General features: G+C 36.6%; 1 protein-coding gene across 3 annotated transcripts; it reads left to right on the forward strand.

Annotated features, from left to right (window-relative positions):
* The first annotated feature begins 15652 nt into the window (after window positions 1-15652).
* CDC42BPB (CDC42 binding protein kinase beta) lies at window positions 15653-111628 on the forward strand. Of its 3 annotated transcripts, XM_087872100.1 has the most exons (38): window positions 15653-16781; window positions 39248-39339; window positions 42919-43002; window positions 48147-48242; window positions 52239-52387; window positions 57698-57791; window positions 58208-58408; window positions 58935-59183; window positions 61554-61633; window positions 62000-62166; window positions 62258-62377; window positions 65392-65525; window positions 67284-67526; window positions 68258-68368; window positions 70936-71183; window positions 71321-71426; window positions 71896-72020; window positions 74458-74563; window positions 76649-76797; window positions 77132-77226; window positions 77314-77393; window positions 84313-84402; window positions 84837-84911; window positions 86443-86548; window positions 88395-88531; window positions 90401-90540; window positions 90898-90979; window positions 94805-95021; window positions 96504-96566; window positions 100713-101309; window positions 102706-102803; window positions 102909-102993; window positions 103680-103800; window positions 103892-104009; window positions 105611-105784; window positions 106655-106760; window positions 106846-106916; window positions 109808-111623. In XM_087872100.1, the coding sequence occupies exons 1-38, from the start codon at window positions 16604-16606 to the stop codon at window positions 109937-109939; spliced, it is 5319 nt and encodes a 1772-aa protein (XP_087728226.1). In that variant the 5' UTR covers window positions 15653-16603; the 3' UTR covers window positions 109940-111623. The 3 variants fall into 3 exon arrangements, with proteins under 3 accessions (XP_087728226.1, XP_034274416.2, XP_034274417.2); XM_034418525.3 differs by lacking the exon at window positions 105611-105784 and having other exon boundaries at window positions 109808-111628; XM_034418526.3 differs by lacking the exons at window positions 84837-84911; window positions 105611-105784 and having other exon boundaries at window positions 109808-111628.
* The last annotated feature ends 21973 nt before the right edge of the window (window positions 111629-133601 follow it).

The following is a 133601-nucleotide window of genomic DNA, read 5'->3' on the forward strand; positions in this document are numbered from 1 at the left end:
CTTTTTCAGTGCTGTTGTAACTTTGCACAGTCACTTATTTATTTATTTTATTTTATTTGTTTCCATTTCTATACCGCCCTTCTCCAAATAGGACTCAGGGCGGTGAACAGCCAAAGTAAAAAACAGAACATACAAAATTTAAAAACAGTTTAAAATAATTAAATATTTCGGCCGTAAATTAAAACAACCCAATTTAAAATCAATTTAAAATTTAAAATTTAACTCAAGCCACTAAATGAACTGTTGTAAGTCGAGGAGTACCTTATCTTTTGTCAAGGATGACTCACAGCCATATTATTCTGCTTCTATTTTCTTCCTTCCTCCACAGTTATGTTCCTAGGACTATCAACTAGAAAGGTCTGCATTTGGATGTGTTTTATACAACTCTGTAAAATAGTATGTACATTGATGGCAGACAGATTTTCAAGGCAAGAAAAATAATTCTGAATTATTTCTTTTAAAAGAACCTAACATCAAGTAAAAATTATATACAAACCAGTGATGGGTTTCAAATTTTTTTACTACTGATTCTGTGGCGTGGCATGACTTGGTGGGCATAGCAGGGGAAGGATACTGTAAAATCTCCATTCCCACCCCACTCCAGGGGAAGGTTACTGCAAAATCCCCATTTCCTCCTGATCAGCTGGGACTTGGGAGGCAGAGAATAGATGGGGCTGGGTCCAGTCAGAATTTCTGCTACCGGTTCTCCAGAACTGGTCAGAACCTGCTGAAACCCACCTCTGATAGAAACTAAAAACAACAACAATAACAAAGAAAAACAATCCATGCTTGTAGAATTTAGATTAAAAAAAATATGGTACTTTAAAGAAATGTGGAAGAAGGAGCAAGAAAAAAGAAGCAAAGGTCTGTAGAGTGGTTGAAAATCCCCCAAAATTGAGAAACAGAATGATAATGAAATGATAGCTGGGTTTTTGTTGTGACTATACAGTAGTTAGGATTTTTCTTTTACAATATTTTTTCAACATTTTAATGTCTTTCATAGTTTCTGATAAGCCATAATATGGTTAATATGGTTTTGATTTCATGACCCTAGTCATTTTAGTTGGAAAACTATGTTTTATAGCTTAGCTGTGCAAACTTGGATAAAATAAGCCATAATTTAATACAGTTTCACAGAATATTGCAGGACTGGGAAAATAAAAGGAAATTTTCCAAAGAAATTATACATGTTGAGATAAACTGAACTGAAATTGTTTGTAAATGTAAATGCTAAAATACTAAAAAAAAAATACTAAAAAAAAAAAAACCTAAAATACTTGAAAGCATGTTATGATTACCACTAAATTATTGGGTAGATATAAAAAATAAAACTCTAAATTATTGACTAAGAAGCTAAAAAGCTGAAAAAATAATCTACTAATATATTATATTATTAGAATATTTAAAATGCAGCTAATATATTTAATACATTAGAATGTATTAAAATATTATTGAGCTGTCAATGATTGTTTATGATCATAAGCCAATGTCACATATTTAATTTTCACTCAGCATAAAATCCAGGATATATTTTTTTTAATATATTGTATTAGATACTATGCTATCCCTGTAATACTTTATTCCACAGGCAAAATCTCAGTTCTTGCCATACATTTTTGGATCTTTTTCTGCAAATAACTTATATTAAATTCATACAGAACATAATATATTTTTAGTCCTAGGACAGTTATTAAGATTCTGCATCTTAATAACTGTCCTACCCCTTAGGTACCACATCTACCCCATATACCCCTTAGAGGAGTCATGGAAACATATCATCCCCTCATGGATGTACTTTACATGTCATTGTTAATCATTGACGAGTCATTTTTAATAGAAAAGCAGGGTATAAATGTCATCTTCTTATTTGTTTTCACATTTATGCTTTTCTGTTCAGGGATTGTAACCTACCTTGCGAACTTTGAGACCCAGAGGAAATATAATACAGGAATCTAATGGGATCGTGTTGGCACCTGAAAGCCCCATTGTGCTGGACAAGCCATGTGAATAGGCCCAATGTCCCTTCCCCAAAAGCTTGCAGATGTTGATGAGGGACAGCAGATGGAAGGAACAAAGGGATGGAGGGATTGTGAGGTAACAGCAAGGCAATGCTTATTAGTCTGAGTAAGCTGCTTTCCTACATACCAGCTGTCCAACTACAATCACTAATTGATCTTGATGTTTAGTGCATTGGTTCTTCAATGTCATTAAGAAATCTGTTTAACTTCGCAGGAGATTTAAAAAAAAAAAAGAATTTTTGGATTTCGTTCTGGTAGAAGACATCCCAATATATTTTATGGAATGTTGCTTGATAGTGAAATAGGCGGCATATAAATTGAATAAATTAAAACGTTTTAAAAAATTAAAGCTGTTATGTATTGCATAATAGTGTGAATCTTCTTTTTTCACCTCATATCCTATCATTTCTGTTCTATGAATGAGCTTTGTCAGAGACACATCTAAAAACACTTCTAATAATTGGCTAATCAACTTCTTCTTGAACAACATTATAAATATCCATCCCCACCATGCCAGAAGGTACGGTAGTTTTTTTTTTTAATTTCATTGAAGTCTAAGTGAAATTACAGCCAAAGAAATCATGTTGGAAATCACCTTTTCTTTCTTGAAATTTTATTTGCTCCATGTCAGAATTCATATCCTTCATCAATTGGTGCTGAGATCTATGCCATTCCTCTTCCTTTGTTATCAGCTCCACTAGTGATGGGGAAATTGGGCATACAAACTATACTAGTGGTTCTTCCGTTCCTAAAACTACTACCAATAATGAAACATTGGTTATCTGATTTATTAAAATATAACCACAATATCATATTATAATCCTTTAATTGTAAATGAATAAGAATCTGATCAATTTCCCAAGCAGCCTGTCTCTACCAGGAGATTCCCCCACCCCCAGGGAAACCCAAAAATTCTCTGATAATCTCAAAACTTCTAGAGTATACTATACTAGGAGAAGCCTCTTTTCTAAACCTTTTTAAAAATATTTTTTTCTTGTTGCTAGTCTGGTGTCAGTAGGAAAAAGTTGCTGCTTTACACACACAGATGGTGGCTGGAAGAGAGGCCTTTGTTGCTGTCTTCCCTCTTTTCTTCTAGAGATTTATGGTAATTCTTTCTTTGGGTTTTTAGTTCTTCTTAACCTCAAATAAAAATCATGGAGCCAGAAAATATTAATCTACCAGAAAGCTTACAGGAGTTTTATATTGGGACAAACAACATTGCAGTTATTCAGGTATTTTGGTCAATTCATAATACGGGTATTGGAGGAATCCTGTAGGTTACTATATTGTTTTACATTCCATGTTTTTCTGAATGTTCAGAATAGGTTGCAGCAGAACAAAATAAACCAATGAACAGTTAGCGCATTTAAAACTGTTATAGTAATAATATACAAGAGAAGTCAAGATCAATACCTGTATACTCAAAATACAGCTCAACTTTTGGGATCCTGGTAAGGAAAATTATAATATGATCTGGAAATCAGGGGTGGAATGAAATGAAAAGGTAACCACCCAAAAGCTGAAGTTGCATGCTAGCTGAGGAATTCTGGGAGTTGAAGTCCACACACCTTAAAGTTCCCAAGTTTGCAAAACACTGTTTTAGGGTATGATGAACTGAGAAAATTTATTCCATCAGAGTAAATGTTCTGAATAGACAAGAGTCTTTCATAAACGTAATAGGATGCTATAATCTTTCAGAGGCAAAGATTGGGGAATACTAATTTGAATGGGACAATAGATAATACAGTACAGTATTAGAATAGAATAGAATAGAATAGAATAGAATAGAATAGAATAGAATAGAATAGAATAGAATAGAATAGAATAGAATAGAATAGAATAGAATAACAGAGTTGGAAGGGACCTTGGAGGTCTTGTAGTCCAATCCCCTGCTTAGGCAGGAAACCTTACACCACTTCAGACAAATGGTTTTCCAACATCTTCTTTAAAACTTCCAGTGTTGGAGCATTCACAACTTCTGGAGGCAAGTTGTTCCACTGATTAATTGTTCTAACTGTCAGGAAATTTCTCCTTAGTTCTAAGTTGCTTTTCTCTTTGATTAGTTTCCACACGTTGCTTCTTGTCCTACCCGCAGGTGCTTTGGAGAATAGCTTGTCCCCTTCTTCTTTATGGCAGCCCCTGAGATATTAGAATACTGCTATCATGTCTCCCCTAGACCTTCTTTTCATTAAACTAGACATACCCAGGTCCTGCAACTGTTCTTCATATGTTTTAGCCCCCAGTCCCCTAATCATCTTTATTTCTCTTCTCTGTGCTCTTTCTAGAGTCTCAAAATCTTTTTTACATTTTGGCAACCAAAACCGAATGCAGTATTCCAAGTGTGGCTTTACCAAGGCATTATAAAGTGGTATTAACACTTCACGTGATCTTGATTCTATCCTTCTGTTAATGCAGCCTAGAACTGTGTGGCTTTTTTGGAAGCTGCTACACACTGCTGGCTCATATTTAAATGGTTGTCCACTAGGATTCCAAGATCCCTCTCATAGTTATTACTATTGAGCAAGGTACCACATATACTGTACCTGTGCATTTTGTTTTTCTTGCCTAAATGTAGAACCTTACTTTTTTCACCATTGAATTTCATTTTGTTAGATAGCGCCCAATGTTCAAGTCTATCAAGATCCTTCTGTATCTTGAACCTATCTTCTGGAGTGTTGGCTATTGCTGCCAGCTTGGTGTCATCTGCAAATTTGATGAGTTCCCCATCTATCCCCTTGTCCAAGTCATTGATGAAGATGTTGAAGAGTACTGGGCCTAAAACAGAGCCTTGGGGGGACTCCACTGCATATGTCCCTCCATGTAGATGCAGTTCCATTGAGGACTACATGTTGAGTGCGGTTGGTAGCCAATTATGATCCATCTGGTGGTGATGCTGTCTAACCCACATTTTTCTATCTTATCTAGTAGTAGGTTATGGTTGTGTATTGATAGTTCCCCATTTACTTACTTTAACTCTAAATGAAGGGCATGCTCAAAATATACCTAACTCCACATCCCAGATTGATTTTCCTATAATTCAGCCTTATCCTATACGAATACTGTAGTACTCACACATAGTTATTTTCTTTTAAACAGGTTCTCCTAGGAATCACTTGGCAGGCATTTGATCAGACCATTTAAAGACTTGAATCTCCCTTTTTAGAAGAGATTCTCACAACCGAAAGAAACTCTCTTAAACAGTAATATTCCACTGTGTTCAAGACATTGACAGAAAGGCAGAGGTGGGTTTCAGCAGGTTCTGACAAGTTCTGGAGAACTGGTAGTGGAAATTTTGAGTAGTTCGTAGAACCAGTAGTAAAAATTCTGATTGGCTCTGCCCCCAAGTCCCAGCTGATTGGGAGGAAATGAGGATTTTGCCGTAATCTTCCCCTGGATTGGGAATGGAATGGAGATTTTCCAGTATCCTTCCCCTGGAGTGGGGTGGAAATGGAGATTTTTCCAGTATCCTTCCCCTGCCATGTCCACCAAGCCATGTCACGCCCACAGAACCGATAGTAAAAAAATTTGAAACCCACCACTGCAGAAAGGCCAGGACCTACTGTGGAATTCTAGGAAATAACTGAAATATAATAAAAGATAAGCTCCTAAAACAGTTAGGTGGCTAATGTGGGTTTTGTAAAATACTAAACACTTAAAATACTGATTGCAACACTCATACTCTTGGGCCTGTCAGGAATCAATAGCACTTAGATACCACTCCACAGCACTTTCTGAACAGTTTACAAACGTCAGCATTTTTCTCCCAACAATCTGGGTTCTCATTTTACTGACCCTGGAAGGCTGAAAGGCAGAGTCAACTTTGAGCTAGTCAGGATCAAACTCCTGACTGAGGGCAGAATTAACCCGCAATTCTGCAATCTAACCACTGCACCACCCTTGCTCCTTGGTAGGCCCTTTCTATCAAGTAGATAGTAAAATGCATAGAAAATCATGAAAGGTAGGATAGGTAGGAAGGAAATTACAGCTTTAATTGTGATTACTGTAATATGAAATCGTTTCTTCATAAAATCTGTTCCTTTTCTTAATTTAATCTTTATTATAATAAGGCTTTATTCTCCTACAGTTCTGTATGAATGATTGGGTTCACACAGCATAGTTAGCTGTGATGTGATTTGGTTTTTGTTTAATGGGCTGTGGGAAAGAAGTCAAGTTTATTCAGTATGGTTAAACAAATCTTGTTTTAGGATGACATAATAAAAAGGAAACAGAATTGTCTGGGTCTATTTCAGTTAGGATTTAGGCCTGGTCATGGAATAGAAATGGCATTGGAGGAGCCCTGGTGGCACAGTGGTTAGAATAGAGTATTGCAGACTAACTCTGTTCATAGTCTGGAGTTCGATCTTGACAGGATTCAAGATTGTCTTGGCTTTCCATCTTTCTGAGTTTGGTAAAATGAGGACCCAGATTGTTGGGGGCAATATGCTGACTTTGTAAACCACTCAGAAAGTGATGTAAAGCACTATTGAGCGATATATAAGTCTAATTATAATTAAATAATTTCATTGAAAGCATATGTGCATAGCAAAGGACACTAAAGGTGAATGCATAGTTGGCTTAGATTGCAATGTTAAAGAGAAGAGACTTAGATTTCCTATGGCTAAATCTTGGCTGTGATATGAATTCTAGACTATATTGACTGTTGAAGGATTGCTGGTTCCCAGAGACCCTGAGACAAAACCATTGAAGTGGAGGTGAGCAGGGGTTCCAGAGAAGACCTACTGAAAGTAGAACAGGGGCTAAAGAGACAATTCTATTGATCACAGGTGGCTTTCATGAAAATTTGGAGAAGGAAGAATTCACATACAAAGGGAATATTAACTCTTTTTAAAAAGAAATTCTAAGTAGGAATCTAGTAATACAATACACACTACACACATACCCATAAGAACATTAGTTACTTTAAAAATGCTGGACCAAATGCTAATCAAATCAACAAATTGATCAAATAAATTAATTTTATATGGTTTTATATTGTTTGATTAGTTGTAAGATGCCCAGAGTTGTTTTAAGATGGATGGCTATACAAATATTTTAAATAAATAAAATAAGTTCTCCTACTCATCAGAAGGAATGTGTGGGAGTGAGGGTTGCTAAAGATCTAATTAGTTCCTCTTTAGCTGTTTTAATTAAATGATGCTTCAATTACTTTATATACCTGCAAATAAAACTAGTTACTACTAAAAAAAGAAAAAAAAATCACAAGCTGTAAGTGGGCATTTCAACACCTCCTATTATCCCACAAAAACTTGGTGACACTGGCTTTATAGAATGTCATTACACAGGTCAATGTAAATTAACAGTTCAATATTTGTTTACATATGCCTAAATCAAAGGTGGGTTTCAGCAGGTTCTGACCAGTTCTGGAGAACCCGTAACGGAAAGTTTGAGTACTTCGGAGAACCGGTACTCTGACTGGCCCTGCCCCCATCTATTCTCTGTCTCCCAAGTCCAAGCTGATCAGGAGGAAATGGGGATTTTGCAGTAACCTTCCCCTGGATTGGGGAGGGAATGGAGATTTTACAGTATCCTTCCCCTGAAGTGGGGTAGGAATGGAGATTTTACAGTATCCTTCCCCTGCCATGCCCACCAAGCCACGCCCACCAAGCCACATCACACCCACCAAGCCACACCCACAGAACCAGTAGTAAAAAATTTTGAAACCCACCACTGGCCTAAATGTATACTTGATTATAAGGTTTATCAATGTATTTATCTTAGGTGTTTCCTCTCAGAAGACTTTTTTACAGATGTGTTAAACCATGGTTTATTTAATCATAAGTTATTCACTAACCAATAATAGGTTTGATAAGCACAACTTGTTAAGTTGTCAGGTAGGATGGATAGCTTCTCCCCTTTGTATTTAACTATAAATTCCAATGGAAACAGAACCATAGTCAAGAAATATGAGTTCTCCTTAAGACATAAATGTTCAGGTTTCAATTAACATATTTTGAACATATTATGTAAAGATTTAGCTCCCTCAAGAAGTCAGTATGGTAATGTTGGGGAAGATGGAAGGAAAAAGAAGAAGGGAACGGCTTCAGCAAGGTGGACAGACTCAATTACAGTGGTGATGGATGAATTCTTGGAAGACGTCAAGGGCCAATCTGGGAGTAGATTATCCTAGAAAAGGTCTATATCAGGGGTGGGTTCTACTTACTTTTACTACTGGTTCGCAACAGGGCCGTGCACGCTCGCGCACTCTTCTGCACATGTGCAGAAGCATTCTGATGATGTCGGGGTCGGTGGGCACAGCCTTCCGCCGGTTTTACTACTGGTTCTATAGAACTGGTGCGAACCGGGAGCAACCCACCACTGGTCTGTATATATGTGGTCAACACTGACTTGATGGCACATACGGTAATAAATAATTCACAATAGTTGGTACATACAATACTTTAAGCAAAAACTAAACAAACCACATCATGTCTTTTTACTTTGTATGAACACAGCCACTGACAATTTAGCAGCCTCCTGTTAGCTTTCAATAAAATTTTCTTAAGAATAACAATATTTACTCTGAGGACAGATGATGGATCGTTGAGGTTTCATTAGGCAAAGGGGAATTTTGCTCCGGGGCTGGAACAGCTGGCAAAGTTTAATTATTCAATTGTACATTTGTCGAGGAAAACAACACCTTAATGCAAATAACTTATTACCTTGTCTAGCAGAAAAAAAATCTGAGGGGAAAAAAATCCGATTTGAGCAAGGCAATAAACTATAGCAGATGATCCTTTTCAAGAAATGGAAATCTCTCAGTTCAAGAATCTAATGGGATGCTAATGGGAAGATGGAGCAGCAAGAGTTTATAAAGGACTGGAAAGGTTAATTATGGAAGCTAGTTCCTGTCTCATTATGACTCTGCTAGTCACACATCAGTGACTCCAAAGCAGTTACTTGCTTTAAAAAGAAAGGTATGGATTCTCCTAATCTGAGGGAAGCTCTGTCTTAAAAAGTATGATTAGGGCTGCCAAGAGATATAGAAAGATTTAACAAAACAGGTAAACAAAAACCTGAATAAGAAATAATTAGAGCTGTTAACTAGAAGCCTAGATGGAAGAAATAGCAGATTAAAAAGATTTTTAAAAATGGTGAAACTGAGCATTACAGTTCATCATTCTCTGACTTTCAGAAATGAGACACACATAAAGACAGGTCATCAGTTACTGGTATCTCTTTATTTGTAACAGGAAAACCCAGTAAAATACCACCATAGGTGTGTTTTTAATCCATAAACGGAATAATAAGATCACCACTAAACATAATAGAATCCATTTCTGGCCATCAATTTATATCTGTGCAGAACAGAAGGAAAATATTTGTTACCGGTAAATCATTTTTAGTAGAGGGAGCAGTCAGAAATGGAATTTTTATTTTTTTAAATGGACCATTTAAATATAATTTATATTGTGTTTCATTGTAAATAAAATCTACAAAACGAAATTTAGAAATATAGAAAAAAAGGGAAAAGTGCAATGAGAAGAAAAAAGATAATGGCTTCCAATTTTCTTCAGTGTATCAAAAAAATACACCACCAACCCTTTGGTTTAAATTTCAAAAGATTTCAAGCTATTTCTATAATTACAAGATCATTCTAATCATTATAACCTAAAATTTTAAATATCATTTTTTTCCAGTTTTGGGCAATAACTTCAGAAGTGGATTCTAAATAGAAACAAAGCTGGTTAAGTTCTTTTCTTTAGCCAAAGCTGAATTTCACTACTAGCACATGATTAGGTTGCACATGTGAAACCATTTCAACCATAGGTGGGTTTCAGCAGGTTCTGACCAGTTCTGGAGAACCGGTAGTAGAAATTTTGAGTAGTTTGGAGAACCGGTAAATACCACCTCTGACTGGCCCTGCCCCCATCTATTCTCTGCCTCCCAAATCCAAGCTGATCGGGAGGAAATTGAGATTTTGAAGTAACCTTCCCCTGGATTGGGGAGGGAATGGAGATTTTACAGTATTCTTCCCCTGGAGTGGGGGTGGGAATGCAGATTTTACAGTATCATTCCCCTGCCATGCTCCCCAAAGCTACGCCCACCAAGCCATGCCACACCCACCAAGCCACACCCACAGAACCGGTAGTAAAAATTTTTGAAACCCACCACTGATTTCAACTCTGCCAGTTGGCAGAACTGGAAAGGTTGGGGACCAGTGTTAAAAAATATTTGGAAATATCTTTTTTAATTCCCCAATTCAGAGAGTTTCTTTTTTATCACATTTTCAGTGTAAATAATATTGGTACAAATTAAAGCTTAATTTCTTAGAGGGGGAAATATATATATTTGTAATTCATAGCCCATTTTGATTCCATTGTTTTTTAAGGAAAATAAAATAAAAACAAATGATAAGTAGGTGATTGATTCCCACATTGTGCTGTGCCATCATGCAGCTTGTTTGATTGTTAGCTTGGTGTATAACTTATAAACCATGGTTTATGTTTGTATGTTGTGTTATCAAGAGGTGTACCGTAACTTTCAAATTCACAATATTTCAAATACGAAATACCCCACTTACCTCGTTTCATCTTACCAGGGGTGGTCCAATGCTGTTGTGAAACACAATCTAGTTAGTAGGTACATGAAAAAGTGCTATACTGTATCTGTTGGATACAGAGTGGGAGTGCAAAACTCATCTCATAATTGCAGCAATAGGCGTAATTTTTCACAGTCAAATTCATGATTCAGTTGCAGGCTCTAGCTGTTATCATTTGCATATACTATTTGTACATGTCTCTCTAGAAATTTCAATAGGTTTGAACTGTTTCCCTTTCTGTATCATACATTTCATACATTTAGGGGTTTCTTTTAAAAAAATCAATATCATGTAATCCCCTGGTGCAAGTACAGGTCTTTCCATCATTTTTTGACTACCTTCCATTCTCTAGTAAAGTTCAGTACTTAAAATCTTAGTAAGAATGCAATCTTGTCAATTTCATTTTTTGTTCTTGTTTTGCTTTAGGTCAGTTTCAAAATTCTGTTAATAGTCCTTTCTCATATATACAAAACAGTCACCTTCCTTCTAGATGTATCCCAAAGTAGTACAAAAATTCTTCAGAAAAGCAACAGAAAAGCAGGAGGGGAAAAGTCTCTGAGAGAATATCAATAGCAGAAAATTTTGGAGCATGTTTCAATTCTGTTAGGGTTATAGCAGGGGTGAAATGCTCCTGGTTGGACCGGATTGCCCGATCTGGTAGTGATGGCGGCGGATGGTTCGGAGAACCGGTAGCAAAAATCCCTGCGCCCCTCCCCTCCATGCCCAGCTGAGCCGCACGATCATCAGAGGCTGTTTTTTTACTTTGAAAAGCATTTTTTCTACAATCTCTTCAGCCGAAAAAATGCTTTTAAAAGTAAAAAAAAAGCCACTGATGATCGCACGGCTCAGCTGGGATCATCAGAGACTTTTAAAAGTATTTTTTCTACAACCTCTTCGGCCGAAGAGGTTGTAGAAAAAAAAATGCCTTTAAAAGCCTCTGGCGATCCCAGCTGAGTTGCCTGATCGTCAGAGGCTTCTAAAAGCAATTTTGTTCTGCAACCTCTTTGGCCGAAGAGGTTGTAGAAAAAATGCTTTTAAAAGTAAAAAAAAAAAAGTTGGCCATGCCCACATTACCCCCCCCAAGCCACGCCCACAGAACTGGTAGTAACAAATTTTAGATTTCACCCCTGGTGAATCTCTGTAGATACTGCTTCAGAATTATGAAGACCAAAACTGAAAGGACCAATTTGCTTATATATTTATTGGGTGACTAGTAGTCACCATTAGTTAATCTAATCTACCTCTCAAGGTTATTGTGAGGATCAAAAGGCTGGGAAGACAACCACATAGGCTGCTTTGAATACCTGGATGAAAAGCAGAACATAAAAGCAATTAAATAGAGAAGCTCAGCAGGCTTGGATGAATGGAAATGTTCAAATTGTACTCAATCTTTTCTGATGTGAGGAAGAAAGCCAATATTATCCATTTACTATTACATAACTGTGAATAAACACATAAAAAACAGACATATCTTGCTGCTACATTTCTGAGTATTTCCTTTAAATCCATAATGTGTTTTAAGTGGCCTTCATAACAATGGATGGTCCTATGCCAGTTCTCAATAGGCAGCCAATTGAACAAGCAATACTGGTTTTCACACAGTGTCCCCTGCTGTTTTGTTGTTTTTGTCTTTGGCCAAAGTACAATATCCACCCCCCTCTTCACCACTTAGAAGGGGAAAAAAAAGACATTTTTTTTTCAATATGGTACAACCTTTCCTGATTCAAGCTTATCACTGACATTAAAAGCCCATCTAAGCTTGCTCTGTTGCAATAAAAATTGGAGAATGGAACAAAGGATTATACAGTGTGCCTTAATTTAATCAGGTACCTCACAGGTAATTGGAATACTTTGGCTGAGGGCTACTGAATGGGCACATTATGTATCTTGAGGTGAGTATTTTCAAGAACACGATCAAACATTCAAGGTGCACACTTCTTTCCGAGATATCTGCACTATAACATCTTACATTCATGCATGTTGGATTGTTGTTGATGGATGGGTAGGGTGTGTGTGAGAAGAGTGCTACTTAAATTTCTAAGAATTCCATTACATTAGTTTCACCTTTAAAGAAAACCAGAGGAAGGAAAAGGCTTATATGTCAGCTTATGGGAGCATATATAATGCATGGTGCAAAAGTGTTGCTTTTAGAATAGTCTAACATATTTTTGCAGTTTGTTTAACTACTTGGTTCTTTTCCCCAAGACTGTAGTGCCAAATTTATGAAAAAGAACAGAGGACCCAAGGGAGGTGGGAAAGACAATACCTATAAAATTCAACTTTATCTTCAATGAAGCTGAACAGGAGAAGCCAGGGTGCCGGCAGGAGTGGAGGGACTGAGTAAGAGAAATTTCCTTTGCCGGAGATATTTTCTTGCCTATTGGGATACAACAAAGGGAAAAGGAGAGAGAGAAAAACACGACTACTACATTATCTTTCCTGAATAGCTATTCCAATCAGATGCCTCCCTTTTATCAATTATCACAGGCAACAGTCACGCTGCCTGAAAATTTGTGATTGTATTCCCAAAATATCTCAAGGGCACCAAGTTGGAGAAAGCTGGTGTATAGCCCAAGTTGTTTCTACAATATAAGGACCGGTGTTTCTCAGTTTTCCCATTGGTTTCTTTAACTGATTAGTCTAAAACCCATGATCTTTGTGGGTGGACTTTCCTGAAACAGTTTCCTGTTGCCATCTAACACAGGATATCAGTCTTCTATTATCTACCAAATTTCTTGGAGATCAGCCAAGAAAAAAAAAGACTCAGACTATACCTTAGTTTAGAAATCCTTTTCGAAAAAGTTACTTTTAAACATGTGCACTTTGAGGAATATTTCAGGAAGGTGCCGGTGGACACAGCAGAAATTACTTTGTTTACATAAGGTTTAGCAAAAGCAGTTTTAGAACAATTTCACAAGACAGATAAGGAAATGATGTTTGTATTTTTCCACAGAAAAATCAGGCAGGAAAAAGGAACTGTTAGGACATATTTTTCCTTTCATAGCCAAGTCATTTTTATTTTTAGCATTCACCTCAGTTATCAGCACCACCCCAATCCAAGCTTGCATAGTCTAAGATTCACAAGGCTGAATGCAGGCAGCCATTGTGTGTGTGACGATCTCCAATTTCTTCATTCCCAGACAAGCAGCTGAAGCAAAATAGTCATGGAGATTTCCATGAGCTGACTAGCAATTGAAACATTGCATCAGAAATTATGTATGCATGGTCTTAGAAAGCTATCTGAAAATGTGACACTATTTTGAATTATGCAAACACCTTGTTCTTGAAGCCAGATGGTCTGCACATTGTTCTAGTCATAGCTGTACTATCTGTAATTTGTTGACTAAAGCACAAGTGGTTATATAATCCCAACTGAAATAACTGGCATCTAACATCAGAAGTATACTATTTGGGACTGATTATGAGTTTGCTTGAGTTTGTTTTGAATCCAGTTATTGTCATAGGTGAACATATGTGAATATTGCTTAATATGTGAAACATCCAATTAAAGCTTAATTCAACAGACCACGATAACCTTAATACATATAAAGTGTAGTGTAGCATCCTTTTACAACCTGTGGACAACCTGTAGACTTCAACTCCCAGAATTCCTGAGACAGCCAAGCTTGTTTGTCTCAGGAATTCTGGGAGTTGAAGTCCACAGGTTGTAAAAGGGCCACAGTTGCCCACCCCTGATCTAGAACAAAGAGATTGAAGGTAGTAAGTGTATCTATCTCAGTAACAGAAATTCAGAAGTTTGAAACTTCATTTTAAAAAGCTACAAGAACAGTTAAAATGATACCAAACTACAGTGGTACATCAGTAACTCATCTTTAACTGGTTTTGGGAGGCATAATGAGTACCAAATAATTTTTTACTATAAGAAATAATGTTGTGAGTCACAAGACAACAAGTTCCCGCTTATGCATTGAGTACCAAACAACAATTTTTTTGTGTCAAAATGTGTTGAGTACCGAATTGGATGAGTTTCAAAGCAGTTGAGTACCAAAGTACCACTGTAATGCCATTGCATGCAATTGTTAGCTTCACTTTCTTGCTAGACATGTTTTATGAACACAATCTAGCAACTAAATCCACTTCACATGGCATGGCTTAGTGAGCATGGCTTGGTGGGCGTGGTAGGGGAAGGTTACTGCAAAATCCCCATTTCCTCCCGATCAGCTGGGACTTGGGAGGCAGAGAATAGATGGAGGCTGGGCCAGTCAGAATTTTTACTACCGGTTCTCCGAACTATTCAAAATTTCTGCTACCGGTTCTCCAGAACTGGTCAGAACCTGTTGAAACCCACCTCTGATGTCTAGTCTAGTGAAAAAAAAGGACTAGGGGCAACATGAGAGAAGTGTTCCAGTTATGTGAGGGGCTGCCACAAAGAAGGGGGGCCGGTTTCAACCTATTTTCCAAAGCACCAGAAGGCAGGACAAGAAACAGTGGATGGAAACTAATCAAGGAGAGAAACAACCTGGAAGTAAGGAAAGAATTCTTGACAGTGAGAACTATCAACTGGTGGAATGGCTTGCCTTTTTTAAAAGAGATTGGACAGCCATTTGTCTTTACTGGTCTAGGACCTCCTGCTTGAGCAGGGGGTTGGACTATAAGACCTCCAAGGTCCCTTCTAACTCTGTTATTCTGTTTCCCAAAATGTATCTTGAAAATCTTTCCCAGCTTAATCAGAGCTATGTGATCCCTGCTGCAAAAATCAGAATTAGACAACAACAAAAATCAGAAACCGAACACTTTGATGCCGTTTTAATCGTATTTATTCGGATTTGATAAGTTTGTAAACTCTCAGCCACTCATTCAGCTGCTGAATCACAGAAAGCTACGGGAGGAGGAGGAGGGGTATGGAAATAGATAAACTCAGTGTTATTATTTTCTCTATAAAAGATCAGGTCTAAGTTCGCGCAACGCACCGACCCTCGAATATCTAAACGAATATTGGCTAAATTTACCCAATCGGCTTGGATGTAAAACCCCGTCCTTATAAACGGGATGCCCTTATCGGGAACGAGTAGGAAGTTCTAAGAAAATCTAAAGCATTTGGGGCGTGGGAGCCAGGAATATGCTGACGGGAATTCCGGTGCCTTGCTTGTTTCAATCCACTTGGCAAAGGGAAGGGTTTGGATACGTGACGAGAAAGCGGCCGGTTTGTTTTGCTCCCGAGGGCTTCCAGGTTGCGCAACTCGCGAATCTGCCGAAAAGGTTTTCTTCCCTGCCTTCCCAATCGCGGCTCTCATCCCTCCTCCTCCTCCTCCCCCCTCCTCCTCCCCGAGCTTCCTGTTGCCCGGATGCTCACGGCCAGCGGGAGCGTTTCCTTAGGAACTACGGCAAGAGGCGAGGACCAAGTCCTTCCGGCTTCTTCTCGGGCCACTTTTCCAGGGCCCTCGCCCAGTGCCTTCCATCCTGCTCCCAAGCGCCGGAGGGGGAAGGGAGGGAGGGGAGGGGAGGGGGGGCGGAGACGGACGAGAAGCGGGGCTGAGTTGAGAAGAGGCGGCCTGCTTTTTTGGGGGGGGGGAGGGGGCGGGGCGGTTGCTTTGACCACCGGCATGACTTTGCCGCACCGCCTTCTCAGCGGCGACCGTCGCAACTGAAAACCGGGGCTTCCTCCTCCTCCTCCTCCTCAGCCGTTGCCAGGCGAAGCGAGAGGGCGGGTCCGAAAGGGGAGGGACCCAACCGATGGACCAGCCGGGCCTGGAGCGGAGCCTGCAAGAGCTGCTCTTCGGAAAGGCCTCGCAAAATGTGGGCGTAGCGTGGAGGCGAAGCAGCCCCTAGTCTTGCCGGGCCCAGGGCCCGTCGGAAGGCGTTGAGAAGGGAGCGCCAGGATAGGCGGATGCCTTGGCCGCCGCCGCCGCTGCCCGGAGCCTGAGGCGGCGGCTCTTTCCTCCTCCTCCTCCTCCTCCTCGCCTTCCCTCTCCGCCTCGCTCGGCCTCTCCCTCCTGCCTTGACCGACCAGTCGCTCAGCTCGCTCTCTTCCTCCTGCTCTTCACCCGCCGCCGCCGCCGCCACCATGTCGGCCAAGGTGCGGCTGAAGAAGCTGGAGCAGCTGCTCTTGGATGGGCCCCGGCGCAACGAAAACGTCCTGAGCGTCGAGGGGCTGCTGGATCTCCTGGTCGGGCTTTATACCGAGTGCAGCCGCGACTCGCCGCTTCGCAGGGACAGGCTCGTCTCCGACTTCCTCGAGTGGGGTGAGGAAGAGGAGGCGTGGGGGAGGGTAAGGGAACCGGGTTGGGAATCTCGCTGGATCGGTTTGGTTTAGGGGTGGGTGGGGGCTTCCTCTCCGATCGCACCCGGCTGAACTCCAGGCGATTTGCTTCCGAGTAGGCAATGGATACGATTAAAAGCCTGTTTTTGTAGTGCGAGAGAAAGCGGGGGCGCCCACTCGGTTAAAACAGGAGTTTTGAGATGATGGGGTTGGGGGAGTTCGTGGAAACCCGAGACGGAAATGTATTATAAGGATGGATCTGGCTGATAAGTGCTTGGGGGAGGTGAGGAGGAAGAATTGCTGGGTTAATTAACAGGAGGATGGGAAAAAGAGTTGCATCCCCTGTCAAATTGGCCCAAGTAGCAGGAGAAGTGAGGATTATTATCTGAATCATCTGGGATAGGTTCATTTTTAGGAGAACTGGGATGGTAAGACTTTGGAACGGAAACTTAAGCAATAAAGTGGCAGTGGTGAACAAAGAGAGCACAATTTCTGCCCTAAAAGCTTTTACAGAGCTAAACATGGACATTTCTGGTGAGAAATGTCTGTTATGAGACTTTGGGAGTGGCAACAGTGAAGATGAAGGAAAATGTCTTCACTCAATAATATGACTGATATACATTGAGTGCATTTGAATTACAAAGAAGGCAGAAGAGCCAAAGTATTATCCAAGCTAGGAGAGCATCCCCCCCATAATCATTCATAATGATCTACAGTTGCAGAAATAGGAATTGCATGAATTCAATGGTAGCTGGATGAATAGGAAGATGGTAAGGCCAAAGGATATGGTATCAATTCACTTTGAATTATGGATTTTGCTAGTCTAACTTATAAGAAAAGGGGAAAGTTAAAATAGAATTGTATTGGTTACAGGTGAATTAAGGAGAACAGGATGTGAATGAAAGATATGCTGTTTCTGCAAAATCAGACCAGACACTATTTTAGGGCAGGAATTGTCAACACATGGAATAGCTCCAGACACTACTGATCACAAAAGAGAATAGAGAACTCAGTCTACAAGTACTATACATTAGAAAAGAAATTGCAGACTTTGTGAAAGAAATTGCACATTGTTGTCAATTTAAGAAAATGGGACTAATCAATACATCCCAGGCAGCTCTTACAGAAATACTGTATTTATCTGAAATGAGAAGTGAAGAAAAGTCATAAGACAATTTTATATTTAAGGCTGTAAGGAAGGAAGTGTTCATATCCTGAAGGTGACAGTTCGGACTGTCATCCTGACTAATATGGGGGGAGGGGGATGGATTAGATTCCATTAATAGCACAGCCAGATGGACTATTAGGAGAGATGTGGGATGAATTCAAAGCTAGAATTAGTTTAAATGAAGAATTTGGAGTCAGTGTTACTTTTAGTAACTGAGGAATACAATGTACCTTCTTGGTGTGCTGTAATATTGGAGGTTCCAAGAAATCCAGTACAACAGGGTAATGAGGTGGAAGGGAAGGAAGACAAATGTTGTACCCCTCCATTCCTTTCTGAATTTTGTTTTTAAAAATCCTTCCATTACAAGCATATAAATCAAGAAAGGAAAAGAAAGGTCTGAATCCCCAGTGTAACTCCTGGAATTGAGAGAGATTCCACCAATCCAGTTTTAGTGTTCAGTAATCTTCCTGTCGAATTTTATTTTCTAGATTATTTTGATTTAAAAAATAGATGGGAAGTTAATACGCTGCAAAACAAAGCACCAGGCTCAACCAGAACTTGATTTTCAAAGGTTCTTAGTGCTCCCTCAGCTTGGTTGTTTTCTTGTAGACATTTCATTACCCAAACTAGGTAACATCAGTGCTAATAAGGAGTGGAGCTTGCTCTCAATTTATATTTTAGTGTCCTGTCAGTGTTGGTGGGAGTGGTCTTGATGATTTTTTGGTTGGGCTGTTTACTGTTAGCTTGTTTGGCAGTTCCTAGATTGTTTACTTCTTGATTGTTGCTCTGATGTTAATCTTGGTGTTAATCTGTGCTCATATGGGTATTGATTGCTGTTGGGGAGATGTTTTTGTTTCCCTTTTGGTTTGTTGATTGTTTCTTTTGCACAGTATATAGATGTTGTTTATGTCTGGGTGACTGTAGATGGCCAATTTGTCAAAGTGCCAGGCTTCCAGGAATTTTCTAGTGTTTTTGAACCTAGCATGGTCTAGGATGGTCACCATTTCCCAGTTGAAACTATGGCCAACTCTGTCCATATGTTGTCAAATTAAGGAGTTTTCATCATGTCTTTTGACTGCTAATTGGTGTTTGTGCTCTGCTGCTCTTCTGTCTGTCTGTCCTACATAGTGGCTGTTGCAGTCTTTACACTGTAATGTCGTAGATGACTCCTGTTTTTTCTTCTGGGTCTGCTGGGTCTTGGTTTACTCATGTTTTGGAGGGCTTTAGTTGGTTTGAATGCTGCACTGATTCTTTGTGGTTATAATGGTCTGTTGATGATTTCTCAGATGTTTTTGATGTATGACAGTGTTAGCCTTTTTATGCCGTGTGATTGCACTATATTGGGTGGAGTGGTCAAGCAGTTTTTGATGAAATTACGTGGATATCCATTTTGTTGAAAGATGTTGTATGGATTTTCTGTTTTCTTTTTCCGCTGTTCAGGGTTGTGGCAGTCTAAATAGAATTCTTACACAGCTTCTCTTATAAGAAGTTAGGTTACTCCTAACCTCAAAGGTTAGGTAAAAGCTTTGAGTTCCACATAAACTTCCAAGGTATTCTTAGAAGGGGAGGAGAAGAGGAGAAGAGAGAGGTTAAATTAAAGTGTACCTGGAAAGAGGCATGATTTTGGAATATATCAGCTTAGCATTCAGTTCCCAAATGCTTTTTTAATTGGTGGATTACTGATTAATGGAGTACTTCTGACTTTACCTTTGTTTTGTAAATTCAATCCACATATTTTTCATCACTGACCAGCATAAGATATAACGCATGGGTTTACAAAACGTAGCTGCAGATTAACAGCTATAATTTAAGAATAGGCTATGCTTATTAAGATGTAGAGAAAGTAAAATAATGTTCATGGACTGTGAAACTCTGTATTTTGGAACTCAAAACTACAAGACATTTACTGTATTACAGTATGTAAGGTTAATTATTAATTTAACTCTAATTAAACTTGCTATATAAATCCACTTCCCTTTCAGTTAGGCGTGATTAGGGCTTACCCATTTTATTACAAGAGTTGTTTGTTTTTTTAATTTCTCCAGGAAGTGATACATGTGAATATAAGTGATGAAGAATCTTTTACTTGCTCTTAATGATACTTAGTACAACACAAAATGTGAGAACATCTGGTTCTCAATTTCTGAATGGACCAGTGCTTTTTGTTTTACATTAACCCATTAAGAGGATTCACTTCCTGCAGTCATCTATTGACATCAATAAGCCCTTTAACTGAATAATTGAACACTACCTGTCATCTACTTTGAAAGCTCATGGAATTGATTAGTTTTGTGGTAGATATAAAGTAATACATAATCATGGTGGGTTTTTAAAAAAAAAATATTTACAGTATATTAGCAGTTGATGTATATAAATTGCTGTGTTCCATTTTGGAGACTTAGTTTGTACGGGATGACAAAAACATTTCTAGTAACAAATACTAGAATTTGTTTTAAAGGTGGCCCAGCTATTGTACAACTCTCTATTATATTACTAGTATTTATGAGACAACAAGTAAATGCTAAATAGTTCAGAATCCTGAACTTTTTTGATATATTGCTTTGTTACTATAATGGCTATTTAGCCACTGCCACGACCGCCATTATTTTTTCCTTTAAAAAATATTCCTACTATTTAATTTGAGTTGTATTATAGAAGAATTAGGAAATAGTTGAACATTAATTCGTATGGTGATGCCAATATTTGTTGCAAGAACTTTTGCCAAGGTACATGTAGTGGGAAAGTATGATTGCTCAGTAAAGAGTACATGCTTTGGATTTAGAAGATTCCAAACATTCTAAGCAAAGTGACTTAAAATAGTCACTCAAAAGTGACTAATTCAGTACAAATAAGTTTTATATACTATGGGATGACTGAACTATAAACTAAATAATAGCCGATTTTAAGCAGAATTCGAAATAAAAGCACTTTTGTAGTGAATAGTGGGTAACTGGGTATAGGTATCACATTTGAAAGGAAAAATGAAAATATTAGTACGCTCAAGTTTAGAAAACTATTCACATGACTAATGACCTAATCATTAGTGTGAATTCCTTTGCTAAGAATTAAGACATTAAAACACACAATTGTACAGAAGTACAATATTTAGTATCTGAAGTCGACAAGGGTGCTTTGGATACAAATACATGCGTGTTGGAAACACCAAATTGTTTCTGTGGTGAAAAGAATTGCCGGTGATATCACTGTTGGCCCGAGGGCACCCAGGGGTTCCTTTTGTGAAGTTGCCCACGAAAGTGGTACCCATTTATTTACTTGCAGTCACCTGCCTGCTTTGTGATGGGAGCTCACCCCACTCTGCATTGGCAACTGGTCTCAAGCGCAAGGCTGCCAATCGTCACCCAGCATTGTAATCTCATGAGCCACTGCATTCCTTGACGCTTTAGATGCAATATAGATACTGTTCCTGTACTTATTAGCTGCTCCTTAGAAGAACTGTATCTTTTCCTATGCACGCTCCAGAACATACACATTTAATTAAGGAGTCTCAAGTCAGCAGTCAGAGATATTCTCAACAACTCCAGATATGTAGTGATGAGGATGAGCCTGGCCAGGAGGAAGGAGTAACATAGATGAGAGCAGAAACAGTATAGATAAGTATACCCTGTTTCCCCCAAAATAAGACATCCCCTGTCTAATAGGCCCAAATCGGGCTTTTGAGCACATGGCAATAAGGCCAAGCGCTTATTTCAGGGTTCAAAAAAATATAAAACAGGGTCTTATTTTCGGGGAAACATGGTAGATAAAAAGCTTGATCAAAGCAAGGGCATTATTTTTTGGAAGCATATTAACAATTAGGATTATAGGAAAAGACACAGATCCAGAGTCCTGCACAGAAACTTGCAAAGAAAGTGTCTCAGAATAGCACAATAATCAAAATCTCTAGCCAATGTTTCTTTAATGTAGTGCTATAAGCTTTGGAAAGAGGGCTATTAATTTATCCTCACACTTAAACTGCATCCTTTCATAACTATGGCGGAAATCATAGGAATTTTGTAAGATTCATTTAGCAGATCTCTCTGTTTTAAAGTTGATCATTCCCTCCACATCTACTAAGACAAAGTTGAGAGGATTTAATCCATTTTCTATTAACCTTTTGAATTTCCAGAACTAGTTTTAAAAATACTGACTGATTATGCAGCAACAAGTTGACATTGACTCTTCTTATATCTTAATTATTTGGGAAAGGAATACTGTAAGTCTTGACTTATGTAGCTTGAACAATTTGTTAATATTCCACAGAGACTATTTTATTATAGTAAAAATAATAGTAATAAGTATTTTATATATATTTAAGTGAACATAATATGACAGACACATATAGGAGAAATTATGTAGATGTTAACACCTTGATATTTGAAAGCTACCATTTAACACAGGAAAGCCTTAGTTATTGAGATAAAACAGAAATGTTTTAGGGCCTTTTCTAGACAAGCACAAATCTTGGAACATCCATTGAATGAAGGAAGTATTTTAGGAAGGTCTCACAGAGTTAAGAGTATAAAAAAGGGATTTACAAAATTAATTATATCTTTACTTTTGCAAGTAAAATATATTATTATTGGTTTAGTTTTAAATATAAGTGATTGTGTAGATGATTAAATTCAACAATATATTGATTAAATTTTGTTAATATTTGGCCTTATTAGTATTCCTAGACATTTGGGATATTGAAATTATGATGGAATAATGAGTAATTTTCAAAATAGTAAATATTAGTAACTTAGGGGATAACAAATACATGGCACAAAGAAATGTTAGTTATGTTTAAATGAATTAATGGAAAAAATGATAAAGAATTATAAAGAAAGAATGGTACTGTTGAAGTTGGAAGATCAGGATTATGCATACTTATTTGTATTATTACTGTTAGCATTGTTTAAAAAAGATTTGACCTGGTCAAGACACTGTCCACAAAATATGTATGGTGTGTATTATATTAAAAAATAAAAAATATATAAAAAATATTAAAGTCTGCTAATGTATGCAAACTAACATGATACCAGAATAGAAATTATGTAAAAGCATTGGTAGGCTTCTATGTCATAATTTCCCATGTGGTAAAGCATGATATTCAGCGCTGTTAAACATATTTTCAACAATGCATTTAAACTGGAGTAAACCTCAAACTCCATTAGTAAAGCATTATGTAGCAAAGAGCCATTCAATACCCTGTTTCCCCCAAAATAAGACATCCCCTGATAATAAGCCCAATCAGGCTTTTGAGCGCATGTCAATAAGGCTAAGTACTTATTTCAGGGTTCATAAAAATATAAGACAGGGTCTTATTTTCAGGGAAACACTGTACAAGCTATTAAATTCTAGAACCCTAAGAAGGTTAAACATGAAAGTGGCAAGTTAACAAAAAAGCTCTTAAGAGGGAATTGTATTAGATACACATTTTAAGAACATGCTCTCCCTTTCAGTTTAGTGGGGAATTTGAATGTTAAATATGCTATGGCATGTTGTCTATTTCATCTTTATCTTTTTTCTGTCTTGGGATGCAGTTGATATAATTAGTTTTAGTACTGCATTTTTAAATGTGATGGTGGTAATGTATACATCTATAACAATAATGGTATGACTAACTAGTATTCCTTAATCCAAGAATGGTGCTTTGAACATAGAAGTTGGTTTTGCCTGAAGATTATGTAAATGCAGGATGCTTGTTTTCTAATTGCAGTTTTCAGTGTGCAAATAAGTTTTCATGTTTGACTGAATTAAATTTACCTTAATAAACTACTGAATAAGTAATTGCATCTGGTTTGGTTGAAATATTTTAATGATTTATACTTCACTTCAATCTTTTCTTCAAATCTGTTTACATTGGATCATATTTCTGTCCATATAAATGGATTTAAAGGGCTACTTTTGAGAAGAGCATGAAAGTCATATCAGCAAGCCCTAACAGAATTATTATTACATTTGTACAATGTATTCCTTCAGGTCTTAATAGGGGTTTTAAGTTTCCCTCCTTTAGACAACTGGATAAAGTTGCATAAAGATACATTGCATTTTGATCTGAATTGGAGAAGGATGCCTTGGAGGTAACATTGATACCCTCGCTAGGCCTGTTTTAAGATGTTATCTGATCTTATAGTAAGGGTGTTCACATGGCTCTGAAGCATTCTTGCTTGCTTTTGATCAAAGTGATGCACACTTCTACAATTGTGTATTGCAACAAATTAATCTTTAGTCATCACTGAAGCAGTAGGCGTGAGCTTAAATGGACTCCAGAGGATGGTAGAGGACAGGAAGGCCTGGAGGAGCGTTGTCCATGGGGTCGCGATGGGTCGGACACGACTTTGCAACTAACAAGAACAAAATTCTTTAGTCATGCTAATAAGACTTTTATAAATGAATGTATTGTATGATACTTTACTTTCATTTGATACTGTTTAATAGATCAGATCTATTATCACAGGTAAACTAAATAGCAGGAAGAAATAGACAACATAACGAATCTATTTAAGTCCTTAATAATAGCCATGGATTTCACATCAACTGTTTGTCTCAATAAAGATTTTCTAATAACCACTATGAAATCAAAACAAGTGGGACCCTGCCAAATCGCTTAGAAAAGATATTCCAATGTTCTGTTACTATCCGGTCTTCTGTGTATATCCCTTTCAGTTCTAATCTTAAAGCTTGGGCATGTTCATACAGATGAATGGAGTGTATAAAGGGACATTGGTCTTGGCCCACTTCCATCTTTAAAATGAATAAATGAGTTTTGTAATGGATAAATAACTGATTCAGCTGAAACACAATGTGCTCTGATTATTGAAAGCACTGTCAAGGTTTCTGATGGTTGCATTTTGTTCATTTGTTCCAGAACTATCTTTAAAAGCAATCCCAAGTAAAGAACTTTACAGTAGCCTATTCTGTACATGAATAGAACAGGAATAATAGAGACTAGGTCTGATTTTGTAGTAAGGCTGCAATGCATAGAGTGATAAAGCTGCTGTTAGCAGCTATGACTGCTTGCATATCAAGTATGGTGTTAGATCTAGGGGGTTCTTACACTATTAATTTGATTACTGAAATAAGTGAAATCCCTTTCAAAACAAACTGCAGTCAAATTGACAAACAGAATTTTGTCTGAAGGAAAGGGGGTTTGAGAGACAAATGCTTTAGGATGCTATTTTCCAAGGATGTACATAGTAGCATTGGGCTGTCCAAAACTGTTTCATTTCTCAAGGGCCATTATAAAATGAAAATTAACACATGAACTCATATATTACAATATTTCACAAAGTAAATCTGTGTATTTATTTTCACCAAGCTATTGAAGCTTCTCCAAAATATTATCTTTGTCTTTTCAGAAATATCATAGATTATGTTTAAATCTCCCAATATAAATGAATATAGAGATGTTTTATTGTGTAACTGAACCTTTTAAAAATTAATTCCTTGGAAGAAACTGATATTCAAGGTTGTTAAAATTTTATTTATTATGTCATACAGTGATCAAAATTCACAGTATGGGTACCTGTTTGAATTTTTATTTCAAATGGTTTCATATCTGCCTGAAACATCAGTACTTTTGCCAAGTCTGAAAGAGAAAATCTATTTACAGTTGATGCATAAATCTGTATTAACTTTCCCTGCTAGGAATATTCTTAAATGCTTACACATGTATAATTAAACAGTGATACAATTGTCAGTGATAGTTTAGTTGTTCCTAGGTAAACCTTGATAGTAGCCAACTGTATAGCAAAATAGTTGTGACAGATAGTTGGAATTAGTTTTAAGATAGTTTTGTAGATTATATGTGGTTATGCCTTGTATAACATAGTCAAGAATATTTATTTGCTTTGAATAATACTAAGATGAATTTCATCCAAGGAATAGGATTAGGATATTTAAAGATATGCGAGGAATTTACTTATAGTGTTTTTTGATTATGTGTCATTAACTTGTCACCACTTAACAGAAATCTAATTTGTTGGACTTTATAGCATTGTCAGCAAATACGAAAAAAATGATACAGCCTGAATATTGCATTCCAACAGTTTTTAGAATATGAGTTACAGGTAGGTAGTCTTTGATTTATGATCCAAACTGGAACTGGATTTTTTTGTTGCTAGGCAAAGCAATGAATTTAAGTGCATGGTACCTGATTTTACAATCTTTCTTTTTAAGTGAATAATGTGGTTCTTAAATGAGTCCAACTTCCCCTATTGACTTTACTTGTTGGGAACTGACTGAGAAGATTGCAAATGAAACATTTCAACCATTGTAAATTCATGCTGATTGCCAAGGGCTTGAATTTTGATCACATGACCGTGGGGGTCCTGTAATGTGAAGTGTGAGGATTGATCATACATCACATTTTTTGCAATGATGTTATCATTTTGGTCATTGAATGAATGGTTGTATGTCAAGGACTACTTATAGCTATCTTAATAGCAGCGGGGTAATATACCAATGGTAAAACTTTTTATACTGGCTTTCTCTTAGTGTAATATTCATAGTAGATTTAATATTTATCTTCTGTTGATATTTCCATTATTGTAACATTTAATTTCTGCATCCATTTAATCATAAAAGTCTATAACTTGCTTGGTTTCTAAATCTATTTCAATAACTTATAAATAAGCGCAACAAATGTTGAGTTTTGTACAAGTTTCTCAGTTTCAGTTAAGACTTTTAAATATTCAAGCCTGTTTTTGTAATTCCTTTTGAACTCTACTGTTTAAAGGTCATGCCAACCATTCTAAAGAAAGAATCTTGAAAGCAGGCCTTTCATTTTCCTGGTTTCCCACTGCTTTGGTTTTCTTCTTATTATGCACTTCCTTTAATATCTATCAAATCTGCATCCTTTTTGCTATTTCCCCTAATTGTCTTTTATATCTTTTTACCTTTGTATTTTCCAGTGTCTCCTCAAAGACCTTATCCCTCAAATGCTAAATGCTAAGAAGGAAACAGAAAGACCAGAACACAGTTTTTCCAGCAACAAACTTCAGATGCAAAAAAACTTATTCCTAGTATAAAATATAGACAAATAATTAAGCAGAAAACAATACTCTAAACAAGGACCTGTTGAGGAAAAAAAATCAACTTCCATCAATAGTAGTAGGACCAAGCTATAGTGTATAAACAGGGAGCAAACCTCACTTTCATTAGTACTGATGATGTTGCCTAATTGAGTAATGAAACATCTGCAAGCAAACAATCAAGTTCAGAGAGTACCAAGGACTCCAATGTACAGTCAATGTCTTGCAGCGTAGCAAATTAATATTTGTTTGTTAGATTTATATCCTATCTTTTCTTTAGGCACTCAGGACATACATAATGCTGCCTCCTTTAATTTTTTCCCATACCCTACGAGGTAGATGGGACTGAGAGTAATTTACTAGTCCAAATTAACCCAGTAAGCTTCCATGGCAGCAGTGCACTTTAATCTGGGTCTCCCTAGTTTTACCTCAACACCTTAGTCACTATATTTGTCTAGTCTGTTGATCCCTATATGCCTCAAAATGTATTCTAGAACATAACAGATTTTGGCAGAGCTGTATGGGGGGAGTCCATTCTACTGAGGGATGCTATAATTTTTACATCTGTACTCCTGTACTTGGATGTAGCTTCCATGTTCTTGATCACAAGGGTACAAAACACATAGTGAAAGCAATGCTTCATTTTCATTATTACCTATAGAAAATCAACGACTGTTTTCACTTCCACAGATTTTTGAATCTGAAGCTTTTGAAATCAATTCCATACAGTATCAAAGTTTGAAAAATAAAAAAGAAACACTACTTATAGAGGAGTAGCATGTCTGGCTGCTCAGCTGATGACGGTGTTTTAGTTTCATATTAACCTAATGTTATGTCAGTTTGAGAACAATGAATATAATTTCTTTGTATCTTATTGTGTATAAACTGGTAAATCAGTTCCATTTTCCATTTTGCACGTTTGCTTTACAAAAAAACAGTATTCTAGAAATAAATTTTAATAACTGTCAAGTATATATTAAAATAAAGACACTGAACAAAAATTAACTACAATGTTATGCTCAACCTATGAAGTCTAAACTGAGTGGGAGCTGGTTGAAGTTAATTGTTTAGAAACATGGAAATAAATAAAATAAATAATTTCTTGGGGGAAGAGGTGATAAAGAGATGGATATGCACTGATTTTTAACACTTGTGGTTTTATATATCATTCACTCTGATTTTGCTCTTGATATTGGAGGGAAAATATATAAAACTTATCCTGTTTTCAGTTAAAAGTTTCATTAGAGCAAAAATGATACTGGACACAATAATTGTAGAAAGGGAAATCTTTGTTGGGTACATTCCTATTAAAACATGTGCTGCCCGGAAATAATTTCCTTTGAACAAATATGAGTCTCCCATTGCTTATAAAGATGAAGACAGCATTAATGAAACATACTTGGAAATATAAAACTGTTTCACGTCCTATTTGTTACCAAGAAGTTTACACAATGTACTCATGAAGTTAGTACTTTGACTTGAAAGTATTTTATACTAGGAGTTAGACTTTCTGCATATGAACTTTGTGTTTTATCACTAAGCTACGTCCAAAGACCAATACTACTGGTAAAATAAAGTGGTTTTTTTTTTCCTAGTCAGATAACTCTCATCTCTAGGAATATAAACAGTCTATGCAACAGTTTCATTTTTGCTGTATTTTTTAAAATATCTGTAACAGTCACTTCAGCAACAAATCTCAGAAGGTATACATTGTATTACAAATGGTTAATCAGTAATTCCAATAAAATATTAAGTTTATTCAATTGGAATGCATTATTTGCTGCTGAATCTGTAAAATGCATTTGTCATGAGCTAAAAGAGATAACTTGAAACGTCTATAAACCAACATTTTAAAAAATGAATTCATCAATATTCTACCAGGGCTTCTAAAAATTTGGTGCTCCTTGAAACAATAAATGAATGTTGTATATAACCCCCCCCCAAATGAAACCATTGGACTTCCCCTTGGTACTAGCCATTGTGTCAGGTATCAGATTAACATGAAATTGATTCCTTAACCATTCCATGTCTGTTTTAATACATAAAGCTAGAATCTTGTCAGGATCAGCCCATTGCCAGCTTGTCTGATCCTGTTGCCACAGTCCAATTAAATGTTGGTAGTGACTCAACTCCTCATGGGCAAGCCTTATAACTCTCCTCATAACTCACTGCTCTTGCGACATTCATCATGGAAAGGCAATAGTGACAGCACTTAGACTTATACACTGTCCCATTATGCTTTACAACACTCTCTGGGCGTTTTACAGTGTAAGCATTATTTGCATATTGTTCCCAACAATCTGGATTCTCATTTTGCCAACTTTGGAAGGATTGAAAGTTGAGTCAACCTTGAGTCCCATCAGGATCAAACTTCAGGCTGTAGGTAGAGTTTGCCTGCAATATTGCATTCTAACCACCGGGGCTCTTATTGAGTTGAGGAAAAAGTGGAAGCTTCAGGAATTCTCTGAAAATTAACGCACCCTACCACTCTTTGCATTTCCAGAATGCACTGCATCTTTTACACCCTTTATTCCCATTATATACTATGTACTGTATATCTTCTTTCCCACTGCATATGTGTTCCAAAAACGGGGGGAAACCCTCTGCACAAAGCCATGATTTTAGTGAATCCCAGTGTGTTCTGTTTTATGCTGTTAAATATGTTAGGAGCCTCAATTTTTAATGTGATGTTATAAAGCTTTGATGTGTTCTTATTATATATTTCATAAGAGTTATTTTATATTTTATCAGAGTTATCTGGTTAACATGGGTAGCCATAGAAATATGTTAGTTAAATAAGCAAATGATATTTGGGGAGGGGGGCTTAATCATTCCCTAAAAGACATATTATAGAATCCTATAGATTTTTTTTGACATATGTAGTGGAGAATTAGGTGGTATCTACTCTAAGTTCCAACTATTTAACTGTGCTAAAAATTACTGTAATGCTTGAGAAAAAACGTAGGATGTTTTTTAAAAAATGCTTCCTACTACATCAGGTTGCATATTGCCTTTCCTTTTGCTACATGATGCTGAAATAAAACTTGCAATTCTATTGCTGCGGCTTTTTCCTCTTTTTACTGGATGGGTTTTAGGTTTTCATTAGATGGATTTTCACTAGATGTCCCATATTTATCTGTAGGTCTTTTTATGTAACAATTGATGAGATGTTAAAATAGGTTTTGTTTTGTTATATACATAGGTATAGATAGATAGAATGATTTTAAGCAGTAAACTGTACCATCAAGACATATAATCCAGAATAGGTACAGTTATTATAATTAAATGTAGAATGCTATTGAAGTTTTATCTGATTCCATTTTTCTATGAAAAATGTTGTCTGATTAGCTTTTCTAGATTCAAAAGGGGACTCAAGATCTGTTTTAGTTTATCAAAGAATTTGGACATTGGTTTAAAAACACTGATTTTTAAACTCTAGAGTGATGAAGGAAGGGAACAAGACAAAGAATACAGCTCTTTAAAAATCTAAACTAAAACTTTTCACATTATAAATGAAAGATTGTCAGGGAGTAAAGCTTACTTCTATGACTCAAGAATGTCATATTCCAAAATTGACTCTTGTTCAATAGAATTTTTCCCCCAAAATTTGGGGTGGGACATACTGGAGGTTCATTCTTTCTTATTATGATAGATGGGTGGATCCCAAAGGAGTGAGCAGATTTTTGTTTGTTTAGGTATTCTAGTCCCAAACATTTTGTAGATTTGTTTTCAGTAGAGTAGCTTGTATCATTGTATTCACTTGTATGGGACTTGAAAAATATCTTTCTAAATATTAATCCAGAGTGCAGATTTAATTAAGGGATTAGTATACAAAAATACATTCTAAAGAATGGCTACTTCTCAAACAAAAGTTGGAGCCTGTGAAACATACCATCTGGGAAACCTTTTTTCTAGCATTCCTTACAAATTTAAAGTTTCACTATTGAAAATTTGTTTCATTACTGTAATTATAACAACACTGAGTGTGATTCATGCATTTTCGTGGATTTTTGCCCAAGGCAAAGGTTTGACTCTCATTGGCCTTTCAATCAAAACTAGATCACTAAGGAAGTAAGATAGGGTGAGGACAAAACTGAGTATGACTGGTTATGTATTGTAATTCATTACAAGGAAGTGGAAAAAACAGAATGGTATACCACACCTTTGTGTTCAGTAATTGCTACCCTTTGCTCTCTATCTTTAGGTGGCAATATGTTCTGTACACATATTTACATTATATCCAGCAACAATAATAACTTCATAATGTATCCATTTTGAAGAAAAAGGAAGGTTCTTTTCTTAAAGCATTTTGTGTTTTGCTTTCATTTTGAAAGCACTGGATTTTAAAATTGAACTATCTGCTTATAAAATGTACTTATTCCTGCTCCCCTCCTCACTCTCCCGAATTCTGTTAGTTAAATATGATACAAACATGAATAGGCATGTCATTCTGTTTTATCAGTTACATATGAAAGGAATGACAGATTCCTTCACACTTCAAAATATATATTTTTTAAAAAAAGTAGTGCAATGAGAAAAATGTCAGAAAAGCACTTGCTCTTCTACAGTCATTATATTGTATAATGATTCTAATTGGGACTGGGAATTTCTGTTGCAAAGCAAAGTGGTCATTGGGCAAAATACCACGTGACCATATGGCCTATGAGGATACTTCTGGTAGTCTTGGTTGTGGTAGTTAGGTGAGGACCTCATGCTTCCTGCCTGGACCCATTGAGCTCTCTTCAGCAGCTGAAGAGAGCTGCCCTGCTGAGCCTTCTTGTCCAGCTCTCCCTTTTTGCCTATCTCCCCTGCCCACTTCTCTGTCTATTTGGCTGCCCTGCACTGCACTGCCATTGTTCAGTCCTGCTTCCCTATTCCCCCCCCACCAGCTCACTTTTGATGTCGTCTTCTTCCTGCTGCTGACAAGGTGTGCTCGGCCATTGCAACTGTTAGCCCTTTGGGATGCCTCCATGAGGGATAGGCAGCGGCAGCAGAGCACAGGACAGCCAAAGGGGTGAATATATTGTGAGGGGATATGCAGGTAGGAGGAGTTGAAGCACATCATGCAGTAAATATATGGATAGGCTGCCCATTTTGATCACGAAAACTACCATTTCTATCTAACATTTATTTGGTATTGTAACTTTGAAAAGTAATTGAATGAATGATTGATAAACGAGGATCACCTGTGGTAGATTTTATATGCCATAAAAGCTGTTCACAAGTGGCTAAGACTCATTTGCATTCCACCCAGTCTGTTTTCTAGGTTTGCTTTTGAGAGGATAAAATTGGACGAGACTTACCATAGAAGACAAAATTTTATATATTTTTAGGGTTATTATGTAATGCATACATGAATGAATGTTTGTGTCTGATAACATTCAAAGGTCCTTCAGGAATATTTATAAAACATCAAGGTTATTTCCTTTGTGTACTTATCTTTCGTTTTCAAGCATTGTGGTTGACAGAAGATAGGCATTCTGGTTGCTTGAATGTAATTATAACGTACATTATTCAGGCAGTACTTTTTTCCCCTGTAAAAGAGAACTCGGATGAAAAATAAGAATCTTTTTGTTCCTATTTGATTCCTAAACACTTCCTCATAGTATACATTACCTTGCCCTCATTTCACCCTCTCTAATGGGCAGTAACATTGAAATAATCATGTATGATGTAGATCAAAGAGAATTTGGACTGTATACAGTCCTATTCAGGCTATTTACAGTACTTATTTGAGATACTAATGTTTCTATGTGTGTATAATGTGCTTTTGAATGTGTTCAGATGCATTATCTTTCTCTCTTTTCTCCCTTCTCATTCTCAGTCCTGTTCATGAGTCTGAGATGTGTTCATGTTTGTACACTACTTCAAGGACATTTAAAAGTGGATGGCATAAAAATAATTACATAAATACATTCATGTGTAGACTGTTTAGTTTAAGACTGTCACTCTAGAAACACTATGGCAGAATTGGTATTAGATGGAGAAATGAATAGAATAGATCAGGGGTGCCCAGTCCATTGCATGCCAGTAACTGGTCTGTCCGTGTAAACAAGCAAAGCCCATCTATGGGGTGCAGGCAGCATGTGAAACCATGCCTTCTCCAGTCCACGGAAAAACCACTCTCCACGGAACTGGTCCTTGTTGCCGAAACGGTTGAGAGCCTCTGGAATAGATTTGTCCTCTTTATAAAGAAAGGACATTTAACCCTTCAAAGAACTGAGGGAGGACAATGGGTAATAAACTTAAGATAGAGATTTTAAAATGTAGGTTATTTGAGGTTCAGTTCTTTTTCAAAGTGAACCTGGAATTAGTTCTCCTCGTTTTAATTTTAATTTAAATTAGTTATGATTATTGAATGACAACACTGAGAAGTAGAGAAAAGTATACATGATCCTTTGTTCGTTTGTTTTGCCATTGAAATCATTGCCTAGCTAAATGATAGCACCTGGCTATCTGCAGACAAGGTACTGTAATTTAACACCAGCTGTCTGCAATTAAAGTAAGTTCAAATCTTGCCAGGCTCAAGGTTGACTCAGCCTTCCATCCTTTCTAAGGTAGGTAAATTGAGGACCCAGTTTGTGGGGGCAATAAGCTGACTTTGTATAAAATATACAAAAGTATGAAGACTATTGCTTAATGCACTGTAAGCCGCCCTGAGTCTCCAGAGAAGGGCGGCATATAAATCAAATTTTATCTGATTTAGATAGACTCTGGGCAGCTTACAACAGAGAATAAAACAATGCAAACAATATCCCATACAAAAGTTTAAAAGAAAACATTAAAACCCATACACTCCAATTCGTGGCCAGATCTCGCAAGATCACCGTAGTGAGATCAACGGCCCCAGGCCTGCCGGAAGAGCCAGGTCTTTACCGCTTTCCGGAAGACCAGTAGGGTGGGGGCAGTCCGGACTTCAGGGGATAATTGGTTCCAGAGAGCCGGGGCAGCCACAGAGAAGGCCCTCCCCCGCGGACCTGCCAGCAGACATTGTTTAGCTGACGGGACCCGGAGGAGACCGACTCTGTGGGATCTTACCGGTCGCTGGGAGCTATGCGGTAGAAAGCAATCTCGAAGATAGCCTGGCCCTGAGCCATGTAGGGCTTTAAAGGTAATAACCGACACCTTGAATTGCGCCTGGAGACCAATAGGGAGCCAGTGCAGCTTGCGGAGAATTGGTGTAATGTGGGTGTATCTAGGTGCACCCACAATAGCTCGCGCGGCTGCATTCTGGACCAACTGTAGTCTCCGAACACTTTTCAAGGGTAGCCCCATGTAGAGCGTGTTGCAATAATCCAACCGTGAAGTGACAAGGGCATGAGTGACTATGAGGAGAGCCTCCTGATCCAAGTAGGGTCGCAATTGGTGCACCAGACGAACCTGTGCAAAGGTCCCCCTAGCTACAGCCATCAGATCTTGTTCCAATCTCAGCTGTGAGTCTAGGAGGACACCCAAATTGCGAGCCAGTTCTGAGGGGGGCACTTTCTCCCCCCCCTAGAACCCAGGATGGACAATCGACATAGTCTTTAGGGGACAATACCCAGAGCCATTCGGTCTTGTCTGGGTTAAGTCTGAGCCTGTTGACTCCCATCCAGATCCTCACAGCCTCCAGGCACCGGCACATCACATCACATCTTGGCTATTGTCAAAAAGCTAAGCAGGATTGGACTAGGATAATTCGAGGATGGGAAATCACCAAGAAATACCAAAGCTATAGGCTAATCTCTGGTCACCTTAGAATTAAAAGTAAACTAGTTCCATATGGTTGCCAGGAAAACTACATAGAAGTGTTAGGAGACCTTATCTTTGCCTTTAATGAAACTGATAGGCAGTATACTCTCATTTATTAAATAAACAGTGGTGTAATTAGCAACTGGAATTAGTTATCACTGGTGTGTTTGATAAAAATGCTTTTAAAATAGTATACTCCTTTAACATTTAATTTTGGGACAATATTCATAGGATTTTTTTCATAGTTTCCTGGATAACTTAAAGTGTTTCTCCATAAGAGTGGGATTTACAGAAGTAGGAAAAATGCCTTATTATGTGATGTTAAGTGCTCAGGAGAGATCTAGGCATAGTCTATCAACAGCAGGTACCAGTTTTCCATTGCAGGTATACTTGATTCTGTTTGTAAGTCTTCCATTCTGATATTTTCAGTATGCTGACCAATTTGGAAGGAAACTAATATTCCCTTAATTAGGAAGAACTGGATATGGGCAGAAAATTTTGAATACAAAATGCTCCTTTTTGTGATCAAGATGTCACTATTTTGAGAGCATGAAATGAACTGTGTTTATAACTTTGGACTTCTCAAACAAATATGGAATTTTTTAAAGTCAAAACAGAGCTGTTTCAAACTCAGTACAACCTGTTTTTCACTCAGAACAGTATATAAAATGGACACAAAATAGGAGTTTCAAATTTGAAATAGCTTGAATTTCAAAAATTTTTTTTAAATTAAAGTTCAAATTTAAAGTATTTTATACACCTTGCTAATAATAGTACAGTAATCTAAAGCTTTCCCCACATTTTCTGGTATTTTCAATTCATGTGTAATAAAGATTTAAATAGAAAGAATTGCTATTATTATTATTATTATTATTATTATTATTATTATTATTATTATTATTAGATTAGCATAGATCAGAACTGTACAACATATGGCCTTCAGGCTGCATGTAGCCTATGAGTGGCCTTGTGCAACCCCATGGTGTTTTACTTTTAAAGTAATTAATTCACTTCCTTTACCATCCCAAGCTCTGCTAGGCACCTCCAATACTCAGGTTTTCAGTGCCTTTTGCAGCATCAGGATGGGAGCCACATGGCAATCTCTTGGAGAATACTAATGCAGAGGAGAGTTGAAGAAACCATGCCTCTGACACTGTGAGACAGAGACACTGTGAGGCGTTGTTTAATTGACTGACACTTTGTGCTACAAATTGTTAATTTGTTGTTTTATTTTTAAAAGTTGTAAAATATTTTAAATCTTAAAAATGAAATTATTATTTTATCTTTTCCCTACAACCTTATGAGGTAATTTACTAAACTTGTGTGAATCATCACTGACAGAGTTCAAACCTTGTATTAAGCTATCTTATATCACTTAGTAGGTTTTGGCTAAATTTGAGCCACTAACTCTTGGAAAGCATGGCTTTGTGTTGTGGGTGAACTATTAGTACCTACTGTAATACCTCAGGTGATTAGGTAAATCATGACTTTCATACTCCTCCCCCCCACATTATGTGTCTGCTTTTTACTCCTTTTTCCTTTCTGCTATTTCTGCTTCAAATGACAATCTTTATGTTTAGCCAAGTCAGCTCTTCTCTTAACAACCATATGTGCTCTCCTTCACCGCTCAATGTCTTGTATGTACCTAAGAAATGCAGGTGAGACTGCTGCCACAGAATCTGTTCTTGGTGGACTAGAATAAATAGAACTATTGTGCGAGTTATTGATTACTTGCTACACTTAATGTCATGGCCAGCTCAGACTCTGAAGATGAAGAGGAGTTACAGGAGGGTCAGCAACCTGAGCAGCCTGAGGGGATTCAGCTGGAAGAGTCAGGCAGGAAAAGCAAGCGTTGCTTAGAAACCAGGAGAGGCAGCTATCCCTGGCCTCAGAAGATGAGGAGGTAGAACTAGTATCTTCTCCCAATTTGAAAAGTGGTGGGCTGATCAAAGGCACTCAGGAAAACTGTTGGCCAGAAAGAACCTCAACCCCCTCAATGGAACAAATCTAGATCATGCTACTTCTATATAAGAGGAGCTGTGTACCTGACAGATCCATTGGCAACAATTCTCCATTTACCTCACCACTGTATTCCTGAACCTCCTTAAGAGCCTACCCTCACAAGTAGTAACCCTGGACCCTCATACTATATTTATTTGACCTTCTAGTACCTTGTTTACAATTTGAATTCTTTCTTACTTCTAATTTAAGCTGATTGAATTTTTGTGGGCTGGGTATTTTGGGTATCAGGGATTATGATTGCTTGTCCAATCCTTTTTTGCCATTTAAGTTCTGTTTGAAGACCTTTTTAGTAAAAATATAAAACTTACCTGCGTGTCCCAATTTCCATGGCTGGGACAGGATATTTAGGAATTGTTCTTGTCTTATTTGGAAACTTCTTATAGTTGTTTGTGGGTGCATGTATTTCTGTAGAATATGATTATTAAAAGTGTGGCAAATTTGGAATAAGAATAAGTTCGCCTTTGGACTTGTTGCCTATTGTGGTATAATGTGTTTCCTTTATATAAATATATATTAAAATGTTCTAAACATGCCTTCAACTTTAATTTTTTGTGATTATTCATGTATTGTGCTAAACTCTAATGTGTTTTTGGATTAGTATATTGTGTGAATCAAACCATTGTCATTTATAAACCATGTTTATTGCTTAATTAGTAGTTTAATAGCACTTGTAAGTTGTAGAAATGATATCAAAGAGGGAGTTAGCTTCTCCCTTTTATGATCAACATCAACAGTAAAGGAACAAGTTGTTAAGAAATACACTGTAGCTCAGGGGTGTCAAACTGGTGGCCCGTGGACTGGATGCGTCACACGCAGACTACACCCATCCCAGCTCCATGAATGGGAAAAATGTTGTGAAATGTCATGTGCCGGTAACCTGTGCTGAGTTTTGACACCCTTGCTGTAGACTGGTATTCATGAAGGCCTTGAAAAAGACATTCAGATGTTGTGATGTGTTTATATCAAAATAGTATAAACAATGGTATTCTCTGAAATATAAAAAGATAAGTTGAATTTTAGAAACTGAAAGACTATTGGTGCTTTTGAAGTTTTGTGTTATGGAAGACTTCTGAAATATACTATGGACATCCAAGGGTGGGAAAAAACCCCAAATGGATTATTGAACAAATGAACTCAAGAGTTCTCATCAAATCACAAATGACCACACTCAAATTTTCCTACTCCAGACTCATGATGTAAAGATCTAACTCTCTAGAGAAGATTATAATGCTTGAGAAAGATGGAAGCAAAGGGAAGAATGGCAGTAAAGTGGTTAGACTCAATTACAGTAGTGTTGCATGTTCCACTGGAAGACCTGAAAGTCCATGCTAGGGACAGATTGTTGTGGAGAAAAATGATGTATGTGGTCATTCAGAGTCAATACTAAGTTGATGGCATATAATGAAATCTCTAGGACCTGGCTTGATAAGCAGTTAATTTTATTTGAGGTGATTGAAGATAGTGCATAAGAATTATATCTCCATTCACCCAGTAAACTACCAGTAAATTGTATTTCTAGATCTACTACCGGTATGGGTGTTACTTCTAGATTACATAAGGTTAGTAACTGAACATGGGATCAGTTGGTGTCCTTCAGAAAACCAGATTTGTTCCTAATTCTTCCATTTGAAGATCTTGTGAAGATATCTGGGAAAGGAAACTTACAGACGAAGTTATTTACTGAATGTGGTATTGCAAACATTGTGTTGACTGCTTTAGGAGAATTCTCCCAGGAATATATTTAAAGGTCCAATTACATTAAAGCAAAAGTTAATTGATGGATTTTGGTATGGAGAGAATAGAAAAGTCTGAGAGGTATGGTGCACAAATCTTCTTTATTGATATATGCAAATCATCTTTTGATTTGATTGCAGTAATAAACATTTGATTAGATATAAACAACATCAAACTAGTTAATTACAAATAACTTTTTTCTGATTGATACGATTAGGACTTTTCATTGCATTAAAATATTTAATAGGGTACACGAAGTATGAGATAATAGTGGTAATATAGAACATTATACAATGGTTCTTTTAGATTCAAAGGCCAAATAATTATTGACCTGAAGTAGTACTTTTACCTTAGGAGCTTTCTGAAAGCCTTATCTTCCCAAGGCTAATTGTTAATTTCTTGCAGCTAGGCTTGAGGTTCTTCTTTAAGGTTAGCACTTTTGCTTATTTTATTAATAAGAGATACATTCTGTATCTCTGAGAATTTTCATTGCCTACTTGCTTCCTAGCTTAGCTAGCGTTTTTATTTGGACTGAAAAATGTAAGTGGGTTGGGAGCTTTTTTTGGGGCCACCTATTTTTTTTAATTCATTGGTTAGTTGTTCTAGGAAGCTAGATAGGGTTCTTTATATTAGACGATGTAGTCTGTGATAGAGGTAGTAATTTTTGATGTCTTATTATCAATTCTAAACTAATATACAGATTGATACCAATCCAAAAGTTTACATCATATGCAATATACAAACTTTAACTTGAGATTTCCTCTTATTTTCAAACAGCCAAACCATTTACCCAGTTGGTGAAGGAAATGCAACTTCATCGAGATGACTTTGAAATCATAAAAGTCATTGGCAGAGGTGCATTTGGTGAGGTAAGATACCTTTAAAGCTCCCAGATGACTAAGGAAACATACTGTTGAGTGATTTTTCCAATGGAGGAATTCTTTGTTTTGAACCCACCTTCCTTTTACAATAGAAGCTAGATAATTGAAAATGATCTGTTCGTAGCTATGTGTTACATCTCACAATATTATATATAAATCAAATGTATAGGTTGCTGAATACATAACAACCATGTACAGCATATAAATTAAAAACAAATACTATAAATAAAAACAAAAAGAAAGCAGGGAATTAATAGAGCACATTAACAACATTCTCACTTTTTTTTGTCATTTTAACAATCAATATTTCATATATATTCCTCATTTCTAAGACCCATTAATGACAAAGATTTGGAATGATGTCTATTTGGAAATAATTGTTTAGAATTTAGGGTGACATAGTAGAATGTTTAAAATCTAAATGTTTAGAATAAGATTTCTTTTTCTTTCTTTTTTTCTTTTTTTAAAGAGGTAAATGGATAAAATTTGGAACAAAATTGGTTGAGGGAATGTGAGTAATTGTATTTACTTTATACCGGATCAAATCCTTGCTCTAAAAAGATGTATTTTATGTTTCATGTTTTTTTTTTTTTAAAAAACTTTTCAAAAAAACCAACAACATTCTCACAAAAGCACATACTTCCTAACAAAGAGCTTAGGAAAACAATCAAGTCTTCCAAGACCTATTTAAAGAATGGCAAGATCAAGATAATGCAGACCTCTGGAGATTACTATTGCACAGTGCAGACCCTGTGACAGAAAAAGCATTCCACTGAGATCCCATCAGATGATACTCTTTTAAAGACAGAATCTGGAACATGCCCACCGCTCTGTTAGACCTTATTGGAATGGGCAGAAAAAGTAGGAAAAAGATGGTCGGTCAGGTAGCCAGGTCCTATGTCATGAAGGACTTTAGAAGTCTTAAATAGCACTCCGAATTGCAACCAGAGGCTAACTGTAAACCAGTGCATGCAAAAGTGTTACACAAACATTTCAAGGTGTGCCCATAACTTTATGCATTGATGCACTCTAGGCCAACTGTAGTTTTGGGGTGGTTTTCAAGGTTGTTTTCACTGTTGCATGTTGCAATAGTCCACACACAAATATAATAAGGTATGAATGACTGTGAGAAGGGGTTCCTGATCCAGAAAAGGGCAAAGGCCGCCTGGCTATAGCTGGGATCTACTCTTCAAGCAGGAGTTATGAGTCCACACTAGTTTTCTCCAGGGAAGTTCTATGCCATTTTAGAATTAAATACAAAGAATTCATTCAGACAAAAATACCCAGCCACTCAGCCGTATCAGGATTGAGTTTAAGTTTCTTTCTTTCCATCTAGACCCCAGCAGCCTTCAGACATTGGGATAAAATAGAATCATTTGATCAGGTTGGGCTGGAGATTTTGTTCAATTTATCACCAGCATATTGATGATACATGAGCCTGTGTTAATGAATGACATCACCCATCAGCTTCCTGTAGATATAAGCAGGCTGATGAAAACATCCAATCTTGTGCCATTCTGTTCCCACTTCTCAATATCCTCAATACCAGTAGAATTGACTGCACAGTGAGAACCACTGTAATACTGCGCCTCCACTCCTATTCCTACAGTCCATCCAGAAGGCTACCATGATCAATGGTATCAAAAGCCACTGAGAGATCTAAAAAATTGCACCATTGCTGTCCTGACTGAGGAAGAGGTTACTGACAAGTGTGTTCAATGCCATCTCTATACTATGCCCCAGGGCAAAGCTAAAATTATTGAGCTGTCATCTGCATCTCTATAACTCTGGTTTGGTTCTGCAACCCAACAAGACAGACACAGACTTCAGAGGATTATTAGAACTGCAGAAAAAACAATTACTACCAACCTGCCTTCCATTGAGGACCTGTATACTACATGAGTCAAAAAGAGGGCTGTGAAAATATTTACAGACCTTTCACATCCTGGACATAAACTGTTTCAACTCCTACCCTCAAAACGACGCTATAGAGCACTGCACACCAGAACAACTAGACACAAGAACAGTTTTTTCCCAAACACCATTACTTTGCTAAACAAATAATCCCTCAACACTTTCAAACTAGTTACTAAGTCTGCACTACTATTAATCTTCTCATCGTTCCTATCACCCACCTCCTCCGACTTATGACAGTATGACTGTAACCTTGTTGCTGGTATCCTTAAGATTTATATTGACTGTTTCCCTGTGACTATCATTAAGTGTTGTACCTTATGATTCCTGACGAATGTATCTTTTCTTTTATGTACACCAAGCGTATGCACCAAGACAAATTCCTTGGGTGTCCAATCACACTTGGCCAATAAAGAATTCTATTCTATTCTATTCTATTCTATTCTATTCTATTCTATTCTATTCTATTCTATTCTATTCTATTCTATTCTATTCTATTCTATTCTATTCTATTCCATTCCATTCCATTCCATTCCATTCCATTCCATTCCATTCCATTCTAAAAGTCCAGGACAAAGTTCCCTAAAGTCCAATGAAAGTATAAATAGTTGTGCTTAAAAGATATTCTAGTCTGAGGACAAAGCTAACCTAATTATTTTCTCTGCTATTATTAGGACCAGTCACTATTATTAAATCCTCTATCAAGATGCACTGTTCTTACTAAAGATATCAGTATGTTATTGAGTTGATTTTGTCCCCGAAATACATTTGCATAATAGAAACTATATGCAATGACTTTCATTAGGATATTTTTTCTGCAGTTGAAATAGTCATAGCTATTTTTCTATGGCTCTTCCTTATAACTGATTTGATTTCTTTGTGTGGCCTAGTATCACTTGCATGATTCTCCAAAACATTTAGGCAGCAAGGATTTTTTTCTCATTACTTGCTATCTGTTGCTCTTAATTGGAGAGCTGTGAGTAGATCCCCCCCCCCCATCAATAAAAACTGGAACAAAGAACAACACTTCAGCTAGTCCTCAACTTATAACCATTCGTTTAGTGACTATTCAAAGTTACAATGGCACTGACAAAAGTCATAAAATGAGACAAAACTCCCTTAACAACTGTCTTGCTTAGCAATGAAAATGTTGGTCGCAATTGTGATCAGAAGTCAACAACTACCTGTAGTAAAATTAACTTTGCTATTCAAATCAAAACTTAAGGGGTTCATGAAAACATTCTCCTATGTCAACTGTAATAAAAATGAGGGAACCCAATTCTGATGTGAGCCACTCCCTCTAGGAAACAAATTATGTCATTTTGAAAGCAGCCAAGATTCTTAATGGTAGATACAAGTAGTGTTCACTTACAACCCCAATTTGGCACAGAATCTGGATTGTTAAGTGAAGGGTCATTAAGCGAGATATCATACCACTGCTTCATTCCCTCCCAGTTTTACAGCAGCTGTTGTAAATTTTGCTGTTTGTTTCTTTGGGTGTTGTCTCTGGTTGATGTCTTTGTTTCCCCTTTAAATACCTTGTTTTCTTTTAATTTTTTATCTGTAACATGCCAAAAGTCAGGTGGCTTCAAAACTGAAATGAATAAATAATACTAGAACATCATGGAGTTATTTTTACTTTTTAAATTGTAGGTTGCAGTTGTAAAATTGAAGTGCACAGAACGCATTTATGCAATGAAAATCCTAAATAAATGGGAAATGCTTAAAAGGGCAGAGGTAAGTATGATATTTTCAATTCAGATTTCTTTATAAATGATACTAAAAATCACATTAAACAGTTACTACTTAAGCATATAGGAAAATTACGTTTTCCTGGAGGTTTTTCATATTAAATATCATATTTATCACTTTCTGTATAACTATATTTAGTGGTCTGTCTGGCCCAATTTTTTTTTCACATAGCATGATTTTTATTTACTATGAAAACCATGTTAATTACTAGATGGAAGCTTGGACTTTTGTTACATTGAAAGTCAGGATTTCAAGGAAGATGCATACTTGGTTCCATTTTTATAAAGAAGTAGATTTTGCAGAAATAGATCATTGTTGATTATTAAATAAATAAATAAATTTTACATATTTTATTTGTTATAATAAAGATATTTAATATAATATGCATTATATCATACGTAAAGCAAGAATTAATTAGCCAATATTTATAAGTATGTAGATTTATACAATCTTATTTTTTTTGTTCAATCGTGCTTGATTCTCAGATTCTAGTCTGCCTTGACTAGTCCCTGAAGTTTTCTTTGTATGTTTTTTCAGAAGTTGTTTGCTATTGCGTCCCAGTGCTAGGGCTGAGAGAAGTTGAGTAACCCAAAGCCACCCAGCTGGTTTTGTCCCTAAGGCAGGTCTAGAACTCATAGTCACCGGATTTCTAGTCTGATACTTTAACAAGTTCACTCGATTTATGTATGAAAATATAGCCAAATTCAATAAGAATACTCAAATTTTAAAGGTTTTTTTGGTAAAGATATACAAAATATTTCAAATCCAATTGATTCAAATTCGAAATACACTCATTTGAATTCAAAACATCCCATTCAAATGGGAAACAGCCATTAGAAACTCAAAATGGGCAATTTCAACCACTTTGGCAAAAGGTCTCAAAAGGCATGAAACAGCCCCTTTCATATTCATAACAGCAGTTTCTCTAGTAGGATATTTTCAGTTCAGTATTCAGTTTCTATAGCTTCAGATATTTTTTGTATAGTGTTAGGTTTTGAACAGGAAGTTGCATTTATAGTTGAATGTATACTTTACACTCTAATAGGAATGTTTTATTCCTGGATCTTGCAATCTGTCAACACAATCTATTATCCTCCCATTACAGTGTCCTCTATCAATTCCAAAATTTTACAATATTTCAGTTTTTTAAAAATACCTAAATGCTAACAGAAATCTCTCTCTCTCTCTATTCCATATATAGGAAAAGAAAACTCTTGACTTGCTTCTTCCCTACCACATTTGTATAGATACAGGCTTATATACATTAGGGATCATAAATCTCTTAAAATATTTTGAAGAGGATACTGAATCATGCAGATTAGTTCCCAGTATGTTTATGTTGAATGCTGTTCAGCATTCTATATTATGAAAAGCTTTTTAAATATTTTAAGGAAAGGTCCACTTACGGTAAATTGCTGGGTATATTCCCAAAATTATAAAATATAGGTAAATGCTTCTGAGCCAGATTTTTTAAAAAAATTATAATCTTTTCCACCAAAATAATATTTGCTGAAAAACTACCTTGTACATTATGTCATAAGGAGATTGATTTTTGTAGCCCTAATTCATAGCAGATTTAGAAATTTCCATCTTGCTACCTAGGATAGTTCAAATTATTAACTACAATTAGTAGTTCATAATTATGTAATTATACTTATTCTGGGATATAATGTCACAATGGAAGAAGAACTAGTGGATAATAAAACTATTAGGCAAACATAAGAAATTGGGTAGTTCATGCATAAAAGTAAGGGAAAAAGTAAATTGACCATGTGTTTCTGCACTAATTGAACTTAGTGAAGCATATTTTTGAGTGATGCATAGAAATGTTCTGTGTTATGACCCTGAAATAATTATAACAGGAGGCAAGTGATGGATTGTCCACGTTTACGTTGTTATAGCTTCTATTAAAATGGTTGCAACAATTTATAAATTATTCTAATTCAGCTTAACATATTCATAATGTTATTCATATATTTTGCAATACTTTTCTAATTGAAATAATATCTGGTCACAATATTATAGAACAAAAACAGATTATTATTCTCCAGGCCCTTAACAAACTTTATGAATTTATTCCCTGAATAGTATAAAGGTGAGGTATTATTTTATATCAAAATAAACAGTGTTAAATAAAGAAATCCTGCTACAGTAAATAGTAGATAACGGCAGTGGTGGGATTCAATTTTTTAAACAACCGGTTCTGTGGGCGTGGCTTAGTTGGGGGGTGTGTGGCTTGGTCATGTGACCGAGTGGGCGTGGCTAGCTGGTCATGTGACCGAGTGGGCGTGGCTAGCTGGTCATGCGACCGAGTGGGCGTGGCTATCTGCATAGGGACTACAGAGGGCTGAAAAAAGCCATTTCTGACTGGTCCTCGCACTTTTGACCAGTCTTTGCACTTATGACCATCCTCACATTTATGCCCGTTGCGGCATTCTTAACAACCGTGTCACTCATTTCACAACTGCTTCTCTTCATCATGGTGACAAGATAGGGCAAAAACGTAAAATGTGAGGACAGTCTTAAGTTTGAGGACTGGTCAAAAGTGCAAGGACCAGTCAGAAATAACTTTTTCAGCCCTCTGAGTAGTCCATATGCATAAAAGGATACAGCAATAGAGAGGGATGAAGGAAGGGAAGGGAAATTAGAGTAGGAGTGAGAGTAAGAGAGGGAGGAAGAGAGGAGGAGAAGGAGAAAGGAAGAGGAAGTAGGGAGGAGAAGAAGAAGGGGAGGAAGAGAAAGTAAGAAGGAAAGAAAAGAGAGAGGTGGTAGGTTTGAGGAGAAAGATTGCTGTACAATAAAAAAGATGAAAGGGAAGAAAGCCAACCCCAAACAAATATAAAGATATTAAGATAAAGAATGAATTGTTAAACTTTAAAGAATAAAAGAGAACAAATATGAATAAATAACAATAATTAGAAACACACATACAAACATACAATGTATTTTCTTTGAACAGAGTATTTGGCTGGTTCACAAATTTAAACAGTGTTTAGTCATTTCAATTAAATTTACAATTTCTATATTTCCTTTTTGCCATATTTATTCCTCATCTATTTTTGTAAAAAACCAATATTACCCTTCATCTTCATCTCTAATCAATCAAATTCAATTTTTCCCTTCTATTCTATATTATACCCCTTCCCATTGTCATCTGTTTTTATAACCATCCTCACGTTGGTTAATTATGTAATATTATAGTTGTTTAATATAAATTCAACATTTTAATATAAATCAATTAGTTATATAACTACCTTTTTTGTATATTAATCAATATGAACATGAATATTCCAATTATTTCCATGCAATCCAATTTCTTACAAATCAATTATATTTACCAATAATAATAAACCAAATAATTTCCCCCATATATTCCTCCAAACCACAACTTAACCATTTCTGCTTTCAACAGAATATACAATTAATAGTATCTCAATTATTACAATTCCGTAGTTAAATAGAGCTTTTTTTTCTTTTGTGTTTTAAAATCTTGAACTCTCCTCTTTTCCCCTAAATTTCCCATTGTTTGCACCTACCTTTTTTGGTGAGGAAAAAAAAAAGAAAAAGAAATCTCTCTCTGCCTCATTTTGCCACGTTGCAACAACAGCAAAGCCAACAGCTTACTTTACTTTCTGTTTCGTTTTTCAGCATAGCTAGGGGGAAAAAAATCAGCACTCTTTGCAAGTAAGCAGCAGAGCCGTGAGCAAATCAGCTGAGAGTCGGGAGCCAATCTAAGCAAGGGCTAATTAGCCTATGCTGAAGCTCCGCGGGCCAATAAAATTTAAAAAAAAACACAGAACCCTTTGTTAAATTGCTGGCTCGCCCGCCCCTCGCCCACCACTATTTATTGGCAACAAATAGTGGTGCGGAGGGGCGGGGCAAGGGGCGGGGCGAGCCAGCGATTTAACAAAGGGTTCGGCCGAACCCCCTAGAACCGGCAGAATCCCACCACTGGATAACGGATAACTACCAATGAACCTCCAAAGAGAGGCAATTTAAAAGTTTAATATAAAATAGATGAATTATCTTTGCCTATCTGATACTATCAGATGCTATCTTTAGTATTAGTATCTAATTCTGAAATTTAGCTTTCTAATGTTTAAATGAAATTTATGATAATGGCTGGAGTTTGGAAGTAGGGTTAATAGATGTTTGAATAAACTTGTAATTTTGTGGTTCAGACTAAGTAGGAGATAGAAGTAAGAGACCCATGCTCCGGATCAAAGAATTCAGATAGAAAATTAGATGGAAATATGTTCCATGATCTATGTTTAAAAATCCTAACTTTACTCTTTGTTCGTAGATACTAGACACCAATATGGATTTCACATCCTTTGTAACATAAAACCTTCAGCTAGGACATTCATTAAAACAGAAGGAAGTACCTTTTCTGAAGTCATAATGATCTTCCCCCTTCTGTTTTCCTTGGAAGTAGTCATGGTCCTCAAATACATATACGATTAGTGGGGGTGGGTAGAGGGAGAAATAGGCTCAGAGATATGTGACTTCTATGATGCATGCAAGGAATTCAGCTCCCATTTCCAGGAAACATTGAATAAATTGGGCAGGTTTATATTGTCCATTCTCTAGACTTATTTTTGTTTTCTTTCAAGCAAACATTTTAAAAGTTTCTTGTTTTCTTGAAGGCTGTCAGTATAGCAATAGCACTAGCAATAGCAATAGCACTTAGACTTATATACCACTTCATAGTGTTTTTACTCTCTAAGCGATTTACAGAATCAGCATATTGCCCCCAACAATCTGGGTCCTCATTTTACCCACCTTGGAAGGATGGAAGGCTGAGTCAACCTTGAGCCTGATGAGATTTGAACTGCTGAACTGCAGCTAGCAGTCAGCTGAAGTAGCCTGCAGTACTGCATAAAACAAAAATGTTATCTCAAGAATCAAATGCTATCATGCTTTTTAAATTTGATTTTTAAATTATTTTTGGTTAGCTATGAAAAGTTTTATTCCTGGTTTAGATACTGAATTATTGTAGAGGTGGTATATTTATGAATGTTATAATCTTATATTAGATAAACATTAATACAATATTTGCATCCTTGTTTATTAAAGTCAAGAGATTAGTTAAACAACTTTTTCTCCCCCTTTTACTCTCTTATTTTTAGACTGCTTGTTTCCGAGAAGAGAGAGATGTTTTGGTGAATGGAGACTGTCAGTGGATTACAACGTTGCACTACGCTTTTCAGGATGAAAACTATTTGGTATGTGTGTACAACAAGCCTATAAGAAGTAGTTCGTAATCTGGTTTCTCAGTTCAACATATTTTGAATTCAGAGCATTATCAACTGTATTTATCTGAAAGGAAGATTTCTCCTCTTCCTCCCCTCCAGTGAAGGGAAAGGGATTTTCATAGAATCATAGAGCTGGAAGGGACCATAGAGGTCTTCTAATTCAACTTCCTGCCCAAGTCAGGAGTCCTTATACCTTTTGGTCAAATGGTTGTCCAGTCTTTTCTTGAAAACCTCAGTCATAGAGCAACCACAATTCTGGGAAGCAAGCTGTTCTATTGATAATAATTCTCACTGTCAGGAAATTCCTCCTTATTTCCAGATTGGATCTCTCTCTGATGTGCTTCCACTCATTGCTTCTTATCCTAGAATAAATCAATATTCTCTCCCCTGTGACAGCCCTTCAGTTATTGGAAGATTGCTATCATGTCTTCCCTGAGCCATCTCTTTGTTAGGCTAAACATATCCATTCCCTTAGCTGTTCATTATACGATTTAGCCTCCAGCCCCTTACCATCTTTTTTGCTGTTCTCTGCACTCTTCCGAGGGCCTCAGCATCTTTTTTGTATTGTGACCAGAACTGGGTGCAATATTCCAAATGTAGCCTCACTAGTGCAGTGAGGAATGGCTTTATCACTTCTTGTAATCTTGATGCTATCCCTCTGTTGACAGCAGCCTAGGATTGTGTTGGATTTTTGGGAGCTGCAGCACCCTGCTGAAGCAGTGATTCACCAGGACACCTAGATCCCTCTCACAGGAATACTGTTGAGCCATGCATATCCTGTAACTGTGCCTTGGTTTTCACTGCCTAAGTGCAGCGCCTTATTTTTCTCATTACTGAATTGCATCTTGTTGGATATGGGCTAATGCTCAAGTCTGTCAAGATCATTCTGAATCTTGAGCCTATCTTCCAAAGTATTAGCAATTGTCCTCAGCTTGATGTGATCTAGATTGGTGCCATTTTTATTTGCGTTTGTTAAAAATACTGGAACCGAAGAAATAAGAGTTAGCAAGTATTTAAACAAAGAGCTGAAAAGGAATCATTTCAGTGGAAGTAGAAGAAATCACTGTTATAGCTCACCTTCATCTTCTAATGAAGAAAAGACACAAATATTTATTACCACTCTCTGTATGTAATTGGTAATTGATTGCAGTGGAGAGACCCTGAAAGTTCAACAAAACCATCACTGGATAGAGAGGCTCTTCATTGCAGTTCCTTAGCCTTTATGCATGAAGGATGCTGAGAGAAGCATGGGGCTACCAAATTGAATGAACAGAACTAAAATTCCTAAGCATTATTTCTTGGAAATAAGGGACACAGAGTTTAATGAGATTTAGTAGTATGCAGTTGTGATTATGATTGCAGCCCAGTATGGAGACCTCCAGTTTTCTTCTTGCAACTCAGAACCCAAGAATTTCTTCCTCACTTTACATTCCGCTTATATGGAGTAAGCTAGGCTACACAGAACTTCCACAGCATAGCAGACTTCCTGCAAATAAACATGCAGAAATTTACGGTAGCTGAGCCCACATTTCTGCAATCTCTCACTGCAGTGAGTGTATACATATCTGTGTGTAATATGACTAGTTTGTGTGTCTCTATTTGTATATGCAAATAGGTGCTTAATTAAATTTACAGATGGGATACCTTATTTTACAGGCAATTTTTATTTGCAGTCATTAATTTATTGAACATTTAATATTTGTCCTGGCTGTATTCTTTCTTGGAATGGGCCTCTGATTTTGTTCTTTTTTGAAGTATAGTAAGGAGTAAGCATTTTTATGAATAATTTGAAATAGAAATTGGCAATCACAGCTGAAAAATATATAAAATTTGGGTGTTTAGTCTAAAATCTAGAATCATCTTCCTTTTGGGTCACTATGTTACTTTGTATAAAAAAGAACACCGCTTAGGGGCCCCCCGAAAGCCCTACTAAGCAGGTATATACAAAAGTATGAAGGCTATTGCTTAACGCATTGTAAGCCGCCCTGAGTCTCCGGAGAAGGGCGGCATATAAATCGAACCAATAAATAAATAAATATGTAACTGTTTATATTCTTATTTTAAAAGAGAAAAATATTCCAAAACAAATTATTTACAAGTTACTCTATTTTCTCTAGGTTGCTAGTAAGTATAATGAGCTAGAGTTAACTTAATTAGATAAATAAATTGTTCAGTTGAACACTTATCATCTAGTTACTTACCTTGGCACAGTACTGTTAATGTGTCATTTTATACACAAAATCTCAAGACTGCTGTTAAAATCCAGAAGTGGCCAAACCGGTTTGTGGGCCAACTGTGGCTTCTGTAATGTTCATTTTCAGCTCTGAAGCACTTGCGGACAATAAAAACCGGAATAGTATTGAAAAGAAACCGCCTTTACAGTACAATCCTATGCATGTTTACTCAGAAATAAATCTTGCTGATTTCAATGAGTTACTACCAGGTAAGTGTGCATAGGATTACATCCCTGGTATAAATGTTTGGAGGCTCCTAAAAGGTTTGCGTCCGATAAGAAGTAAATAGTTATCTTCTCAAAAAAATAAAAAAAAAAGGAGGATGGGAAAAATGCAAATGGTTACTTGGGATATTCTGATTGCTTTGAGTCTTTGAGAAGGGTTGTTAAGGAAAGGAGTGCCAAAGGAAGAATTTCAAGTGTATGAAATAGAGGCAGTTATTAAGAACCTTGACAAAAGAACAAATGACTGAGAGCTAGCTCCCTTCTTTGTTCAATGTATTTTTCATATATTAATTCACCCATTTATTATCACAGGGCTACTTTGCAGTCTGGTTAGGTAGAAGCCTTAACAATTTATAATTTGTCAAAATTACACATTATAATATTGTTTAATAGTCTTTAAAAAGTTCAGTAGAGCACATTTAGGTTATAAAATATACTTCACCCATGGTTTCCCTGCTGATGTATGAAGACATTTTTGATAACCTTTTCCTTTTTATATTTATTTAAGATGTGGACAGGAATTAAGATGTTCCTGAAATATTTTACTCTGATCTTACTCTTATGGTAAGAAGTTAGAAAAAAAATAGGAAAACTAGTATATTTAAATGAAAAATACTAATTAACAAGCAATTAGTATGTGTAGCTTTGGCTAATCTATATTTTCCACATTTGTTGACATTTACTCTTGTGATTTCATTTCTCCAGGAAACTACTAAATTGCTGTTGTTATTTAGATTTAGTATAGCTGCCCATTCCTATGGAGTTTGGTAGCATATCTGGGAATCTTTTATCATATTTTTTTGACTATAACTGATCATTGCAGTGAACCCAATTAACTGAAAGGAATTTACGTACATGAACATTTATTTACAACAATTGAGGCAGTGCATTTTGGTTTTGCAAGCAATCTTTTGCCCAGATAATGACAAGCCTCATCATAGTTCTTAACCTCAGCATAGCTATTGCATCATGTACCCACTGGGACCATATTTTAGCATACTAAATCATACATTTCATTGGTTTTTACCAATGATATTTGAATTATTTTTCCCCCAGCAAAGGAAAAAGGAAGAACATTATGAGCATTATGATCATTTTTTTCATTCCCATTTTTTGTTTTAAATTATTCCTATGAGAATGACTAAGTTTGAAGTTATATTTCTTTAATTATATTGTATATATTAATGCTTCTCTTTTGTAAACTAGTATATGTATATGAAATAACCAGGATGGGGTGGGGGAGAATATGTCTAGCATAATGATTATCTGGGAAATAGTTTAAGTTAGTTTAAATTCCCATCTTTACTTTAATTGGATAATTTAATCATTAGTTAAGAGGGAGCAGTTAAAGTCAGTGTGTCCAGTTAAACCACTCACTTTGACTCCAGTTTCCACAAGCATATATTAAAGTTGTATTCCAGTGAACATTTCATTTAATCCATTTCATTTAAACAGTTATGATATAATTCTGCAGTGATTCTTACCAGTAAGTGTTCTTGTTTTTTTAGTATTTAGTAATGGACTACTATGTGGGTGGTGATTTGTTGACATTACTTAGCAAGTTTGAAGACAAGCTTCCAGAAGATATGGCCAGGTTCTACATTGGTGAAATGGTTCTTGCTATTCATTCCATTCATCAGCTGCATTATGTGCACAGGTAAGGATTCTTATTGCGGCATATAAATACAGGTGGTCCTCGACTTACGACCACAATTGAGCCCAACATTTCCGTTGCTAGATGAGACAGTTGTTAAAAGAGTTTTGCCCAATTTTATGATCTTTCTTTCTACAATTGTGAAGTGAACCATTTCAGTTGTTAAGTTAGTAACGTGGTTGTTAAGTGTGTCTGGCTTTCCCATTGACTTTAGTTGTTAGAAGGTCACAAAAGGTGATCACATGACTTCAGGGTACTGCAATTATCATAAATATGAATCAATTGCCAAGCATCCAAATTTTGATCAGGTGACTATGGGGCTGCTGCAATAGTCATAAGTGTGAAAAACAGGCATACATCACTTTGTACGCCATTGTAACTTTCAATGGTCACTAAATGAATGGTTTTAAGTCATGGATTGTCTGTATTAAGCTAATTAAATATAAAATAAAGCTATTTATGAAAACAAATGTTATGTAAACAGTAAGATGTTGTTATGAAGCCTATTTATAATTCCAGATTGTGGCCATGCCCATCTTCAAATATTGTAAGCTATTAGGGGGCTCAGCAGACCAATTTGCCCTTCCCTTCCCTTCCCTTCCCTTCCCTTCCCTTCCCTTCCCTTCCCTTCCCTTCCCTTCCCTTCCCTTCCCTTCCCTTCCCTAGAGCATACAGTACTGTTTGCTCATTTCTTCCATCTGTAATCAAATAGTCTTCTGAATTTATAGTACGTATATTTTCACCCCTTCAGTTTTTGATTGGTTCAATTTAAATTTCAGATTGAAGGGTATTATATATAAATGGGGTTTAAGGCAAAACGTTGCAGGAAATTTCTAGACTCTGGCAGAAAAGTAGTAACAAAAGTTAAAGAGAAGAGATGAGAAAAAAACAATGTAATATATACCAATGCCATTTACAGTATCTCTCTACCTTTTTATACTTGTACTGTAAACTGTCATTTCTTACATTGTAGGGAGATATCATTCAGTGCATGAAAAACTGATTTCAGGTTTTTCTTCTTATACCAATTCAAAATCAAGATTACTAGAACTTGTCCAATCAGAAGGAAAAAACTGAATGGAAAAAATAATGGGAACACAAAAGTGTTGAGAACACAGAAGTACAGCAGAAAGACTCTTATGGACACTCTGGCACCTCTGTTTAGATAATAGGTTGCCCATGCACGGAACATTGGATTATAGTTTTGGGTCTTTATTGCCATGTTTAGCATTACTGCAAAATGATTACTTTCACTTTCAAAATATTTAGCTTGGTGAGACACCTTCTTTGCTATTTAAAGGAATGTATTATTTTATATCTTCGGCCTCAGACTCCTAAAAGCTGATAAATCCCCAATTTCTAGTTTATTTGCTTGTTATGTTATTTCTGCTCTTAACTAACTATAGAAAATAGTGGTGGAATGTTTATGGCTATCCTTTCCGGTTAATTTTGGCTAGAAGTATCCAGTGTACAGTGTTTAATTGTATACAGGCCATGGGTTTCGTGTGCATTTAGAGGTAGAGAGGAACAGCAATGTATTTAATCAATGTATGAGCTGAGGTGGCACAGTGGTTAGGGTGCAGCACTGCAGGCTACTTCAGCTGAGTGCTAGCTGCAGTTCGGCAGTTTAAATCTCACCAGGCTCAAGGCTGAGTCACCCTTCCATCCTTCCGAGGTCAGTAAAATGAGGACCCAGATTGTTGGAGGCAATATGTTAACTCTGTAAACTGCTTAGAGAGGGCTGTAAAGCACTGTAAAGCGGTATATGAGTCTAAGTGCTGTTGCTATTGCTAATCAAGCCCAAAAAAAAGTTTCATTCAGTTGTATTCAAATTGTAACTTTTAAAACAATTGTAATACGACTTCTCTTTTAAAATATTTTTAAACGCAATACTTATAACTATAAAAAAGCTTTTTCAATCTCATTTTTAAAAATTCCACAAATCCATTTAAATATTGAAAACCTATGCCATTGAAAGAAAACTTTTAATATCCTAATTGTCGGGCAATAAGTTGCTGTACAAATCCTATTACAGTTCTTCAAACTACTGTTTTGAGCTTTAACCAAGGAAAGTTGGATACATCGTATAAGAATAAATCAATAAAATATTGATTTATTCAATATATATATATAATAAATAAGAATTTTGTCCATGTCTTTCATGCAACAGTTTTATAGGTGTGCTTTTGAGCACTCTAAATAAATAGGTGCATTTCTGATTCATAAGTACCAGCATGGCCAGTTTTCATGCTGAAGTAACATAAGGTTGGAACAAATATATTATGTAAGTGTAAAATCTACATGAAGGAAACTTCCTCATTTGCTTATGAGATTACATCTAGAATGTGATGCTGTATTTATGAGGAATAAAGAAAACAATATGTTCTTGAATTTAAGAGTACTCCTTCATTTTGACCTTTTTACTGTTGTAATCTTGAACAAAGTCTGTACATATTTATAAACATTAAGACAGCACCCAAAATAAACTTGTCTCACATTGAAATTTTCTTAATGTAAGGTGACATTAATTACAGGATTAGGAAGCTCAATCACTCTACATGTTCCTTTCTTTTAGGTATTGTCAAATATGTAGCCCAGGGTATTGAGCTTTCTGTGAAGTAGCCCCACTTGTTTGGAGCAGTTTGCTAACTCCATCCTATTGTATTTTAGGAGAGCTGTTAAAACTTGTTTTTTAAAGAAGCACTGGTGGGGATCTTGTATAAGTTCTACTTGGTTGTTTCTTGTTTGCAGTGACATTAATTTCTTCTTAATAACGTATTATTTTGTACTGTAATTTATTAATTTAGTATGCAGTTTAGGACAGTATGTGTTGGTGGTTAAAGCACTGAATTAGAAACCTGGAGCCCTGGGACTTAGGCCTCTCTTAGGTATGAAAGTGGGATGGGTGACTTTGGACCAGTTATTCTCTTTCAGCTCAGCTCAGCTCAGCTCACAGGGTGTTGTTATGGGGGAAAATAGGAGGCAAGTTTGAATTGATCAAACTATATATTTTTTAAAAGGTGGGAGCATCGTTGTTGTTATTAAATTCTGTTCATATAAGAAGAGAATGTAAGCCACTCATCCCATAGCATCCCATAGCATGTGAGTTCTACAAAATAAAGCAATATATCTGCAGTATTTTATATAATAGACATTGCTACAAATCCTGAGATAACCTTTTTGTAGGCAAATCAGTTCCAGATTTGGCAAAGGAATTAAACAATAATAATATTGAGTTGTTGTGGGAACTTCTCAAGCCAATTAATCTATGCTGGCATATATTAAGTATGCAGTCCTCTTCATCATGGCATTAAAGATAAACCTAAGGAATAATTAAGTCAGAAGCAAGCTGAATTGATTGCAAAAGGTTTGCTTTAATGTACATAATGTTATAAGTTCAGAATATCAAAAAGGGAATATTCATTTCTGAGATAGTTGAAACATATGGGCGGTTGGAGGGGTTGAGTCACTAGTTAGTGGATTATATATAAAATATATCTTGGGAGAATTGGACTTGTGGATTATAGTACAAAACAGCATTCCTCACAAATGAAATTCAGTATTATGTTGTTACTCCTATTTTGTGTCCTTCATAGAGCACAATTTAATGCTACAATATATATAAAACCATCACAAAAATGTACAATATTGAGAGCTATGTGATTAAAAAGATTTTAATGTGTGGTCATTTCAGCAGGCCAATAATTTCCCCATTAAAGTAATTTTTTATATTGCTAAATACAAAATGGCTTTTAATAACCTTCAGAAATTACTATATTGCTTCAGGAAATCGTTTGAATACTTATTGCTTTGATCAGAGCTAGCCAGAAAAATGGTATTAGCCTTTTAGAATAAGTATGTATGAGAAAATTGGAGAAAAAAAAATCAGTGAAGTGAATTAATATAGCTGTCCATTAATGCTATTACTTGCTAATGCTGCAATGTTATGCATGTTTACCTCAGAGTAAGCCCCTCTGAGGTAAGTGAGGTTTACCTTTGAGTACACATGTGCTGCATTACTGTGTTTTGATTACATTGTACAGCAAAGAAACCTCTATTAGCTCTTAGTGTTTCTTTTTGCAGATTGTTTTGCTGGCAGAAAAAGTCCCTGTGTTAGTGAAGCTTTGAAAGAAATACCACAGTTTTAAAGCTCTTCAGTAGTTAATCACCTTCCTTCCTCTTATACTGTGAGAGGAAATGGGAGACAAAGTACGTGTTGTGCATTTTTATTGTTGAGTTCTTAGGAATACGTGTTCCAAAAGAATCTTCGGTAAACAGATGAGAAACATGTGATAAAACCTGCAGTATATGTGGATATTGATCTATGATCTACTTCTTAGCCATAGTTTTTCTTCACACATTCATTCTGCTATTTTTTCAGTGTAGAAGATGAGTTTTCTTTAATTTATGCTTGGAACCTTTCCTTTAAAATAATTTCATAAATACACTATCATGAAGTATGGCAGATATATACTGGCTTTTAATGACCTTTTTTTTTTGTCTAAACATGATGTCTAAACATCCAGAATGTTTATTAGACATTATTTCTTGAAAAGTTAACAATTTTTCAAGAAATTTGGAGGCACATTATATTGCCAACAAAGTCAGAAACAAGCTTAGCAAATTCACACATTATTACGATTCAAGTTAAATGGGAAATAGAATAGATATGTTCAATTTAGCAACAAAACCAAGGCAATTGTGAATGTTTGCATGTATAAAGATATCTTTCATTGTTGTTTGTGGAGTTATTTTTTGTGAAAACTATATAAATCGTATTAAAATATGCACTTTGAAAGAAACAGGAAACCAGGAAATTCTTTGTTAAAGCAGCACAGTTAAAATGATTTGGAATAAATTATTCAGAACTTATTTAAATGCAGTGCATCCCGGCTAATGTTTGAAGACCCATGTTTCGTTTTAGATTTCTGTACAAACCTGAAAAAATAATGTATAATAGCTACATAAATGAACCAAGTTAGATGCTCCGAATTATTATTTCAAATTATTTTCAAAGTGTGCACATCCTATTCAGGGTGGGAATTTAATTGGATAGGTTTATATAATCATAGTGATACTTTACAGTATTCTTTATAGTGATATTTGGGATTATTTTTCTGGCACAGACAATTTGATCTTTTGCTGTTATAAAACGACACCAGCTTTTAAATATAAATGATATAAAATTGTCAGTATCCTATTTTTATAACAACTAACTTCATTTTAATGTACGTTTAGAACACCTGGTTGAAGGTAATCTTCCAACCATGTGCCTGATTTAAAATAATACTTTTTTCTTTTTTGAAAAATCAGAGATATAAAACCTGACAATGTTTTATTGGATGCGAACGGCCACATACGCCTGGCAGATTTTGGTTCCTGCTTAAAGATGAGCGAGGATGGCACTGTATGTATCAAAAAAGTATAGTGTTTTTTTAAATAGAATACTTAAACAACAGTGTGTTTGAGTTTGTTTGTTATTTGGAAGATAAGCTGCAAAAGTACTACATAAAGATATAAAGTATATAGATATAGCAACATTTTATATTGTATCATTCTTCTGCAATATGTTTAATCAGAACTGCTATGTATACTTTATGAATTGTGTATCCTGTAATATTCCCATGTATTTCCTCTCCTTATGATGTTTCATGGCCAATTTAACTTTTTATTTGTACATAAGAAAGTGGTGTTATGATTCTTTTCATTTATACTTAAAAGTGCAATTGTATCTCAGTAATGCTCATTGATCTATAGATTTATACATGCATACAATTACATTAATTTCTCCTTATATACTATTTTATATTGGTTCTCTTCAAGGTACAATCTTCAGTTGCAGTGGGCACCCCTGATTATATTTCCCCTGAAATACTGCAAGCCATGGAGGATGGCATGGGAAAATATGGACCTGAATGTGATTGGTGGTCCCTAGGTGTCTGCATGTATGAAATGTTATATGGAGAAACACCTTTTTATGCAGAGTCACTGGTGGAAACCTATGGGAAGATTATGAATCATGAAGTAAGTGCTATGAAATGTTTGTTCCTCTTAGCTGTAATTTTTGCAGAAATATGTCACAAAAATAAAAAATCTTTGTGTTTGTGTGCATGAATAACTGCATTGCTCAATGTATCTTCTAAGAAAAATCTTCTGTGACTAATGTTCAGAACAGGTATTTCTCAGCTCTGTTGTATACTTGGAATATATCGATTCAATTATTTCTAAAAACCTTTTCACTGTATATTTTGCGGCAAAGCAGACTTAAAATGAGCACATTCAGCAAAAAATATAAGTACAACATATTGAAATTAGTCTAGACTAATAAAATATATTTAAGGGTGTTTCTTCAGACAAGCAATGCCAAAGATACATGACTTAACATTAAAAAGTAGAAAGTCTAAAAACAAGAACACTTAACAAATTTTGAAGCTCAGGAAGCCTTCTATAGTTTGTTTATTTTAAAAGAAGTGGTCTAAATGTACACATTAAAAATATTTTGTCATAGAAAAGAATATCTTCAGTTCAGATTTCCCTTCCTGTTCTTCAGGAGAGGTTCCAGTTTCCATCTCATGTTGCTGACGTATCTGAAGAAGCAAAAGACTTAATCCAACGACTTATCTGCAGCAGGGAACGTCGTCTGGGGCAGAATGGAATAGAAGATTTCAAATCACATGCATTTTTTGAAGGACTCAATTGGGACAATATCCGAAATTTAGAAGCACCTTACATTCCAGAAGTTAGCAGTCCTTCAGATACATCAAATTTTGATGTAGACGATGATATATTGAGAAACCCTGTGAGTAATTGCTGCATTTTCTTTTTGTTGTTTGTTTTCTACATCACTGATTTTCTAGCTTCTGAGGTGAATCATGACATTTTTGTATGCTGCAGGGGCATGCTGGAAGGAGTTTTAGAGTTTAAAATCTCTGTTCCTAGCTGTTTTGATACGAACTGAACAGACCTGAAAATATGTTTAATGTTTTTACTTCTATTCTGCTTTGCATATGTAGACAGTGTGAAAAAAATGGCTTGTTTGATTAAATTTATTAGAGTAAACTTGATTTACCAGACTTCAGCTATGATGGAGAACTTGTTCTTTTGGACATCCCCCAAAACAATAAAATCTGATGATTTGTGTAAATTATATAATTTATGACCTGACATCATGACACAAATAATGTTAATTATCTTTTACCCTGAATAGTATATTAAAACAAGAGGGTTCCCCAATAACAATTTGGAAAAAGAGTTCAAATTTTCCTTGACTTACTATAGTAAATTAGTCTTAAATCTTTCTTAGGTCATCCGCTTTGTAGAATGCCAATGCTTCTAAAAACGGCATGTATGAAATTCCTAAAATTAAAATATTTTTCATTTGCTATATTAATAACCAGACCTCAGAGTCCAAACAGTACCAATTCATAAATTTACCATTTAATATAACCAGTGATATTTAAAACATTTATGTCCTGGACAGGGAATGTTCTATTTTTTTCCCCTGAGAGCCCTAGTCATTATTTTCCAGAAATATACTTTCTGAAGTAGGAATTAGTTCAATAAGAATGGGCCACAAGACCCTCTGCAGATGATCTCCCAGGCTCTGGGCTAGAATGGATGGAGCCCCTTGTGATGTGTTTTCTGTGTCTTTGGTTGGTTTCATCATCCTGTTTTTATTTGTTCTTTATCTTGTTTCTCTCTTTTGATTGAATCTTGAAAGATTCAGTGAATTCCCCGAGGCTCTGGATTGGAACCTAGTGCATTGCCAAAACCCAATATAGAACATTTCAGCAAACCATTGAATTCATTCAAAATAATCAGTTAAACCTGAGCCTTTAGGTCATTCTAAGATTCTACTTTTTGTCTTTTACTTAAAAGATCAGAAATGGAAAAGATCTTGGATGGCTTTTCCAAGTAGTATAAACAGACATCAATTATTTTTATGCAATTCTCTATAGCTATTTATTTCCTCCAGTAAACTAATAGAGATATCCACACTAAAATATAAATCTGTACTAAATATGATACAGATTTCTAGTGCTTTTTTCTGTTTGACATTCTGATCAACTTTCAATTTAACTTGTTTCACATTTAAATACATTATCTGAATGTGTAAAGCCAAATTACTTTCTTAATTGTATCGGGTTTAATAAAGAAGATTGTCAGATTAAATGATTTTTTAAAATAAAAAAAGCTAAAAGCCTAGGGTGAGAAGGGATATATGTATTATATAATACTTGAGTTCATACGATTCTTAAAATTAATGTTCAGATTGAATCATGTTTAGGAAAAATATTGATGTAAAGGAATTTCTTTCTAAATGAAATTCCAATATCTTAATTTCTCAGATACATTCATGGTTAAACTACATTTCATGTTCTTGTCACATTTTATTCATTTACTTCACATCTAGCGTGGACAATTTCATTTTTTGCTTCATAGTGGGATTGGGTTAAATCAGAGTAAATTTAAAAAAAAAATCAAGGGAGAAAATAAAAATAAAATAACTTGGTATGTAGAAAGACCCTTTACAGGGATGTTGAAAAATATTTTTTTTCCCTATAAATAAAGAGAACCAGCATGGTGTAATGGCTCAAATGCTGGACTCCTTAATCAAGCAAGAGTTCTGGATGACTTTGGGCCAATCATTTTCTCTGAGCTCACATCAGCATCAGGACTTGTGACAAGCCAGCTAATAAACAAAAAACAAAAGCCCTAGTTGCCATCATGCACTGATAGCTTTACCATAAGAAGCAGGTATGCACAGTGCAAAAAGAAGTGGACTTCACAAGCACGTGGACAAATGCTAAGAACACCCACCACAATGGTCTTTCTATAATTTGAAAAATCTATGCAAATACATACTATGCAATAAAGAGATACCAGATCTCGTTATAAGGATAATTTAAATATTGCTCTATTAATAAACTAAGATGTTGTACAGATTAGATTTGCAAATAAATGAAGTATTTGTTGGAAGCATGATTTAAGTTTAGGATCCCCTAAGCTACTTTTGTGAGGTACTTTTGTAAGCTATTTTTTGAATAGTGCACTTTAAAAGGCAGGGTGAAAGGCTTTTTAAAATTCTTTTAAATCCATGCCTTTTCTGTTTATATTGTGTTATACTCTCAGTTTTGAATTAACTCACCATGTTTTTGTTTTTGTGCAGGAGATGATACCACCTGGTTCTCATACTGGCTTTTCTGGGTTGCATTTACCTTTTGTTGGCTTTACCTACACAACAGAAAGGTAGGTTGAAAAAAAAGAATTGCAGTTTAGAAAGCTTACATGGAGGGCCTCCAGCTCTAGGGGTAGTCTTTGCTTCTTTTTTATGCTTAATTTATATAACACTGCCAGGTACGGGAAAGAAAAAGAGATATTTTTCTATAATGGCAGTGTTGCAGAGTAAACGTGAGGTAGTATATTTATATATGTATTTATATACGTATGTATTATTTAAGCTTGGAATTCATACGATCCAAACCCATATAGTTCTTATATAGCTTAAGATTGTATTAACTTTTCTGATTCTGTTGAATTTTCAACAGGAAGGTTACTGTTTATGGTTGATTAAATATGCTAATTAATGTGTGCATTGATTATTTTGGGTCTCAGCTGTTTTTCTGATCGAGGTTCACTTAGAAGTGTAATGCAGTCCAGTAGCATAACCAAAGATGAGGATGTTCAACGTGACCTGGAGAATAGCTTGCAAATAGAAGCATATGAGAGGAGAATACGAAGACTGGAACAGGAGAAGCTGGAACTGAGTAGGAAGTTGCAAGGTATACCTTTTCATTGGCTTTCTTGTAGTCCATCTGGTGGAATAATATAATGTTATCATTTCTAACCATTATGTTTTTCATTCAATTTAAGAGTCTACCCAGGCTCTTCAGTCTCTTCATGGTTCTACTCGCTTAACAATGAACACAAATAGGGATAAAGAAATAAAAAAGCTAAATGAAGAAGTTGAACGCTTGAAAAATAAAATAGCAGGTAAGTTTTGGAATACATACTAAATCCAGTAATAAAGCCTTAATTTGTGCTATGCACTTTAAAAAAGCTGTGCCTCAGTCATTTTTCGGGGGGCTCTTTCGTATGGCTATCCAGTTGGTTCATATTGTGAATTTGTAAAAACTTTCATTAAAACTTGGCTTGCTTACATTAATGGTGCTGAGAACTGTCAATCTTAGCTCAGATTATTTAAATAAACTCCACCTTCACATTTATTACTGCTTGTCAATTACGTATCTGCATTGTTTGTCTAAACTTCCTTATGTGAGCTACATAGAAGGAGGAGAGTTTATGGCTTTTAAAACAATGTGTTAATGAGTCTACTATTAGACATCTCCTAGTTATTTGTTTGTGAATTTTTATTATATGTAAAAATAAAGCTTGTCTCATGCATCTCGGCTGAGGGGGAAAATGAACAAGGTCCATATCAAGGCCTTCTGCCACCGATAGCCTCCCACTGGCCAGTACGCTCCCACAGAGAGGGACTCCTCAGGGTGCCGTCGGCCAGACAATGTCGGCTGGCGACCCCCAGGGGGAGGGCCTTCTCTGTGGCAGCACCTGCCCTCTGGAACGACCTGCCCCCGGAGATACGTAAGATCCCAGATCTCCGTGCTTTTCGCCGTGCCCTTAAAACTTTTTTATTTCATCAAGCCGGGCTAGCTTAACACCCCCCTCCCCTTTAGATATTTTTAATTGTTAATTGATTTTAGTTGGGGTGTTTTAAATTTATTGGGCCAAAATTTGTTTAATTCTTTTTTTAAAAAAATTTAAATTTTGTATGCGATGTTTTTAGTCTTGGCTGTTCACCACCCTGAGTCCAATGGGAGAAGGGCGGTATAAAAATCTAATAAAATAAATAAATAAAATAAGTAAATATCATATCTCAAAGATGCTTTTTTGCTTGAAGACGTTTTGAAAAAGCTTCTTGGATGAGAAGTGAAATGACTTCAAGCAAAAACAAAGGAAGTCCAGTTGTCTTTTGAAAAAGCACCTTTGGGACAACCATGACCTGGATGACTGAGAATCTCCATAGATGTTGTCCATATTATATATTAAAACAATACATTTTATGTAATCTTTATATGTGACATATTTAGGCACGATCTGTGATTGTTCTGAGATTATAGATGGGTTGCAGGTGAAGCAATTTACAGAAACCAGTCCTTAAAGAAATCAGGTGTGTCCAACCCATGGTCTGGGGGCCGCATGCAGCCCTGGACAACTAGTAATGTGGCCCCATAAGACCCTCCAAAATAAAGGAAATTTGTTATTTATATACATAAATTATATATTTTGTATGCAGCCCAAGACAATTCCTCTTTAATGTGTCTAGTCAAACCAAAAGATTGGACATGCTTGCCTTAAACCATTGGAGAAAGGTTTGAATCAGAATCATGTGGCTTTTGTCATATAAATTCTTCTATTGTTTTAGACTATACCTATATAGTAAAATATTCTGGTTTTCCTATGTTTTCATCTAGTCAATCTATCCATTTTTTCAGTTTGTAAAATGCTTTTTTAAAAATGTGCATCACTTCTGTTGAAAAAGTTACAATTGTGAGTTTTGATTAAAATCCAATTGTTAATCCTCCTCCAGATTTGAATGTAGGGGTAATCCTCCTCCAGATTTGAATGTAGGGGGGATTTTTTTCCCAATATAGTTGCTTGCAGATGCAGCATAAATGCCTACTTTTTCAAATGTTTCCTATGGAGAGCCAGTTTGATGTAGTGGTTAAGGTGTTGACCTAGACAGCCAGAGAACGTGACCTCCCTTGAGCATGAAACCCAGCTAGTGATTTTGGGCCACTAATTTTCTCTCAGCCCAATACCTCAAAAGGTTATGGGAAAAAGAGAAAGCAGAAATATTAGGTATATTTTCTGCCTTGAATTGACCATTATACTGTATGTAAAAACAAGTGGGATAACAACAACAATTAATTCCCTTTTAGTTTATATTCTATAACTTCTAGAGGTTTTTTAAAAAATAAAGAACAATTCTACAACATGCATAACATATAGACACTTGCATGCATTTATGTGTTCATGTGTGTATATTGGACTTTTTCTTTCTGTTCAAGCTATTTACCATATTATAAACCTGAGAACCATAATATGACATCTGGGGATACCAATTCATCTACAAACCTTTTTTGTTTGTCCTGCCAGATTCCTTGGCCTGCCTAATTTTTTTTCCAGATTAAAAAAAAAAGAAAAAAACCTATCCTGAAATGCTGTAAACATAGTGTCAACTTTAAATATTATCTTTAATTGCTATTGCAGATTAAATATAAACTCACATTAAAATAAAAATGAGATGTAATTTATGTCCAATAATTCGTTAGAAGTAGCAGTAAGAAGAATTGTTTAGAATGATGAAGTAGAAGGGATGCCAGGCAGAGTTTTGATAAATCCATGCTTTGTAATTGGCTGTTTTTTCCTCCACCCAACAGTAGCCATATTTACAAAAGTTCCCACAACATATTTTTAAAATTCCTAAAGTATTGGTTGTTCAGAAAGATTACCCCCCTCCCCCACCAGTTTTCCATGGTGGAATTATGACAGACAGCCAAAGGGAAGATTTTATGTTTTATTTTCCCTCCCCTTCTTTCGTATTTTTATCTTTAAAGGATCCCAGTTCTTGTTAGTTTAAAAGCTTGAATAATAAACTTTTGATTAAATCTCTGATTGCAGGAAGATTAATTTAAGCTAGAGATGACTGAGGGGTGTGGACCTTTATTGCTTAACTGAATTTCCTGTTTCTTCCTGTAATGTCTGTACCATGCATTAGCCTGTGATTGTTTCCTTCCTCTTCCTTGTGGAAAATATTCCATGAGAATTCTCATTAGTTCAATGAGAATTCAAAGAAAAATGCGATTTTGCTGGTGTATATTGTAACAGGGAAGAATTGTGATCCAATTTAAATTGTTCATCTTAACAAGAGAGAAATGTAGAATTGTTTCTCTATCCTCTCTGAAAAGAAACTTCCGTGTTCATAGATTCAAATAGGTTAGAACGGCAGCTTGAAGATGCAGTGACCTTGCGACAGGAACATGAAGATTCCACCCACAAGTTAAAAGGCCTTGAAAAGCAATGCAGGATACTAAGGCAGGAGAAGGAAGATCTTCATAAGGTATTGATTGTAGAAAATGCTTCATTGAAGTGAGATATATGTTGCCTAGGAAATAGAGGTATAAAACAGCTGGTTTGGCCAGCTGGGCAACATCGTTTAAGAATGGTTATTAGTAAAATATGTTGCTTGTCATATTCATATCACATACTTTTTCTCCAGAGCATGGGAATAATATATTTCAACATAACAGGAATTCTATAATATAGACATGCCAGTATTTTTTTAGGATTACATAAGTCAGCAATCTTCATGGCTGAGTAGACAATAATCAGGATCTAGGCTTTACTAATCCAGACTTCTTTAGCTGCTCAGTTATATTTACTTAATAATACCCCAACTATTGGATTGAGATGCAAGGTTTATTTAAAAGTGTTTTTTTATAAACAAAACAAAAAAAGCCAGAAGAAATTTGTCACTAAAATCCTGCAATTGCTAACAAGACATTTCATGCTGTAATGTCATAGCCATAAATCTAGTTTCTTACCCATGAACAACAGATGCCACATTTCATTAACTTTCTCTTACTTCCTCTACTGCTTTCCTCCATACATCAAAGTCAATTGTGGATTAAACTGAATTATATCCTGTATATATTTTTGCATAAGGAAAACCTATACTACATAATTAATATAGTGGTGTACAAAACATTTTGAATTTAAAATTCTGACCTAACCATAACTCTGACACTTCAAATTCAGAACATTTTTGCTAATACCAGAACAGTATCTAAATGCTTTTCGTGAGGTAAAACGGCCTGTTTCAACTTTGAAATGGGATGTTTGAGTTTCAGAATGGGATGTTTTGGGCTCAAAATATTTGGCATACCACTAATTGTAGTGTTTGGGTGGGATACCATTTGAGAATACCAGGGCTACAGGCTGGACATGGAAGTCAAAAAACATCATAGATGAAGAAAGTTGGCAAACCACTTCCTTAACCAAGCTAAAAAACCTGCACAGATGCAAACATGGAATCACACTTGTTACTCAGAGTTACAAAAGGTTGCCAATCCTTTGGTTAGAGGAAGGCCAAGAGTCTAACTGAAAAGCCATGTACATAACTATCTTAAGGTATTCCCTGTCTTTAATCCCAGTGGGAAACTGCTATTCCTGTGTAATCTTTAAAGAAGAGATGATCACCAAAAGTAAAGGTTTTACTTATTTCTTATCCCATGGCTCCTTTTGCCAGAAATTGGAGCAGAACCTTTCAAATTATTTTTTTTTCTGCTTCTGGGAAGGAAAGGATCTGCAAAATGCATGTGGAGAGCAAAAGCAGCAACCACAATAGAAGAATAAAAAAAATCTATATTATTTTTCTTTGAAGATGGAGGAGAAAAGAAGAGAGAAGGAAATAGAACAATGGAAGATGGAAGAATGGAAGAAAGATAAGGAAGAGAGAAAGAATTAATCAGATGATGCTAGATACAGTGTATAAATGAGTAAAAGATAGGAGAAAAAAAGGAAAATAGATTTAAAAAGTAAAAAAAGAAGAGGAAAAATAGAGAGAAATTAAAAATAAATATATAGTGTATTGTGTATATCAAGCTGGTGATATAATAAAAGCCAATATTAATATTATATTGAAATATTCTTAATACACTGAGGATAGGAGGGAGATGCAAAGTCATTCCCCCAAAGTTTCCAGGATATAATTGTAGCATGCTTCTGTACACTTTGTTAAGTACTATTTGACATTAACCAAATGTATCTTAAAACTCAGTATAGCTTTTAAATTGATTTGGGCCTTTCCTTTCACTAGCAACTCCTTGAGGCATCTGAAAGATTAAAGATACAGTCAAAAGAATTAAAGGATGCTCTTCAACAAAGAAAGCTAGCAATGCAGGAGTTCTCAGAACTGAATGAGAGGATGGCAGACTTGCGTTCTTACAAGCAGAAACTGTCTCGACAACTCCGTGACAAAGAGGAAGAAGTGGAAGTGGTCATGCAGAAAACAGACTCTATGAGACAAGAAATGCGTAAATTGGAAAAAGCAAGGAAAGAGGTAGCTCATCAGGATGTTTGAGGATCATGGATTTTAACTGATACTGATACTTAGTAAAGTTAGTGTGACTTGGTTTGTGGATTTACCCAACTGTTTAATTTGTGTGTGTGTGTGAAATTCTTAACAACACTTCTAGTTTGGAAGGTAATATAGAAAAAGAAAATGTGAAGTATTTATTGAATGGATACAGTCTATTATAATGTCTGCATTTATAGCAGTTTTCTGGATTACGGTTTTATTTACCGCACCTCACATCTCTATAATAAGGCACTTTTGTTGTTAGAATTTTTATCTAATCATGACAATACCGTATTTTTCCATTCTTTATACTGATATTTTCTACATATCAAACAGTTTATTTTTAAAACATAATATAATCTGCCCCTTATTTGGAGTGTATGTTTGCTGTAAAAATAATCTAATCTAATCTAGATTCAGTGAAATCATTAAGATATGGTAGAAACCACTGCAATGAAAATAAAGTAAGAGAATATGGGGTTTTTTTAATTTCAGAAATAAATTATGAGAATATCTCAGTGTATCCTAAAATGACCTGTTTTTACACTCTATTTTCCTTTTCCTGTAAGTCTTGCTGTTTTTAAAATGGGCTTTAGCTTATTTTTTAGTACTTCAAGGATTTTGTACAACAGCTAGTTCCTCTTGATGTTGTAGAATTAATAATGGCTAAGCTCAAGTTGTTTCTATAATTAGGCTTATTTTTCTTTTTATAGCTAGAAGCACAACTTGATGATGCACTAGCAGAAGTATCAAAAGAGCGGAAACTTAGAGAATGTAGTGAAAAAGCAGCTAAACAGCTGGAAAATGAACTGGAAACACTAAAGGTGACAATATGTTATGAATGATTAAACCATCTTGAGGCTTACTTGAGAACAAGAAGTGTGTGTGTGTGTTTAACGTACTCCATTTTACAGTTGCAAACTATCCATGTTCTAGAATTTAGCTTTTCAGGAAGCTCAATACAATTACTATTAATTTTATATTCATATTGAAACATCTAAAACCAAATTGGCATCATATGCATTTCATCTATAGTCCATTGCAGATATTAGACATCCCCTAAAAATATTGGGTTAGGTGGTATGCTTCAAATCTCATGGTAGAAATTGTTTTTATGGTTACTTGACAAGTTATCTACATTTTATTTATTATTGTAATTTCAACTCACTATGTGATTCTAGGCATCTTAACAAAAAGTAACAACAGCAACATTTAAAATTGGTCCACACAGCCTTGTGGCCCAGACACAGCCTGGTTTTCAAGTATTTCAAAAGGTGGTTGGGACTGTCCAGATATTTCAGAAAATGCTCTTCCATAGAGGGTAGATATATTTTGACAGTGAGGACAGTTAATCAGTGGAACAACTTGCCTCCAGAAGTTGTAGATACTCCATCACTGGAGGGCTTCAAGAGGAGACAGGATAGCCATTTGTCCAGAATGGTATAGGATGTCCTGCCATGAACAGGGGTTTGGATTAGAAGACTTCCAACCCTATTGTTTTATGTTCTATATTCTGTGGTGACAGAGAAAATATAACTCCTAAGTCCCATAAAATGAGGCTGCTTAATAGACAGAATCCAGAGCACACCAACCCTATTAGATCATAATACGGGCAATTGGAGACAGGTGGTCTAAAGAATAGTTTTGTCTCATGATAGGTTTTATAGATGATCACCAGCATTTTAAAAATATCCAGAAGTACACAGGTGATGGCTGATCCACACATGAACTTTCTCATGGCAGTGTATTTTGGAGTATCTGTAGCTTCTAAGTAGTTTTCAAGAACATGCCCGTATGAAGGGTATTGCACAAATCCAGAGAAGAGGTGACCATAATTTGAGCAACTGTGAGTAAGACCTCTTGATTCTTGAATGGATATAACGGCGCACAAGATGGATTTATGCAAATGACCTCCTAACCTAACTAGCTACTATGTGCTCTTTGAGCAGAAGTCAAGAGGCGAGGAGGAGGTCAGATTGTTCACTGGTTCTATTTAGGGCAATGTAACATTGGAAGGAAAATTTCCACATCCAAGTAGCCTGAAATCCATAGCCATGTAACTTGCTAGTTCCACCCCATCAAGCCACTAGACACTGAGAATCTTTACAGTATTTCTTGGATGGCCTAGAGTTGAAATGTATAGCTAGGTGTCATGAGGGTACTGATGATACACAAACTCATATCAACATTAACCTCACAGAGCATATTTGTGTAGATGTTCAATAGGTGTGAGGAGAGAATCAAGTCTTGATACAACCAATAAACTATGGCTTTGGGCAAGATTTCTCCATCAATGTCAACTGGAACCAAATCTGGAAGAAGAAAGAGAACTATCACAATAACCTCTTTTATACTCCCAACCAACTGTGCAAGTACAGAAGGATCTCATGAGAGATGATATTAAAGTCCATTCTGTCCTTATTATTGCTGTCTCAATACTGTACCCAGGCCTGGAATTTGATTGGAAGGGGTCCAAATAATCCACTTTCCTCTGAAGCTGCAAGCCAATCACTTTTTCTTCCCCAAACAGGGGAGGGTAGAGATAAGTGAGAATTATGCAGCAATGTTGAATTCAGGAGTGATTTCTTGAAATGGAGACAGATGGATTACTGCCTCAAGTTCAAGTAGAAACTCCTTTTGCACTCAAAGATGAATATAGCATCATTTGGACCTAATCATGCATTGGAGGACATGGATCTACATAGATGGCCATGCTTATGGCCCCAACGACACAATATGTCAAAAGTTGCCATGTAGTTTATGGGATTTCCTTAAAATTTATTTATTTTTTATTTATTTATTGGAATTTGTCAAACAAAAATGAGAACAAGAATAAGAAAATAAAAATACAATGACAGGGACAATAGGCATGTTAGTGCACTTATACACGCCCCCTCTATTGACCACTTAAGTATGAAGTAAGGTCCATGGAAGTCAATTTGTGACTGAAACTGTGAAAATTTGTATCTGAGACAACATAAATGACACGATAAACTGCATAGATGCTGCTATAGAAAAAATAATAAGGCACTTACGTTCAGCTGATAAGATGACTTATCTTTCCATGAGATGCTAATAATCCACACAGCACTGGAAAGGCTAGAAGTCTGTTTCCTGTTATAAAACCTATGTCATTCTATTCTTCTCTATGTTTTCTCATAGAGTTTTCTCACCTTGGAAAAAGTAAACAGCAGGTCTTTTTACAGAATATCTACCATTCGTATGGCTTAGAACTCTGGGAATTCCAATTTCTTGTTGCTTCCAAGAGCTAACCAATATGTTTGAAGTATCCTGATTTGTCTCTTGGTTCAATCAAATATTTACTTTTGATGTTAGAGAGATAAACTTTTACATCCTCCCCTTTTTAAAAACAATTTTTGCTCTTTTGCAGGTAAAGCAGGGAGGATGCGGTGCAGGAATGGCCATGCAGGAGCATCAGCAGGAGCTAGCTAAAGTGAACTCAGAGCTTCAGAATAAACTTTCATTTTATGAAGAAGAGTTGGTCAGGCGAGAAGCTTCCCATGTCTTGGAAGTAAAAAATGTGAAAAAGGAGGCACATGATTTAGAAAGCCATCAGCTTGCACTTCAAAAAGAAATCATGGTATTAAAAGATAAATTGGATAAGGCAAAAAGAGAGAAGTAAGTACTGTGTACAGTTATGTTTTGAAAGCTTATTTTTTTAAATTGTTCAAAAAGTATCAAATCCAAAAGTAAAGTAGAAAAAAGGTGTTAGCAATCTTTGGAATGGCATTTATGGGATCTTATTTCAATTCTAGGCACAGTGAGATGGAAGAAGCTGTGGGAACTCTAAAAGACAAATATGAACGAGAGAGGACAATGTTGTTTGAAGATAACAAGAAATTAACGACTGAAAATGAAAAGGTAATTTAGATTAAGCAGAAATATTTTATTAATCTCAAATAGTATGTAAATTCAGATTTTTTTTCAATTCTTCTCCCCAAAAAATCAGGAAATGGTAGAAATATTTCTGAACATTGTGTGTATGTGTGAATATCCCTCTACCAAGTATGTAAAAGTAAAGGAATCTCTGCAGATTTTTCTCCACTAGTCATTGCTAACTATAGGGGGAGGTGCTCATCACCCTTTCAAGGCCATTGAACCAGCACTGTCTGAAATTTCCATATACTAAGTAGAACTTTGATGAATTATTTTGCTTTTTTAAAGAAAAAAAATCACATATGTATGCACTTTGTCTGGTATAGGGCTTTCATTGTTTGGTACCCAATCTGGCATGTTATAAGCAGCTTGCGCTTAGCTTGAATGGATGGGCTGTAAATTACATTAAATTACACTTATGAAAACTACTAATTAATACATTCTGTTGTCACAGCTTTGTTCCTTTGTCGATAAATTGACATCGCAAAACAGACAGTTAGAGGATGAGCTTCAGGATTTGGCAGGAAAGAAAGAATCTGTGGCCCATTGGGAAGCTCAGATTGCAGAAATCATTCAGTGGTATGTACCCTTTGGGGATCCAGAAAAAAAACAACAACAACACTTGGAGCCTTCTCAACAGAAGTAAAATTTGAAGATAATTGAAATGTATCATTTTGTGAATGTGATCAACTTCATAAATTACACATAACAGCAAATGTTTAATAGGTTAGAATATTGTCTTCTCTTTTTTCTCACTGTTACAAGCAATTTATCAATTTATATTGACTAATTTCTCTACAATGAGAGCAACTAAATATTAGTTTTAATTATTGGCTAAATACCAACAGAAAAGTTTTCAGAATGGCTCTCCTTCATTTTGCTATTTCAATATTTTTATACTAAAAAAACTGAGAGCTCTGGTACCAGATAAGTAAAATGAAACAGTGTTGAACCTTTAAATATTTTCTTAAATTACGTGATGATGTAACCAAAATAGTAAATGAATTTGTTTTCCCTTTGCAACAGAGCTTCATTATCCCCCCCCACACTATAATATTCTTCATAAATTTAATAGTCAACCTGAATGGAAAAAATATTACATTCTTCGGTGACCCCAATGTGGAGGATTTGTCTAAGGGCAGTAAAATCTTATTATATTTCTTCTCTTTAATATTTTCATAAATAACTCAAAGCAGCAAATATACCTAATACTCCTATCTCTCCCCCCCCCCATTTTGTGCAGTGTTAAAAATAAAACGGTGCCTTTAATGTTAAAGTTAATATTTTTAAGAGCAAATATGAAATTTCAGAAACGTCAAGAGAAATTTCCAACCATTTATTCGTAAATTTGTAAAAACAGAGTCGTTCCCAAGTATTTTCACCAGCTGGATTATACTGAAATAAGCTTCCGACAGACCTCTGTCTCTTTGTTGTAAATGACTATAGTTCCTTCCATTACTGTCTCAGTCTTCCCAGCTCACAAACTCTCATATTATTGACTTGGAGGATAGGAGGAAAAGGCCGAGAATTTAAACTCTTGGGGAGAAACGTAAATATAGGGTTCTATTTCTCTGTGTAGCAGAAGGCAGCTCCTGTGGGTCTTCATTGTTGTCTGCAATAAAGTGGCTAATTTGTGTTGTGTCTCTGCTAAAGCAAGTTTATGAATATGGGTCAATTGTCACCTTAGATGTGACATTGTTGTTATTATTATTATTTACTTTATTCATTAAACATGAAACTCTGTCAACTGAATATTCAAAAATGCATCAGAAATACGAGTGACTGATCCTAATGGTTGATACGGGTTGCTGCCAGCGTCCTAGGTATCAACCAAGTACCTTCTTAAGATGTACGATGTTCCAAGTAGCGCAGTATTTTGCAGTTCCACTCGTGTTATTGCAGGAAGCTGCAATTTGTTGATGTATCTTATAAAATTCTTGGACATGGTACCAAGCACCCCAATGACAATGAGTATCACTGTTACATGTTTCATCCATAGCCGTGTAGTTTCAATGGCCAGGTCGCAATATTTTGTGATTTTTTCTAGTTCTTTTTCTTCAACACTGGCATCTCCTGATACTGCAATGTCAATAAATTGTACGTTTTGGTTTTCGACAACTGTGATATTCCTCTTGATTGAAAGATAACATTCTAAAGCATAATATCCATGGAGGAAATTTTCTTTGAGCTACTAAGCTAGCCTACATGGTAAAAATAGTCTTGACTTGTCTCTCTCATAGTCCTGAACATTGTGATTGAAGTAGCTGGTTTAAGTAATGTTTGGCTTTTGTCTTGTTTCATTTTAATTTTATGAAGGAACTGAAAGGGCCTTCCTTTGAAAGCCTCACTGGGCAGGAAAAAAAGATTTAAAGGGGTCATATTTCAAGAGCCACATTATAAATGAGACTTCCTCATCCTGAAAACATGAGGAAAGGAATTTCAAATATGAGCTTGGAATTTGTTCTATTCCTAACCAACAGTATGGTGAAATATAAATGTTTCCACTGCAGAGGAAACATAAGTGAAATAAAGTTGATAAAGGATAAAAGAATCGTGGTGGCACAATGATTAGAATGCAATATTGCAGGGTAATTCTGCCAACTGCTAGCAGTTCAATGCACACTGGCTCAAGTTTGACTCAGCCTTTCATCTTCCCGAGGGCGTAAAAGGAGGATCCAGATTGTTGGGAGCAATATGGTGATTCTGTAAACTGCTTACAGAGGGTTGTAAAGCACTGTGATATATAAGTCTAAGTGCTATTGCTATTGCTATGTTGATCCCAAACAACAAAACTATAAACATGGAAAGAGCCACAGAATTGATCAAAATTGTTTAATCGTAGATAGAAAAAGTGTCTTGTCTCTGCTAGTTTCAAATTTATGATATGTTTTCATTCAAGACCATATTTTGATAGTTTGAAAACTGTTTTACTAATTTTTTACTGTGACTGAATACGTATGAAACTTTTTCAAGTAACTGCTTGAAAGTTATGTTTCTGATATGCTTTACACACTAGGGTGAGTGATGAAAAAGATGCACGTGGCTATCTTCAGGCACTAGCTTCTAAGATGACAGAAGAACTTGAATCTTTGAAAAGCTCTAGTCTGGGATCAAGGACACTGGTGAGCATGGAAATGTACATGAGTAATTAATGGGAAAGCTTTATAGTGTCTGCCATTTTAATTGCAGTTCAATCACTACCAGCTGTGTCTGCTGGTATCCTACTTAGATGCCATGGGAGAGTGAAGAGTTCAGCATTAAACATATCCCTCATAATCCCAATAGAGTCATTGCATCATCTTCTGAGCTATACCATGGCATGGATATAGTGCTTATGGCTGAGAAAAATCCTCTCACACTTTTTTACTAGCCTCTGTAAGTGAGAGTCTGCTGCTCTAAAAGAAGAGGAAAAGGTTGTTTATTATTCAGTTGTGGTATTTATTATTCAGTTGTGGTATTTCTAAAACTCCTTGATACACTGGAACTGAAACCATGTTAAGGATCCATATGATGGTTCAGATCATCAGTCTGGTTAACTCACCAACTTGGGCAGATAGCTTAAGACGTCCACAAGTAGGATATGAATTAAATTGTTTTCTACTCTTGTTGCTCCCAGTCTGTCATTTTTATACAATATGCTGCTTCTGTATGTATTCTATGTACTCACTGAATGACAATTCCATGATCTAAGTGTTCACATCTTCAGCCTATGATTTCCACAAATGAATTATGCATCAAATGAAAGATTTATACTTTATCTATTAAAAATTATCTGCTGGTGAGATCTCATTGAATGAGATCTGAGTTCTATTATTATGAGAGATGAAGAAAAAAAACCTTCATCTGCTATCTCGCTATTATACATATTTTCTAAATTTCATTATACCTCCTTTTACTAACCCTATTTCCAGATTAGAAACACTTGACCAATTTGGATTTTTATGCCTTTTTTACTATTTCTACACCCTTCTTTGAGACAAAGTTACTCCCTCAATATGAATCCTTTTATATTTTCCACCATCCCTGGTTCATTGTTCTAAATCAAGACTGAAACTAATCACATTTGATTTAATCCTTTAATCCTTAAGAATTAAATAGCTATTTAAAGAAGGTTGTAGTACAGAGTAGTACATAGAACAGCTATGCTGGCTGGAGAATTCTGGGAGTTGAAGTCCACAAATCTTAAAGCTGCCAAGTTTGAAGACCTCTGTTGTAGTACTTTTATGGGCAGCTTTTATTTCCTTTCCTTTGGTTTTTGTTTTAAGTACTACCTATTTTGAAATCCATTTGGGAAGAATGACTAGATTATAGTTATATATAAATAACATATTATTTAATGCTACAAGAAAAGCAGGAATTGGAGATGATATACAACCCAAAGAAAAAGGATATAGACGTGGCAATGTTTCATAGGACAGGAGGTGCTTTCATCTGATGTTCCCTTTGCTCTTTTCCACCTCCTTTCAATATATTGGGAAAGAAAATGTTTCACCTATTACACTCCAAGGAAAGAGTGGTACTCCTGAGACCTGCAAGTTTGACAGAGGTCCATAATACAACATCCTGGTTAAGTGTTGCTGGCATTGCTCTCTCTTCTTTCAGATTACATTTATGTGTATCTGATAAGAATGTAAATTTATCTGAAATCAATAGGAACTGATTGAGAAATACAGGTAGCCCGTGACTTATGACCACAGCTGAGCCCAACATTTCTGTTGTCAAGTGAGATGTTTGTTAAGTGAGTTTTGTCTCATTTTATGATCTTTCTTACCACAGCTGTTAAGTGAATCACTGCAGTTGATAAATTAGTAACCTGCTTGTTAAGTGAGCCTGGCTTCCCCATTGACTTTGCTTGTCAAAAGGGGATCACATGATCTTGGGACACAGCAAGTATGAACCAGTTACCAAGCCTCTGATCACATGATCATGGGGAATGCCTCAAAGGTTGTGACTGTGAAAAATGGTCATAAGTCACTTTTATCAGTGCCATTGTAACTTTGAATGGTCACTAAATGAACAAGGGGTACCTGTAAAGAGTTATTCTGACATTTTTTCCCAATTATATAGGATTTTTCAAATCAAACATGCACTCATTAATAGTCTTAAGTACAAGTGAAATTTTTGAATAGCATTAATATTTAAAATGTTATTAATGTTTAAAATGTTTTCAATAATGTAGAGGAAATAACAATTGCTTGATGTAACAGGATCCACTCTGGAAAGTGAGACGTAGTCAGAAGCTGGATATGTCAGCAAGGCTGGAATTACAGTCTGCTCTTGATGCTGAAATACGTGCCAAACAGCTAGTCCAAGAAGAATTAAGGAAAGTGAAAGATGCCAACCTGTCCTTTGAAAGGTAATTTTTGAAAGGGCTGGGTCCTGTGTAATGATGTATTTTAACATATATTAAAGGGTTTTTTTTATGCTGATCTCTTCTAGGCATTTGTTTCTTTCTGATGGTTCTCAGCAACTGGTATTTAATTTAATTGGTATAACTGTCTTTAATATTGGAAGCAGTATATCACACTCATGAATTATAACCATGAATAAGACTTACCTCTGTTATGGAAATGAAAAATAACTAAATTTAGGAGGGTTGGAAGAGCCACTCAACAAAGAACAGAGGCAATAAAATATGTGGTGGTTAACTTATGTTTCATATGTCCCTGTAATTCCATTTTGTCATTTAGCAAACTAAAGGAATCTGAAGCAAGAAATCAGGAACTCTTGGAAGAAGTTGAAGGTTTTAAAAAGAAACTGGAGGAAAAATACCGATCAGATGCAGGTGAAAATTTAGCCAACATATGATTGCAGAATTATTACTGTTGTTTGTTTGTTTGTTTATGCATTTATTTATGTATTTATTTTTTAGGTCTTAAACTTTCAGATTTCCAAGTTTCCATTTTTGAGTACTTCAATACCTCTCCTCTTACGCATGATCTAACTTTCAGAGTGAGTATTAAAATGTGATTACAAACATTTGTCAAAGATAACACAGAAACCTATGTTGAATTGCAGTGCAGAGTCTATACATAAAAACATTGGTCTTGTATAAACTTAACACATCTCAGAATATATTCTCCTATTCCTACTAATGCTACCATCACTTGCACCTTCCTTAACTTGTAACAATGGCAGGTACGGTGGTATTGTTCCTACTGAAGTTAGATTATTATTTTATTGTGTGTTTTTATGTTTTGGTTTGCTGCATTGTTTATATATTACTTATTTTTATGTAACTTGAATCATGGGAAACAAATGAAAAAAAGGCGAAGACAGGATTTAAACTTCTGTGTTAGGCTGAAATATTTCCTATTCTATAATTTCCACTTTATTTTTTTATTAATAAATATTTCTCCTCAGTATCTTTTCTTCAGTTGTCAGCTTAATTCTTCCACATCCTTTGTTAAACCGCATTCCTCCCTAAAGAGAAAATTCATTTGTATCTTCTGGCATTCTTTACCCTTTATTATCTCACAACATGGACAGACAGACTTCTTTCTATACTACCCCTTTCCATTGAGAAAACAGACGAAGTAATATTAAAATAGTAAAGAGAAAGATTTAGAGCAATGAGATCTACAATTATACTTTAGAAGCTCTGCTGGTCCACTGTATTAACCAGTATCAGGCAAGCACCATAGCTTGCAGCTGCTTTTGCCTAACAGGAAAAAAATCATATATTTATACAATTTTTATAAGTATAAATATAACCTATTTTTGATTAATATAGCCACTTAAACTAATGAATTCTTTCTTATTACTTCACATTTATAAATTCTAAATTCAAAATGTGGTTATCAGTGTCATTTTTAATATTACTTTAAATGTGATACTAAACTTGCAGTGGATATACGTACAATGAGAATAAACTACATATATATATCTGTTGGTTAGAAATCAGATGAAAAGGCCATTTCATGCAAGAGAAAAAAAAATGTCAAGATTTACCAATCCGAGGATCAGTTTATCCATCTTTTGCCATTTTGCCAGTCAAATACCCAGAAAACGTCACAGATTGGATGAAAATAGTCATACCCAGCTGTTTGTATCATAATGGTAGTGGCTGTTTGTGAAATTGTAGTCCATAACTTAAGCCTTTCACAGACTGTTCGATTTAAACTTCAGGTGCACATACCTGGACCATTTACAAATAAACAGTTTTCCCCTGAGGTCAATAAAGAAAAGTATCATATGGAATTATTAATGTTAGGTTCAATACACTTGATCTCCCTGAATTGTGTGGCTCATTCTATAAAACAGGCAAAATTGATATTGTAAATAAGATCATATGTGAGAATAAAATACAAGAAGAGTTATTTTTTATTATCTCAGCAGCATTTGTACATGTCTAGCTTCCCTTATTTCCTTTCCAAATTTTATGGAATATGCTAATTGTATGCTAATTGTGGAAAAAAGGCAGATAGGTTTTAAGTCTTTGAATGAATAAAATAGGAACTTGTACTGTTTACTTCTTCCAGAATGTGGCTGTCGGTTTCTAGCTGCAGTAAAACAATAAATTATTTTTTCCTACATAGTTAAAAGCCTTAAGTGACAGAGGCTGCACTTTTAATCAAAGTCAAACATTATTCTTCACCAAATATTCCTTTAGGATATGTTTATCTATGCATATGTACATTTTCTTTTAAGTAGCTTCCAAATATGATAGTAGAAACCAAAAACTGAATATGGAGCTGGCAACAAGTTTTGAAAGTCTATTCAGTTAATTTCTTCACTTAAATCTGTATTTCATTTGCTATATGTGGTATGATCAACATATTCACACATCTCCAGTTCACCTTTATTGAAATCCAGAGTTCCAGTCTATATAGCCTTTTCCACTAAGATCACTGTCCTCTCTTTCAGCGAATGCAATGTTTTCAGAGATCCTTTGCCCAGAAATTCTTATTATTGCCATTGTATCAGAGAAATGGCATAGTTTTCCACCTGGTCTGATTTTTGAGATAATTATGTCTAAAATGCCTCTTTGCTATACTGACCACCTTCTTCAGTATTGTTGCATTATGGCAAGGCTAGGACCAAGAATTCAGCTCTCCTTCTGAAAGTCTGTTTCAGTTGCAAGCTGATTTGTATGATGGAGCCTTGAAATTCAAAATCATTTTAAGTAGAAGAAGCAGTCTACTAGCTACAAGATGCTAATAATTCACCAGTTGTCCTCTTCAGGCTTTCGGTACTGCTGAAGATAACAGAAGATGCCTGAGTCAAGGTGACTGTTATGTCATTAATCTTTCACCATGTTAAAAATCTTCACATAATGGAAGAAAACTGAAATTAATTCCTATTCCAACGTTCATCTTTTAGGTCTCTTATAGTCAAGATATCTCAGCCAGGCTCCTACTGTCCAAAATATTCAATAGCAGGCAGTTAGACAATCTCAGCAGCAGGTAGTTGGACAATCATCAGTAAAGTATCCACCTCAAAAGCATTATGAGGTGTACACTATCAAATATGAAGGGGAAATGCCATAATATTAGTGGAATAAAGTTTATCCATTTTCATTCCACTTGCCAGAGGTATATCAATGGAAATAAAAAATCTACACATCCTTGTTCAAATGCCAGGTTTCTGACATATAAAAAAAAATAGATCAAGATAAAAAATGTACAATAACATGCTGTGTAAGTCTGCACATCTTTTAAGTAGAAATGTGGCTATCTTCAGAATTAATCATATTCAAACTGATGGTAAATATTAGTCAGAAGATACCTGCCCTTAATTAAAGTGACTGTGATCAAGCCATATAAAGTTTAGCTGTTTTAGTAGGGTATTTCTGACATTTATGCAGTTGCCTCTTCCAACAAAAGCCATGGTCTGCGAGGAGTTTACGAAGCATCAAAAGGAATCTCATTATTGGAATATATCAGTCAGGAGAAGGGTACAATTTTTTTTTTCCAAGGCAGTGGATATACCATGGAACACAGTGAAGACAGTCATCAACAAGTGGAGAAAATATGGCATAACAGTGACATTACCAAGAACCTTCTGATTTGGGAGAGGGATTTTGCCAGTCTGACTCCCTCTTTCTTATGCAACAAGATTGAGAACATCTCTCTGGAAGATTGCATTCCCACTTTCTTTTTGAGGTCTTTCATCTTTTTTTTTTTTTTTTTATTTGATTTATATGCCGCCCTTCTCCGGAGACTCAGGGCGGCTTACAGTGCGTTAAGCAATAGCCTTCATACTTTTGTATATTTATACAAAGTCAGCTTATTGCCCCCACAAACTGGGTCCTCATTTCACCTACCTTAGAAAGGATGGAAGGCTGAGTCAACCTTGAGCCTGGTAAGATTCGAACCTGCAGAAATTGCAGGCAGCTGTGTTAATTACAGGGTGCATTAAACCACTGTACTACCAAGGCTCTCATCTTTATCAGAAAGAATGGCAGGTTCAGGCCTGTACTAAATCTTATCCATTTTAACTTCTATTTTAACTGCTCTGCTTTAAGATTATCTTTGTTACATTTGTTCTTCCTCTCCTGTAAGGCAATGCATATATATTGCCTTGAAAAATGCCTATTTTTTTTTCATTTTCATTTTTACATTTATTTGCCATCCATGTTGCCGTGGGACCACTCTGGACAGCTTACAACAGTAGAATGTAAAATTATTTTAAAAATGTAAATATAGCATGAGTTGCTAGCAAAAATAAATAATGAAAAATACAGCAATATGAATTAAAAGATAGGTGGAGAAAGAACAGATGCAAGGGGGGAGGGGGGTCTGCTATTAGTCTAATAGCCACCTCCAGTACATTGTACTATTGTGTCTCCCTTTATTTTATACATAGTACAGGGACTTTTATACCAACACAACTTTTCCCATTTATCACAACTTTGTGGGATTTTTTTCCCCAATGGATGGCACCAGGCCCATTCTCCATGTCTAAGATAGCATTTTGTATCAATTGACTATGTCCTCACTGCTTATTCTTGTTGTTATCTTTTTAATCATATAGCCAGGTCACTCCATTGTTGCATATCCTGGATCTTTCTTTATTATGATGAAAGATATATAATGTGGAGGGGCAGGAGTCAATACTACTTTCCTTTCCATTGGTGAATCTTACATGCAACCTCTCATCAAGAACAAAGACAACGATCATTCTTCAGCTATTGAGCCATGTGTTATAAATGAAGTAATTGGTTTTGCCCATAGTCATCTGTACCCCTTAATGAGTGGCATGTTCATTCCACTCAGGGGTGGGTTCTACTTACCTTTACTACTGGTTCGTAATGGGAAGCTTCTGCACATGCGCAGATCACCAATGACAACATCCAGGGCAGTGGGCGGGGCCTCCTGTTGGTTTTACTACCGGTTCTTGCGAACTGGTCTGAACCAGGAGCAACCCACCACTGATTCCACTCCTTTGAATTCAGATGTCCCTGGCTCTAGTTCTTCATTCCTGACTTCAAGGAATCTCTCCTGAAAATCTCTTATCAAAATTTCCCCTTATTGCCTCCCTAACTGAATCATTTGGCTCTGCTTATCAAATCTCAGTGAGGCTTTTTAAAGATCAATGTTTTGAATTGCGGGAAAGCAGGTAATACCCAATCTGCAGCCTGGGCAAGATAGATACCCAGTGGATGTTGATGGGAATTTATTTTGTGTTGCGATTATTTTCTCATGGAATGGAGTCTCTTTGTACCTCTTTCTAACTGTTCCCTCTTTAGCTGCATTCTGTTTCCACCATGGTGTTCTTGAACACCACAATGCACTGTTTTATTACATCTTGCCCACTGATGCAACACTTCTTCAACTGTCCCAACTTACTCTCTATCAAGTATGGCTGTTCTACCCAAAGCTTAATTTCCTCAACCATAAAACTTGATGGATTTAGTTCTAACCAAGTTAGAAATTCTCCCAGTTTCTTGAAAACCATTCTGAAAGGCTTCCAATGCAACCAAGTAGAAATCCTTTGAAGATATCCTATATCAATGAAATTCCTCATAACAACAACAAATTTGTGATGTTTTGACACTCTCTCCTATATATACCAAGTTATTACTGCTTTCACCCTCACTGGGGATAGCTCTTTATATTTTTTTTAACCTGCTAATAAAATATTTCATGAAAATCCTGGTAATCCTGTATCTGCTGATATGTTTGCCAGTTTTGGTTTGGAGTTTTTACCTTGTTCTCTTCATGCTAATACTAAATCATAAAAGTCTATAGCAATCACTTTTATTCAGTTTTCATTCATGCCATAAAAATGATATATTTGAAAGTACAGCAGTGGTTTTGTAGTATGCCAATTTGAATTATGATATTTTATTATCTTCCCTTTCCCACAAATCCCTCAATTTCAATGGAAACATAAAGCAGCAATGTCTATATGGGATCCATGTCATTTAATAAGAGTGACAGGATTATTTGCAATTTTTCTTCCAAAAACTCCCCATACTGGATTGGTACCTGGGCTCAACTTTTCACCTTTCTCCAACATTATGGAAGGGATGTCTGCTCTCAGTTGCTGCTATTTTGAAAAAAATGATCTTTGATCACTTCATGATGATTAAACCCTCCAATGTGGAAAACATATTGAAGAACCTGTATGCAACTGGACTTCTTCAACAGTCATCTGTGAATTCAAAAATCCTTTTTCATAGCTGCTCAGAGGAACTATTTTTTCATTTCCCTTTCCCCTCCAGTGATAATTTTGACAAAAAGCCAACTTGCAAATAAATATCTTATTTGTAAATCAAACTCTAGGAGTTTGTATTTAACATGATTTTGGAGAGTTGTTAACATGACTGATAGCCACTTGATGTAGCCAGATAGTATCTGACATTTTGTTTACATTGAACTTTTTATAAAATAAAGTTATCAAGGAATTATAGTGTATATTACATCAAATAATAACATATTTATCGAATAGCATATTTACAGACCACCTACATATTTTAGATTTTCAAAGTGACATTATTTTCTTAGCAATAATCATTTTCTAACTATTTCCCCCTAAATGCAAAAATATACATGCAATACTTTAGTTCTTTTATATTAATGTACATATTTATTCATGTACAATTTGAAAACTCACATGTGTTTGTTTGACTTTGTCTATGTGTCAGATGAATTAACATAAAACATAGTTGTGGTGTTTCAAGTAATAATCAGATTATTTTATTCCTTTATAATACATTCTGTCATGTGACAGTAATGTGAAATACTTGTTAAAGTGTTGGATTCTTTGGATTCAGATTCCAAGTTTATCTTCATCCATTACTGGATGATTTGGGTCAGCGTTCTCTTTCAGACCAACAGACAGCCCATGGGGTAGTTTGAAAAAGAATGGAAGGAAAGATTACCGTGTGTGCCCCTATAAATTCCCAAATACGACAGAATATCAATCTTATAATAAATTGGATTTCTTATCCACAAGTCTTTGCTTTTAGAGATGTCTTTTATAACCATGTTTCCTTCCTCCTCCACTATTTTTGCACCTGCACTTTGATTTGCATATTCCATGCCATTCAGACAGTACAGCTTTCAGATACACTTTAATAATAAAAAAACATAATTAACTAATGCTTTATGTAGATTTTGGCATTTGGTTGGACTTTGTAATCAAGTGGAACATTGTGTCTGTAATCAATTCAAAAGAGCTTCAGATGATTTGGGGAGGCTAACCAATGAGGACTTTATTTTAGAAGGAAAAGTCAGTTCATGATCGTTCTATTAGATTAATTTCCATTGTGTTCTGGGGGCTTGTTTTTAGTAGGGGCAGAAGAACTCTCTTTACCTTTTTTTATTCTGAACAGATAGATTCTTTAACCTCGGATAACCTCGATCTTCCTATATTGAGTGACTATTGATGCTAGAAGCTAATTTTCTTGATTGTGTTTCTGCAGACAAATTCTGTTAGTGAACAGGAGGTACAAGGTACAAAGGCCGAGGTGGCACTGTCAACTTCTGCACCTGCAGAACAGCAGCAGCAAGAAGTAAGCATCCATATCCAAATAAACAATTTGGGGTATCCTAATACATGTGTGTCTCAATTAGAGATCCATGAGAAAAGAGTTTCTCTTTTCACAGCATGCTTCCTTGTAGACTTGTATCATGTTTAAATGTAGAAAATTGGCGTGCATTTCATTTGTTTTGCTACTGTTTCCCTGGCTCTCATTGTCGCATTCAGCTGTGCGTTTCTTGCTCTCTTATTTGCTTTATCTTCTGCTGCTTGCTAAATTGCAGGTTTTCCTGTGAGTCTATCTTGATCTGCAAACTTGCTTCTAGTAAATTAGGGGCAAGCCAGCATTTTTCAGTAGAATCGCTTATCTAAAATTTAGAAGTAGATTTGTCAAATGTTGCAAGACCAAATGTATATGGGATCCTGGAAAAATTAAATGTTATTCAGCTACAGTTTTTTGCAATCCAGGAACCAATTCGGCTTCAGAGGATGCCTGCTGCTCCTTCCCCCACCATTCAGTCCATTTCTCTAGCTGTACCAAAGGTAGGGGGCTTTAATGGTTTGTTTTAACAAAAAAAAAATGTGGGCAGAGAGTTAACATGTAAGGTATTATGCCTCATGCATGATCCATTTGTCAGTTTGTTCATGTCTGTATGTTAGCTATGTCTAAGCATGTTTTTTGGCGGGCGTATTTTAACCTGGACTAAGAATTAAAATGAATTCTGTATAGAATCTTATGGAAGTGTTTTTGGGTGTTTTGTTTCCAGCTAATTCATAATGGGACAGGTCCTTCCCCACTAAATACTTGTTGTACAAGTAGATAACAAATGCATTTTCTGTCTAAATCTTTGCCTGAGAGGGTATTTTCAGTCATTTTTAAAAATCAGTAAAAAGCCCAGCAAGTTGGCATTAAAGCTAGCTTTTTTTAAGAGTAGAAGTTTCTATTCTGATTGTGACTATGACTATGCAACCATATGTGAAGGAAATGTCAGAGAAGAACCCTCTTATTTTCCACAAAACCTGGAACTGCTGTAACATTAAAAAAATTCTCTAGCCACTTCCATGTGTTTATAAAGTAAGTGCAAACTGTGTCCATCCAGTAAGTTTGATCTGGCAAATTTCCACATTTCCCCCCTTCCTCTTTCCCCTTCCCCCCTTCCCCCCTTCTTTTTCAATCAGACTGGAAATTTGCTGGCTTGGATCCCCTCCCCCCCTTAAATAAGTCTGTTACCAGAGGGATTTGCCCTAGTTCACCAGCCCCAAATTAGAACTTTGTATTTGTTTATATTATTTTGTTCCACAGACTTAAGTGCAGTCGATATTCAGTTGTGGTAGCCAGTAAGCAACTAGTTTTGCTATATACTATTAAGTGTGGTGATAAAAAAGATGTTGAGCTTCTGTAAAAGCTAATATAATAAATAATATAAACAAGCCTACGTATTGTTTCAGTTTCAGTATATGAGTGGATTTGATTGTAGGTTATAACTCTTAGCTGATTGTTGATTATAATTTAGGTGGTTGCACAGTGCACCTATTTTTAAAAAAAATATATCTTGCCCAAACTACTCTATACTGGACATGTATTTATTTTGAAAGAATGATTATATTGCTTTTGACAGTACAATTCAAATATAAATTAACCAATACAAAAACTATTTCAGCCCAGTACAAAAGCCAGGATAAAACAAATAAAGCACAATCAATCACATTAATCTGTCATAAAAGCAAAACAAAAGAACAGTACCTATTTGAAATCAATATATTCTTAACAGTTCATCAAAAACTGGGTGACATTAATCTCATTAACTGCTGAAAATAATCACAATGAACAGCTAAAGCATTATTCTGTTCAAAATAGTTTTTATATGAAGATGGAGGATGTGTCAGCAGCATACGAGAAGGAGCTCCTAACCAAGATCCATTTCAAATAAGAGTTTACAGTTGAATTAACCCCAGCCGTCCACTTGATATGGAATTGATATGGAAGCTGATACACTGTCTCATTAATAATTTATCAGAGGTGTCAATTTTTCAGTGAACTTTTATGTTGCTTTATTGTGAACTTATTTTTCAGCCTAAAGCTCATCAACTAAGTATCAAATCCTTTTCAAGCCCAACTCAATGCAGCCACTGTACATCTCTCATGGTGGGATTGATTAGACAGGGTTATGCTTGCGATGGTAAGTTGGTTAAATCTCTTAAACATTTGGGCATTTTAACAGCCTACTTGTGATTTGGAAAGAAAACAAATCTGTTTAAAATTTTCTTGTAGTAAGCATCTATTCATAATAGTAGTATTGAATAAAGGCAGAAATTTAGTTCCCAAATGCATTGGTTTAGATTTAGCTTTAAATCTGTTCTTTTTTATAGTATGGCTAATTGGTGTTAGATGATGTTAATGCACAGTTATGCCACACAATTCAGGGAATTGCACACAATTTAGGGAATTGTGATTCTTTCTTAATTATTAAGATTATATATACACTGAACAATATAAAAGATGCTATAAAATATATTTAGTATACAGTTGTTTTACTTGAATTATAATATATAATATTATAGAATGCTTTCCTACAAATTAGATGTTGATGGGAATTTCTTTTGAATAATGACACTAAATGTTTGGGACTTTCTCAGAATGTTTACCTATACATTGATGAAATATATAAAGAAAAATTAAGCTACTAATCTTAGGTGTATCTACAACTTTCTATCTAGGAGTTCTAGAACTATGGCCAGCCAGATAGTTGCAACCTATATTTTGGGAAGGAGAGGGGAGATCATATCACTTTAAAAAAATTGGACAGATAAAGTGAGACTACTATCCAAACCCACAGTAATGTTTGCTCCCTGTTCTGCACATGTAGGCTACTTGTGTCTCATACTGGAATATTATATCTTGGGTGACTCAAGAAAATACCAGTTATCAGTAGTCCTTGACAAACTACCGTAATGCAATCTTCCCATCACAATCATATATCATAATGGTTATAAAATAGGCTAGCTACATTACCCAACCTGATTTTATGACCTTTTTGGTGATGGTCTTTAAGCGAATCACCACAGTCATTATGCGAACACAGCTGTTAATCTAACCAGTGGCTCAATATGGGTGCAGTTTTGCCAAAAACTGGAAGTAAATGCTGGCTTTGAGGAAAGCTGTCATAAAACATTGTCATTTGATTGAGGGATGTGGACATGTGAACACAGATGGGGCCCAACCAGTGGAATTTCGAATGCATTTTGTAATTCCCCCTTTTCAGGTCAATTGGAACTTTGAATGACCATTAAGAGACCTCTTGTAAATTGAGGTCTACCTGTATATTAGAAATTAAATGGAGTTCTGATAACATTCAGGGGCAAAGATTTGCATAAATCTGGGAAATGCAAAATAAGGATGCATGCTTTTTTTATTATTATTATAAAAATAGAAATAAAATTCTAAAAATAAAGTTTTATTTAGCTCAACAGATCTTGAATATCTTCAGACTTAGGTAACCATTCCCAGAAGTGAAAATATTGGTGTGCATTTTATTCCTTTATCTGTAGATTTTACACATTTTTATTGCAGACCTTTATTTCATAAGGAAAAAAAGGGAGGCTTGCCAAACTAGGTTCCATTTTTTTTGTTTAAAATCAGAACTCTAATGGGTCTTTTCAAGACTTAAATAATTGACCAGAAACAGAGTTGTTCAAAATAATTAAGTATGTATAAATTCAGGAAGAAAGAAAATGCCATAATTTTAAAACCTGGAGAGTCTTTTATACTTTAAAATATAACATTACTGAAGCATGATTATGGTTTAATGAAGCTCCTGCTATGATATATTCATTACTTTTTAATATGAAATAAATGAATATTGTGTTTGCCATTTTAAACTGGTCTTTCTTGGAGACCAGCTGCTGACTAACTATGGTGTGATGTCCTTTCTTTGCTCATTCACAATTCTGTTAGCCAGTTCTCTAGTCTATAGAATTTATTGTATCATAACACAAACCTTAACAAGTTTACTTTTTCATCCTTAGTGTGTTCGTTTGCATGCCATGTTACCTGCAAAGACGGTGCACCGCAAGTCTGTCCTATACCTCCAGAGCAAGCCAAGAGACCCCTTGGAGTAGATGTTCAAAGAGGCATAGGAACAGCCTATAAGGGCTATGTCAAGGTAAGAATCTGGCAGAAAAAGAGGATGGTCCTTGCACATATTGGCAGATGGTCAGTAATCAGATAATCAGACTTACTTTGCATAGTCAAATACCAGTTCAAATTTAGACATAGACAGGCAAATCTGGCTGTAAAATGGAGTCCAGGTTCAGTTGAAAACTTCAAGCTGGTTGCTTCTTGAGGAATTCCAAACTTAATACAATTTCAGGTAAAAGAAATTAGAATAGAAACTTTAGGAGTCAAGCATGGCAAGATGGGGTATGAGACATTGCTTCCAACCCGGTCATCAACATCCAAACCACAGTTGTACCCAGAACAATCTCAGAGCATTTGAAGCTTTTCAGTTCAATATCTTTCCCAGCATTTCCTTCTCCTTTAAAGAGAACTTGTCCCATTACGGCTTATTGATTGCACCTTCAAGATTATTCAGGATTTAATTATTATCAAATTGTTATTGCTGCTGTCCTCCAAAATCATGATTAAAAAAGATAGGTAGATGGAAATAATTACCAAGTTCAGTGGAGTGTCTGTGACATTTGAAAAAGTAATTATACAGCATAAAATAATGACAACAATCAGCAGCACTTAACTAAGCTCAGCTGATCTTGAAAAGTTAAGCAGAATTGGGCCTAATTAGTACTTGAATAGAAGACTATTAGGAGCTGTAACTTTGACTTAAACAGAACTGGGATCTGAAAAATATTCCCAGAGAAAGCAAGTACAGACATTCCGTATTGACATCTAGAATACATGTTCATATAATCATTAGGAATTGGGCTTAACTGTTAGAGAATATCTTTACAAAGTTTCTGTTGAATTTACACGAGCCAGATAAAGAGATTTAGAAAAACCTTTCATCCATCTATCCATTCATTAATTTATTATTTAGTTGCGAATAGACCTCCAATATTTCTGGGTGGCCTACAATTAAAAAAAATAAGATAAATACAAAAATAAAATAGAAATTGGAATGTCCTGCACAGGGGCTCATCCATCACCCTACTCCCAAACCCAGGGAGAATATTCAAGTCTTCAAAAGCTTCCTGAATGACATCAACATTGGAGCCATCTGAACCTTGAGAGTTGGGGGATATCTTTCCAAGAGAGCAGGTGCTGCAACAGTGAAGGCACGCCTCTTGGAACCGCTGCTTAATCAATGGGATCCCAAGTGTGCCTACTGTGCCTGATCTCACCAGATGGACAGAAGCATTTGGAGACCAGCCATCCTTCAAATAACCAGGGCTTATGCCATGAATTGTATAATGAATTGTTTGAGAAAGTATCTGATAAAATCCATTATTTAACAGTACAAAGTTGGAAATTGTTTTATCAGGAATGGTGGAATTTTATTGTTTATTCAAGAGATAAGTATTCTTGTGGCAGCCTACATCAGAAATTATGGGAGAATTAAAATATACCATCATCATTAACTTTAAATTAATACTTTTAAAACAGATTTCTTATAAATTGATCCACGGCTTGAAAGAGTTTTGCTTATTTGATTAAATTGTGGTTTAATATTATTTGCAAATTCAGCTATTGAGAAAATGAGTGTCATGCAACTTAATTTCCTATGAAGAGATGACTCATAACATTCGAAAGATCACTTCAGGTTCCTTAGGGAAGCCAATCATATTTATTGATCAATTTGTTAATTGATTGATTTGTTTGCAGCCATTGTATATCTAAAATGAAGAAGTTACAATATTTTAAAAAGTATATATTGTTGGAAATCCCTGGAAATATTTTTATGAGTCGCTTCAGTGGTGAGATGGTATATATATTTAATGAATAAAACAATAAATTTAATAAATAAAAATGAGTCTTTGCCCCCTTTTATGATATGAATAATATATTTCTACATTTACAGGTCCCAAAGCCAACAGGAGTTAAGAAAGGATGGCAGCGGGTTTATGCAGTTGTCTGTGACTGTAAACTTTTCCTCTATGATGTGCCTGAAGGAAAATCCACTCAGCCAGGAGTTGTTGCAAGTCAGGTTATGGATCTCAGGTTTGCAACCTTAAGCCACATCTTTTTGTAAGCTTGATTGTGTCAGAGAAAAATTAGCAAGTGAAGAATGACACAATCGCTGAATTTTCTTTGATGTTACATAGCATGCTTTGATACATTGTGTATCATTTTGACAAACGTGTAGGCCACATTTGTATAAGGTATGAGAGAATAGGTTTATGTTCTCACATGCTCTTGATTTTTTCTGGTAGAAAATAATATCATAAATCTGTAGACCAAAGCTCTTTAACTTAGTGATTCAAATTTTATCAATTAATTTGTTAATTTCTTGTTAATAATCTTTGCAAGGATATGTAGTTTAAATTTAATAACATGTAGTGTTGTGTTTTTTTCCAGAGATGAAGAGTTTTGTGTGAGTTCTGTCCTAGCATCGGATGTTATACATGCAACCCGTAAAGATGTTCCTTGTATATTCAGGGTATGATCATTTGACTAATTTGTACAAATACAATTCATGTTTTACTTAGCCGTGATTGATAAAAAATAAAGTTTTACAGAATTTTCCAGTCTAGGCAAAACAACTTTTAGGTTTCCATAGCTACCCTATCAAAGATTGATTGTGAGTTTACAATCTTTTTATAATAATTTAGTCAAAGCAATATATTTTATTATATTCTAGTTGTTTTCTAAATTTCTTTTAGAATCTGTCTAAAAGGGTGATAAGACAGTGGTGAAACATGTTCAGCTAGTTTATGCAATTATATGATACACATTTATTTGTGTGTGTATGCAGCTTGATATCTTTCACTTCTCTTTTGGGAAGAGATTGTCTAGTCTGAATCAAGAAGGTGAAATATTTATTTTGCAGATAGCCAACATAATTATATTTTGGTTTTGTTATCCGGTTTATAGGTCATATTTTATTTTTTTAAAATGTAGATAAATTCCAGGTTACCAAAGTGTCTCAGGATGCTAATTTCATTGCCAGATTACCTTAAACCACCATGATGTCAAGTAATAAGGAAGGCTTTATTACACATAATACATATACCAATGAACTAGGAGCATCCATATCTGGAAATATTTTAGGGGCAAGAATTCAATCTAAAATTATGGTAAAATAAATAATAAAATAATTTGTACTGTGTTGAAGAAAGTGAAGTAATAGAAAGTTCTATGTCTGAATTAACATTACAGAGTACACTGCAACCAGGTTATGTTCATTATGAAGAGAATATGTGTTGGACAGAACCATGAGTTTTCTTCAACACATACTCTATTTATAAGTAATTTAATTTTACTTGGGTCAATTCTAGGAATCTGGAACCTTCATGGTGTTTTTACTATCATTGAACTCCCACATTTTAATTTTTAAAGCAAAATTGAATTATACCTACAAGAATTAGGTGTCACTACTGTAGATATACATTTGAATAGAATAGTTTTTATACAAGTTTTATAAATGAGGAGTCCTTGGTGCTTTCTGAGCTTAGTCGATTTATATGCTGCCCTTCTCCGGAGACTCAGGGCGGCTTACAATGCGTTAAGCAATAGCCTTCATACTTTTGTATATACCTGCTTAGTAGGACTTTCGGCCCCTCCTAAGCGGTGTTCTTTTTTATACAAAGTCATCTTATTGCCCCCACAATCCGGGTCCTCATTTTACCTACCTCGAAAGGATGGAAGGCTGAGTCAACCTTGAGCCTGGTGAGATTTGAACTTGCAGTAATTGCAGGCAGCTGGTGCTACTTAACAGCACTTTAGTCTGCTGCACCACCAAGGCTCTTGGTGGCACTTCTTCATAAGTATGTCTCCTCTATTGAGTTTTATAAACATATTCACAGGTTTGGACTATTTAAAACCATTTCTTAACTCTACCTATTGTTTGTTGACCCATTTCTACTAAAGATGAGAGTCACAGTGAGAGTGCCCTTATATAAGCAGCCTGATAAATTACAAAATAAGTGCAAAAGCTCTTGTTTTGAGCACCAGCTAATCTTATTAATGCATAGAGAGAGAACTATGAGGAAGTCATTTGTATGGGAAATGAAACATATCAAATGCATATACATTGCTCAGTGAATTGGAATAAAGAAGGCTGAGTCCTTTGAGTTTGCCAAAGGACTGGAAGTTTTAACTTAATTGGAATAAATTAGAAAGGAATTTAATTGGAAAGAAAGTAAGCATCCGAAGCTTTTTAATTTTTAATTTTATTTATATATATATATATATATATATATATATATATGTTTTATTTGTAATTTCCCTTTAACAGCCATACATATTTTGTGGACAGTGTATTGACTGGGTCAATATACTTTTTACACAATGCTAACAGTAATAATACAATTAAATATACATAATCATAGTCTCCCACTTCTAACCTTAACAGGCACATTGCAATTATAATAAATTCTATTATATATCAGTGTGTGTAATACTAATTTCCCAATTTGTACTCATCTCCCCCCCTAATTTGTTGGGGTTCTTCTACATTTACATCTTTGTCTTTAAACAATACCATTCTCTCCTTATGATTCTTTGTCACTTCTTCATAAATACATTGAAACATCATCAATAATATTTCTTCATACAATGTATTTTTTTGTCCCCTGTTGAGTCACTAATTGTTTAATGTATTAAAAATTACTCAATATTCCACCATAATTCCAATATCCCAATTATCTAGGATCACCAATAAGGCCAATTATGAATACGGTTTAATCAGTCCAGGAATTATATCTCCAAGTCCCCTAAATTTATAGTCCTTAAGAGCTATAAGTTTCAATATACTTTTTGCACAGTTAATAATAACAATAATATAATTAAGTATACCTAATCATAGTCTTCCACCTTCTAACCTTAATTTGGTTAATATGATTATAATTTCTTTTATTTGGGTTAAATCTCTAAAGTAAAAGTTGGAAGTTATCTCACCCAGTTTCAATGCTCTGTCCACAAACCGCTCCAGCACATACATACATACATACATACATACATACATACATTTATTTATTTATTTATTTATTTATTTATTTATTTATTTATTTATTTATTTATTTATTTATTTATTGGTTCGATTTATATGCCACCCTTTTCCGGAGACTCAGGGTGGCTTACAATGCGTTAAGCAATAGCCTTCATACTTTTGTATATACCTGCTTAGTAGGGCTTTCGCCCCCCCCAAGCGGTGTTCTTTTTATACAAAGTCAGCTTATTGCCCCCACAAACCGGGTCCTCATTTTACCTACCTCGAAAGGATGGAAGGCTGAGTCAACCTTGAGCCTGGTGAGATTTGAACTTGCAGTAATTGCAGGCAGCTGGTGTTACTTAACAGTGCTTTAATCTGTTGCGCCACCAAGGCCCTTACCAATACATAATCTTATTGTCCCAGTTGTCACAGCTTGTGACTTACCGAAATGGCCGTCGTCCCTGCTGCTGTTCGGGAGAGTTTTCTTTGGATCTAATGAGGCAATTGCGGTTTCCTCGTGATCAACAAAGCACCTCTCCTTTCTTCACCACCCCTCCAGGATGGCTTTGACCCCATAGGGTCTCCCGGCAAACAAATACCGGCCAGTTTTCATGGAGCTCGGTGGAGCTCCACTATTTCTAAACCGTTCCCGCCGCGATGCCAACTGGTCTCCTAAAATGAAGCAAGAATTTCTGATTAACCACATGAGTAAATACAGTATGTGATTGTCTCCACGTCACTGTTTGTAGCAATATTTCTGGCATACTCTACAAAAAAGAGTAAAAGAGATTTGCCAGTAAATTTGTATTGGTAATTAATTAAATATAAACTAGAAATGAATTCATTGAAATTAAATCCAAACACAATGTGGTGCCTTGCATGTTATTTCAACTCTCATTATTCCAAACCAACTTGCCTAATGCAAAGGATTTTGAGCTATATCATCTAATCAACCTCCCCCAAGAACATGAACTTTACAGTCTCTCTTCTGCTTCATAGTCTTAGGCCCAAAATCAGGGCTAAGAATGAAGATGATTGTCTATACTTCCAAGTTGGGTGAGGCGGGAGAAAACACTGAACAAATCCCTCCTATGTTAATATCTGCAGAGTAGATGGCTTCTAAGAAATCAGAGTGTCATTATCCCTTCTCTCTTTTGCCACTTCATTTATTCATGCTGCCTACAGAAGGCTCAGTCTGAAGCAGGCCATTTTGAAAAACACTTTGTCTGACTAGCATACATTTCCATTTTGCCACCTTGCTTTAATTGAGGCATGTCTCATGTGGGTGAATTTCATGCAATTATTTTCCTTTTCTGTCTTCTTGTTCTCAAGGTGACAGCTTCTCTCTTAGGCTCTCCTTCAAAGACCTGCTCTCTGCTGATCCTAACAGAAAATGAGAATGAAAAGCGAAAGTGGGTTGGAATTCTAGAGGGACTGCAATCTATTCTGCACAAAAATAAACTCAGAAATCAAGTTATACATATTCCGCAGGAAGCCTATGACAGTACGCTGCCTCTCATTAAAACCAGCCTAGCTGCTACTATTATAGGTATGTTGGAATATAACAAGACACTCTGAATGTGTAACATTACAAATGTAATTGAGACTGATACATTGCCATCTCTAAATATATTGTTTCTTATTTTCATCTCTTGACAGGAAAAATTAGTAGCATGAAATTCAGTGATTGACTGATAAAACGAATTGATGTATGTTTCTCACTACTTGAAGTAGATATTAGCAATGCTTAGATGCATTGACTCAGTTTTCGTCCCATCCCTTATTGTGCTAAAATAAAATTGTTAAGTACATTAACAAACAACGGATGAAAATGTTTAAATCTAGTATCTAGAATGTGCAGAAATTGATAAGCTAACACTTATAATTAAGGAAAAGAAAGAAACTGAATATTTTTTGACTTGGGGCCTATTTTATCAATGGTTAGCTGACAAAAATGGGCTAGAAACAGGGAAATATATAGAAGGATCAGTAACATAAGGAAGGTATGTTAAATTGGTTAAACAAATATTGTCATTATTAATATTAATATTGTTATAATTAATTCTAATGTAATGAATACTGTTGTAAATACTTTGACTATTATTTCCTAAAATGATTTGTACCTAGACAACACACTGTTCAATTGAAATTGAAATTTTTATATGTTATAAAAACTCAAATGTTATATTTCCTTCTCATTTGGAGTCATCATTTGTTTGCCTGCCTGCCTACCTTAATTCCTTCTTATGGACAGTTGCCATCTGCAAGAACCAAAAGGATTATATTAGCGCCATATATAATAATTTTAGAGTAGTAAGAGAGCAGAATATTAACAGCAATTTGAAATGAGAAAGCATACTGCTACCCAACTATTTAAAAATATTCCACTTTCTTTAAATCTTCTGGAATAGAACTATTTTTCCTCATTTCGGGAGATGGGATGAGATGGATGGGATTAACCCAGTATTACAGTCTTGGTTATAGAGATCATGAGATCAACGTTTAGTGAAAAATCTGGTCCTTCATCTCTACCAATTTAAGCTCCAAAATAGAAAAATCTTGGAGCACAGTCTCCTCCAAACCCAGAAGCGCTTTATCGGGAGGCAACTGGATTTTCTTGTTTTTCTTTGAAGATGTTTCGCTTCTTATCCAAGAACCTTCTTCCGCGGAACATCTTCAAAGAAAAATAAGAAAGTGTAATTGCTCTTGATAAAGCATCTTTGGGATAACCATGACCTGGATGACTGAGAATCTCCATAGACAGTCTCCTCCCAAGTTCTCCTTTGCTATACCTACTTTCCTATGAGCAAGCTTTATTAAATTCTGTGGACTTTTCATTTGCTTAGACTTGGATTGAATTACATTATTATTGAGGTCTGATAATTTGATACCACAAAATGGTATCCAGTGCAGTTCTTTTAGCATATGCATATTTCATCTATCAAATGGACGCTTTCTATAAAAGAGTAGAAACCAGGGTTAGAATGAATATTTATATTAATAATTATTTTTCTCACCTTGTTACAAATAGATCGAGATAGAATAGCAATTGGCTCAGATGAAGGTCTCTATGTCATAGAGGTCACCCGTGATGGTAAGTAAATTCTTGATTGCATTTAGCAGATATATATATGCCAAGGAATGAGCTCTATCAGTTAATTCTTGATTATTTGCAGTATTTCCTTATATAGAATTTGCTTGTCTGACAAGAGATGAAAACACAGAATACCAGCTTATTTAATGAACTGTTAAATGGTCATTTTCATGGGACATTTTGGATGACACAGCTCTTACCTTTCACAAAAGGCATTTGTTCATTTGACAGCAAATGCATATTCATAGAGGCTAATCTGGTTTGTTCACTACTACGCCCTAATTAGCTGATAAGCTACTTTTGTACCTTGCTTGGAAAAAAAGAACCTGGGCACTAAGCTGTATCTCTGGGTGATTTGTCTTTTGACATAATAAAATTCATCACAGAAGTACCCTTTGGAATACTGTGGAAGTTTTAGGTAATCTAGAATAAACAGCTTTTCAAATCCAGTCTTTTATCTTTACACAAATAATCATACATTCTTCTCTTCCTCTCTTGCCCCCCCCCCGCCCCCCATTCCTCTTTCCATAAGTTCAGTTGCAGGGGGGAAAAGCACACAATTTTGGAGCATGGCCACAAAGTGGCACCAGAACCAATGAATATTAAATAACTTTGCTGAGATAGTTTGGTGATACAGAAAGAATGAATGTGAATTGAATTGCAAACAATTGTATGAAGGGAAAGTGAATGGGGTGAAGGAAAAGGAAAAACCAAAGAAATTACAGTAAGAGAAAACTGATCAGATCCTCATAAAGAGGTTATAAGTTTAAAAATCAGGAATGTAATGTTATGATGAAAGCAAGGATGGAAGCAACTTTAAGAAACTTAAAGAAGCAAAATACATGGACATACAGTCCATACATGGACTTCAAGTACTATGCTGGCTGGGAAATTGTAGAACCTGATATGTGATATGTGATATATGATATGATATGATATGATATGATATGATATGATATGATATGATATATATATATATATATATATATATATATATATATATATATATATATATATATCCAGGTTTTTCCTACGTAACCAAGGTTTTTCTGCAGCCCTAGCTCAGTGGAATCACATCCACTCGATTCTGGGCTTTTTTTCTTTCTGGCAGCCAGCAAGTTCTTGCTGCCAGGTGAGAGACTTGCTGACTGCAAGACTGAGAGACTGCAAGAACTTTTATTTCATGTTGGTATTTATTATTCCTCTTCTTCACTTGCATAATGTTTAGCTTATCCTGAATAGGAATAATTTGAGGGTGGATGGGTGGGTGTACACTTGTGTGTGTACATGTGTGTGTGTACATGTGTATACAATATGTTAGGTTTGGAAATGAACTTGAGGGTGTAGATAGAACAAAACTGAGATGATAAATAGCTTCTCTGCCCCAGAAATTAATTTAGTTATATATTCTATAAACATCAGAACTTTCTGAATGCTTTCCAAAAGCATGTGATTTTTGGCATGTTGGGCTAATCTGGTCTGGATTTGATTAGGACTTGTGGGAGCAAAATCAAATCTGTTTTATCTGGAAAGTAGGATAGTATGCACACTAACTAAAGCTAGAAAATGAAAAGTAGGAAAGCTAGCCATTTGAGCATGGGAAGCATTCCCAAACTATAAAAACTGTCTCCATCAAGTTGAACTTGGCTCCTGATGACTAGATAGATATGCCAAATGTTCCCCCCCTCCCCAACTTGGCAACAGTAAAGAAATAGTTTGTTATTGCCCTTTTCAAATATATATTTTCAACTTCGCAAACTAGCCTAAAGCCATGGGTTTCTGATGTAGTCTCCCATCCAGATCTATTCCTCATTAGCTTTTTTTTTTTTTTTTTTTTTTTTTGGCAATCTGGCAAACTAATTAGTACAAAATCATCCAAGACAGAGTACATCTCCATTTCCTGTTATTCTGTCTACTGATCAAAACATTTTGGTAATGTCTTCATGAAACCCATTTTATTAGTGTTTGGGCGCTTTCCTCTGTATTAAAAAAGGCAAGAAATAGAGAATTAAAAAATAATTCATATATATTCATGCTGTATAGCTATAAATCCTCAAGTAACCCATCCAGGCAGATTCACAATAATATTAATTTGCAAGATAGTATGTGAGAGTAAAGAGGAAATATCATTCGTTTTTATTCTTTCTAATCCAAAAGAATGTTGGAAAGGAATTATGTCATTTGCTTCATCCTTTTTCTCCTTCCTCCTAGTCACATAAGTGGAGCTAGTATTATTAAGGGGTTAGAAAGAATTCCAGAAGCTGTGTTTTGCATGCTTTCTCTACCTTGTTTGTATTTACATCAGTTGCCGAATAGCAAATAGCCTTCAGGGGCTATTCGTTTAAAGCAGTTTTTCTTGGCTACTCTGGAGGTTTTTTAAGGCATGTCCAAGCACTACAGCGCAGGAATCCTGCTACTATGTCATCCAGTTCCATGAACCTCAGAAGCTAATGCCTCAGAATAATTATGACTTTTGGAAGGACTTCAAATATTAGCAGTAATGTTTAATACCCTGTAACTTGGATGTAATGTATTTGGATAATTGAAATAATTCTACCCATCAACTAAATTTTCCCTTTTTACTCTTCTTTATCGAAAATTCATTTCTGATTTCCAGAGCAATATTTCTCTTTCTATGCTTGTATTTATTATGCTGAACATGGGGAAGAGACTTTTATGATTTGTTAACTAATTTCTAGAAAGGGGCTCTCTTGAGTTTACAGGACAGAAGCAGATACGAGAATCTGTTTTTCTTGAGACTTTTGATCCGTTATATTCTGCAAGTATGCGTGATTTTCATATGGCCAATCTTAAGAGTTATGCATGGTATAGGTTTCATACCTAGACACATTTTGCACAATGCCAAAAGAAGTAATGGTGTAATTCTTTGAATCACGATTTCTAGAGAATTATTGATAGTTAAATATAAATTATATCATGTTTCTCTGTACCAAAGAAAAGAAGATTATTCAAATAGGCATGCTTTACACTTTCCATGCTTCTCTATTGTAATATCTTTGTACAGAAGTATCTTTGAAGACAGTTCGGAAGCTTTAGCTAATATACCTGCCAGACTTTTGACAGCATATTTAAAAAAATACTTATCCTAAAATACCTGCAGCAGAAGCCATTTGGTTTCTGAGCCCAATTCAAAGGGTTTTTACCTGATGTTTAAATACTTGACTACCCATGTATAACCCCAGCTATTGGAACTCAGAATCTTCTGATTCTCTAGGGAAATTAAGCTTTCCAGTAAAGAGGGCCTTTTCAGTAGAATTACTCACATTCTGGAACCTTCTCCATAACAGAGAAGGAGCAAAAGATAGAAAAATACATACAATCTTAGCATAGCCTTCTAAATATCTTAAAAGCTAACTTTTTCTGAACGTTTACAATTTATTTATTTATTTTATTTTATTTATTTTATTAGTCATATTTCTATGCCGCCCACTCTCCGAGGACTCTGAGCGGTTTACACCAAAGACAGTATACTAGATAGCATATTGCCCCCAACAATCTGGGTCCTCATTTTTCCCACCTCTGAAGGATGGAAGGCTGAGTCAACCTTGAGCCGGTGAAATTTGATCCGCTGATCTGCTGAACTAGCAGTCAGCTGAAGTAGCTGCAGTACTGCACTCTAACCACTGCGCCACCTTGGCTCATTACTCCTCTTATTTTTGCTTGTCCATTGCACTTTAGTTTTGATTTTATTTGTACTGTTTCAAAATTCTGTATGAATAACAATTGTTATCTTTTCCTAGTATTTGTTCCTACTCCTCTCCTGGGCAGTGTGAAGGTTTCTATTGATAAAATGATTGGGAAATGAGATTTTGTGTCATGGATCCTTTTTTTCAGGAAACAATCCATAATTGCTTAGATTTTCATTTTCAGGATAAACTTGCAGCTCCATATGTGTTTAAAATGAAACATTTTGCTCCTGCTATGATAAAACTGTGTGGCTTTGTTATTGATTGATTGATTGACTGTTGTTTTGATGCAATTGTTCAAATTCACAATGAAGATTTGTGCTGGTGAAACTATGTCTTTGTTACAGCAAAAGATTACATATTTCTCAAACAATTACATTGTTAACATATCATGGCTCAACACATACATGTTCTTACGTGCATCTGTTATTTTCCCTAGTGATTGTTCGAGCTGCTGATTGCAAGAAAGTCTACCAGATAGAGCTTGTTCCCAAAGAGAAAATAATTGTTCTCATTTGTGGTCGGAATCATCATGTTCACTTGTATCCTTGGTCTTCCCTGGATGGATCAGAAAGCAGCTTTGATGTCAAACTTCCTGAAACAAAAGGCTGCCAGTTCATTACAACTGGAGTGCTGAAGAAGAGTTCCTTACCAAGTTTGTTTGTGGCCGTTAAGCGACAGATTCTCTGCTATGAGATTCACAGAACTAAACCTTTCCATAAAAAGTTCAATGAAATCCAAGCTCCTGGCCATGTACAATGGATGGCGGTATTCAGAGACAGGCTTTGTGTTGGCTACCCATCCGGTTTCTCTTTATTGAACATCCAAGGAGATGGACAGTCTATAAGTCTGATAAATCCCACTGATTCTTCACTTGCATTCCTCTCGCAACAGTCTTTTGATACCCTTTGTGCTGTGGAGCTCAGCAATGAGGAATACCTACTTTGCTTCAGCCTGTTGGGAGTATACGTTGATGCACAAGGTCGAAGGTCACGCATGCAGGAACTAATGTGGCCCGCGACTCCCGTTGCGTGTAGTATGTATATGTTTTTCTGTTTCTGTATCTTTGATTGCTTTACTTCAATTTGTGAACAACTGATAGGCCCAATAGCCGATTTGACTCAGCGTGGTGCCTAATTTACATGCTCTCTAAGCTTGCTTCCAGATTTTGAAGAAGAAACTATTTAACAATTACAGAAATAGTGTGCTGGATTTGATTCAACCCTTTTTCTTGTTGCCTGCCAGTAGTATAAGCCATGCTTCACTCTATGTATTGCTTAGTGTGGTATATGAGCCTAGTCTTAGTGTGAAATCAGCCACTTCAGAGTCCTAAGAAAAAGCAGGTTCCTCCTACAACTTTGCTTTTAGTAATATAGACAGAAAGTTACTCACCTTACTTTTATTACTCACTGTACTGTATGAATTTGTGACCCTGGTGTGGTTGGTGCAAAGAGGGAGTTCCCTCTTCCCTAGCCCTCTTTTTTTGTGTGGTGGGGGAAGGGTTTTGCTGATGTTAAATGCTACTCTGTGGTTCTTCTGGTGACGCTTGCTTTCATCTGGGGTTGCTTTTAACTCTTGCTATTTTGCTTTGCCCTCCATCAAAATTGGAGATAATATTAATCAGCCTGCAAATACTTGAATACTCAAATTAAAATGGCTGCCCTTCATCCCAGCCAGAATATATGAATCCATTGCAAGAGAAGCCCTTAAAGATATGTATGAAATCTACTGTTACAAAATAAGGGAAAGGTGATTTGGTATGATATTCAAAAATAAATGCCATCCTTTTATTAAACTGAAAGGTTTTTGCTGGTAAACTGAAATCTAACCACTGAATGGGAAATGCTTCAGTTAATGTGCTGTCAAAAATGCTATCTATGGGAGGTTCTGTGTTTAGAGCAAATTTTCCTTTTGAGTATCAGATAGAAATATGAGATAATTATATGGCCACAGGAGTTGCTTTTTTTTAATGAGCATAACTAGCTTTCTAGAGTGATTGAATATCAGGCAGAAGTTTATTATGTAAAACCTTCTGAAAACATAGTAAGTAAACACCATTATTCATTAGACCTATTTGATCCCCTGTTATATATTCAAAATGAATGTTTAAATATGGAAGTTTGAGTATTTGATTAAACTTGAAGGTACGATATAAATTAAGTAAGTATATAAATGTAATATTTCTTTTGTATAAAGTGCTAGCTATTGGGCCAGAATTTTGACTTTATCTGTTTCTTTCAAAATTCAAGTGCCCACCTGCAGTCAAAAGTGGAATAGCTCCAGCAAGGATTTTCGATGCTCATGAAAATTTTGCATAAGATACCGTTCTCCAGTATTAATCAGCTTGAGAAACAGCAGCGGTAAACACTGAGGTGCTCAGTTTTATCTCAAATATATGGAGCCATAAGAGATTTTGGTTTTTTTCTCTCCAGGTTGCAATCCATCCTATTTAACAGTGTACAGTGAATATGGGGTTGATGTTTTTGATGTTAACACTATGGAATGGGTCCAAACTATTGGTTTAAGAAAGGTTAGTATCTTGAGTGTAGAGTAAAATGTGCTTTATAATTTTCTGAAAACTTCATTGCATTGTACTGAAGTCTAAAAAGCTTCTCTCACTTTGCCTTGATAACAGATCCGACCTCTAAATGTTAATGGCACATTGAATCTCCTTAGCTGTGAACCTCCTCGGTTAATTTATTTCAAGAACAAGTTCTCAGGTTGGTAGACGGGTGGAGAGGGGCTTATTCTCGTTGAATTTTGGGGAGTCTAATTTTAATTTAGTATATTGTACCTATTTATATTTTAGTTTTTATCATGACTTGAACATAGCATGACAAGGAAAAGACTGAAATAAAGTGGCTTTTATTTCAAAAAAAAAAATAGATAGTAGGATTTACTCTGTTTTTTTTAGTGCTTCACTAAAAATATTAGGCATCTATTAAGGTTTTAATAGATGCTATTATTTTATATTAACACTATTTTATTTTAATTGTATTTTTTAATTTATTTTAATTGTATTGACTTAATTAGCTAAAAGGAGATGGTTGTATTTGCGTAAATAAGACTATGGGTCAATTAGGCTGGTATTGTCATGATTAGTGGCATATGATGGAGACACTCCCCAGCCCTTACCTGAAGGTACCAGAAACCAAGGAGTAGAAACTCTTCTGTAAAATGACTGAATTAAGTCTCTTATTCGCACAGCCCTCTATGGAAAACATTACTAAAATTAAAGTATGCACATCTTGCAGTCAAGTAACAGTTCTAGAAAGCAATCTGTGATTTATGTGTAATGGGGCTATGCAGATCTAGAGATCTCCACAATATAATAGATGAAAATCTGGAGAGCAGCCTGTAGGAGATTGTATCTTAGCTATGTAATTGCAGTATATATATTTTACAGGAGGAGCTGCTCTTAGTGTGCCAGAAACATCTGACAACAGCAAAAAGCAAATGCTCCGTACTAGAAGCAAAAGACGATTCGTCTTTAAAGTTCCTGAAGAAGAAAGATTACAACAAAGACGGTAAGGCTTGCCTGCTTTTGTCACAACCTGGGTGGAAAGGGAATCTTTCCCATGCTGAAAAGTCATTATTTGATACCCTTTGTTCATTCAGAGAGATGCTCCGAGACCCCGAGCTCAGATCCAGAATGATTTCCAACCCCACCAATTTCAACCATGTGGCTCATATGGGACCAGGAGATGGAATGCAAGTGCTCATGGATCTGCCATTGGTAAAACAACCCCCCAAAAAATGTTCCTAGGGAAAGCCTTTGCTCGGCTGATTTGCCAGAGGACAAGTTGGCCAGGAGTTTTGCAGTCAAAACAGTTTGTTTTCTGAGGGGTAATTGAAATCATTAAGCAGGCCTAAGGTGGTTCCTGTAAAGAATTTAGAGGTTGGCTGGAATTCAGTCTCTTACACTTGGTTGTATTAGTGATTCTGGTTATTTATCAACTGTTTGTGTTTTAATTTTTTTAAAATCTTTGTTACTTTTCATTTAATTCTTTTAATTTATTTTAATAGTGTGCTACTCAGAGGTCACACATAAGTGGGCAGCCTTATACAAGTAGCCCTCAACTTACAGTCATTTGTTTAGTGACCGCTCGAAGTTACAAAGGCACTGAAAAAAAGTGATTTATGATAATTTTTTCACATTGCTGTTGCTGTAGCTCCATGCTCATGTGATCAAATTTTGGGCACTTGGCAACTGGCATGTATTTTACGAAGTTGCATTGTCCCGGGATCATACAATCACCCTTTGTAACCTTCCTAGGCAGTTTCTCACAAGAAAATTTGGGGGGGGGAGCTGGATTCCTTTAACAACTGCCTTGCTTAGCAATGGAAATGTTGGGCTTAATTGTGGTCATAAGTTGAGGACTACCTGTGCATTGAATAAATAAATAAATACTCCTTTCACAATGTCTATGGAGATTCTCAGTCATCCCAGTCATGGTTGTCCCAAAGGTGCTTTTTCCTTTTCAAGAAGCAACTGGACTTTCTGGTTTTTCTTTGAAGATGTTTCCCTTCTCATTCAAGAAGCTTCTCCATTCTTCTGACTGGATGGTGGGCAATGGAAGGATTTATACTCCTTGCAGACAGCTGGTCATTTGCATTCTTTTAGAGAGTCGTTGAGGCCACCTGGAGGTTTATCTGTGTCATCAGGGTCACCTGAGTGGCGTAAATGGGTGCGGAGTCTTCTTGGTACTGTTGAAAAGACTGTGTTGTAGATTGGAGATAGATGTTATCATATCCCCCCTCTCAGGTGACCTTGATGACACAGATAAACCTCCAGGTGTCCTCAACGACTCTCTAAAAAAATGCAAATGACCAACTGTCTGCAAGAAATATAAATCCTTCCATTCCCCACCATCCAGTCAGACCTGAAGAAGCTTCTTGGATGAGAAGTGAAACGTCTTCAAAGAAAAACCAGGAAGTCCAGTTGCCTCTTGGGGAAAAAAAAAAGCACCTTTGGGACGTCCTTTCACAATTTGTTAGCTATTTCAATCCAAAATCTCTTCTACCATTTACATCTTTTCCAACACTCCTATGGTCACAGACTAGACACTAATCAAAAAAATACAAAGGATCCCATTAGTTAATAGGCCTGACTGAAGGCAGAGGAAAAGAGAAGGGAGAATCCAAACCCAACCCTTGGCCTTCATTCTGGGGTGGGCATATGGGAAATGACATCTTAATAGTCTCTGTAACGCTGTTTTGAGAGCTGTTGCCAGGAAGGACATGGAAAATGAAGTAAATTGCCAGGCGTATGATAGTGTTTCTGAATAACTCTTCTTTCCTCCTTCCTTTTCTTGTTTCTTTTGTCTAAAATAATAGAACGAATTTCCTTCCCCCTCATCCTCCCGACATTCTGCTCTGATATCATCTCCAACAGGCTTTGAGCACGTCTATCACATGAGCCCTCTCTCTGCTGATCTCTTTCTCCAGAGTGACCATTCCTCCTCAATGCTTTCCTCCTCTTCCTGCCCCTCCTCTGCTTCTGTAGCAAGGGTAGGAGCAGCTCTTTAGGAACTGAAGTGGATGATCGTGTGCATTAGACCTCTCAGCTGGCTAACCTCGGTGTGAATAAGCTTGTGCTTTCCTGCCCTGAGTTCCGCAGTTAAAACAGCAGGCTGTCAGTGCAAAATCTAAAATCCCGTCTTCTCTAATAGGCTAATAATCTAGGATAAGAGAATAACCATCCTTCCAGTGGCAGGAGGCAAAGAGAAAGCTTATTGGAGAATACTCAATATTTGTTTCATTGCAACCAAACTGCCAGCATTTACTGTCATTGCTGCCAAATGCAGCAAAAGTAAAAGGCAAATCATGTTCCCATTTTATCATTTGGAAAGCCTAGAGGCATAATTTGCAATCAAATTCTGTTCCTTATGCTGTATAATATCAGACTGTAATAGCACACTGGCAAAATCAATAAGATCACACAATTAATAGAATGTCACCAAATCCAAAATAAGGCATTAAGTTATAACTTTGGCTATGCATTAGCTTTCAAGGGGGAAATAAAGCTATAAAGCAAAAGATAATTTGATGTGGCTCATTCAAACAGACTTATTTTTCTAATAACTTTTGTAAAATGTCTCCAGCTGCTGGAAAGAACTGAGATTTAAATACTGACTTTTACTTGCTTTTTGGGGTGGAATGGCTATATTTATCCCCTCGCTGATTCCTTGAGCAACATGCTTCGCTTTATATGATTCTCGGTAATGAAGATGAAACAAATTTGTAAAAAAAAGAAAAAGAAAAGAAAGAGCTTCTTATACTGATTTCAGGTTTTAAATATTTTAAAAGGCTCTGTATTTAAAAAAGAAACTTAAGTTGAAAATATCCATCTAATTGAGTTTGGTTACATTTCTGCTACAGACTGGTATACCTTCTTCACAAGATGAGAAGGTTTGTCCTCCAACAAGCAACATTTCACGCCAAGCACCTCACAGAAATAAAAGCTACATTTCATGGCCATCTTCAAGTAAGAGCTGAAGTAGATCTCTTTCAAAGCTATAAGCTTCATAAGCTTCTCCTAGGAGAGATTCTCAAACACCTTTGCTTTGCAGGTGGCAGCGACCAGGGAGCAGCCATGCCCTTGCGAAGTATGTCTGATCCAGATCAGGAGTTTGACAAAGAGGTGAGATAAATATCTATATCCTCACAGGTTTTCAAATAGTGAGGCGGATTTAGATAAATGGTTGATACACTAGAGCAGGAGTTTTCAATCTTGGCAATTTTAAGACTTGTGGACCTCTTTTTTTCTCTGCTCTCTCCTCATTGGAAGTTGAATCAGCTTTTCTGTTTTCTGTAATAGGAAACAGTTGGTTTCCCTCTACCAAGAGAATGTTCAGAGATACATACTTTTTGTAACGTGGTATACAGTTTCCTCCGCATATATTTTAGCTGTCCTTTTGGATGTTACGCATCTGTCACCAGAAATTCTTAATAGGCTTGGTTTTACCCTGTTTCCCCTAAAATAAGACATCCCCTGATAATAAGCCCAATCGGGCTTTTGAGCGCATGCGCTCAATTGTTTCCTGATTGCTTATTTGTACCCCATGGCTATAATTAAGTGCTGTACCTTATGATTCTTGATGAACATATCTTTTCTTTTATGTACACTGAGAGCATATGCACCAAGACAAATTCCTTGTGTATCCAATTACACTTGGCCAATAAAAAATTCTATTCTATTCTATAAGCCCTCCTCAAAAATATTTAAATGCATGCGCAGCTGGTCCCCGCCATTTCCTCTGGTTAGGGTTAGGGAGACAGAGCTGGAAATCAGGTAAAACGGCAAGAGGAGCCCCGTCTTGCTCCACATGCCCCAAAGTAATAAGACATCCCCGAAAATAAGGCCAAACACTTATTTCGGGGTTCAAAAAAATATGAGACAGGATCTTATTTTCGGGGAAACACAGTACTGGTTCATATATTTTGCTATATATGGACCCAAGTGAATGAATTGAAGGATTCCAATCTGGTTTCCTCAGTTTATTCCCTACACTATTAGGCAGCATTTTAAAAAAATCTAGCTATCTGTTGCTTCAATTAAAAAGGCATCTCTAGATGACTTACACATTAGGATTAAAGAGAACAAATAATATCCAATGATACATTGGGGAAAAAGCAAAGTGAGTTCATATGAGATTTAGTTCTTGAATTAATGTGGGGGCTTGTATGTATGCTTATATAGAAAGAACAGTATATGGATTGTACTCTATGGATTGTTGCCTTATTACAGCATTTGTCTGAACAACTGCATTAGATACAGTGTTTACAACCATAGCACAATCTTGACAAGTATATCTTCAAGCAGTGTAGCCATTTAATCTGTTGTCTAAATAAATTCTTCTTTTCCCAATTAAACTGGCTGACACTATAACGCATCTGCTATGAAGCTAAACATTATGAATAATTAACTGCATTCCAAAATATCAGAAAATTGTCCAAGGAAGGACAGTGCTTTGAATGCCTGCTATCAGCAGGATATCTCACAAAAGAGCTATGGATGCAAAGGCAGAGCTGTGGATATATTTAACTGCTTCATAAATCTCTAATTCTTTTTTGTACCACTTAATAATAAAAAAGATCATCGGTCAATTTTATCTTTACAGTCTGTTCTCAAATTAAGTATGGTGGAATTCTGCCCTGAGGAAATTATACAATTGCATATTTGGCATAGTTTGGCCATACATTTCTTGTTCAGCTATAGGTCAAACCAAATTCAGGATATAATTCCAACAGAATCTTTCTTTGCCTATTGCAAAAGAACATAAGAAAAGGAATGGATGGAAGGGAAATGAAGACCAAAAATTTAGATCCATCGTTTTGTGCAAAAACTGCATCTTGCTAAGCAAAATTAAAACTCTCCATGTGATTAGGAAACTGATCCCGATGGAGATAAATTTGTAGTTTGTTATCCCATGAAATATTGTGAGCATGTGCAACACACAGTTTTGTGTGTAGTATAGACGTTACTTATCAGTATGACGAATATCCACAGTTTCTTTTTAGCGTTTTAGAAGGCTGTATTTATGATTATACATCTATTGCCCTGGAAATGCCCACTGTATATTGACATAGGTTCTGGCTAACTTACTACTTTCTTTCATTGAAAGGTTGTTAGTGAAGAACAGTGGACATTTGCTCATGACTTTAATATATTTAGGGTTTTGAGGTTCAGTAGTTTAGTAGTTTTAGTAAAATTACTACTAAAATACATTAATCTTAATGCTTCCTAATTTGGTAAATGAAATATCAGCAAAAAATAACCCCACCAAGCTCAAAAAATCAGCAAGGACCCCCACAGTTCAAATCTTGAGCTAAAATATTCTCTTATCGGTACTAAAATATCTGAAGTTGCCTGATGAGACTATGTCAGGATCTTAAGAATTTTGTATTTTCGAAGGCCAAAATCTCCTATAACTTAAAGTTATTGGGGAATATTCTGTTATAGAGAAGGCTATTCATAAAATAGTTCTGTGAACAAATTCATGAATACCTATAAATGTACTGAACGGAGTCCTCTCAAATTTAATTTGTTTGATTTTAATATTTTTGCTTTTGTGAACTGCAAGTTTCTTTTTAGAACATTTGATTGCTCCTATTGGCTTCTGAGACCGTCTGGACTCCGTTCTTCTGATTAGTAGTGATTTAAACAGAGCTATTAATCAGTGTAATCAATGACAGAATATCATTTATTTAAATAAAAAAAGCAAAAAGAAACATGAGAAGAAAGATACAAACAGAAATTTTGTAAGAATATAAGAATATAGGTGAGGGTTTAAGTTAAAGACTTAGGAGAAAATATGATTTTGAAGAGGAAATTGGAGGAAAAATAAATCTACACTATTTTTAGACTTCTGAGGGCACATAATAGGGTGGGAGATGTTAGATGAGGAGGAGAAGGATTCCTTTCAGGGGCATTTGGCTGGGCCTCTCCTTTTGTTAGATTCATCTTTGCAGTTCTTGGTCTAGAAATAGAATGTGACTGGAAGATATTGTTTTTCTGTTCCTTTTTAACAGCCTGATTCGGATTCTACCAAACACTCAACTCCTTCCAACAGCTCTAACCCTAGCGGTCCCCCAAGTCCCAACTCTCCCCATAGGAATCAGCTGACACTAGATGGATTAGACCAATCAACCTGTGATGCATAACACTGCAGCTCTCTCCACTGTTTTTCCCATTTGGGATTGTCTGCTACGTCGTGGAGCATCAAAAGCAGGACATCTGTCTCCAACAACAGTGCCAAGACTGATGCTTAATTTTTAGCATTGCACAAAAGTAAATTCCTGTATCTAGATTGTAGATTTGAGGGCATAAAAAGGAGGCAAGAGATCTTTATTGCTATAGTAACTAAATTGTTTTTTTTTTAATGTAAACTGTTCACTCTTACACTCAAGGTGGATCCATTTCTGCACAGCTATGATACTCTCATGACATACAGTAAAGGCTACTGATAAAATCTTCATACTTAAGCTGAAAAAAAAGAGAGATGCTGATAGTTTTTACTACTATACAGTACCAGGAATATTATTTTTCTATAGGATAATGTAATATCTCATTATCAGCAAATTCTTTTTAGAATAAAAAATGCAGACCTTTGCATACTATGAAGTAAAAGCAGCCTAGTTACATCCTTGGCTAAATATATTCTAAATATATTGTTTCTTTCTTTTTTCAAAATTTAGAAGGATGATAGGAAGTTGTAGGGCCATTTCAGCTTCAGTAGAATAAAACAGGAAAGTGAAAACAGAAGTTCTAGATTGTGGCCTTTTAACTTACTTAGCCATTACATACGTTCTCCGCTGTATAAATGTCTTTCTACTGAAATTTTAGTCATGTACATAAAGGACTTATCAGAAATGTTTTATCCTTACCCTACTTTTTTAATCTGATTAGCTAGGACAGGGCTTTTTTTAAAAAACAACATACTGTTGGAAAACAGATTTTACTGTTTTTCTCGCAGTTCATCTTCTCAAACCTTTTTGTAATTTCTCTTGGATTTTTTTTTTCAGAGTAAAAAGATAACACTACATTTTAAAAAGTTTTACTAGGCCAGCATTCTCTTGAGATTGCTCCCCGATGGCTGCTTGTATGAAGAGGTTGTGTAGTAATAAATCGCTTCTGATTTTTCTTGGTAACCAAAGTGGAAGCTTAGAAGGGTGTGTATATGAGGGTACCTCGTCTTTTTCCCCCCACTTCCCTTAATTCATTATATCCTCACCTGCATGATGATCCCAACCCCATGATTGCTCATTAAAAGTACTGAATATGTAGGGGAGGAAATGCACAGCACATTCCTGTATATTTTGCAGCAGTGACATATTACATGTATATTTAATCTCATGCTTCCATGTATTATACATTTAGTAACACTACCTACCCACCCATCCTAGTGATCATGTTTCATTTTAAAGCGTGTAATTAATTCTATGGCTGGCATATTCAGTTTGTCATTGTCACACTAGTGTGCCTTCTGTGCCAATTTGATGACAGTTGGATGTCAATTGTTTTAAAATCTGGTTTCTATGGGCTAATACTATACCAATGGCTAACACTTTCCTGAGACACTGTATAGGACATGCACTTATCCCTAGTTTAAACCAAGTGGTTCTAGTCAACATTTAATTCTGTTTCATTAAGTGTTTGACAATATTTGCTCTTTCTCAGATTCTTGATTAATAAAGCTCAGTTTGAGCTGGACACTACTGCTTTGGGGTTTTTTTCTGGTTTTTACTCTTTTTTTAAATGTATGTCTCAAGTCTTTGTAATTATTGAATTGTGAGAACATTTTTGAACAATCTACTTGTCAATAAAGCAGAAGAGGGATGTTTTAAAAAGTTTCTGGTTGTCCTGTCATTAATTATCGTTTGTTGTATGAATATACTGTGTATATACGTACAATGACAATAAACTTTACAATTAGATAAATGCGCATAATTCTTTGGAAAGCACTGTAACATGATTCTAATCTCTACAGAAATAGGGAAAAGAAATATCCTGCAGCATTCTCAGTTGGGGAAAGAGAAAAACTCCTACATAATCAGGTTTGTTGGTGCAAGAGATTTTATCAACTTTTCCTCTTCAATCAGAAAAAAAAATCAGCTATAGCAGCAGCTGAAATGGGAAGAATGCTATGTTCCCTTTTCAATTTGTCACAAAGGCAAACTTTGTTAATCTTTTCTTCCTTTTTTCTTCTGGCATCTGTTCTAGTCTATGCTGAATTACCAATTTAAATATATATATATATATATATATAAAAATTTATTAGGAATAACAGATGTTGGATGGGTTAATGTAACTGGCCCGCTTAAAGAGCGCCTGCTTTGACAACTTTTTGCTTTGTTTTTCTCAGGGCAGATGGAAAACTGTTTACTCATTTGAGAAAATTATAAGTCATTATAATATTGGCACAAGTTCTTTGCTTTACAAAAAAGATCTTTGTGGAGTACTGGATTTGTTATCTATTTTAATGGACTGCTTACTGCTTTTTCTCTGATTTAATAGACTATATGTTAAATGTATATTTTAAAAATGTACTAAGAGTAGAAGAATACTTACTAGTAAAATAGAGTTAAATTTAGATGTTAGTTATTTCGCATCTTGTGAAGAGGATTTCAGTCCAGCCCAGCTTATTTTAATAATAAATCCATTTGTTTTAGAGTGTTACAAGGTAGTTTGTTAAATGTGTTGTAAATATTCTAATGGCTTTTCTGGATTTTTGACAGTATGAACCACAGAATTTAATTACACATAACTTGTTTCAGGTAAAACAGAAGTCATAAAAGATTCCGCATAATTGAATACCTAGAATGAAATTGGGATGAAAGTGAGAATATGTGAAATGGCAGAGCACTTGAATTAGCCTTTCTTGTTTTATCTGAGGACACTGCTTAGCTGAGAACTGCCAATTTTCTGTACCATTTGGGAACACAGAATAGCTGGAGGATGGATTGGAGCCAATAGCTGATAATGTTATCTCTTAAAAACAATTATCACTGAAATGGGATATTCCAGCAAACTGATAGTATATTTTCACCCAAAAACAACCAAATCAAGACATTTAAAAAACCAAAGGTATTATTTTTTAGCTCTAATACAGAAATTCAACTCAAATATGTTCCTACAACATATTTGAGTTGAATTTATCAACCTTTTTTAAAAAAAAAATCCTGAGTAGCAATGAGAATATTCAAATAAATTCAGTTTCTTAAAATTTTCAACATAAAGTTTTTAACTCATATAGGCTACAATATTGTGCATATTTTCTCACACATTGCTTATGCAAAAGACACTGGAAATGTCTTTTGCATAAGCAATGCATTAATTAATGGGTTGTTCATCAGTCTCTAGTCATATGGCACTAGACCTGTGAGCCGTCGCCCTAGTTCAGCTCCGCTGCACATGCACATGCGCCTCCCACCGGCCAGCTGGTCTTTGGTTCTCTGCCGTGCATGCGTGGGGGGGCGGGGCATGTGCAGGGGGTGTGGGGACGCTGTGCACACATACTTGGGATGGGGCGCATGCACGGGCTGCACATGCGAAGACCAGCTGGCATGTGCGTGCCAGAACCTGGAAGAGCAAGGGGTAATGGCTGGCGTGCCTGGAGGAATGGCTCTGTGCCATTTCCAGCACGCGTGCCATAGGTTCGCCATCATCGGTATAGGGCCTCCTGCTTGAGCAGTGGATTGGATTAAAGATCTCCAAAGTCCCTTCCAATTGTTATTCTGTTATCTGTTAATTTCTATGTGGTATATCATGGAGCAAATATAAATATTGTTTACAACATGTCCAAGATGAGACACCATGATATTTTGAATGACACCATTGTTCACCAACAGCTGACAATATCCTTGAAATCGTGCCCTATTTTTGCACAATTTTCAGAGGCTGCAGAAGCCTCCAGACTCTCTGTAAATGAGTTTGTTTACGTGCATTTCATTTTTGTAATTATTTGATGTGTCTTTACATAACACATAGCACTACATATAATTGAACTGTATTTTTAAATAAATGAACACATAAATAATTGTTTCTATTTTGTTTGGAGGGGGATGGCGACATGCCGGCAGAGTCAAGTTAGGCATTTTCCAAATTTCTAATATGCCAAGTTCAAAAGATTTGCTATCACTGTTCTAGAAACTAACCTAAGAAAGAAAGTTCATAAAGGGAGTAGACTTTTAAAAAGCAAGCATGGTGGAGAGAAAATCGAAATGGTGGAAGATTTGAAACCTGAAGAATGCCCCGTATGATAAATCATCCGTTTACTGCGTATATAAATGCGAATACTAAAGCAGTTCATTGCTGGGCTCTTATTAAATGTGATTGATTAACTGTAGTTCACAGATTCAACCAGTAGAGGGACTATTGACTACAGTAAATGAAATTGCTCAGGACACCAACCATTTTGTGTTATCTACCGGTTGCCAGGATACTAATTCTAAATCCCCTGATGCACAACCATTACCAAATCAAATTTTTTCCTCTTGTCAGCATGCTCAGGACGATGCTTGTGCTGTAGGTTTGTTCCCTACTTGCTGCATTCTTGAGAATGCTGCTGTGCAAACAACAGGGCCCATTTTTTGATGAACTTGTCAATCTTTGGGAGCCTTATGCTCCATCTACCCAGATACTTTTCCTATTTAATAAGGTCTGGAACTAGAGATGTAGCACAAAAACATGGCTTCTTAGCTGCAAGACAAACAAGCTTTCATGCCTCTTCTGCTGAGGGCCTATCCAGAAGAGTGGCTTACTGTTAGGCAGAGTGACAAAGCCAGACAGCCAAATCTAGAGAGAAGTCAGGCTTGAGGCAATGAGGAATCCCACCTCTGCCTTGGCTTTCGTGACCCCACAAGCCAGAGAACTCATTAAGCCAAATTAACAGAGAAAGACATGGAAACCAGTAGTCAGAGTAGTAAACCTGAGCAAGAGTCCTACCAGTCCTAGTTGCAACTATCTATTTATTTATTATTTATTAATTCAATTTATATGCCGCCCCTCTCCAAAGACTCAGGGCGGCTCACAATACATTTAAAATCATTATAAAAAACATTTTAAAATTAAAAACATTAAAACTCATTCACACCATTCATTGCCAGATCTCGTGGACTATCGTGGACTTGGCCAGTTCTTTAAGATACACTCAGGAAAAAGCCAGGCAGCTGGGAAATCTTCCTTTCCTTTGCATTGTGTGGTCTGAGCTGAAGGGGGTGAGGGGAAAAGAGGAAGGCCTCTTTTCTTCTACCTTTACAATATTGTCAACTGCTGAAAGCTCAAAAGAGGGCCGTTCACATGCACTGGAATTGCCTCCCAAGGAGACCCAGTCTTCTTTCCCCCCTAAGAGCAAACTGGAACAAGACCTGGCTCTGTCTAATGCAGGGGGAGAGCATGTTGTCAGTGAAGGTTGGAATCCGGCAGATGTATGACTTCCTATATTTTTGTATAACCTAATTATTATTATAGGTGAGTTCATTATTTTTGAGAGGGTTGTTTTTTTAATTTTATGCTAACATTAATACTTAGCTACCCAGAACTTTCAGGAATGTGTGGCAGACAAAATAAACAACCAACTTCTTCCTAGCATCAATGGTTGTTCTACCTTCTAGATGATGTTTGGAGGGGAGTGTCTTGTGACATACTATTTCTCTGAGTTTGGTTGTTTTCTTACAGATAGTTCATTACCAAATAGGTAACATCATCAGTGCACTGATGTGGGTGAGGATGTCACCTAGTTTGGTAATGAAACATCTGCAAAAAAACCAACCAAGGTCAGAGGGCACCAAGGACCCCTCAACCCTGAGCTACAAATTTTCTCCTCTCTCAGTAACATTATTTCTCTTTCATCAGCAGCACAAAATATTTAGAACTTTAGGGTACCAATTTATAGAACCTAATATAATGGCTACCAATTAAAATCCTAGAGCAGAATTAATCTGCAATCATATAGAATAGCTCTAGTTGATAAATTATAAAATGAACCCTAAGATCAGGGGTGTCAAACTCAAAGCCCACAGGCCAGATCTGGTCTGCAGGGTACTTAGATCTGGCCCACAGGGCCACCCTGGAAACAGCCAAGGACTGGCCCGCGGTACCACTGCCAGCAAAAACTGAGCTTGGGAGGCTCCGTGCGGCCCTCACAAGCTCCGTTTTCGCTGGCAGAGGGTTGTAGGAGGCCGTCCCAGCCAAAACCAGGGCTTGAGAGCCTGTTTTCACTGGCAGAGCTCTCGGGCCACCACAGGCGCCCCCCCAACACGAGTGATGTCAAACTGACCTCGCCCACCCTGGGCTCGCCCACCCTGGCCCCCAAAGGTCAAACACAACCATGATGCAGCTCTCAATGAAATCGAGTTTCACATCCCTGCCTAAGATTATCCAAAAGCTGATTTGAATAAAATAGTCCTCATGTGTTTCTCTGCTCCTAGAGATACATACTCGATTCACTGCCTCTAGGGACCTTCTTTTTCTCCTTGCTTTTTTTATGCCATTATTTTGACTTTAGAGTAAGAGAGGATTTTCCCTAGCTAAAGAGTATAGAGAGAAATTATGCCTATCCCTGGTGTATGGTGAATTTATTTATTGGAAAACATTCTCAAATTCAATGTACTCATAAGCTTTTGTATAAAATTCTCCCTTGGAATTAAAGTTGCCAACAGATGCTGAGATGCTTTCCCAGTAACTTAAGAGCTTCTTTATGAAAGCAAAGCAAATTTATGCTCCTCAAACACATGCATCATATGAGGGGATAGATGAGGAATTCATAAATTTGCAGGCAACACCAAGCTAGCAGGAATAGCCAACATTCCAAAAGATAAGCTCAAGATACAGAAGGATCTTGACAGACTTGAACATTGGGCGCTTTCTAACAAAATGAAAATTCAATGGTGAAAAAAGTAAGGCTCTACATTTAGGCAAGAAAAACAAAATGCACAGGTACAGGATATGTGGTACCTTGCTCAATAGTGGTGATTGTGAGAGGGATCTTGGAGTCCTAGTGGACAATCACTTAAATATGAGCCAGCAATGTGCTGCAGCTGCCAAAAAAGCCAACACAGTTCTAGGCTGCATAAACAAGGATAGAATCAAGATCATGTGAAGTGTTAATACCACTTTATAATGCCTTGGTAAGGCCACACTGCATCCAATTTTGGTCGCCATGATGTAAAAAAGATGAGACTCTACACAGAGTGCAGAGAAGAGCAACAAAGATGATTAGGGGACTCAAGGATAAAACATAAAGAACGGTTGCTGGGACTGGATATGTCTAGTCTTATGAAAAGGAAAGAAAAGAAGGAAAGAAAAGAAAAAAAGAAGGACTAGGGGTGACATGATAGCAGTGTTCTCAGGGGTTGCCACAAAGAAGAGGCAGTCAAACTATTCTTCAAAGTACCTGAGTGTAAAACAAGAAGCAATGGGTGGAAACTAATCAAGGAGAAAAGCAACTGAGAACTAAGGAGAAATTTTCTGACAGTTAGAACAAGTAATCAGTGGAACAACTTGCCTCCAGAAGTTGTAAATGCTCTGACATTGAACATTTTAAAGAAGAGATTAGATAACCATTTGTCTGAACTGGTGTAGGGTTTCCTGCCTAAGCAGAGGTTTGGACTAGAAGACCTCCAAGGTCCCTTCCAATTCTGTTATTCTGTTAGATACTTATCATATCCTGATAGCTATGTTGGCCAGACAAAGTCTAGAGTGTTGGGAGAAGTTGGATTCCAAAGCTTCTTGATTGCCTCCTAGCTGCCTCATCTTTTATATTCAGCACTGCAGTCCACACTCTGGGATTGAAGGACCTTTTCTTTTGGGGGGGTTTATTTTATACCTGTTGGGTCTTTTCAGAGTCAGACATATATATATACACAACTGAGGCAGTGTTTCTCCAATCCATCGTCTTTGATAGTTCTCCTTCACAGCACTCACACTGTTTCTCTTTTGTGGTTGTTTCTCTTCTCAAATTGGATGTATTGGGGAGATTCTTACAAACTGCCTGCATCTGTAACAAAATCCTCATATTTTACCCTAGCTGTCCCTTCCATGGTTTCTTGTTATTATTGTTTGGCTTGTTGCTTTTATTTTTCTGAGTCTAGGTGTTTTTTAACATATGATACTCCAAAACCCAATAAAGAAAACAAATTTTAAGAAGACAGTTCCAAACTAAAAAGGTCATTCTGGGGAAGCTGAGCACCACCACGTGTGTGCTGGACCCGTGTCCCTCCTGGCTCGTTTATTCGGCCCGGGAGGTTACACACGGCTGGATCCAGGCAGTGATTATGACTTCTTTGGGTGAGGGGCACCTTCCGGCTGCCTTGAAGAAGGCGGTGGTGAGACCTCTCCTCAAGAAGCCTACCCTGGATCCGACTACTTTGAATAACTTTCGTCCTGTCTCCAACCTTCGCTTTATGGCGAAGATTGTTGAGAATGTGGTGGCTCCCATTGGTCCTGGATGAAACATTATATCTGGACCCATACCAGTCGGGTTTCAGGCCCGGGTACAGCACAGAGACGGCATTGGTCACGCTGGTGGATGACCTCTGGAGGGCTCGGGACAAGGGATATTCCTCTGTCCTGGTCCTATTAGACTTTTCGGCGGCTTTCGATACCATCGACCATGGTATCTTACTGCAGCGCCTTGAGGGGTTGGGAGTGGGAGGCACCATTCTTCGGTGGTTCACCTTCTACCTCTTGGGGCATGTGCAAGCGGTGTTGGCAGGGGGACAGAAGTCAGCCTCAAGGTCCCTCACATGCGGGGTACCTCAGGGGTCGATCCTCTCTCCCCTTTTGTTCAACATCTATATGAAGCCACTGGGGGAGATCATCTGTCGTTTCGGGGTGAGGTATCATCAGCTGATGATACCCAACTTTTTATATCCACCCCGAACCAGCCCAGTGATGCCTTCGATGTTATGTCCCGGTGCCTGGAAGTGGTGCGGCTCTGGATGGGAAGGAACAGGCTTCAGCTCAAACCCATCAAGACGGAGTGGCTGTGGGTACCGGCATCTCGGTTCCAAGGGAATATTCCATCGTTGGAGGTGAGAGTGAGGGGGTGAGGTGTTGCCCCCTGTTGAAAGGGCACGCAATTTTGGCGTCCTCCTGGATTCATGGTTGACTTTGGAAGATCATGTTGCGACCATGACTAGGGGGGCATTTGCACAGATTCGTCTGGTGCACCAATTGCACCCCTACCTGGACTGTGATGACCTCCGCACAGTCACTCATGACTGTGTCGCTCGTGACCTCCCGGATCGACTACTGCAATGGTCTCTACATGGGGCTGCCCATGAAACCCACTCGGAGGCATCAGCTGGTGCAGAATGCGGCCGCACGGGTAATGATGGGAGTGTCCTGACACTCTCATGTTACACCCCTCCTGCACGACCTGCATTGGCTACCGGTTGCCCTCCGTGTGAGATTCAAAGTGCTGGTTATTACCTCAAAGTGCTGGTTATTACCTACATGGCCTAGGCCCGGGGTACCTGACAGACCATCTGCGGCCAGCGACAGCTCCCCATCGCCCGGTGCGTTCCCACAGGGAGGGCCTCCTTGGAGTGCCATCGGCCAGGCAGTGTCATCTGGCAACTCCTAGGGAATGGGCTTTCTCTGTGGGCGCACCTACCTTATGGAATCAACTCCCCCTGGAGCTCCGGGTGGCCCCTGACCTGCGCTCTTTCCACCATGACCTTAAGACATGGTTATTTTGCCAGGCCAGATTGGACAGAAGGGGTTTTTAAGGGAAGTTTTAATGGTTTTTAACACTTAATATTGATTTTATCTGTTTTTATTGCTGTGAGCCGCCCTGAGTCCTTTCCGGAGAGAGGGAGGCATATAAGCTTAATTAATTAATTAATTAATTCAATTCCTGATACTGGCCTAGTACTTCTTGCCCGAGGATCATTCTAAGTCAGGGGTGTCAAACACAAGGCCCGCAGGCCACATCTGACCCGTGAGATGCTTAGATCTGGCCCACGGGGCCGCCCTGGAAACAGCGAAGGACTGGCCCATGGTGCCTCTACCAGCAAAAAATGGAGCTTGGGAGGGCTGCATGTGGCCCTCCCAGGCTCCATTTTTGGCTGCAACGGCCGCCTGCATCCCTCTGCTAGCAAAAACAGGCTCCCTTTTCACTGGCAGAGGGCTGCAGAAGGCCTTCGCAGCTGAAAAGGGCCCAGAAGAGCCACATGCGGGCCCCCCAAGCTCCATTTTTGCTGGCAGAGGGCTAACAAAAACTAAATGCAAAACAAAACAAAAGGAGAAATGTTTCCCCTTTTGCATTTGAGCATCCAAGAAGGGACAGGAAAGGAGAAAGGGAAAAAGGAAAGACAAAGAAAAAGAAGGAAAGATGGGAAGGAAGAAGAAAGGAGAAGGAAGAGGGAGGGAGAGAGGGAAGGAGGGAAAGAAGGAAGGAAGGAAGGAAGGAAGGAAGGAAGGAAGGAAGGAAGGAAGGAGGGAGGGAGGGAGGGAGGGAAGGAAGGAAGGAAGGAAGGAAGGAAGGAAGGAAGGAAGGAAGGAAGGAAGGAGATTATAATGAGTAGGAGGGAGGATCTGAAGGAAGTTCTGCCTTAGCACTTGGCCACCACAAATGACGTTGAGCTGGCCATGCCCACCCTGGCCCCCTGTGATCAAACGTAACCCTGATGTGGCCCTCAATGAAATCGAGTTTGACACCCCTGTTCTAAGTGATTGTATTTTGAAGCCTGCAGGAGACTTTCGTCAACCTTTTCATTGATTAAATGACCCCTGATTAGTTAAAAAGAAAGGGGTAGGGGGTTTATTATTTGAACTCTGTTGAATGGAAATACTATGTAATGGAATCAGGATTAATTTGCTGTGATTTACAGTGAAAGAAAAACAATAAAGCAGTTATTAATAAACTACAAATACTGTGGAACCAACCTATTTTCCTCAAAAATCCTGTTGAAAATACTTAGAATAACAGAGTTGGAAGGGACCTTGGAGGTCTTCTAATCCTGCCCAGGCAGGAAACCTACACCACTTCAGACAAATGGTTATCCAATATCTTCTTAAAAATTTCCAGTGTTGTAGGATTCACAACTTCTGGAGGCAAGTTGTTCCACTTATTAATTGTTCTAACTGTCAGGAAATTTCTCTTTAGTTCTAAATTGCTTCTCTCCTTGATTAGTTTCCACCCATTACTTCTTGTTCTATTTCCTGAACATAATGATAGCTTTCTGCTAGTCAAAAATTCTGAAGGTTGGGACCACAGGAAAAAAGCATTGCCCTTGGATCCCTGATCTTCTCATGTCCCACATTTAAAGAACCCTAAAAATATAGACCTCAGACAATTATATTGGATGGCTTGGACCCATCTTGAAGACCTGAAGAGTTTATAATTTTATAATATTTTTGGAATCCAGGTATTCCACCACCAATATTTTCACAATCAAAATGTATGTGTTTATTTATTGGCTGTTCAAAGCAAACAATTTTCCCCATACGTTCCTCCAAACCACATCTTAATCATTTCTACTTTCACCACAATATGCAATTAAAGAAATTTCATTTATTACAGTTTCCTTAGTTAAATTTAAAAATATTTTAGCTGTTATCCTCTAATCGTATAGCTTTCCCCAAATATTGTTCCAAATCATCACTTAATCATTTCTACACACACCACCATAAACCATTAAAAATATTTCAATTATTATTCCAATTATTTTTCAATTCATTTTCACCATTATATGATTTAACATTATTTCTTACTACAATTCATATTTCAATTCTAGTTCTATACATCATATTCCTCTTTCATTTCTTTCCTTTTCTCCCTTTTCATTTTTATTTTTACCTTTTTCTTTCCCCTTTTTTCCTTTTGTGATCTCTCCTGTTTTGTCCTGTATTTCCCATTGTTCCCCCTCTCTTTTCTCTTTTTTTAATTTCACCACTGTTTAGCCCAGTATTATCATTTTATATTTCAAAGTCCTGGATTCTTCTATTTTGCCCTATATTTCCTGTTGTTTTCCACCTTTTCTCTCTCTTTTTTATCTTTTCACTGTAAATCCCAGTGTAATCATTTAAGTTCTTTATATTCTTTCTGTTCCACCCTTCTTTCCTTATTTGTCTCTTTCCATCCTCTTTATTTATTTCATTGTTAATCCCAATGTAATCTCTAAAAACCTCCTTTTTATTATTGCTATCCACATGTTCAATTACTTTTTCATATTTAATCACATTGTCTTTATCTTCTTTATTTTCAGCCTCTGTGTCTTGCTTCTCCATCTTTATTTCCTTGTCAGCTTGTGTATGCTCTATCTCAATTTTTGTGTCCTCAGATTTTAATTCTCTGTGTAGCATTGTAGTTATTTCTCTTATTTCCATTGTCCATGACAAGTACATCGATTTAATCATTTCTCTAATTTCCTGCGCCATTTTATTCTTTTTGAGTTAGTATTACTCCAATTTTAAAAGTTCATTGTATTCCTTCCTCTCCCCCACCCCCCAAAGTCAAGCCGTTTGCAGACAAAGAAATCCTCCCCAAAAGTTATCACGGCTGTTATCTGTAAAGTTCAGAATTTTCCAAAACAAAGACCCAAGTTGCAATGCTCCTTTTTACTCCTGAAGGTGTCTCTCTGCAATCCACAATTTCCGATTATCTAACAAGTATCCATTTTGTTTCAATCTACATTAACAATCTTAACTGGCTTCTCTTTTTCTTTTTAGCTTTAAAAATATCAAATCAGTTTTATAGTCCAGTCTGAATTTAAACAGCTCTTTTCACTTCTTTTTTCCTTTTTCCTTTTGTTTATACAACACTTCTGTTACAGGGCTTATTGTCCATTCTCTTTTGTTTTTCTTAAGATTTGAAAAAGAAAGGGGGAAAAAAAGGATCTATTTATTTCTTTCCGATCTTTTAAACAATCTTGGGGTAATTTCTCTAGTTTTTAAATTTTTCCAAATTATTTTCCAAATAATTTTGTTCAAAAGTCAATTTTCTATTCGGATTTTTGTCTCTTTAAAATTACGCTTCAACATCCTCTTTTCTTCCTCCCGTGCTCATTAGCCACCATTTTGTCATTAGGGGTCTTCAGGTTTAAAAGTTTTTTCCTTATTGTTGTTCACCTGTGGGTTGGCTGTCACTCACCTGGCTTCAAAAAACTCCATTCCATTCACGCTCCTGCTCAATGCTTATTCCGATTGCCTCAGCTTCGTGACAACCGCAATGGCTGCTGCACCCCGTCGCCAAGTCATAGAGAGTTTCCTCTGACCTTCAAGGAACTTGCCTGTTCCTCTTGGTCTTCCGAGGTGCCTCTCCTTATCCCCGTCCCTACAGGACGGTTCCGATCCGAAGACCCCTTGGCGGTGGTTCATCAGTCCGGGGTTTTGCAGAGCTCATCAGAGCCCACTAATTCCATGACTGTCTCGCTGCAATGCTTGATTCGTTCTTATCTTTAAGTTCCAAAGACAATAATTCTCAAGGATTGTTGGGTCCAAGGGAGGACGCACCTCTTCTACTTTCACTTTTATACTTGCTAGATTGTTGTCAGTCTTACCAAGTAGACCAGACAGGAAATGCAGACGGAGAAACTAATTCTACTTTAAGGTAAAGCCACATTAACAGAATTTTGCAAATCAGAAATTACCATTCTCCAGCCATTGTCTTTGCTGCCTGACAACGTAGGGACGGTTCCCTTGAGCCTCTTGCTCCACCTACTACACAGCTGTGGGTTATGTGGCTAAGATGCTGAACTTGTCAATCAGAAAGGTTGCCAGTTCGGTGTTTCAAATCCCTAGTATAGGTCTCCTACGTGAGCAGGGGGTTGGACTAGATGTCCTCAAAGGTCCCTTTCCAACACTGTTACTGTTAAACAATGTTCCCTCCTATCTGACTGTTCCCTAGGTAGCATCTTTTCACTTGGTCTCTCCCAAGACCATTTAAAGTTAATTATTTGTTTGTTTGTTTGTTTGTTTGCTTCCAGACCACCTCTCCCCCTCAGTTTCACAAGAGCAACTAAGGCTCAGCCAAACCATTCAGTAAATCCTCTGGGAAAAGCCAAAGCTCTCTCTGGAAACAGGCCCTATCAGCCTGTAGGGAAAATTGACACCACTGAGCCAAAAGAATCTTGCCTGTGCAATGCTGCTGTTCCCTGAGTGGACATCCTGAGGGCGCAGAGCTGCGGGTAGCCTTTGAACCTTTTTTTAATCTAGCTCCAAAAAGCCTGTGTAATCACATTTGTGGAAGAGTAGTACATCCTCTCCTGCGATGTACTACAGTAAGAAATACTGGCAATCATAGCAGAAGGCCACAAATAGGCCTAATTTCAAAAACAAATACAAAGGGCCTTAAACTACTCCCTAAATTGATAGGAGAAAACGCAGTTCTCAAGCCCCCTCTTGTGTTTTTAATGATTGTGTCCACTTTTTGACAATCTCCGTTCATTGTGATCCTCTGTCCCTCACCAACATACCTCAATTTCCCCATGCTGCTGCGTGGGTAATGTCAGCTGATTTGAGAGAATCACTTCAATCACCTCCCCCATCTTGGTTCACTTCCTACAGAAAGACTGTGCTAGCATGATGCCTCAGCCAAATTGCTACAGTATCTGTTTTAGAAGGTTAATCACAAAATACCTGCTTGTCAGAAGATGAACTTGCACCCCAGGATGCCGTCTACCATTTCAGTAGGGCCTTTGTGAAGCCAAATATATCTTTGGATATAGATGCTAGAGGCTGGTCCTTTGCTTTGCCTCATAGATGAGAATGAGGATGATTTAAATTCAAGTGGGTTGGAGCTGGTACTACATAACCCACTTTTAAGTTTCTTTTTTCCCCCCAAGGTACATTCAAGATCTGTGATCATTGTCATCCCATCATTGCCATATGGCTCAGGGCCAGGCTATCTTTGAGACCGCCTTCTACCACATAGTTCCCAGCGACCGGTAAGATCCCACAGAGTCGGTCTCCTCCGGGTCCCGTCAGCTAAACAATGTTGGCTGGCGGGCCCGCGGGGGAGGGCCTTCTCTGTGGCTGCCCTGGCTCTCTGGAACCAATTACCTGCTGAAGTCCGGACCGCCCCCACCCTATTGGCCTTCCACAAAGCGGTGAAGACCTGGCTCTCCCAGCAGGCCTGGGGCCGTTGCTCTCGTTATAATGATCTTGCAAGACCCGGCCACGAATTGGAGTGCATGTGTTTTAACGGTTTTAAAGTTTTTAATGTTTTAATGTTTTTCTTTTTAACTTTTTTTTTATGGGATTGTTCGCATTGTTTTATTCTTTGTTGTAAGCCGCCCAGAGTCCCTTGGGAGTTGGGCGGCATAGAAATGCAACAAAATAAATAAATAAATGAGAGCAATCTTTCCAATGCAGAAGAAAACTAACTGCATACAATTAACAGATTAACAGAGATGGAAGGGACCTTGTAGGTCAACTAGTCCAATCCCCCTCCCAAGCAAACCCTACACCATTTCTGACAGATGACAGTCCAGTCTCTTCTTGGGGCTTCACTTATTTGCGTGGCCCGGTTGCTGGCATGCCGCATATTATTGCCAGTCCGTAGACGGGGATTGGGAACCCCTACCCTAGACTGACTGCTTGGTCTGCAGACTATAGTTTCTGTACCCCTAAGAATTGAATCTCCTATCACCAATATTTGCCTTTTATTCCTTAGGGAAGTCTGGGATACTTTTTTTCCTTTCGCAGGAATGCTAGGTTGTACCTCTTTTTTAGAAACTGTTGGTGAATGCTCTTTTATGGGTGTCTGCATATTTTCTTTCAGGGGGAGTCTATGAAAGCAATTGTTCAGTTCCAGAACAGCTTCTTTAGATTGGGCTACAGTCTCCACCTACACAGTGCAGGAATATCAATTAGCATTTTCCTCCTGTAGTGTGTGTGTGTGTGTGTGTGTGTGTGTGTGTGTGAAGAGACTAAGAGGATCAAAGCATCCCTGTTGAATCTACTCAGTCCACATGCCTCTCCCATCCCCATCCTAGTTACTTCTTTGAAAAGTTTGGAGTCTCTGCAGAGTTTTCTTCTTGGGTGATGGAACGTGTCTTCCACAGGAAAAGAACAGAATGTGCTTTGTTAGCAGGCTGACAGAATTGATCACCGCTTTAATTAAAATCTTTTCAGTGAGTGACCTTAAGCTCTCACACTGATACTAATGCATCACAAATGAATCCTTGCTAGCAGAGGGAATCCTGACTCCCCAATAGGAAGGGACGAACCTAGGTTGATATCATGCCTTCCGAAGCCGCTGCTTCCTGTCACGCTGCATGTTACTGTTTACTCTGACATCCTCTCTTTTGACATCCAATCCTCCTATGACTCAGACTTGATTCTGTATGGATATATTTGTATGACATCTGAGTTACTCAAGCTGCCTGAAAAATCATGTTTTGCTGCAGAGCTAGTCAACGATCCCAATAATTACTGCCTTTCCCTGGGCAGCTTCAGAAGACAGTGTTCTTTTCAAACACTGACACCAGTAACTGTGAGGGTGTTCTACCCCGAATATCTTGTGATAGCCCATCTATGTCACTTCAGCCCTTTTACTCTCATTTTCCCAGGCATCGCATCAATTGCCTTCTTTGTACTAATGGCTGAAAGCATTCACTTCACAGCATCTTCAATCTATCCTAAAATCCCCTGACACTTAGCCAGCGTGCAAACTGATCTAAAGAGAACCCAAAGTTCTCTGCAGGGATGAGTCACCTTAGGAAACTTCCATTAGATATGTTTGCCAGGCATCTGCAGCCTATTAGAGCAGCTAAAAATCACGATCCTTTTACCTTTTCCTGTTCTTACTATTTCTAACTCTTGTTTCAAGCAACCAGCATCTCTTTGAACCTGAAAGGCTCTTCATTTGCTTTTCTACTATAACATGAGTCAGTCATCCCGTTAGCTTGTTCTTGTTGTGAAACAATAAACACTGGAATTATATGAATTAATTGCCTCCATCAATGAGATGCAAATAGAACAGTCAGAAGGAAATCAGTTTAAACTCCAGAATGGAAGGTGGGAAGAGTATGAAAAATATGGATGGAGCTTTTTAAAGGAATAATTAATAATCTAGGTTCTCTTTGACCACTAGATAATGCTCAGAGATAAGCAAACTGCCTTCTGCATTATATTAGAGGCTAAATCTTATAAGCCCAGTCACCGTAATAAATGGGTTTTGATTATCACGCAAAACATTTTTGGTAGTCTATCACCTCTCTGCAGATTGGCAGCCTTTATTTTCATAAAGAAAAAGGTAAGGTTAGAAGTTTTTTGAACCAAAGGAGGAAAAACCATTAAAATCTTGTAAATAGTATCTGCAAAGTATGTATATTATCAAGCTGTAACCCTCACAACAAACCAATAGAATTAACAGAATTTAAATCTTGGTCTACAGATGCTTCCAAGCAAAGCTTTTATTTTGCAACAGTTCTATCTCTATTTTAAGAAAGTTGAAACATTGCCATATTCCATCTGTATTTTCCCAACACTTCTGTATCTATTTTTTAATGTTTACACACAGAGAGACACACATAATTATGATGGAAAAGAATGTTAAAGAAACATTATGGAACTCTCAGACTAAATTCATTTGGACCTGATTATAGCTTGAAATCAGAAAGAAAATATTCTCATTAGAAATAACAATTATATGTTTTGTTTGGTAGTTTTTGGTTTTGTTTTTAAATGCTGATGTTGCATTTTTCTCACACATTTGTTTAACTGTATCTGTGAACTGGTTCTACTGAGAACTAACGTCAGTAATCAGTCTGCATATATAGATATTTTTAATATCGTCTTACTTCTGTTGAGATGCACAGAAATACTCAGCCCACACATAAAATTAAATAGCAGTTTCAGCAATTACACAGAATTAAAATTTAAGGGAAGTTTGGAATCATCCACTTTACTAAATATATTTTCTGCCATGGTTCTGTATTGTTCAAAGGCACCTTGAAAGATGAAGTTCTTGAAAATCTACCCACTTTATCTCTGAGAGTTTCAGAATGCACATATTTTCTTTTGTTGTGCTTGACTTTCCATCATAGGGCTACAAATACAATCAGACCATGATTTGTATGCATTGAAAAGTAGGCTCGGCACAAATATATTTCAGTGACATTTGCTGCTCTCCTAGCTGCCCTTTTTGAGATTATCTAGATCCTGTAGGCAGAATGTTAAGTAACTATTCCCTTTCTTTCAACATAAGAGCCTTGGTGGCACAGCAGACTAAAGTGCTGTTAAGTAGCACCAGCTGCCTGCAATTACTGCAAGTTCAAATCTCACCAGGCTCAAGGTTGACTCAGCCTTCCATCCTTTCGAGGTAGGTAAAATGAGGACCCGGATTGTGGGGGCAATAAGCTGACTTTGTATAAAAAAGAACACCGCTTAGGGGCCCCCGAAAGCCCTACTAAGCAGGTATATACAAAAGTATGAAGGCTATTGCTTAACGCATTGTAAGCCGCCCTGAGTCTCTGGAGAAGGGCGGCATATAAATCGAACCAATAAATAAAATAAATAAATATTATTTAGATATCTGGACGTGCCAGATTAAAGAACAAAAAGTAATGAATGAAATGATATATACTGTAGATTTGGTAGAAGTGAAGTTTGTGAGGATAGAAGAAGTGGATCTACTAACATGAATAGTGTACAGTGAATTTATTTAACATACCCACATACCCCATCTCGTGCTTTTAATTACTTTGGCTTATTGTTCGTTATCCTTTTTGGCACTTTGCATAACACTTCTTATCCCAAGAGGATATAATGTAATCGGCATGCATGGATGCAAGTCACACAATTTGTTGACTTGCTGCTACTTTAGATTTCTCCAAGTTGGTTTCCAGAAAAATAAATATGTTAACATAACCTTCCCCAACTTGTATTCTTCAGATGTGATGGATCATAGTCTTCCTCCTTCTCCTCCACCAGCCTGACAATTATATTATGAGAGCTCTATTCCTACTTATAGGAAGAACATAAGATTGGAACAACCTGTGTTAGCATAATAAGAGGATAAACATAAAAAAAGAATTTAAATTAACTTACAGGGTAGAGTCACACGTGTACCCCTCATTTTTATGCAAATAAGCATCTATGAATATAGATCACAGTTATTCTCCAACACATTTGCAGGCCACTCAACTGGGAAATGTTGACTGGCTGGCCTACTAATAACAACTGTACTAAGGAAGGCTTGGAAAAGATGATATTAATTGCCTAATCAGACTAGAGTCTGACCATTTCTTTACTTCTCCAAATCTACTCTTTGCCTGGGAACAATAAGATTAATTCTGAAACACATATGTCAAAACTCTGAGAATTTCATTAATAAGCCAAAATGGAACCATTGACATTCATTCATTCATTCATTCATTCATTCATTCATTCATTCATTCATTCATTCATTCAATCTCAGTCAAAATATGACTCTATATTGAGAGTGTGGAAAATGTTGTTTTTTTTCTAATAGTAAAAGCGCTTAGATTTATATAGCACTTCAAAGTGCTTTCTATAGTGCCCCCAACAAACTGGCTCCTCATTTTACCGACCTCAGAAGGATAGAAGGCTGAGTCAACCTTGAGCCAGTCAGGATTGAACTACTGGCAATTGGCAGAATTAGCCTGCAATACTGCATTCTAACCACTGTGCCACCACGGCTATTTATAATAGCAGAACATATCATAGTATGATGTTGTCAAAGATTACAATATCTTTTAACTTGCCCCTTTTTTATGTTTCTTATAATCCACCCTTTATTTCTCCATTTAATATTTCTCGGCAGTCAGCAAATCAACAGGATCTCCATTTGCATTCCTACTGCCTTGTGAATTAATTCCTTTATATTGTTCTTAAACTTAAATTGGATTGTAAGAAAACATTGAACTGAAATTATTTAATAGCATCTCATTAGTGAGATTCCAAGGTAGGAATAATGATTTACAAATCACGCTGGATGAGTTCAGACAATAAACTAGGCCTGAGCAAACCGTATCATAACTTAGTGTACTGTGCAAACCAGAAGTGGGTTTCAGCATGTTCTGACCAGTTCTTGAGAAACGGTAGCGGAAATTCTGAGTAGTTTGGAGAACCAGTAGTAAAACTTCTGACTGGCCCCGCCCCCATCTATTCTCTGCCTCCCAAGTCCCAGCTGATCGGAAGAAAATGGGGATTTTGCAGTAATCTTCCCCTGGGGTGGGGTGGGAATGGAGATTTTACAGTATCCTTCCCATGCCACACCCACCAAATCATGCCATGCCCACCAAGCCACACCCACAGAACCGGTAGTAAAAAAATTTGAAACCCACCACTGGTGCAAACCCAACATTTTTATTTTTCTAGTTCCAGTCAATAAACAGTAAAGTAAACAAAGCAAAACCCTCAGAATGTAGCAAAGGTGAAGAATATACATATTTGCATTTAATTGATGGGGCCATCAATGAAATACAAGAAGTCATGGCAAATTGATGCTCCCCTCCTGCTTAGCAGGACTAGAATCCCTCTCCGTTATTCAGAGACTTTGGAACTCTTTTGACATACATTACCAGTGCTGCCAAAATATGACAGCTACTCTATAGCATTTAAAAGCATTACAGTCTGTCTCCCAGATAATGGCTCACTGGAGATGCTCAGATGGAAATTGCATTTTTTTTCTAATATGTTTCCTGCTCAGATTAAATGTACATACTTTCTCTTTCCAAAGCTTTACTATCATAAATAGGAGTGAGGGAAAGGGACACTTTTCTCCAAGCTAAGCAAACCCAGATCTGTCATTTTTTCCTCATAAATTCAGGATTAGACAACCCGATATCCAGATGTGTTTCTAGTCCTTTGTCATTGCTTAGGTTGGCTGGAATTGGTGGAAATGATTACATGCCAGCAACTTTTTTTTCTTAACCTGGTCCTTCAGTTCTTCCAATGACGCACCCACCTGTACTGTAACTGAGTCTATTCAATTTGCTGTTAGTCATTCTCTTCTCTTTCTTTCCACCTTTCCCAGCATTAGAGCTTTCTCCAGAGAGCCAAGACACCTTTGCATGAAGTGTCCAAGTCGGATAATTTGGGTTTGGTCATTGGTGCTTTGAGGCCAACTCTGAATTAATTCTTTCTTTGTCTGCCCATCTTCAGGCATCGTCTCCAAGATGGAGGAAATAAAAGGCCAAAAACTTTAGAAGGTCCTAAGTTGCCTACTTCTGACATAGGGCATGCCTTCAAGCCCCATTATCCCCTGTGCTGCCTAGGGTGGATAGGATAGGATAGGATAGGATAGGATAGGAGAATAGAATAGAATAGAATAGAATAGAATAGAATAGAATAGAATAGAATAGCAGAGTTGGAAGAGACCTTGGAGGTCTTCTAGTCCACCCCCCTGCTTAGGCAGGAAACCCTACAACACTTCAGACAAATGGTTATCCAATCTCTTCTTTAAAACTTCCAGTACTGGAGCATTTACAACTTCTGGAGGCAAGTTGTTCCACTGATTAATTGTTCTAACTGTCAGGAAATTTCTCCTTAGTTCTAAGTTGCTTCTCTCCTTGATTAGTTTCCACCCATTGCTTCTTGTTCTACACTCAGGTACTTTGAAGAATAGTTTGACTGCCTCTTCTTTGTGGCAACCCCTGAGAACACTGCTATCATGTCACCCCTAGTCCTTCTTTTTTTCTTTTCTTTCCTTCTTTTCTTTCTTTTCATAAGACTAGACATATCCAGTTCCAGCAACCGTTCTTTATATGTTTTATCCTTGAGTCCCCTAATCATCTTTGTTGCTCTTCTCTGCACTCTATCTAGAGTCTCATCTTTTTTACATCATGGCGACCAAAATTGGATGCAGTATTCCAAGTGTGGCCTTACCAAGACATTATAAAGTGGTATTAACACTTCACATGATCTTGATTCTATCCCTCTATTTATGCAACCTAGAACCATGCTGGCTTTTTTGGCAGCTGCAGCACATTGCTGGCTCATATTTAAGTGATTGTCCACTAGGACACCAAGATCCCTCTCACAGTCACCACTATTGAGCAAGGTACCACATATCCTGTACCTGTGCATTTTGTTTTTCTTGCCTAAATGTAGAGCCTTACTTTTTTCACCATTGAATTTTCATTTTGTTAGAAAGCGCCCAATGTTCAAGTCTGTCAAGATCCTTCTGTATCTTAAGCCTATCTTCTGGAGTGTTGACTATTCCTGCTAGCTTGGTGTCATCTGCAGTTTTGATGAGTTCCCCACCTATCCCTTCGTCCAAATCATTGATGAATATGTTGAAGAGTACTGGGCCTAAAAAAGAGCCCTGGGGTATCCCACTGCATACATGTAGGTGCAATTCCATTGAGGATTACACATTGAGTGTGGTTGGTCAGTCAGTTACGAATCCATCTGGTGGTGATGCTGTCTAATCCACATTTTTCTATTTTCTCAAGTAGTAGGTTATAGTCTACTTTGTCAAATGCCTTACTGAAGTCCAAGTAATTATATTGACAGCTTTCCTATGGTCCACTAATTTTGTCACTTTGTCAAGGAATGCAATAAGATTAGTTTGGCATGATCTGTTTTTGACAAACCCATGTTGGCTTTTGATTATTACTTTGTTTGCTTCTAGGTGTTAGCTGATTCATTGCTTGATTATCTTTTCCAGAATCTTCCTTGATATTCAGGTCAGGCTGATGGGTTTCCTGATCTACTGGGTATTTTTTTTTCCTTTTTTGAATATGGGAACTACATCAGCTCTTTTCTAGTCCTCTGGCAGTTCCCCGGTGATCCAGGATCTTTGAAATTTATAATTCAGTTGTTCTGAGATCACATCTGCCAGTTCCTTCAGAACCTATAATTCATCTGGTCCTGATGATTTGAACTCGTCTAGGGTAGACAGGTGCTCACTTACCATTTTCTTCCCTATTTTAACTTGTGTTCCTAATCTGTTTTTTGTGGTACTGTTTTTGATAAGTTGGACTGCTTTTTCCCTTTGTTTAAAGACAGATGCAAAAAATGAGTTAAGTAGTTCTGCGAGCTCCCTGTTGCTTGTCACCTTCTTGCCACTTTCTCCCAGCAATGGACCAATTGTTTCCTTGACTTTTTTCTTGTTTTTAACATATTAGAAGAAGCTTTTTTTTTGTTATTTTTTACTTTTATCACAAGCCTTTGTTCATTGTGAGCCTTAGTTTTCCTCATTCATCTTGCAGGCTTGGGTTATTTGCTGATATTCTGCCTTAGTTATGTGCCCCTCTTTCCACTTTTTATACTTGTCCTTTTTGTCATTCAATTTGTCAGAGAGTTCTTTATGCAGCCATGCTGGTTTCTTTTGAGAGCTGTTTTTTTTTTCTTCTTCATTGGTATTGTGCTAGACTGGGCTTTTATAATCTCACTTTTCAAAATTTCCCAAGCTTCTTGAGTTGTTTTCCCCTTGAGGATTCTCATCCATGGAATCTTTCCCAAGCTCTCTCTAAGTTTATTGAAATTAGCTCCAAGAATCTAGACTTTGTTCTATTGCTTGTGCTTGCATAATGTTGAATTCCAATATTGCATGATCACTCCCCCCCAAGGTTCCTGTAGCTTCAACACCTTCTATCATTTCATCTCTGTTAGTGAGAATTAAGTCCAATATGGCTGATCCCCTTGTTCCCTTCTCTACTTTTTGGGAAACAAAGTTGTCTGCTAAGTTTGTCAGGAACCTGTTTAATCTTCCACTTGGTGCAGAGTTTGTCTCCCAGTTGATGTCAGGGTAGTTAAAATCCCCCATTACTATTGTGGTGTGCTTCCTACATACCTTAGTTAACTGACTAGCAAAAAGTTCATCTATTTCCTCTGTTTGGTTGAGTGGCCTATAGTATACACCTATGGCAATGTCATTTCCCCCCTTTTACATTGGCCCAAATG

The sequence above is a fragment of the Pantherophis guttatus genome, chromosome 1, assembly GCF_059756535.1.
Source record: "Pantherophis guttatus breed Tessera chromosome 1, ASM5975653v1, whole genome shotgun sequence".
Taxonomy (NCBI): domain Eukaryota; kingdom Metazoa; phylum Chordata; class Lepidosauria; order Squamata; family Colubridae; genus Pantherophis; species Pantherophis guttatus.

Bases quoted from the DNA above. Each gene is read 5' to 3' on its own strand.
- CDC42BPB (XM_087872100.1), top strand. From the start codon at position 16,604: ATGTCGGCCAAGGTGCGGCTGAAGAAGCTGGAGCAGCTGCTCTTGGAT. The intron at 62,167-62,257 runs GTATACCTTTTC...ATTCAATTTAAG, and splicing joins ACTGAGTAGGAAGTTGCAAG to AGTCTACCCAGGCTCTTCAG. The intron at 77,227-77,313 runs GTGAAAATTTAG...TTTATTTTTTAG, and splicing joins AAAATACCGATCAGATGCAG to GTCTTAAACTTTCAGATTTC.